General features: G+C 44.1%; 1 protein-coding gene across 4 annotated transcripts; it reads right to left on the reverse strand.

The window, feature by feature from the left end:
* Nucleotides 1-3,680: 3,680 nt before the first annotated feature.
* On the reverse strand, nucleotides 3,681-100,689 carry UBE2R2 (ubiquitin conjugating enzyme E2 R2). Of its 4 annotated transcripts, none has more exons than XM_037902315.2 (6): nucleotides 100,443-100,689; nucleotides 60,346-60,384; nucleotides 31,986-32,072; nucleotides 22,452-22,549; nucleotides 9,517-9,651; nucleotides 3,681-4,643 (listed from the first exon to the last, which is right to left on the reverse strand). In XM_037902315.2, exons 1-6 carry the CDS (start codon nucleotides 100,617-100,619, stop codon nucleotides 4,424-4,426), a joined length of 756 nt encoding a protein of 251 aa, XP_037758243.1. In that variant the 5' UTR covers nucleotides 100,620-100,689; the 3' UTR covers nucleotides 3,681-4,423. The 4 variants fall into 4 exon arrangements, with proteins under 4 accessions (XP_037758243.1, XP_037758245.1, XP_037758244.1 ...); XM_037902317.2 differs by lacking the exon at nucleotides 100,443-100,689 and adding an exon at nucleotides 63,483-63,542; XM_037902316.2 differs by lacking the exon at nucleotides 60,346-60,384 and having other exon boundaries at nucleotides 100,443-100,687.
* Nucleotides 100,690-140,092: the final 39,403 nt, after the last annotated feature.

Raw genomic sequence — 140,092 nt, forward strand, 5'->3', positions numbered from 1 at the left:
TAGGCCTATTGTAGCATTTGTTCATTCAAACATCAGCAAATACTAGTTATGGAGAAGGGGAATAGGGAGATTGAAGTTTAGGATGGTCAGGCTAATCTGACCCAGTACACACCTGTCCATGAGGCCAGCCTTCTTCAACCAGGTCTTGGCTTACAAGCTGACAGGGTACAGGTCACTCCAGTAGCTGTTTTAAGTCCATTTCCACTATGCAAATAGCCATCAGGGTCTGCCGTGACCACTTAAGCCAGGTTTCACTGTGGTCATGTTTTGCTCCTAATGAAATCAGCAGCAGCACTTGTTACTTCAATGGGAACATGCTCAGGCACTGTATAAAGCAAGATACTTTTAGGCAATTGAGACACTGGATTAATTCCAGTGTAAGGAAAAAACCTGGACACCCTCTATTAAAGTCCTCTCTCTTCTTTGTCATTTAAACTTACCCTTTTCACTTAGTTCTGCCTCAGTGTGGGGCTGGACCAGATGGCCTCGAGGTCCCTTCCAGCCCTACATTTCTATGAGTTTGTCAAGTATGCTAACTGTAGTTCACCAGTGACAGTTTCTCCATATTGTGCTGGTCTTTCCTAAGACCATTCTTGGGGCAGGTAGGATTTTCTCCAACATGACATTAATGCTAAAGGCTAATATTTTGGGGGCAGGGTCTATATCTTTCTTTATACAATCCTTCGACTGCTGGGTGTTGCCACTCTGAAGGCTAGACAGAACCTCACCACCCCTTCAAAGAGCTGGCATTCAGAACTTTTAACGTTTGCAACAAAGTGGTCTGGTTGACAGGGACGTAACAATACAGGGATATTTTTATTTCACATTTTATTAGTAGACAGATGTGCAGAAAAGACAAAATAAACTACTGAAGGGGAAGACAACACAAAATGCATCAGTTAATCCTTTCTGGTAAATTATATTTGGGGGGGGGGGGGAGAGAAGGAGGGGGAAAAAAAAGCAGGGGGGAGAGAATATCCAGGATTTTCAGCTCAGAAAACTTAAGAAAATCTAGTGCACCCTGCTGGTTTCAGAATGGTTGAAAACTGCACTTGAATTATAAATGTAAACGTCAACATTGGTTTGGATTGGGGCGGGGGGGGAGAGTTAAGAAAAGAATACACAGGTCAGGTACACATTTTTCCTCATAATCTCTTAAATAGTCATACTTCAGTTGTTTGTACCTTGAAAAAGAAACCAGCGAGTCAACAAGCAATGACACTGCAGGGGACTGAGGGGGAGAGAAGTTAATCTGGCTAACATAGGAGCTCTTGGAACAGGTTTTTTTAAAAAAATAAAAATAAAATAAAGGGTAACAGAAGAATCATGATAACGCATCTTACAACACCAAGCTTGAGAATACAAGTCACTGGAGAGTATACAGTGAAGACGGTCAAAGTACAAGGGAAAGGTCCTGAAAGATGCAGTATCCTCATTTCAAACCAAGTCATCAGCACGAAGGGTGTTGCATTGATTGGGTTGTTTGCTTCCCTATCTTAAGTCACACCCATCCCCTTCACCACCATCACCACACCAAAAAAAGTGAGGTTAGTTTCCCTAGGCTGCCTCAGAGGGAACAGTTATTTTCCCCAAGAACTATTCCCATGAAGGAGTTCAAAGGATATAGGCTTGGTTCTTGTGATCTAATTGCACTGTATACATTCCTATTGGTTTTTAAGAAGCTAGTACCCTCAGGTGCTTGATCTGGAAGTATGTGTTTCTGGCTGCAACTGTTTGCCTTAGTGGTAACTACACTACATGCCTCATGCAGGAGCCCCATTTGCTCACTCCAAAAATGCTGCAGGGAAAAGGTCCCTCATTCCTGGAGAGGAGGGTGGGCAAAGCCTGATGCGACTCCGCAGAACTCAATCTGGCTGCTGAAGGAGAGGTACTGATTAGCGCCTAAGGAAATGCCGCACAGGCAGGCAGGCAGGCTGAGGTTCTCGTATCCAGCGTGAGGACATGGGTGAAGGGATGCAAGTTTAGGTAGGAGGCTGCCTTTAATCAATAAAGGTACAACAGGGTGCTTTTTCTGGTCATGCCATGGGGCACAGGGAGGGGGTTTCCCCACCAGTAAGCTGGTGCCACAGTCTCTCATACCATGTCCTGGAATGTCTTGATAGGATCACAGAGTGGAGCCTTCACAAAGGAACAGCCACATTTTCCTTTGGTTTCTATCAGCAAAAAAAGGCTTTAACCAACATTAAAAGAACAAAAACAACCCCACCTTTTGAAGTGAACCCTGCATTCCCAGTCCCTGGCATAAATTTTCCTGCTCTTTCCTTGTACTTGAGGCTGGACTGCTTTCAATTCCAAACAGCTGGCACCTTACTTCAGTTTTTTTTTTTTTTTTTTTTTTTTTTTTTTTAAATAAAATCAGCTCCCAGCCCAAGGGGACATATCTGCTCTTCTGATACCAGGAAGTCACAGCCTTTGTGCTCACAGATCCAGCACTCCCAGCTTTCACTTTATTAACAAGCCAATCAACTCTGAGGAGGCAGGGTTAGTGAAAGGTGGTGATATGCCACTGGAAACCCTGAGGGCAAGGGGGCAACCAAGATGTCATTAAAGGAGCCTCTCAGGGTCTTACTCACCCAACATAGGCAAAACTCCCACTGAAGCCAGAACAGCACCACACAGGCGATGAGTCACTCCCCTGGAGTAGGTTCTTGAAGTGATGAAAGGCTCAGTACACGTGAAATGCTGTCCTAACCAGTGGACAAAAAGTAGTCCCAAAGGCCAACTCAGGGTGCCACACTGCAGCCAAATCACAAGAGTGCTTTACAAGGGATTTGTGATGGCAACCAGGTTAAGCAATCAAATTCTGCTGGAATTTTGAGGATGATAGGTCTGATCTTCTGCCAAAAACTCCCCAGCACATGCAGGAGATTTTTGAGTTACTGAACTGCCTGAACTTTGCACACCACCCAGTTAACATGCTGAAAGCCTAGCAGCAGCTACTTCGAATCCTGGTTCGCAGAGCTTCCTTCAGCCAGCTGGGTTCACGCACTTCTTTGTCACAGCTCTTCAGCCATGAACAAGCTGGCATCAGTATTTGAGAGCTATGTGACCACAGCAAATCTTTGTCATCAGGATCCCCTTTCCCTCTCCAGTAATGAGGACAGGCTTGGTTTGATGGTCGATTCAGAAAGTCTGTCCACTGGTAAGCTTGGGGAAGGCCAGACTGGTATTTCTAGTTCTTGTGAGCGCATTGTGTTGCGCAAGGGAATTTTGGATTCTGCCTCAAGGCTCACAATCTACAACAGCAAGTCTCGGGAGGCGCTATCATTTGCCAACCCACAGCTAGTCTTACCCATTTAAACAAACAAAGGAAGATGCTAAAAGTCAACAGTAGGTATTCAGGGTGCACAGAAGAGCAACTGGCAGCTACGACTAACGCACAGACTAGACTCTCCAGAGGTGTAGTAGCTTACTGAAAACGGCAGATTCTAGACACTGAACACATGCTCCTAGGGCTAATACTGGCAGACTGAACCTGCCACCACTTTTAAGGGGGCCAACTCTGCATTCTGAAGGAGAGGATTTAAGTTGGTATTTTCACGATTCCCACCCAACAATGGGAGCCAGCAGCAGATCTCAGCAGCATTCTAACAAACTGCACAGTGATTTCTAAACCCCAACCAGTCTGAAAAAATAAATAGTCACCCAGGGCTCAGTTGTACAGATGTGAAGTGTTAAGTGTTTATTTTAGGGTTCGTATCATACACTTTGTAAAAAGGCAGCTGATTCTGCCCTCTGGGCGCAAGGCTCCAGGGGCTACTTCCTAACTAGAACAGGCTGAAAAGGAATACTGTACCTTTCAGTAACACATTCCATCAAGCTCAACACAGTAGCTTACACTCTCCACCCCAAGCCTTGAAAAAAAGGAAAAAACCACCACCACAAAGCTACACAAATGTGCACACGCTATTATTGTAAATGGAGCAGCTAAACCTTGGCAATTTGCTTTTTTGTGTGGTTTTTTTTGTTTTTTCTTCCCAGTAAATGCAGCACTTGTGAACTCCCAAGGACTCAACTTCCAATGGGTTCATTCCAGCTTTAAATACATTAAACATCTCGATGCAAGACTGTGTTTAATTAAAGTATTTAAACACAGACCAAACCTGTTTCACTGTGAACATTTCGTAGAGACGCGAGGGGGAGTTTCTTTCTTAAAAAAGAAATCATAATACAGTGATGAAAGGGTTAAGAATGCAAGAATTCAGACATTCTGTGAAGGGTCTCTCTTTCTCTCTATATATAAGAGGTCCATAAAAAAGAGCAAACAGAGATCCATAGATCAGGAGACAAGAGTTTGTTGTTGATTTCCCCCGGTGTATTTTTTGCTGGACTGTTGCTAGGTTACCACTGCTCCCTTTTGGCCTGAATCGGCAGGGCAGTACAGGGGCATGTAGGGAGCAGGTCACGACTCTTCATTGCCAGAATCATCATCATCGTAACACTCGGCATCTTCCTCCTCCTCGTCTTCATCGTCAATGTCGTCATCGTACAAGTCGTCATAAAGCAAATCTGAACTGTTGTCATTGGAAGGCACTTTAGTTTTGATGCAGTACTCTGCCAGTGTAGTGGGGACCTTCACACCATCCTTTTCTGCCTCAGCCTTGGTAGCCAAAACCTGTTTCCTGCAAGGTAGAGAAGAGAAAGCAGCAATGTGATCACAGGTTTGGATTCCAAGAGGGCTGTAGCTTTTCCTGCCAAACACCTGCAGAGCAATCTCCAGGAACCAACATAAACCTCATCCCTGGCACAGAGACAATGAAGCCATTTCAGCACATGCATTCCATAGGAAGCCAGCAGTTGAGTCAAAAGCATAGCAAGTGAAGCTAAACCACAAATTTGTTTTCCTCCAGTCACTAGTGTGGGGTTGTTACAAATTGTTATCAGTCCCAGTAAACTCTTCCAAAACTCCAGCAACACAAGATAGTGTATTTTAAGGTCCAATATTAGTGACTTGCATAAGCTAGTCACAGGTAGCCCAAGTTTCATTGCATTAATCAATCAATCTTCCTCTTTCCAAAATGGGGTCCTTAAAAAAAAAATAAAAAGACATCAAATGGTTTCCTCTGGTGGCTACAGTTTCAAAGTTTCTCCAAAAGCATTTAAGTTCCACTAAAAGTTTTATCCAGCTATACTTAGGATGGCATTTTCAGAAGTGCTTAGCATTGCTGTGCTCCCACTGAAGTAAATGCAAACAGAGCTAAGTCAATGCCAAGTGCTTTTGAAAATCCAGTTGACTAAATGTTTGCTACCTTGAACTACAGCTATCCAGTCCTTTCTAGCAACACTGTTTGGAAGTGTGAGTGTGTAAACAGTTCCCTCTTACAGAAATACCGAAAGAGTAGCCAGCTGATAACTAGGGTACTGCCTTTAAGAGACGACGCGTCACACTCCCAGTTACAGTTGGCCATCCGCACGTTTCACTGTGGAAAGGGTTGATGGTGTAAGAATGAGATAATGACGTTTTACCCTAACAGCAGGGGAGCCGTTTCCTCAACTGGTGTGAGTTGGTGCTATAGGACTGTACACAGGCAGAGGATCTTGACCCAACACTTATGCAACTATGAGGCCGATTTAATGATTGGCAGTCATCAGCTCCAATCCAGAACTCTCAACATATTCCTAAACTGTGCCCTAAATAAAAACAGGCATGGCTCCATGCATGTCTAGTCTATCACCTGGGGAAGGGAGATTCCTCCAGTACTCAAAAAGGCTCTTGAAAGCACTGCCTTTACAAGGGTTCTTCAGTGACTTGACAGAATGAGGGACTTCTAAGAATCACCATTCTAAACGAAAGACAGACAGGATTTTAAAACAGATGCTTCAAGCTCACAAACATGCACTGCAGATTTTGTTAAGTAAGGTTACAGGACAGAAACAGCATTTAAAAATACAAGAGGGTCAGGAGTGCAACCTCAAGTGAATATATTAAGCATGGAATTAACCAAGTTACATGAGTAATGAACCATTCACCCAGCCATACAAGCAATGTGCAAAGAGAATGATCCAGATGGGGATTTGTTAATGGCCAAAGGACTTTGTTCTGGCATAATACTCATACAATCTGACAAAGCAAAGCAGTCAAAAGAAGATATGTTGACCCTTTTGTGCCAGCAGTCAGCTTCAATAGCATGCTAAGGGTGCTCTAGCAGGGGCTCCTGCCACCAAGGCAGAGAAATGGCTTTAAGATTAACCTTCTAAAGAGAGCCAAAGTAACAGCTTCCAGAGATATTCAGGTTAGAAGTGACTATTTATGTTTGCAGTGTCGTTGAAGCAGTGTGGTCCCAGGATATCAGAGACATAAGGTGGGTGAGAATATCTTTTATTGGACCAAACTTGTTGGGGGGGGAGAGAGAGAAGCTTTCAAGCTACACAGAGCTCTACTTCAGGTCTGGGAAAGGTACTCCGTGTCACAGCTAAGTACGTACAAGATGGAACTGATTAGTACAAGAGAGATGCTAAACAAACAGAAGTTGGTCCAATCAATCAAATAAAAAAACCTAACACACATGTGAATCTGACTAGAATCCTAGAAGTGCTGGGTTGGAAGGGACCTGAAGAGGTCATCAAATCTCGCCCTCTGTGTGAGGCAGGACCAAGTACACCTAAGCCACCCTGACAGGTGTTTGTGCAACCTATTCTGAAAAACCCCCCATGATGGGAATTCCACACCATCCCTTGGAAGCCTGTTCCAGAGTTTAACTACCCTGGTAGTTAGAAAGTTTTCCTCTAATGTCTAACCTAAACCTCCCTTGCTGCAGATTAAGCCCATTACTCCTTGTCCTGCCTTCAGTGGACATGCAGAACAGTTGATCACCATTTTCTTTGTAACAGCCCATAACATATTGGAAGACTTATCAGGTCCCCCGTCGCCCCCCACTCTTCTCTTCTCAAGACTAAACATACCAAGTTTAACCTTTCCTCACGTCAGGTTTCGAAACCTTTTATCATTTTTGTTCTCCTCCTCTGGACTCTCTCCAATTTGTCCACATTTTTCCTAAAGTGTGGTGCTCAGAACAGGACAAAGTACTCCCATTGAGGCCTCACTGAGCAGGATAATTACATCCTGTGTCTTACACTCCCCCCCCCCCCCCCACTCCTATTAATACAACCCAGAATCACTTTTTTTGCAGCTGCATCAAGTTGTTGGTTCATTCAATTTGTGATCCAGAGAACTCTCACGTTCTTTTCAGCAGTACTACCACCTACAGTCTAGACAGTTATTCCCCATTGTGTAGTTGTGCATTTGATTTCTCCTCCATAAGGGTAGTACTTTGCACTTGTATTTACTGAATTTCATCTTGTTCATTTCAGGCCAATTCTCTAATGTGTCCAGGTCATTTTGAATTCTAATCCTGTCCTCCAAAGCATTTGCAAGCCCTCCCAATTTGAGGTCATCTGCAAATTTTATAAGGGCACTCTCCACTCCATTATCCAAGTCAAAATGAAAATATTGGCTAGTACTGGACCCAGGACTGGCCCCTATGGGACAGCACTAGGTACGCCCTCCCAGTCTGATGGCAAGCCATTGATAACTACTCCAAGTAGTCTTTGAACCAGTTGTGCACACAGCTTAAGGTGTGATTTAAACCACATTTCCTAGTTTGCTTATGAGAATGTCATGTGACGGTCAAAAGATTTACCAGAATCAATACAAATCACATCGACAGCTTCCCCCCCCCCAGCCACTAGGCCTGTAACCCTGTCAAAGGAGGAAAGTAGGTTAGTTTGACATGACTTGTGCTTGACCAATCCATGCGAGCTATTCCTTATAAAGGTTATCTGCAAGGTGCTTAGTAACTGATTACTAAATATTTTGTTCTAATATCTTTCCAGGTATCAAAGTTAGGCTAGCTAGTCTTATTCCCTGGATCCTCTTCATTCCTACATTTTAAAAGATAGGTATCATGTTTGCTCTTCTCCAGTCTTCTGGGACCTCACCCATCTTCCAGAACTCATGGAGGATAATTGCTAACAGTTCTGAGATTACTTCAGCAGGTTCCTCAAGTATTTTAGGATGAATTTCATCAGGCCCTGCTAACTTGAATGCATCTAACTTACCTAAATATTCTTTAGCCTATTCCATTCCTTCCCTATTTTGGCTTGTGTTCCTTTCCCCTTGTTGATATTGTGTTGAGTATCTGGTCATTAATCAATCATTTTAGTGAGACAGACACAAATAGGCATTAAACATGCCAGCTTCTTGATAGCATCAGTAATTAGCTCTTCTCTTCCCCATTAAGTAGAGTACCTACAGTTTCCTTTATTTTTTTCTTGCTCCTAATGTATTTAAAGAACCTCCTCTTATTGGTTTTTATGTCCCTTGTTAGGTGTAACTCATTTTGTGCCTTAGCCTTTCTGATTTTGTCCCTACATGCTTGTGCCTCTTTTTGTAGACATCATTAGCAATTCATTCATGTTTGTACTTTTTGTAGGATTCCTTTTTGATTTTCAGATCATTAAAGAGCTCCTGATGGAGCCACACTGGCCTTTTCTATTCCAATGCGAAGGGAAGATAGGAAAAATAGTTTGCAGTTGTACCTTTAATATTGTCTCCTTGAGGAACTGCCAGCTCTCCTGAACCTTTATCCCTTAGATTTTCTTCTGATGGAATCCCATCTACTAGCTCTGAGTCTGCTGAAGTCTGGTTTTTTGGGGTTTTTTTCCTCTGAAGTCCACTGTTCCTATTCTGCTGCTTTAACTCCTTCCTTTCCTTAGAATCATGAAACCCATCATTTTATGAGCACTTTTACCCAAATTGCCTTCAACCTTCAGATTTGCAAACAATTTCTCCCTGTTGGTCAGAATCAAGTCTAACATGATGGTTCCCCTGGTTACTTCTTGTTTCAGAAAGTGGAGGAAGTTGTCCCCAAGAACTTATTGGACGTGTTGTGTTTTGCTATGTTACTTTTCCAACAGATGTCAGGGAAGGTCCCATTAGTAAAGTCTCCCATTACTAATAGGCCTTGTGCGTTGGATATTTCTGTTATTTGTTCTAGAAATCCCTCATCCACCTCCTCTTCTGATTTGCTGGTCTACAGTAGATCCATACCATGAAGTCACCCCTCCTGACCCTCTTGCCTCTTCTATGTTTACCCAGAGACTTTCAACTGGTCTGCCTCTCACCTTCATTTGGACCTCAGGACAAGCGTGTATATTCTTGATGTACAATGCAACACCACCTCCTCTCCCACTTCCTGAAGAGGCTATCACTCTACCCCAATATTCCAGTAGTTTATGTGCTAACTTCCAGTTCTTCCTGTTTATTCCCCATAATTCCTTGCATTTGTGTATACATATTTAAGATGTTAATCAGATTCCCCCACTGATTTCACTCATTGCTCTTATGACCCTATTGTAATTTTCCATGACCCCTTCAACGTCTAGCTCTGTTAGCGTCAAGCTCATCAAGAAACTTCAAAATAAGTGGTTTTAAGAAGGTGTGAAGCATCAAACTGAATTCTTATTGCAATGTCTCCTGCCCAAACAAGACTTTACCTAATAATTTCAGCATACTCTTTGTCTTTTCCTTTACTGTCCCTCCATTTCCTGAACATGACTGATGCATCCACGTTGGCTGGAGAAAAGGTGTTGGGCTCATTAAGCAAGGAGATTACACTCAGTAGGATAGTCCTGGAAAATAAAAAAGTAACATTAGAGAGGTCAGCGCTAAGCATTCATGGAGCTATGGTAGAAGTCTTGAAGGTGAATTAAGGCTGCCATTTTAGGAACACGTTTAGGGCTGAGCCTTGGAATAAAGTTAAGTGCAAACTCACACCCCACAGCTGAAATGAAAGCAGAGTTAACAGCATGACAGGATTTATGTGCTCACACCACCACTAGTCAGGCATTTTAGAGGTGGAGGAAATGGGGTGGTATAGAACAAACAGGAATTTGTTTCATTGGAGAGATTGTAGAATGAAAACTCGTGGGGAAAGAGTTTTCCCGTCCAGCACATATTCAGGACTGCAAATTGTTCCTGTTAAGTACTGGGATGGACCCAAGACCTTTTGAAGTTTTTCTTCAACAACAAAAAATAATGCCAGAGAGACACCCCACAGAACAGTGATTAGGGCACTCACCTGGGATATAGGAGACCCAAGTTCCAGTCCTACCTGATTTGGAGCAGGAACTTGAACCGGGGGTCTCCCATGTCCCAGGTGAGTGCCCCAACTACTGAGCTATTGGCTATAATAGCAGACGTGTGGTCTCTGACCAGAAATTCCAAACAGGAGTCAAACCTTTCCCAATTAAAGTTTCATTTAACCTGATAAGTTCCCATGAGGTCTTGAGGAATCTGCATTTTCCAATAAAAAGGTGATTTGTCAAAAAATTATCTGGCCAACTCCACGAATGATGCACTAAGATCTTCAACCATGAAGATTTGAAAGGAGAAAGTGTTAAGGTGCCTATACAAACTGGTGCTGAATAGAATTCCCTCCCCCCCCCCCAGCCCCCGAGATAGTGGGGGCTTTCAGCACCAGTGTGCTTTAGTGCTTAAGCAGTTATAAGATAGTAGCAGAAACCTGCACAGCCAGAGTCCCTGGCGTAAAGAGTTTAGAGTTTGAGGAGAACAAACGTATTTGCTTTAAGGGCTTGGCTACACTTGCGAGTTACAGCATATTAAAGGAGCCCCAGGCACACTAGCTCACTACCCGTCCACACTGGCAAGGCATGTAGAGCGCTCTGACTCCGTGGCTAGAGCGCTGCTGGTACTCCACCTCGGCGAGTGGAATAACGTTTTTGTGCATCCCCGCTGGAGCGCCGCGGCACCAGTGTGGACGCCCTGGTCTGTTAATGCGCTCTGATTGGCCTCCAGAAGTGTCCCACAATGCCTGTTCTAGCCACTCTGGTCATCACTTTGAACTCTATTGCCCTGCCCTCAGCTGATCAACCATCAGAGCCACCCTTTAAATTCTCTGGGAATTTTGAAAATCCCTTTCCTGTTTGCTCAGCCAGGCATGGAGTGCTTTCAGCAAATCTTTCCACGTGACCATACCTCCACGCGCCAGGTGATCCCCAGTATGGAGCAATGGCAAGGTGCTGGACCCCCATCAGTGTTTGGGGGGTAGGAAGCAGTCCAGTCCCAGCTGCGCTCCAGCCATAGGAACTGCGATACCTTCGGGCAGATATCAAGGGACATGATGGAAAGGGGCCATGATCGGGACGCACAGCAGTGCAGAATTAAAATGAAGGAGCTGCGGAATGTGTACCGCAAAGCCCATGAGGCAAACAGCCGCTCTGGTGCTGCCCCTGCAACCTGCCGTTTCTACAAAGAGCTGGACGCGATACTTGGGGCCGAACCCACCTCCACTCAGAGTACCACCATGGACACTTCAGAGCCCAGTTCAACAAGGCAGGAGGAGGAGGAGGAGCAAAGCGGGAACGAGCATGCTCCGGCAGAGGAAGACACCCTGGAATCCCGAGATGCATGCAGCCAGGAGCTGTTCTCAAGCCAGGAGGAAGGTAGCCAGCTGCAGCGGCCGGTGCTTGGGGAAGGACAAACACCAGAGGAGGTTCCCAGTCAGCAGCTTTTTATTTTGGGAAGTAAATTATTCAGTGCAGGCTCTTGGGGTGAGGGCTGCATGCATGCCTAGATGCGGAATAGGGCACTGATGTGCTCTCACATTGCAATTTTCAGCCTCGGTGATCTCTTCAAAGGTCTCATTGAGAACTTGGGCAATGTGCTTGTGCAGGTTTCTTGGGAGAACCACTGTGGTCCTTGCCCCAGTAAGGCTAACTTGTCTGCACCACTGTGCCGTGAGGGGCGGGGGGACCATTGCTGCACACAGGCAAGCTGCATATGGGGAAGGGCAGAAGCTGCATTGCGGTAGAAGACCCTCCCTTGCTTCCCATGTCACCCTCAGCAGCGAGATATCTTCCAGGACAAACTCCTGTGGAAAATGTGGGGACAGTGTTCAGTATAGGGGCCCCCTGCCGCTGTTGGCTCTCCCCAAGGCATAGAACCCCAGCCATGAAAGAATCAGTCCCCCTTGACTCTGTGCTTACTCACCATTTTGGGGCTCCTGTGGGTTATGTGCACTTGCTTTGGGACAGGCTGATTATGCTACTGTGTAGACTGTGCTTGCCCTTAAGTACGGGGGAATCATTGCTCTGTCTGGTGTGAAATATGCTGCCTCTGTTAAGTGTTGCATTTTGCCTTTACAGATGCAACCTTGAGATCTCAAAAAGAAAAGGAGTACTTGTGGCACCTTAGAGACTAACAAATTTATTTGAGCATAAGCTTTCGTGAGCTACAGCTGTGGATAATCCACTGAATGCATCCAATGAAGTGAGCTGTAGCTCACGAAAGCTTATGTTCAAATAAATTTGTTAGTCTCTAAGGTGCCACAAGTACTCCTTTTCTTTTTGCGAATACAGACTAACACGGCTGCTACTCAAACTTGAGATCTCAGCCGTCCGTGTTATCACCGGCCGAAAGACTCCACATAGAAGCAAGGAAGACATTCTGCATGAAGTAATGCAGCATTCAAGTAATGAAAAATTGAAAAGGGCAAGAGTGGTGGGACAGTGAAAGGAGGATCTGCCAGCAGAATGAGGAGCGCCGGCACAAAAGCGCGGTGCTCTGGCAGCAAAGCACGGATCGGCTGATAAGCATAATGGAGCGCCAAGAGGACTCGATCCAGGTGCTCACAGCCATGCAGGCGCAGCACTACCATGCCCAACCCCCCCTGCATCCCTTGTCCCAAAACTCTTTCCCTTGTGCCCCCATGTCACCTCCAACCCACTTTCCCCAAAATCCGGGTTCTTACCGCCATCAGCTGTCTCCAACACATGTAGCTTCACCACCCAGCCCTGAAAACTACAACCCTTACCCACTGCACTCAACCCCCATCACCAGGCAGTATAGCCATCTTGAAGTACAGCACTCATTGCACAGCACTCCAGACAGGAAGGCTGAGGGGGGAAGGGATAGCTCAGTGGTTTGAGCATTGGCCTGCTAAACTCAAGGTTGTGAGTTCAATCCTTGAGGGCACCATTTAGGTATCTGGAGCAGAAATTGGGGGCTGGTCCTGCTTTGAGCAGGGGGTTGGACTAGATGACCTCCTGAGGTCCCTTCCAACCCTGATATTCTAGGATAACAGGACATACACAAATCTGTGATTGTACTGTTCCACACCCCACCCCCTTGCCCTTTCCCGTTTCCCAAGCAGTTGTGTTTCTTTTCAATAAATGGATTTTTTTGGCTTTGAAAACATTATGATTGCATAACATAAAAGATACCTTAGCCCAGGAAAGAAACAGGCACTGCAAGTCAGTGTAGCAAACACAGATTCCTACTAATATTGGAACAACTCACTTCACTCTCGTGCAGGGCGCCAGACATTACTGGTGGCTTTCAGCCTCAAATTGCTCCCTCAAGGCATCCCTAATCCTTGCAGCCCCGCGCTGGGCCCCTCTAATAGCCCTGCTCTCTGGCTGTTCAAATTCAGCCTCCAGGTGTTGAACCTCCGAGTTCCATGCCTGAGTGAATTGTTCACCCTTCCCAAAGATTATGGAGGGTACAGCACGCGGCTATAACCAGGGGGATGCTGTCATCGGCCAGGTCCAGCTTCCCATACAGAGAGCGCCAGCGGCCCTTTAAACGACCAAAAGCACACTCCACAGTCATTCTGCACTAGCTTAGCCTGTTGTTGAACCGCTCCTTGCTGCTGTCAAGGCTCCCTGTGTAGGGTTTCATGAGCCACGGCATTAAAGGGTAAGCGGGGTCTCCAAGGATCACAATGGGCATTTCGACTTCCCCTACGGTGATCTTCTGGTCTGGAAAAAAAAGTCCCAGCTTGTAGCTTCCTGAACAGGCCAGTGTTCCGAAAGACGTGTATGTCATGCACCTTTCCGGGCCAGCCTGCGTTAATGTCAATGAAACGCCCACAGTGATCCACAAGCGCCTGGAGAACCACAGAAAAATACCCCTTCTGATTAACATACTCGGAGCCTAGGTGGGCTGGTGCCAGAATTAGAATGTGTGCACCATCTATCGCCCCTCCGCAGTTAGGGAAACCCATTGGTGCAAAGCCATCCACAATGTCATGCACGTTACCCAGAGTCACGGTTCTTCTGGGCAGGATGCAATTAATGGCCATGCAAACTTGCATCAACACTATTCCAACTGTCGACTTTCCCACTCCAAACTGGTTAGCAACCAATGGGTAGCTGTCTGGAGTTGCCAGCTTCCAGATTGCAATAACCACCCGCTTCTCCACAGTCAGGGGAGCTCTCAATCTCGTGTCCTTGTGCCACAGGGTGGGGGTGAGCTCCTCACACAGTCCCATGAAAGTGGCTTTTCTCATCTGAAAGTTCTGCAGCAACTGCTCATCACCCCAGACTTGCATGACGATGTGATCCCACCACTCAGTGCTTGTTTCCCGAGCCCAAAAGCAGCATTCCACGGTGGTGAGCACGTCCGTGAATGCCACAAGCAAACTCGTGTCATATGTGTTACTCAAGTAGGTATCATTGTCTGAGCCCTCACTGTCACTTTGGATCATAAGGAATAACTCTACTGCCAAACGGGACGTGCTGGCAAGACTCGTCAGCAGACTCCTCAGCAGTTCAGGCTCCATTCCCAGAGACCGAAAGGGAAGACAGCGCACGCAGTACAAAAAACACTGAAAGATGGTGCCAAATGTGGACGAAAGCAGAGGGATTGCTGGGATGCAAACCAATGTCTTGCACCCCCTACCCCCTTCCCACAAGCCACAGTGCCAGAATGGGAAGAGGTGCTCTGTGGGATAGCTGCCCATAATGCACCACTCCCAATGCTGCTGCAAGTGCCGCAAATGTGGCCACGCCAGTGCGCTTGCAGCTGTCAGCGTGGACAGGCTGCAGCACTTTTCCTACTGTGCTCTCCGAAGGCGGGTTTAACTCAAAGCGCTCTACATCTGCAAGTGTAGCCATGCCTTGAGAGTTTAACATACACCCCTACCTCAGCCTAGCAACTGAATATTCATCATTTAAGAATCCACTCAAGATTCTTTCCTAAACAGCCAAATGCTCCAGTCAGGATTAGTTCCCCACTGGGACGGGCACCCCACACACAGAGAGCACTGCCTGTGCCCTGAGGGCTTACATTCTAGAGAAGGCAGACATGAGAATGGCAGGTGAGGGTATAACACAAAGTAAAATGTTCAGGGCAGCAATGGGCACCTGGCCTGTCAGTTCCAGTTACTTTTACTTATTCATTACAGGGAGCAAAAGGCTGGCATCAGAGACACAAGTGGGATGTGTTCAGGGCAGACAGCCAACTGGCAGGCAAAAATAAAATCCATAGTTCCAGTTGTAAAAGGCAGTCTGCTGACATCCAGGAGCTGTGTAGGCTCAAGGAGCCAGGCTACTTGAGAAATCCCTGATGCTCCTGGGAGCTATCCTCCTCTTGCCTCCCAGGAAACCCTGCCCTGTTTGTTCAGCCCCGGTAGCGGGGAAGGAGATGGCAGTTGCTGTGGTCTGATGCCTCCAGAGAAGGATTCCTCATGCTACAGTCTGGATTCCAGGCCTTGGCCTCTTCTTGCATGACTGCTGTTTGGGATGTCTTGGATCCCCAGTAGGTCCTGCCTGGATTCCCCCAGCCCACGCAGTGCTATGGGTGACAGCTGCTGGGCAACCTAAGGAGAACACACAAGGCAAGAATTCTACAATATCCAGTTTCACTGTCAAGAGTGATTCTCGGGGAGCTGTGAAGCAGCACAAGGCCAGTTATGCAACTCCTAGCAGACAGCCTCCTTTATCTGCAGCAACAACAAGCCAAAAGAGAGCAAAGCTCACTGCAGTAGGATGGATGTGTTCATAATACCCATGAAGAGCAGTGACCGTTTATTTTAAAGGAGACAAGGTTCTAAACAAGACAGTGAGAACAGGAAGGCCAAAAGTTACATTTCATACAACAATCAACAAAGCTTAAGAGCCTGTGGTCTTGGGTGCATACACACACCTCATGACAAAGGCACAAGGCACAAAGAGCAAACTAAGCTAGGTAACTCTATATTCCCAGCCACGCGGCTGCAGTTACTTTTGTTTACTGCACTTGCCTGAAGCCTTACTAGAGACAAATGCATTAGAAGTTAAGTGGAAGGACAGGATATATGGAATAGAACAGAGGTGGGCAAACTACGGCCCGCGGGACCCTCCTGCCCAGCCCCTGAACTCCTGGCCGGGAAGCCTGTTCCCCCTCCCCCCGCAGCCTCAGCTCACTGCGCCTCTGGGGCAATGCAGCTGCAGAGCCGCGGCCTGACCTGGTGCTCTGTGCTGTGCGGCGCAGCTGCCTGTCCTGGTGCAGCTGGGCCACCAGCGCTCCAGGCAGCATGGTAAGGGGGCAGGAGAGGAGGTTGGATAGGGGGCAGGGGAGTTCGGGGGGTGGTCAGAGGGCAGACAACGGGGGGCAGGGGAGAGTGGATGGGGCAAGGATCCCAGGGGGGCAGTCAGAAAGGAGAGTGGGGGTTGGATGGAGCGGAGGGGGGCACTTAGGGGCGGGGGTCCAGAGGAGGTCAGGGAAAAGGGGTGGTTGGATGGGGCAGGGATCCCGGGAGGGCAGTCAGGAAGGAGGGGGTGGGTTGGATAGGGCGGGGGATCCAAGGGCCATCAGGGGACAGAGAAGCGGGGCGGGGGGGCGGGGTCAAATAGAGGCCAGGCCTGGCTGTTTGGGGAGGCACAGCCTCCCCTAACCAGGCCTCCATACAATTTCAGAAACCTGATGCGGCCCTCAGGCCAAAAAGTTTGCCCACCCCTGAAATAGAAGGAGATACCAAAGACAAGAGCTGAGAAAACAGTGCCTAAACACTTGCATCTACAGAAGTCAAGAAATAAGTCATACCTGCTAGTTATATTGCTCTAAAGAGTGAAACGTTACCATGAGGGGTACAGATTACTGTCCAAGAGTGTGTTCAGTGTTAGGCCTATAACCAGTGGTGAGCTGGAGCCGGTTCGCAGGAACCAGATGTTAAATTTCGAAGCCCTTTTAGAACCAGTTGTCCCGCGAGGCCAAAAAATGGCGCCTTAGGCGCCTACTCCATGGGTGCTCTGGGGCTGGAGCACCCACAGGGAAAATTTGGTGGGTGCAGAGCACCCACCAGCAGCTCCCCACCCCTCACCCATCCCCAGCTCACCTCCGCTCTGCCTCTGCCCCTGAACCCGCCGCCCCGCTCTGCTTCTCTGCCCTCCCGGCTTTCCGCGAATCACCTGTTCGCGCAGGAAGCCTGGGAGGGCTGAGAAGCAGGCAGTGGCTTCGTGCTCAAACCCAGGGAGGCAGAGGCAGAGTGGAGGTGAGCTGGGGTGGGGGGGCGTGAGGAGGGCCGCCCGTGCTGCACCAGGTAACAGCTGATTCTCAGGAAGCTGGGGGGGCCGAGAAGCAAAGCAGGGTGGCGCAGTCGGGGGGTGGAGGTGAGCTGGAGCTGGGTGGGGAGCTGCCGGTGGGTGTTTTGCACCCACAAAATTTTCCCCATGGGGGCTCCAGCCCCGGAGTACCCATGGAGTTGGTGCCTAAGGCACCAATTTTGATGTGATCAGTGGGGTGAGCAACCGCTCCCCCTGCTCCCCGCCTAGCTATGCTCCCCTGCCCTAGGAGCCAGAGGGACCTGCTGGATGCTTCCCGGGAGCCGCTCCAGGTAAGCGCTGCCATGACTCCCCACCTCACCCCCCAGGGAGGTCCCTCTGGCTCTTACGGGTGGGGCACTACGGTGGCCCATGAGACCCTCCTGCTCGGTTCTGGGGGCAGTCAGGGGACAGGGGTCCCGGTGGGGGGCCCTCAAGGAATGCAGGGGGTTGGATGGGGCAGGAGTCCCGGGGGCGGGGGAGGGAGGGCCACGACCCCCTCATGGGGTGAGGAGGGAACTGGTTGTTAAGATTTTGGCAGCTCATCACTGCCTATAACTATATATTTGGGATACGTGTTTCCTAGGTAAATGCTTGTTCACTTAGGTCTCAAGTACAGTATTTTCAAGAAACATATACCAATGTCAGACAGGTCACCATCAGTGCTCTGGGATGGCTTATTCTGAAAGTGTTACAATTTAGTAGGGATTCAAAATAGCAGCAATATAAAGAACAGCCAGATACATAAACCACAAACCACAACCACAACCAGTGTGGCACTGTCTCCCTCTAGTGGTAGCTAGCCCCAGAAGTTGATGAGCTTGCTACAGCCTTGGCTAAAAGACATGGATCTTTTAGCTCAGGCAGTAGAGATCCAGAGATCACAAGTTCAATCCCCACTACTGACAACCCACATGGGTGTCAGCATTCCATAGGAAAAAGATGGATAGATGGAAGTCATTCCTTTTAACATCTTACTTTAAAAATAAACCCTGTATATGATGTGTATATAGGCAGATGGCATAGTAGTTGTGCAACACATTGGATCTTTGCGATATATGGAACACTACAGGAACTTCCTGTTGCAACAGGAAACACACTGGGCTACCAAACACGTTGGACTACCTACAGGTGGTAACTTGTAGGTAGTCCAACAATTATATGGCTTCTTATTAGAAATATCAAGGAGATGTCATGATCATTTATTCCAGGCCAGAAGGAACCATTGTGATCTAGTCTGACCTGTACAACACAGGCCACAGAGCTTGCTCAGAATAATCCAGAGCAGATCTTTTACAAACACATCCAATCTTGATTTTAAAATGGTCAGTGATGGAGAATCAACCCTGAGCCCAGGTAAATTGTTCCAATGGTTAGTTACTCACTGGTATCCCTTGTTTTCAGTCTTAATTTGTCTAAATTTCAATTTCCAGCCATTGGATCATGCTATACCTTTCTCTGCTAGACTGAAGAGCCCATTATTAAATATTTGTTTCTCCTGTAGGTAACTCCTCGACCATAATCAAGTCACTCCTTAGCTTTCTCTGAATGCAAGGTAAAGGAAATTAGCCTTGCACTGGAAGAGTTCATTCCAGTCTCTGACCACTACTGGAGAAAGTTCCATCTCCTGCACAGACAAGCTTTATTCTTATTGTCTATTGTCCAAAGGAATGCCTTGGTCCAAGGTTTTTTGTTCAAGTCACTGTACAGATGGTAATCCATCTTCAGCACCCCTAAGACATTAATAAATATCCCCATTTTTACAGATTGATATGATTTGCCCACTCTTCTGTTTGCCCTAGGCCACACAGGAACCAGAGCCATAATTAGAACTCAGGATCTCTTGACTTCAAACTGTGTGTGCCCTTCTCCAGACACTCTGCCTTGACTGTAAGAAGAGTTGGGCCTAACACTAGTGTGTCCCTGTTGCATAGGGGACACACATCTTAGCACCGTAGCTATACCGACCTAATCACCAGCCGAGAGGCAGCTAGATCGACAGAAAAATGCTCCTGTTGATCTAGCTGCCGATGCTTGAGGAAGTGGTGTTTCTACAGCGATGGGAAAACCCCTTCTGTCACTGTAGGCTGAGTCTATACTACAAGGTCATGCTGACATAGCTACGGTGATGTAGCTACATGGCGATAGTCCCTGTAGCGAAGACATGGTCTAGGATAGTGCATATAAGATTCTCAAGGAAGTAGGATGAGGGGAAGTGGCTTGAGATATTCTACCCTCACTAAACCAGCAAAGCTCATTTGACTTAAGTGTGTACCTTAAGTACTGGCCCCAAGGGTCACCAATGAGAAATACTACCAACTATCTGGTTATTCTCACCTGCTTGGTGGTGTATGGTAAGAACGTCAACAAAATTTATGTTTATAGTGGTCTAAGTCTTCTCTACATTTTCAAAAGGGACATGAAGAACAGCTACTCTAGGAGTGAAAGAATTAAATCCCTCTTGAAGATACTCTAGATCCCACAGTGGAAGTACACTGCCAACTAATGGCTAGGCAGCAGGGATTACAGAGATAGTTTATATTGTCAGAAGACTTCCTTATGCGAGTTTGAAGTCTGCTGCCTATTAATTTCATTGGATGACCCCTAGTTTGTGTGTTACATGAAGGGGTAAATAACATTTCCCTATTCACTGTCTCCACACCATTCATGATTTTATACACCTATCACAGCCTCCCTTAGTTGTCTCTTTTCTAAAATAAGCAGTCCCAGGTCTTTAATCTCTCCTCGTACAGAAGCTGTTCCATACCCATAATGATTTCTGCTGCTCTTCTCTGTACTTTTTTCAATTCTAATATATCTTTTTTGAGATGGGATGGCCAGAACTGCACGCAGTATTCAAGATGTGATCATATCATGGATTATATATTTTTGGTCTTACCTATCCTTTTCTTAATGGATCCCAGCACTGTTAGCTTTTTTGACTGCTGCTGCACATTGATCAGATGTTTTCAGAGCACTATCCAGGATGAGTCCAAGATCTTTCTTAGTGATAAGCAGCTAATTTAGACCCCATCATTTTATGTGTGTAGTTGGGATTATAAATCACTGGTTCATTAAAATGCCGTTTTCAGCCAAGACCATTCTACTTCAGCACCTTGCAGATTGTGGCTTGCTAGCCTATTCTAAGGGCTTGTTTCCCACTTACCAGGGGACCCATCCAGGTCTACCTGCTAAATCGACCACCGATCACTCTCCTGTCAACTCTGGTACTCCACCAGAACGAGAAGCGTGAGGTAAATCGACGGCAGTTTTTTTCCCGTTGACCCAGCACAGTGCAGACACCGCAATAAGTCAACCTAAGGTTATTCACCTAGCTGGAGTTGCGGAAATTAGGTCGACTTAGCCTTGTAATGTAGACCTGCCCTAAGGGTCAGGAACCTTCCTTATCTCCTCTTTGCCAAAGCATTTGGTTAGACAACAGCTCTTTCTAATGATAAATTAACAAAACCAAAATTAGTCAGAGCTTAAAATCATGATCTAGGAGACAATCTTCTGAAAGCTAATTGTAAGTGAAGAAATTGTTAGGGCATAGAGCTCTGTCTCTCTATTCCTCAAGTATCACAACAGCAAAAGTGCCATCACTTGGCTACTTAAGCTATCAAGGCAGAAACTCTCCTATATAGTGTCATTGTTTGACTCTTTCCAAATATTAGACTTCCCTCCAATAGGCTGGGACCTCAATACACTTTACCAATAAAAATAGAAAAGAAAAAAAATCAAGGGATAGAGCAAGATCTGAAATAGGGGAATATCTGTTCAGTAATAAGTAACACTGTAAACACTGGATACTTCCACTTTGATACTTTTCTAAAAATATAATGCAGATTAGAGAGAGTTACTTTTAACTTATGTTTTGGTTGTGAATAAGACAGAAACGTAAACACAGCATAAAGCTTTACTCTAAGTTCTTAAATCACAGCAAGAATTCTTTCCACTGTGTAGCTAAATAGCTATTATCACTGATTGCCTGGTTCACCATTGTACATAAAGCAAGTGTCATTTAGAGGCATATTGTGGCATGGAGCACTATAAACTCAAGAGAAGCTATACAGCGTTAGGATTTTCAAAGAGTAGATTACACTACAGAATTACTTTGGTATAACTAGGTTACTCAGGGGTTTGAAAAATCCACATTCCTGAGCAATCTAGTTATACCAAACTAAGCGCAATGTCAGCAGGAGAGCTCCTGTCAACACAGCTACCACCTCTGCGAGAGGTGGATTAACTACACCAATGGGAGAGTTCTCTGCTGCAGGCATACAGCATCTTCCTTAAAGTGCCATAGTTGTGCAGATGCAGCTTTTTAAACGTAGACCTGCCCAAAGAAAGGAAAGCGTTGGTTAGCCTGGAGTGCTTTTGGCAACTCGTGACTCATTCAGCTTTGGGCACCAAGGGGAAATACCTGGAAACCATCTGCTTAGGACAACAAGATTGCCAAATACTGAAAGGCCCGGGAGAAAGTAGGAAAAGGCCCAAGGTATAAGCAGAGAGCATAAGCCACTGGCGTCAAAATTCCAGCCCAAAGGCTGGATCCCCCTGCTTGATTTAGTCTGTCACCAGGACTAGATAGGCCACAGAAATGCCTTTTAAAGAGGATCTTTCTACCCTTTTTGGTTGCACAATCCCTCAGGACAAATCTCAAATGTTAGTAAATGAGTTTGCAGACAAATCCTGAAAGATGGGTCTTTTCTACTTCTGGTATCTCAGTGGAGTATTTACTCTAAAGTAGAATGCTAGTTTAGGACAGTGTGGATTTGGAAAGGCTAGTCTAAATTTGAGACAGCAAGTTTATTCTCTGAGAAAATTTTAACAATGATACGTCACCACACAGAGTGGAAATCTCAACAAGGCAGCACAGTATCTGAGCACACTGCACTGCAGTAACTAACTAGAAGATTATTTTTCCAATTTAAGATACTTATTTCTGTCAGATTCAGACGAGCCATTTTTAGAGATTGTTGCCAAGCCAGTTGTCCCATTTCCATCGAAGGCCGGAAGACAGGCTATGGTCCGGCTGGACTTACTGACCACAAGAGAACTTTCATAAGGTCTACATTTGTGGAGTCAGTGGTTCTGTATTTTATTACCTGACATTCTGGGTGGGGTTCCACCTTTCGGATGGCAGTTCTCCACTTTGTGGGTCATCTACAGGTGGGTGAAGAATTGAAATACATACATCTCCATTCTGCAAGACAGAGGTGAAAGATTCAGGAAACATTAGCAGTATTATTGCACTAACAATTTGGAACACCACGCTTGAGGACTGGTTGACCAAGTGCTTTCAGCCAGTTGGGATAGTTCCTGGGCAATTTCACCCAAGGAAAGATCAAAATATTTATTAAACAGTAAATTATGGCAAACCTGTGCAGTTGTACAGGGTCAAGAACACCACCAAGTTCTTCTTTAGCCATTTTACATATTTCAAGTGGAGGCCTTTGTGCATAAAGACAACGTAAATTTGCAGTTTGTGTAAACTGGATCAGCATTCACGTTGCACTCCCCATCAGTACCCGACCCAAGCCGGGGAAGTAACAATCTAACCAGCAGACCAAATTTGGTGATGAATCCTGGTCACATGCCACCTGAGGCACACTGCGCATATGCTAAGAAGTAGACTAATAAACAACAGGGTGGATGCTTTAAAAAAAAAAGTAAGAGGAATCTAATTTAGTGTAAAGGTTATATTTAGTTGCAAGTCAAAATACTTTAATGGCTACCAACCAATGAGAATCAACCTCTCTTTAGGAAAATACAGTAGAATCTCAGAACACCATAGTTACAAACTGACCAGTCAACCACACACCTCATTAGGAACCAGAAGTATGCAATCAGGCAACATCAGATAGGGAAAAAACCCACCAAATACAGTGAACTACTAGAAAAAGAAAAAGGGAAAGTTTAAAAAAAGATTTGACAAGGTAAGGAAACTGTTTCTGTGCTTATTTCATTTAAATTAAGATGGTTAAAAGCAGGATTTTTCTTCTGCATAATAAAGTTTCAAAGCTGTATTAAGTCAGTGTTCAGCTGTAAACTTTTGAAAGAATAACTGTAATGTTTTGTTCAGAGTTACAAACATTCTTCATTCCTGAAGTGTGCGTAACTGAGGGTCTACTATAACTTAAAAAAACACAAATGCAAAATAAGATTAAGATTTAAATCAAAGTTTCCTGCTTACTGATTTAAATCATGAATTAAAACCACTCATTAAGTGATCTGATTTAAAACAATCCACCCTACTACACAACACTGCAATTTCTATTCAAGATGTTTAACCATTTTGAATTGCTGCAGTCTTTAAAGAAAGACAGAAGGTAACAAATACCAAAAGTCACATAAGTCCCCCAAAAATCTACAGTTTATAAGGGGACTGATATAAAAATAGTCAACTGCAGTCACAGGGGATCCCAGGCATGACAAGAAGTTTTACGTAGCTCCAAAGGGCCACTGAAATATCCAGCTAAATCACTGAATCCCTAGGAGAACACAGTGGCCTCCTCATAAACTTACATTACTTTGCTTCCTTTTGAGAGAATAAAACGTGAGGGGACTACCGAGAATTTTAGAAAGTATAAAATGGCACTCTCTCGGTTAGCAAAAACTCCAGAGGGATTACAATATGAAACTTTTGAAAGTACAGGTTAAGATCTCAGATCACCACAACTAGAAGTCACACACCTGCAAAGAAGTCTGTAAACATAAGACCATTCACATTTGCTCCCTCATCCAAGCTGGCTCACTTCCTGTCGTGAGCAACTGACCACCACCCCCATGCTAAAGTGCTCAGCTGAGTTTGCCATTCTATCCTAACCCAGGGAATCACAGCAGTACTCCCTCATTGGGAGCAGAGTAAACTGACCAGATAGCATGATGCCCTCCTAAATGGGCTCCGGCACCATGCAGAGGAGAGAAACAGAAGAGATGCTCTCAGAGGGTTACACAGGCTCCCTCCCAGCATCCCAGAGGAAGAAAGAGGTACTTTCGCAGCACATAATTACACCCTTACAGGCATATAGTCCTTTTAATCTATGGCCCAACTCCAAATGATACAAACAGGAACTATGCATGGATTTAAAGCTTTATATTGCCCTGTGGTTTGTGATCTCTTCTATGGGACAGACTGAACACTGATTCATTATGGACCACCACAGTCCTGTGGCATACCACAAAGATTAACTCACACTATAGTGGCATTATTCAGTGGAGGCAAAGCCTATTAAATATGATTAGGTGGAACGTCAATTTTTTTGGCATTTCCTCAAAAAATGAGAAGGAAGTTTGTTACTTAATTTCATTTCTGATTCTCAGATTAACTCAAGGAAAAGCCCAGTTTTTTGCCACCCTCAGTAATGTTCCCTGTTCGCATAACCGCCCCCTTCTTTGGCATGAAACACGTTACAAGTGGATTTAGGCAGATAAAAATAAACATTTTAAATTAAGTTTCAAATTATGACAATCTGCATTAAGACCCTGATTTACTAAATATTTTTAAACGTAAATGACTTTAAACAGTACATGTTTGTTACCAAGTTTTAAAGACAAAGTGAGACAACTGAACTGGTGGAAGTCACTGGCTACGCACCTGAGACCAGAAACTAAATGCTAAACTACTGTTTGACAGCAGTAGCCTCTTCTGCAGCTGCTGAAAGAATACTTGCTTCATTTCAGTTTATTCGATTAGTTTAGGTTCAAATACTAGTTCATTCAAAAAAGTTAAGAAAAACTAGGAGTTGGAAAAAAACAAACAAAAAAACCAAACAAACAGGAAAGCTGGTTTTCCTCTTCCAAACTATCAATAAAAACTAGGTATGAGATCTACTAATTTTAAGATCTTGAAGGACATGGTAACCAGAAACAATCAGCCAGCTCAATTCATTAACTACAGCTAGTACTTCCCTTGCTTAATAAAAATCAGTTTTAAAGCAAAGCATGTTTTGATAAACTTTCTGAAAATGTTTGTGCATCCAGCATATCTAAGATACTTTAGTAATAACAAGTTTTAAATTTTAAAATGCTGTTTGTGCATTTTTAGTTTCCAAATACAGCTTTACAAATCAAATTTTAAAAATTTACTAAAAACACACACATTCACCTTCTTCTATTATAAAATTTAAGAATCTGAGTAAAGTAAGCTATATAAAATTGCTTAAATCAATATAGTGTATCCTCCCAGCTAGCAAAGAGCAGCACCAAATGTAGCATTAAGGCTATCTTTAGTTGCCTAGCAACAGCTTTTAATGGTTACCAATGAAAAAAAATCGGCCTCTCTTTAGGGAAAAGAACATATATAAATACAAACCAAGATTAAAACAGATTTAAATAAAAAAGTTTCCTGCTTCCTTGTTTAAATCATGACTGAAATTGGTCACTTAAATCACTTGGCTTTAGAAATCAATCTATCCTGCACAGACATAAATGCATTCCTGGATCTGAACTTAAACAACTTGGGGTCTCACGGGTTCTAATCAGGTTGGCAGAGCACTCAGGTCAGGGACCTTGGCTGTGGAACTCCCATTCAGAAATGTTTGCCAATACGCCTTGGTGGCAGTCACTGATCTTCTCAGCCTCACTGGGGGCTTCTTCTTAGCATCTAGAGGCTCAGATGCTCACCTAAAAACCAGTAGAACTTAGTTGTTTTGTTATTTTCCACTTTTGGTCAGGGAAGTAATGCCTTGTGGCTGTTTTAGTCACTTTAGAGCAGGGGTTCTCAAACTGGGGGTCGGGATCCCTCGGGGGTCATGAGGTTATTACATGGGGGGCGGGAATCACAAGCGGTCAACCTCCACCCCAAGCCCCACTTTGCCTCCAGCATTTATAATGGTGTTAAAGTGTTTTTAATTTGTATGGTGGGGGGGTCACACTCAGAGGCTGCTATGTGAAAGGGGTCCCCAGTACAAAAGTCTGAGAGCCAGTGCTTTAGAGCTACTAGACAAAGCCAGCGGTGCTGAGTACAGGAGGGAATGCCACATATGAGAAGTTAGTTCCTCAGCAGTAGATTTTATTTTGTATAATGGAGAGTGTCACCTGGCTTGGACAGTCCCTCCCTATTACAGCAATGTTTTCCCAAGTAAATGTAAGCTTCTAGATGTTGTATTAATCCTACGGCCCACAAGGGTTTGATTAGTGTTTTCTATTCTTTATGTAGTTTCACCTCTGAAGTCTCGTGTCAGAGCGCAGTGCTGCTGTAGTTCAACAAAGCGAGTCTGAACTCAGCAAAAAGCCTCCAGAGTGATGGAGTGAGCTGGTCTAACCCACAAGTCGTATTCAGACTAGCAACTATTTGGTGGAACAGAAGAGTGGGAAAGGAGAAGTTCTTTTTTCCAGCACTCAAAAGTGGTGGGAAGTTTAACACATCACATACACTCAGCTTCAAGCTTTAGACAGAAGAGAGGGAGTTCAGAGAAGAACAAAAGTGAATAGGGGCCCGTAAGGATTAAGAGATTTTAAACCCATTTAAATGTAGGTAAGGGGACATGAAAACATGATAAATATTTGAAACCTGTAAACAGAGGATGGAAAGGACCTGAGGATTGCGTAACGGGGTATAACTAAAATAACTGGATGTAATACAAGGGAAAAATTAGACTGAATATTAGGAAAAAAACTTCCTGAGAGTTAGTTGTATTAAACAGACTTATTTAAACTTATTTCTCATGGCAAATTGAAGCCGCATTGCTTGGGGCATTAGAAATTGGACTTAACCATAGCATTGTCAAGATTGTGGACTAGATGGCCTAACAGAAGCTCAATATAGAAAATAGCTATTATTCCTACCAGGGTATAATTGAATTAAGGTTTACTTTTATGTCTTCCTCACACTACTGTAATCAGAACTCTGTCTCTGACACCTCCCCATGTGCGTTCGTCAGCAACTGAATATTTGGTTCCTTTTGTCTGCGTACCTGGATTCAGTCCACTCTTGATAGCAGCATGGATTCACATGCAACTGTAAGTGTCCCAGTTTCTCCTCATGTTAAATCAATTAGTCTTGCAGTACACACAACAGCCAGCAAACTGAACTACTACTTCAGATTCTTTTGATTTCAGGAAGCTTCATAGTCCTTAGTTACACATATATGCAAGCTGTGAAAGTAAAAACTCTTTTCTCAAAAAATGACCTCCAAAAACAAGAACACAGTTTTAGGCTAGTTTCTTCCTTCAGTTATAAGAATGCCATTTTTTCCCCACTCTCAACGACTGGGGAAAGATCCTTCTACTTCAACCCAAGAAGGGTTTAAAAAAAACTTTGGGGATTCAGATAACTGAACGGGCACATCCTCACATGCCCAAGTAATGCCCTCACTTCCTGCATGAAGATTTGGGGATTGTGAATCCACAGCTAAACCCACTCCCTATTCAGTATGGATTAGTTTTTATTAGGGCTGTTGATTAATTGCAGTTAACTCACGCGATTAACTCAAAAAAATTGTGATGACAGTTTTAATTGTGCTGTTAAACAATAGAATACCAATTGAAATTTATTATATATTTTGGCTGTTTTTCTACATTTTCAAATATATTGATTTCAATTACAACACAGAATACAAAGTAGACAGTGCTCATGTATTTTTTCATTACAAATATTTGTACTGTAAAAATGTTAAACAAAAGGAATAGTATTTTTCAATTCACCTCATGCAAGTACTGAAGTGCAATCTCTTTATCATGAAAGTGCAACTTACAAATGTAAGGTTTTTTTGTTACATAACTGCACTCAAAAACCAATATAAAAACTTCAGAACCTACAAATCCACTAAGTCCTACTTCTTGTTCAGCCAGTCACTAAGACAAACAAGTTTGTTTACATTTACAGGATAATGCTGCCCACTTCTTATTTACAGTGTCACCAGAAAGTGAGAACAGGCGTTTGCATGGTAGGCTTTTGTAGTTGGCATTGCAAGGTATTTACGTGCCAGATTTACTAAACTTTCATGTGCCTCTTCATGCTTCGGCCACCATTCCAGAGGACATGGTTCCACACTGATGACGCTCATTAAAAAAATGTGTCAATTAAATTTGTGACTGAACTCCTTGGGGAAGAATTGTATGTCCGCTGCTTTGTTTTACCCGCATTCTGCCATATATTTCATGTTACAGCAGTCTCAGATGATGACCAGCACGTTTGTTTTAAGAACACTTTCACTGCAGACTTGACAAAACACAAAGAAGATACCAATGTGAGATTTCTAAAGATAGCTACAGTACTTGACCCAAAGTTTAAGAATTTGAAGTGCCTTCCAAAATCTGAGAGGGAGGAGGTGTGGAGCCTGCTTTCAGAAGTCTTAAAAGAGCAACTCTGATGTGGAAACTACAGAACCTGAACCACCAAAAAAGAAAAATCAAACTTCTGCTTTTGGCATCTGACACTGCTTTGGATTATCATCAAGCAGAACGCATCATCAGCATGGACACATGTCCTCTGGAATGGTGGTTGAAGATGAAGGGACATAGGAAGATGAGGGGAGATATGATTGCTCTCTATAAATATATCAGAGGGATAAATAACGGAGAGGGAGAGGAATTATTTAAGCTCAGTACCAATGTGGACACAAGAACAAATGGATATAAACTGGCCACCAGGAAATTTAGACCAGAAATTAGACGAAGGTTTCTAACCATCAGAGGAGTGAAGTTTCGGAACAGCCTTCCAAGGGAAGCAGTGGGGGCAAAAGATCTATCTGGCTTTAAGATTAAACTCAATAAGTTTATGGAGGAGATGGTATGATGGGATAACATGGTTTTGGTAATTAAATATTCATGGTAAATAGGCCCAATGGCCTGTGATGGGATATTAGATGGGGTGGGATCTGAGTTACCCAGGAAAGAATTTTCTGTAGTATCTGGCTGATGAATCTTGCCCATATGCTCAGGGTTTAGCTGATCGCCATATTTGGGGTCGGGAAGGAATTTTCCTCCAGGGCAGATTGGAAGAGGCCCTGGAGGTTTTTCGCCTTCCTCTGTAGCATGGGGGGGGTCACTTGCTGAAGGATTCTCTGCTCCTTGAAGTCTTTAAACCACGATTTGAGGACTTCAGTAGCACAGACATAGGTGAGAGGAGTGGTGGGTGAAATTCTGTGGCCTGCGTTGTGCAGGAGGTCAGACTAGATGATCATAATGGTCCCTTCTGACCTAAATATCTATGAATCTTTACCGCAACTAACATATAAATATCTTGCAACACTGGCTACAACAGTGCCACGCAAACACCTGTTCTCATAGAATCATAGAATATCAGGGTTGGAAGGGACCCCAGAAGGTCATCTAGTCCAACCCCCTGCTCGAAGCGGGACCAAGTCCCAGTTAAATCATCCCAGCCAGGGCTTTGTCAAGCCTGACCTTAAAAACCTCTAAGGAAGGAGATTCCACCACCTCCCTAGGTAACGCATTCCAGTGTTTCACCACTTTCAGGTCATATTGTAAACAAGAAGCGGGCAGAATTATCTCCTGCAAATGTAAACAAACATGTTCAGACAAACAAGAAGTAGGACCGAGTGGACTTATAGGCTCTAAAGTTTTACATAGTTTTATTTTTGAATGCAATTTTTTTTTACGTAATTCTACTTTTGTAAGTTCAACTGTCATAATAAAGAGATTGCACTACAGTACTTGTATTAGGCTTGAAAAATACTATTTCTTTTGGTTTTTTACAGTGAAAATATTTTTAATCAAAAATATAAAGTGACTACTGTACATTTTGTATTCTGTGTTGTAACTGAAATCAATATATTTGAAAATGTAGAAAACATCCAAATATATTTAAATAAATGGTGTTCTATTATTAACACAATTAATTACAATTATATTTTTTAATTGCTTGACAGACCTAATTTTTAATTGGTCTTACGGGTCACAAAATCCAGTGCTGTTGAAGCAGAGCTCTGAGAAAGATATTTTAAAAATTTGAAACAGGAGATAAAACAAGAGGAGGCGGCAAAAGTTGGAAGATTTTCCAAATGACACAATAAGGATACCAACCACCATGTATTATCTGAACCCAGGATAGTCCTTCGCATAAGAAAGCAGCCCCCCTCCTCAGCATCAAGAAATTAATATGGAGTATAATCTTATTTGCCAGTGCAGATTTGGAAAAGCCACTAGTCAAACAGTTAAGACTAAGCCATTAGCTCAATAACTAACCTCCAATCTAGAGAGATTACTGAGAAGAAAACGTTTAAGACCATTTGTTCAGGACTGGTCATTCAGGAGCAGCACAATGTACTTCAATGTTGGAGTAAGGGCATTTAAGTCCAAGACTTGGGCTGGAGTCCTCATTCCTTAAGAGATCCAAGAAGTGTGCTCAGACCCTGGGAAGGAATGCCTCCCTCATTTTCCATTGAGCCCATTAAGCAGAAGCATAAGTGAATATCATTCATCCTAGGAAAGACTGTATTAAGGCCACTGTTGAAAGAAGGGAGGGTTTACAAGGGGGTGGAGGCAGTATCCTTTGAGTGCATTTATTTCTCATGAGAGAGGACTGGCAAGACAAAAAATTAAGAACAGAAATTTTGTTAAGAATAGTCAAAGGTGAAAAGGTTCCCCAGGGATTTCTCTGGACTCCTCCACTAAAGGCCAATCTAAAATTTCAGAATAGGCTCTGAACTTCCAAACAAGACTTCGGAAGTTAGGTACTTCTGTGACATGCACACAGTGTCAAACATAGAATGTTGCTCCAAGGTCTCCACTGGCAAAGGCTTTACAGACTAAAATGCTCTAAGAAAAAGTACAGGTCATAAAAAGAAGGAAGATAAATAGTTTCCAAAAGAATCCAGAAATCCACACTAGGTGTCACATTTGTTTGCACTGACGAAGTGCTGGACCTGCCTAGAGCTGCTTCTGGGATAGGTCTCATGATGCCTGATGCAGACTTCTAAATTCCTTAACCCAAGACCAATAATTAAGACTGACATGGTACTTGAAAGATCATCAGGAAGTGTGACATACTGAAACTAGAGAGGGCCTTTTTACTAACTGCTGAAGAGGCTAGATCGACCATTGTAATTATATCATGAAATGATCTACAATACTGTTAGTGATGAAGAGTAAGGATTTTTTGGGGAGCAAGGGAGAACATAACTGGAGGGAAGAGCATTCACATTTAGTTAAACGTGAGGCAAGCTTTCCCCATACATTTGAAAATCTCATCTCTCTAGCTTGGGGTTGTATACTGTGTAAGTCCCAATAGCTGCCTATTTATTGCTTTAATATAAAAGGAAAAACAGCTTCAAAATAAGCTATTTAATTTTAATCTAAAGTTAACTGTCCATCAAATTTCTGACCAAACTGTCAGATAAAAAGTTGATTGGAGAAATTGTCAGTCATTAGTAAGATCCCACACGAATCTGGATGGAAAAAAAGCTGGTAACTGCCAACATTCCAAGCAACAACAGAACTTCACAACTGTGGTAAATCTGAGGCAGTTACAACTGCGGTTATCCGCCAGGGTTGAACACCACTCTCTGAATTAGAGTGCCTACCAGAATACAAAGCCTTACGCTATAACAGCTAGAACGTAGCTTAATTGTGACTAAAGACAAGCAAACGTTGAATGCATTACATAAGTCTCAAAACTAAAACCATGTCTCTAGTACACCTGAAGAGAAAAAGCACCACTAAAAGTATCTTACCTCATAAATGTTGGGGTGCCACATTTTGGTCAGGAATCTGAAGGTAGGCGGTGAATATGGATAGTCGATAGGAAATTTAATGTGAGCCTGCAACAAATAAAATTAATCTCAGTTTTCATGTAACAGAATGCATGGAGACCAGCAAACTAATCCATGTTAGTCTTTCACACTGGAAGGTTTGGGGGCCAAAGTGATTTCAGTCTTAAGGAAACAAAGTTGATCATTTTCTGTTAGTGCTTTAATGGACATTAGGCACCTGACAAATCTACAAAGTTTAGCTCCATTATTGGGTCTTGTGAGCAGACTGGTACTTGAACAGGAGAATTTGAAGATCAGGACTGAGGTTCATTGGACTGGCAATCCCTGTAATATAGAGGGAAAGACAAGGAAGCAACTGTCTCAACTTCATGTAGCTCTAACTCGAGTCAAAGTCCCGAGATGTCTTAATTAACTGTTGTAAAAAAAATCACTGAATTAAAAATCACTGAAGAATTCAGTGGCCAATATTATCAGTTTCCTTTTTTAAAATCTCAAAACAGGTTAAGTTTTTTGGCCCCAGCAGGATGAATTTTCTAGTGTTCCAAGCACATTAGTGGGGCTAACTAAAGAACATTTACATCAATACCTGTGCACTGCACAAACCAATGCGTCTGAATAGGCACAAGGAATATTTGTTGGCAGTTTTGAAGGACTTGGTTGGTGGAGGAAGTAGAAATTCTACTTCAAGCAGACTAACCTGTCTACCAAGCGGAGTATTTATATTACACTTGATGCCATGGCATTTGAGCCCTTCACAAATTCAGATATTAGGAGGCTTACATGTCGCAGAGCTGTGTAATCCTGCCACATAAACCAGAATCTTGATAACAGAATTTTATTATACTAATGTGGGTTAGCATGCCCATAGCATTAGATGGGCATCTTTTTAACAAACAAAAAGTAACAAATAGACCTTTAGATGTTAACTAGATAGATTCTAGTTACAGTTAAAACTAGAGGTAGGTACAAATTAGTGTCTTAAAACTCACTCTTAAGGTTTGGTAAGGAGGCGAGGTGCGCTGAAATAAAAACCTAGCATGTTTTGCAATTCAGGCTCCTCTAGTTTAAAGCAAAACCAGCACTCTCAGTAGCTTGAATTTAAGCACCTTTACAGAGCGTCCACGTACAGGTAGACAGCATGTGTTATGGAAGTACAGTAGTGTCAGATCCTAAGCAGAGGTGGTTTACTGGAATATACACTTAGAAAAATGCTAACTGGATGTTCACAATATAACGCAACAATGATCATCAGTCAGCAGTCTAAGCCCATTCAACTCCTGGTTCGGACATTTTATTAGAACAAGAGAGAAAAGTAGTGTTCAAGAGTCCAAATTAAATCCAGAAATAAAAAATCCAAGGTTGAGCTAGATAGAAAGCTTGCTTACAGCTGGTCAGAATAACTATCAGTGGGCAACAACATCTTAACATGCTGCTGGGCATGTCCAAGACAACTTCAGCCTAAGTTTTCTTTGCTTTTTGTGCCTTCAACTTGGAGCCTTACATGTATTTAAATGCAGAGCATTTTAAATTTGAAAACCAGTTTAGACAGGTCTATTTAACTTTGACAGGCACTTTCCCACTACTATGTTGTATTGTAGTCCATCCAGAGATCACACAGATCCAAAGACAGCGCCTTTATATAAACTAGTAAGCAGTTTCTGGGTTGCATGCACAACTGTAGGGTAAACTGGGGGGCTATTTAACCACTGAACTGCTTGTTAAGACACAAACACTGCAGAATTGAACAATCTGAGTGCACTGAGTGTACAAAACCGATCCATATACACTGTAGAGCAGTGTTTCTCAAAGTACAGGTTGCGACCCAGTACTGGGTCATGGAATGTCAGACACTGCGTCGCCTTGCTGATTCAAATTATAAAGATCGTTGCCACAGAGCAGGGACCTGGAGAGGAGAGAGGTAGGGGGTGCGCAGGAACTGTGGAGGGGAGCAAGTTGGCGCTTGCAGGGCTGCTACGGGCCTCTTCCCTGGCCTCCCGGAGCGCCATGCTTCCTGCCAGCAGGGAGAGAGAGATAGGCGCCCCGCCCCGGAGCTAGCTGCTGCCAGTGGGGAGAGTGATGGGGGCGGGGGTCCTCTGGCCCTGGGACAGCTTGCCTGCACCCCAAACTCCTCATCCCTGGCCCCACCCCAGAGCCCGCACCCACAGCCAGAGCCCTCACCCCTGCATCCCAACCCTCTGCCCCAGCCGTGAGCCCTCTCCTACACCCTGAACCCCTCATCCCCAGCTCCATCCCAGAGCCCTCACCCCAAGACAGAGCCCTCACCTCCACAACCCACCCTGGACTACCTCCCACACTCCTTACCATAGGCTTACTAAGGCTAGTGTCTAGTGTTAGTTACATAAAGTGGGTTAAGATGGAATGTATTGCAATATTATGATTTTATGAAAACTAGTCAAAAGATATAATTATGTTGGGTCACAGGCATCAACAATTTTCTTCAACTGGGTCTGAGGAAAAAAGTTTGAAAACCACTGCTGTAGAGTGCCACACAACACTGTTGGGGTAGCAGATAAAAAGTATACATTAGGGAACCACTTTTTGATGTGTAGGCAACTGATAGATTTAATTTACATCGTAACCAGTCATGTCTTTACAAAAGATCAGAAAGTTACAGAATTTGGAAACAAGCAATTATTTGTTGCTCTATTTTGTTTAGCTAAATTGAAGTATTGAGTACAGAGATGTTCTAGTGTAGCAACCCAGTTACAGAAATTGGCTTTTCCACTGAATAGCTTTTTAGCACCAGAGGTCAGGATTTCACTGTGCCAGCTGTAGGTCAGAAGGATTAAGTGCACTGGGGAAACCCAAATGATCTAAAAAAATTGGGGAATTTTACAGTGATCACTTTCACCTCTCCTTCTCCTGAACATTAGCTTGAAAAGTGAAACTGAACTCTTAACCAGGACATTCATTAGAGTTTTCACAAACAGGTTTCCAGGTATTACTCAGCATTTTACTTTCTTAATAGAAGTGATCAGTTTAAAGCAGCTTTTCACCAGCTGAGCATTAATATATTTCAAGTGAATGGGTGAAGGAGACCAGGAGTTTCAGGGGCAAGCTGCCACATAGCTGGTGAAGACTCACTAATCGTCATAGCTAGGAATCCAACATCATCACAATCTGCCATTTAAAATATTTCCAAGATTAAATAAGTCAGAAGACCATATATTAAGGTCATTTTTGAGTGACAGTTTGTTACTTGTGGCAAATAAGTTTATACAACCTCTACTGACCTGTGACAAATGGAGGATATCTGGATACTTTTTACGTGACCTACCCTGAACTGGGTTAAGATAGGTTCTACTGTATATATTGTCAGAGTAGCACAGATCTGAGGCAGCATGCCTTTGGTTAAATTAGACCTAACCTCAAGTGGAATTTATTTTTAGAATGAGTACCCAGAAAGCCCCAAGATACAAATCAGGAAAAAACATAAGTTTGATATCCAACATCCCTCCCCTGTGGCCCCCCCAGCAAGCTGTTGAGCCATTTTAAGTCTACCTTACACCAACTACAGAAAGTGACCAGGGCAAATCCTAGATTTCAGAGATTTGAACACTTGACCTCCCTCACTATAGCTCTTCGAAACACTTGGGTTTTGCAAGTTCCGAGGCATGCGTTAAGAGATACTAAGGGGAAAATTAAACATCACTATGATACTATGCTTGATAAAATGGGTTGGTTGCAGATTCCATCCTATGTAATTTGACACATACAGTCTCTTCAACTAGATTGCTGACACACCACACTATGCAATTTAAATACATTTGTAGAAGCAAACTCCCTCCCAGAGCCCGCATTCCACACCCCCTGCCGGCCCTGCACCAACCAGAATATAAACCGGACTTTCAGTGAAGATCAGAAATGCCAGTTTATAGAGTTTTCCAGTTGGTGAAGTCCTGGATAAAATGGCTTTTACTGTACATTTATTTTTAAAAGAGTTTAAACTAAAAATTTCCAGTCAGTTCTTAAATGTATTCGAAGAGCTAATTAATATGTGTAGAGTGTTGTAATTACCGCTGCTTTGCATTTCTAGAATTGTCAAGTACTTACTGCATCCAAAATATTTACATACCACTGACCCCGCTATGAACAGTATTAATATCAACAGGTTACTCTATCACAACATTTAAAATTTGTTGGGGGGGGGGAGGGCATGTTTCATGCAAAAAACAAGTACTCAGAAGACTACTGAGTTGATTTTTACATGTGCAGAGGACCAGCAGCTTCCACAGCAGTCAACTGGAGCTGCAGTTGCTCAGCACCTCTGAAGAGACCATTTAAAAAAAAAAAAATTACATTCCCTATATGTTACGTCTTGCTTTTTATTCCCAACACTCTTTACAAGCTATGAACATGCAGCACCACTGAAACTTAGCTTCCTCTGAGGTTCACAACAGCAGACAGCCTAACTGAAAAAAATCTTACACTGTTCCAAGTTATGAAGTGGAGGGGGAGTGGGGCGGTTGTGCATGTCCCTGAATGTATGATGTTCCTTGCTTCTCAGAGTGTGAAGATACTAATGCACAATGAATACCCACTGCCATGCTTACACTAGAAGTAGCATTTAGTAGCTTTCCAAAAGACCACTAATTATTTCTTCATATTACAACTTACCTCATTAGCTACACAGGTTTCTTAACAGGGTGGCATGGAGGGACATGGGCAGGTGGTGGCAGTTTAAAAATATTTTGCCCACTAAGTGTTTTTATTTCTATATAAATAAAAAAATCAAACTTTTGTCTTTCTAGATACTTTCAACTCAACCTCTGCCTCCTAGAAAAGGCACTCAACTCCTGTTTGAAGAGGACTATGTTAAAGGGACCTTGGAACCTTTCAGTTTGCACCCCCAGCATCAACACAGAAGAGTTACAGCACAGCACTTGATCGCACATAGCTATTCACATCCCTGTAGTCCAAACAAGCCCTTAGTCTCCATCTATGTCAACTGTTTTATTGCAAGAAGTAGTCAGTAAAACCCGTTTAAAAAACAAACCTTACTACACAAAGTTATTGCTGTTCAGGTAAGCTCAGCAGAAAGCATAAAACTCAAGCATGTTAGCTTATGCACCTCATACGTAAGATGATACTGTAAGGGCTACTATTGTAACAAATTTATTTCTTTAGTTCGGTGGTTCTCAACCTTTCCCGATTACTGTATCCCTTTCAGAAGTTTGATTTGTCTTGTGTACCCCAAGTTTCATTTCACTTAAAAAACAACTTGCCTACAAAATGAGACCTAAAAGTACAAAAAAGTCACCACACACTATTACTGAAAAATTACTTATTTTCATTTTTACCATATAATTATAAAATCAATTGAAATATAAATACTGTACTTACATTTCAGTGTATAGTATATAGAGCAGTATAAACAAGTCATTGTCTGTATGAAATTTTAGTTTGTCATGACTTCACAGGTGCTTTTTATGTAACCTGTTGTAAAACTAGGCAAGTATCTACATGAGCTGATGTACCCCCTGGAAGACCTCTGTATATCCCCAGGGGCACATGTACCCTTGGTTGAGAACTACTACTTTAGGTTTATCACACAGCATGCACAACTGTCAACCAATAGTTTGGATTACATCCAATTCCTTCGTGTGTAAAGGACTTAACCACTATTAAGGCCCAAAGTGCCTGTTTACAGAAAGCGTTATCGCAACAATCAAATGTTTGTTAATTTTAAATTTTCACTTAAATACACGTATTTGACGTTTCCCAGCAGTTAACTGGAATATTGGCACTGATGATTTCCCTCTTCTGTCCCACAGTATTCTAATGCTATCAGTAACCCAGTCTTTCCGCACCAAAACAAAAAAAAATTAAAGCAACTTGGTACTCATCCATTTGCCCAATGCAAATTAAAATGTTTTCATCTTCATAAGTGTGGGCAGATTGTGCCAGAGTAACTCAAGATTTTAAAATAGATGGGAAATTCCCATCTGGACAACCGAAAGTTTGGGTATTTCAGCTGAGAGAAACTAAGGCAGAGAATCCCCATCAATGATTTATTATGTACTGGCAGAGTCTTCAGTAATCTGCGCATATCAGACCATGGGACTAGTTCTCAAATATCAGGTTTCAGAGTAGCAGCCGTGTTAGTCTGTATTCGCAAAAAGAAAAGGAGGACTTGTGGCACCTTAGAGACTAACAAGTTTATTTGAGCTCATAAATTTGTTAGTCTCTGAGGTGCCACAAATACTCCTTTTCTCAAATATCAGTCGCCAAAGTATACATCGTACTTCTACAGATACACACTTATTTTTAACATAGGTAAACAGTGCAGTGACCACTGAGTATGCTGCAAATAAGCAGGAAACTCAGGCTTCCAACTATACACCTTGTTTTCAGCAGCTGCATTCTAGAGGAAAGCCTTCAGCCAAAATGGCTGTATCTGCATGGCACATTCTTAACATGAGGCACAAGGCCAACAGAAGTACAGGAACTATACAAACCAGTGCTGCGTTAATTTTAACATCTAATCCCACAAAATGCCTTTTAATGCTGGCTGGTACATCACACCTTTTTAAAACTCACCTAATGGATTTTCTCTTCCACATTAAGCCTGGATTATTGAAATGTTTTCCAGGATGTAGTATTAAACCACTACATTTAGTGGTCATCTTAAGTATTAACAGCCCATTTAGCAAGCCAGTCAAGAAGCGAAATCACCTTGATGCTGTCCAACTTCAGAACCTACAAGACCAGCATTACTATTAAAACTAACTAGGCAGACTTGCCATTAACACAAAGTAGTGGGTCACACACTTTGTGGCTTGTGTAGGCCAAGCTCACTAAAACACAGCAGGGACTCCTTGCATCCTTACATTCCAACCAACAAGCTCTCTGTATTGCCACCCTCCCAATCCCCCTCTATTTCAGGGACTGTAAAATTTACCCACTTCGTCTGATGCTTTGGCTTTTGCCCCTCCATTCTTCCTTAATAGGGTCCTGCCTTCTCCCCACCATACCTGGGGATCTGTCTCCTCCTACCCATTTCCATCTCCCACCACAGCAGGGGTTCTGTTCCCTCCATTCCCACCTTCCCCCATGCCAGTGGCTTAGTGTCTCCCCCCAACCCCGGATTGGAAAGGAGGAGTGGATGACTGGTGTCCTACCCTTACAGATCAGGAAGGGCACTAGTAGAGAGGACACTTCATTCCTTCCTCACTTCTTCTGGGTGTCCCTGCTGGCTGAGAATCCACCTCACAGAGCTTTCAGCAGGGAGAACACTGATTTCTCTGTCTCGGAGAGAAGTCACCCAGGGCATCACATGCTAAATACTATCAGGACCACAAGCAGAGGGATTGTTATGCTAGAAGGCACTAAATGGCTGCCAGACACCAGTTGTTTGATCTAGAGACAACTCAGAGGTACTTGAAGCAGTGACTGTGCTAAACAGATGACAGCAGCTCCATGTATCGCCCATTTCCCCTAAAAACAATTGCATTCTGCTCATTGATGCCTAGAACATTCCCTGGAATTTTGGAATTGATCCGATGTGGCATTCAAAAGCTATTGCATTACACACAGAAATGCTGTCAAGTTGAGTGCAACGTCTTTGCAAGCCTCAACAATAAAAAGTTGTTCCAAGTGATGTATGTAGTGAACTATACACCAACTTTTCACCTCTGGCCCCTAAGTTTCAAGTCCTTATTGAAATCATACCCGAACATGAGTTCCCAGTATAGCACCTGACTGCACCCATAATTTACTTCACTTTTCAGACACATCACGTAAGTACAAGCAGAAAGCACCAAGACAGTTCTATTACAGACAGCTTGGCTTTCAGCTATGCATATTAGAAAAAAAATAAGTGGTTGAATGAATACAAACAAGACAGCCAAATTAGTTCTGGGAATCCTGAATGAACATGCCCATTGCATAGAACTAGAAAGCAACTACTTAACGCAGGGTATGCACTCCCAAAGATAACCCATAAAGGAAAAAATTGGGTTTGTATCATGTTTTGCCGCTTTATGATTATAAAGGTGGCCTGCAATTCTCAGTCTAATCTGGAAGACTAGAGATCTAGTGAAACAAAACATCACAGGAAATGAAAATTAAGCTATTGAAAGGATGAAGGAATTTTTAGTCAAAACTGCTGGTTTTTGTTTACACACCACCAAAGAGTTTAACACTTCCATGATAAACCTTTGTTGAACCCCTACAACCCTTGTTCTTCTATAATTAACGTGAATGAGCTCATGATACACACAAAAACCACCTTGCCTACTGTTCCCCATCCACAAGGTCTGCTAGGGAAACCCATCCGGACACTCTTAGCATCTTCCAGGTAAAAACCCTGCCGAAAAGTGTCCTTTATACATTTTAAAATAATGAATAAACCCTTTTTTGTATAGCATTTTGTAGGTCACTTAACACAAAGTGAACCATTTATATTAAGTTACAAGCTTTTTCAGACTCGAACCATGTTACAGGTTTGCACAGAGCCAAACACAATGGAGCCCTGATTCTGATTAGAGCCTCTAGGAACTATTATAATAGCAACATCAAAATTTACAAATTAAGTTTTACTATTATTGTGTTGTAATTTGTAAATTTTACAAGCAAGAAATAGCGTATAGAAAATGCCTACTTTCAGTAAATACTAAGTCTATCTTAAATTCATATTTATGGGCAATTATGGCTTTTGTGGCTGTTAAATACTCGAATGGTTTTGGGCAGTATTAAAATAAACAGGAAATGGACAAATAAGGCAGCAAGCCTACATACTGACCAAGTTCAAAGTTACAGCTGCACAATACTTATGATAATCAGGGTAAAATATAGTCCCTGATAGAAGAATGGAGTACAAGTGATATATATTTCTCATGCGTGCGCTGTCTCTAGAGGATCTGTGTAAACTGAGCAACATTTGGTCCTTTCCTCCAAGCGTCATCAACAAGGAATGGGTGAAAATCTGAGCAGTTATTCTGTCATTTCCCTACACTAACTCAGAGAAGGAACAAATTTTTTTAAAATGTTCTCCCTTGTGTGTCAGAGGAGTCAAGCTCAGATATTTTAGCCTTCATGATGTATTACAGCCGTTAATCTTAATTTACAAACTCCTGAGCTAATCAGAAACTTAGTCTAAGGGCAAACCAGTAGAGTGTTTAGGATCTTAAAGCAGCTTTGAATTAAGTCACTTCTAACTTCGAGTGAAATTTTATTAGAGATGGTTCACAGTATTGACCAATTAAATATTGCTACTAGGTATGAATGATAGGATAGCTGATTCAAATGCTGAGTCCTCAAGGATAAACTGCTCTTGAAATACAGGAGGTCAACTAACGGCACCATCTGCAGTAAAGCTACATCTACTGTGGTAACTCATTGTCAGCATCCTTACATTACATAGGTGTTCAGCCTTAAACATAGCAAATGTATCTTAAAAATATTTTAGTTTTGACAGCTTGCTGTGGAGCTGTTTCAAATGGCAGAAGTATGCTGAAAGCAGAATGATCTACCCCCCTTGACAATAGGCCAACTGCATATTCCTGAAACCATGCCCTTCCCCTACCACGCTATTTATTCTTGTTGCTTTGTCAGCACTGGGATCAGCACATGGCTACCAGTGCCTGTATTAACCAAGCCAACTCTGCAATGCCCATTTTTCAATGCAAAGGCTTACTAGCTCAGCAATATACAATACCAATAAGAACTGGACAAAGCCAGGACCTATTGCAAAGCTGGGCTGGACTAGTGAACTGTTCAGAGAATTACATCCCAGGCTCAAAGCGAGCTATGTTCACATGCACAGTGTTCGTAATACCTACTTTTCAGCAGCACCAGCAGAAACAAAGAAAAAACCTTGCAATTAAGCACGTGGGAAAGAAAAATGAGTTAGTTATTTGGTTCCTTCTGTATTACAGTGCCTAAGGTTAGTTAGGTTAGTGCCTAACCGACAGGCTCTGCAGCACATGTTCTGTAGTTGGTTTTGAAACCTTAAATGGAAGTTCATTTCATGTAATACAGCTAATGTCACAGTAGAAATGGTGATTTGTTATAAATTTAGTTCAGCATAGGCAGCCCAGGGAGAGAAATTAAGTTCAACCTTCAATCTGATTTGCAATCTAGCTTTTATTTAAAAAAACCACCACACCTGGATAGTATGATTAGAATTTTTTGCAGGTCAGAATGAAGGTACATGGCAAACTATTTGGTGGGAATTACACGTCTTGCTTTTACTATGTCAATCTCCAAGCATTAGCAACCTTTCAGAAAACAGACATTTACAGAATGACGACTTGCTCCCCCACCCCATCAACAAAGTAAGGTATCGTTCCCACTCCATCACAAATCTAAAAGGGAACATTTGAAATGCTTGAGTTAAGGTTTAGATTGACCAAAATATTTTGTACTCAGTTAAGACTCAAAGTGACTATTATGGTAATCTAGTATCTGGCATTCTGCATAACTGGCCAGAGGATATCATTAAACTTGGTTCCCACCTACCCTCCCACACTTGCAAGAATTTAAACCTATTTAATCATTCATTTAGTTTTGAAATTTGACCAGTAGCAGCACCTTTGTTTGGAGCAAGCACTGATCCTGAATGCTTCCCCCAAACATATGTAATCTACAAGCCTGCCCATTGCCTTAACTGGTCCTTGGACCCTACCTCTGCTCAAATTCTTCTACATCATGTCTTACTATTTCCTTCCCTTCCTCTAATGGAAATACCTCTTTATGGTCTCCCCAAAGCCTTGTTCTCCAAGCTTCAGGGTGTCAGTTCCAAGTCTTTTGCTTCAAGTGAGGGAGAGGAAAAAGTACATTTGTGGCCCGTATGTTTTTACGGATGGATACTGAGCATACACACTTCAGCGTTCCCCATCCTCTCCAAAGCCCCAAGACAATCTTACATCATCCACGGATATATCTTTGCTTTGAAAGTTAGGCTTGGCAAATGGAGGTAGGAAGCCTCAAAGAATTTCAAGCTCATTTGCATGCTTTGACTGGAGAACTTCCATGAACACTTAAGTGTTGCCAAAAGTGGTGGTAGTTTAGTAGAGTGGTTCTCTTACTCTGACAAGAATATAATTAAGTCTTCAAGGTGACTACACAAGAACTTGGAAGCTGACAAAAAATAGGACAGAGCCCAATAGGCTTTAAACTTATCCTCAGCTATAGGTAGCACAGAATCACAGGACTGGAAAGGACCTCGAGAGGTCTTCTAGTACAGTCCTCTGCACTCAAGGCAGGACCAAGTATTATCTAGACTATCCCTGACAGATGTTTGTCTAACCTGCCCTTAAAAATCTCCAGTGATGGAGATTCCACAACCTCCCTAGGCAATTTATTCCCGTGCTTAACCACCCTGACAGGAAGATTTTCTTAATGTCCAACCTAAACTGCCCTTGCTGCAGTTTAAGCCCATTGCTTCTTGTCCTATCCTCAGGAGTTAGAACAATTTTTCTCTCCCTCCTCTTTGTAACATCGTTTTATGTACTTGAAAGCTTATGTCCCCCCTCAGTCTTCCCTTCTCCAGACTGAACAAACCCAAGCATGAGGAACTGTGTAGCTGAACTCCACTAATGTACAGTCTGATCAATACCTTAGTACTGCCAAACCTCTAGCATCCATTGGCTTATGTAACATTATATGGGTAAAGTGAAAAAGGTCCATTCTAGTCATGCTGGAAGACAAGGTGGAACCTTACAGCTTCCCAATGATAGTTTCTCCCAGCTACGCTCAGTGTAGGATTTGCCAGGTTATCTGGGTTTTCCGGGTTTTCCCTGACCCTTCAACTTGCAGCTCTAGCTATTATCTAGCCATTGCTTTCTTATACAAACAAGTTGTGTAGCTGTTGTCATTGACAGATATTATTTGAAGACAGGATCCAGCAGTAAAAAGGCAATTTATATTCCAGACTGCCAGTATGCTGTGTGACCTTCAGCAAGTCACAAACCATTCCCAAGTTTAGGCTGCCAACCTCACTCAGAACATGGGAAATAGATACTTGATGTCTTTAAAGTATTTTGAGTTATAGCTGAAAGGTGTTGTGTAAGTATAAAGCATCAACAAGTATCCTGAGGTCTAGCCTCCTCCTTCAATGACCCATTTATTTATGTAGATTAAAGAACAGGTGCACATGGCTGGAAAAAAGCAGTGAAGTTTAGCATAGGCCTCATTAGTTCTAGTTCCACATTAAAAATATTCTTCTACTATCTACTCAGTGCTTCAGCAAAATGAGGGATATGGTTTAATAGGTCTTTTGCAAATGTGTTTTAAGGAGAGGCTTTGAAAGAGTGTAGTCAATGCTACCCAAACAAAGCAGTATGAAAGGCAGAAAAAAGTTTGTTAGTCTAGCGGCTGAATTTTCATTCTGTTGAATCCATGATGAAGTATCTGCCAAAAATTTACTTTGAACAACTTCAGGAATGATCCTTAAGCCTCTGAAAGCATCAGTTTATTCGCAGCCTGCACTACCTGTTGGTTAGATGAGAAAATACTTTTCAGAACACATTCAGGCACAACTGGATAACATTTCTATTTCCAATCCATTCCTAACAGCAATGCTGCTGCTGATGCTATGATTAAGCAACTACCGTCCATACTGGGACATTCTGCTCTCATTAAATCAATAGTCAAGTTAGACAATTTACAGGGCCTTCATAAAAATTATATTCATGCACCCATCGAGAGGAAACAATACTCAACTACAGATGCTTTTAAGAAAAAGGCACAAATTCCCCAAACTTAGCAGCATTTCTTGCAGAAAACTGAAGTCTAGGTAGTCATCACTACAGTGTAACACTGAACAGGACCCAACAATAGCATCTGAAGTTGTTCAGGCTGAGGGGCCCACTTATGGTGGCTGGTGGGGTGGGGATGGAGAAAATGGGCAGGCTACATTAGATATTAAGGGTATGTCTACACTGCATCTGGGAGCAAGCCTCCCAATCTGAGTCCACAGACCTGTGTGTTAGTGGGGTTCACACTAGTGCACTAAATAGGTGGGTAGACTATGCTTTGATGTTGGGACTTGGGCTGGAGTTTGGGCTCTCAGGCTTTCAAGGGGGTAGGCTTGAGTCACAACATCAGAACACCATCTACTCAAATATTTTTAGTACCCTAGCTCACGTCTGTGGACCTGGGTTGGGAAGCCTCCTCCCAGATGCAGTGCAGACACCGTGCAATCCAGCCAGCTGTTTAGGATATCTCAGCAAGTCATGAGTAAGCTTCTACCCACTAGAATTTGTGCTGGGCCTCGATTGCAATAGTGAAAAAGCACTCCATGTTAGCATTGTCACTATTTACCTAATTCAGAAGGCCAGACTGGTGTCACTTACTAAGAGCTGCATCAGTCTGCGACTGAATTCCCAAACATTCCAGACGAATCTTGTTTGATCTATGGAACAGTGTTTTGAACTTCAAGGATCTGGATAAAAGACTCAGCTTCTTAAAAGCAGGTTTACCATGCTATGCAACGACTGAATGTGAAAGTGTGATGCATGTAGTTCTCCATACTTGTTTTTAAAAACTGCTCTATTTTGATCATATGTTTACTTTATTCAGAGTCCGATTCAAACATAATGGTAAGTGAATGTTTTATGCACAGCCAATCACCCAAAGACAGAAGCCACAATGGAATACACACAAAGATATATTTTAATCTCAGCTCCCCCTATTTCTCCTCACCCTACTATTATCTGCATTCCTCAGACAGTTTGTTGGGCTTTACTAAGTTGACAGGTTTTGATGAGCAATTCAACCTCCTCCTTTGCTTTGTGGCTTTACATGTACAAACTGAAGTGAAATGAACAGATGCAGTCATTCAACCTTCCAGGTATGCCATGTAATCTAGTATATCATCCTTTCATTCACAGTAGATGGGAAATGGCTTGCTTTGGAAGCATCTTTTTCATTCCACTCATGTTTAACTAAATATTTTTAGATAGTACTTTAAATAAATATCAGCCTAACCTCTGAACATTCATGAGTCATTCACTGACTAACCACCTTGATGCCATCTCTTCATATGCAATTCAGAATCTGTATCAGCTAAGCTTTCCCGAGAGAGACAGCCAGTCACATGTTCAGCTAAAAACACAGGGCAGCGTCTTGATGCAGTCACCTTTTTCATAAGCAGCCTTCCCCCTGCTGAAAGCAGCAAGGGAAGAGAATTATTTATAGAATTGTAAGTGTAAACCAAATAACTACTGTTGCAGGGTTATGCAACCTTGTATTTCTCACCATCAGTTCAGGCAGCAATTCTTTTGGGGGAGAAAGTTCTGAAGCTAGAGGCACTGGTTATAATTTAAGCAACAAAACAAATATGGTTTCTGAAGACTAATATGACATCAGATTAGCTAGATACCTAAAAACTAGAACTTCTGAAGTCTCCATTTCACTGCCATACAAAAAACAACAAAAAAACCCAAATAAGAACTGATGCTACCATTCTGCTCATGTTCAAATTACTACATTAATAAATAGCTGAACTCTTCTGTTTAAAGCTGTGGACATGGGTGAGGAAACTAGGGGGACACAGTTAACACTGGCAATAAACAGCAGATCTGGTCTGCAGTGGAACTTATTACACGAAGGGCTAAACAGTTACACCACCCCTTTTGGAAACTGTGTTGAGTTTTGAGGACTTTTATTCTAATCTGAAAACTTTATATTGGTTTCCTAGTTTACAAAACATTGTAAGGTGACATTCTTCTCAGCAAGTTAGGTTAGTTATACCCACACATGATGCTGCTCAGATGGTTCATGACAGTAACTCAAGTGACATGCCAGCAGTTATTGACTGGTGAAAATCTGTATTTAAATAGGTTTCAGAGTAACAGCCGTGTTAGTCTGTATTTGCAAAAAGAAAAGGAGTACTTGTGGCACCTTAGAGACTAACCAATTTATTTGAGCATGAGCTTTCGTGAGCTACAGCTCACTTCATCGGATGCATACTGTGTCTTCTGCAGTTTCCAAAGTATGCATCCGATGAAGTGAGCTGTAGCTCACGAAAGCTCATGCTCAAATAAATTGGTTAGTCTCTAAGGTGCCACAAGTACTCCTTTTCTTTTTGTATTTAAATAAGCATGGTAACTTGAAGGTGTGCTTTTAAAACTGAAAGCCTGGCATCTCCATAGGCATGGGCTGTTTCAGCTAGATCACTGTTAGTTTAGTCATACGTTTAAAACTAACGCAAAAGCCTCCTCAAGGGAGACTGTCACCCTGAAGGTTAACAGGTCTTACTATGGAAGTAAAAAGAAAAGGAGTACTTGTGGGACCTTAGAGACTAACTAATTTATTTGAACATAAGCTTTCGTGAGCTACAGTTCACTTCATTGGAGTGAAGTGCTCCTTCTCTTTTTGCGAATACAAACTAACACGGCTGCTACTCTGAAACCTGTCACTATGGAAGTAGTAACAGCCTGAACAATGATCCCATTTGTCAGATTCCATTTCTGACCTGTAAGAGGTTCGCATTATCTCCCCTCTCCTCCCTCTTCCCACTCCAAGTTTAGAGGATGTTCTGGAGAGCTCTAACCAGATTAAATGACAGCTTTATTCATAAGTAGGTGATGACTTATGACACAGCAAACTGCACCATAAAGGATCTGATGAATGGGGGGAAAAAAGCTGACTCTTACATTAGTGAGGTACTTTAAAAAAAGAAACTACTCAAAATTACCAGAACAAAATGCATCCTTTCAGTTGGTAGCAGGGAGATATTGAAATTAAGACTCAGAAGTCATTTCAGTATAGTAGGGAGGAAAGTTATATAGCCAAAAATGGACTAACTCTGAAGGCATTCACACACTATAGTAATGGGCTCTATTACAGAAACTTTGATAGAATCTACAAACAGAGGACAATCTAAGTGGTAAGTATTATCAATATATAACAAGGTGGACTTCTAGCTCTGCAAGACAGATAGAAGCAGCAGTGACGCTTCTGACTTATTACTATGATTTCCAACAAACTGCTTCCCAAGTCTAACAAGTATATTAGAACAGGCAGTAAACTTTGTGCTTGGTGTCTGAACGTCTACAGAAAGAGACCATTAGTTATTTCTGTTGCTGCAGTACAGAAGGGACAGCAGCCTGCTCTGGCAGTTATTATTTGTAGTACAGTAGCACCAGGAGGCCCCAATCCAGACCAGGATCTCACTGTACAGATACTTAAACAGTCTCCAGCCAACAGCTTACAAGTACAAGTACCAGAAGAGAACAGATAAACACAGATGCAGAAAAGCACATGGTAATAGTGAGGATCTCCGCAATAAGCAGCGCTTATGACATACCAGCTACCTAACCACTGTCAAGAACATTGTATACATCACAGCGGAAGTGATTTAAGAAGGGATCTGAAGAAGGAAAATGTGGCTTTGTGGATGTTTAAAAGGGAGCTCATTCCAGGAATAAAGGACAGAAAGGGAGAAAGCATGAAGGAACTCTGGCAAGTCTGACAAGTGGACAATGGAGGCTAGCATTGTTGGTGGAGTGGAGGCAGAGTCATTGGCTCAACAACATAAGGCATGATAGTTAAATTGGGCTAAGTTATGAATGTGGAACAGGTCATTTAGGTTTGCTACAGCAGAGAAGGGGGAGCCAGTGAAAGGAAGCAGAGAGGGGTGATATGGTCAAAGTCACAAGCCAAGAAAATCCTCTTTGCAAGAACTTTCTGGATAATCAATCAGAGCAAGATGGCATTTCTCTAACCCAAAAAGAGGTTGCAGGGATGTGAAAGGTAACAGGAAGGGTTTCTACAGGTATGTTAGCAACAAGAAAAAAGGTCAGAGAAAATGTGGGACCCTTACTAAATGGGGGAGGCAGCCTAGTGACAGATGATGGGGGAAAGCTGAAGTACTCAATGCTTTTTTTGCCTCAGTCTTCAAGGTCAGCTCCCACACTGCTGTCCTGGGCAACAGTATGCGAAGGAGGTGAGCAGCCCTCAGTGGTGGAAGAACAGGTTAAGGACTATTTAGAAAAGGAGGACATGCACAAGTCCATGGGTCTAGATCTAATGCATCCGAGGGTGCTGAGGGAATTGGCTGATGTGATTGCAGAACCAGTCGTCATTATCTTTGAAAATTCATGGAGATTGGAGGAGGTCCTGGACGATTGGGAAAAGGCAAATATAGTGCCTATCTTTAAAAAAGGGAAGGAGAACCAGGGAAACTATAGACCCATCAGCTTCACCTCAATCCCCGGAAAAATCATGGAGCAGGTCCTTAAAGAAATCATTTTGAAGCACTTGAAGGAGAGGAAGGTGATCAGGGACAGTCAACATGTATTCACCAACAACAAGTCACGCCTGACCAATCTGATTGCCTTCTATGATGAGATAATTGGCTCTGTGATTATGGGGAAAGCAGTGGATGTGATATATATTGACTTTAGCAAAGTTTTTGATACGGTCTCCTACAGTATTCTTGCCAGCAAATGAAAAAAATATGGATTAGATGAATGGACTATAAGGTGGCTAGAAAGCTGGCTAAATTGTTGGGCTCAACACGTAGTGATCAACGGCTCAATGTCTAGCTGGCAGCTGGTATCAAGTGGAGTGCCCCAGGGGCCGGTCCTGGGGCTGGTTTTGTTCAACTTCTTTATTAATGATCTGGATGATGGGATGGATTGGAACCTATCCCTACCTCTCCCCCAGCTTAGTGTCATCTGCAAACTTGTTGAGGGTGCAGAGTAACCTAGACAAATTGGAGGACTGGGCCAAAAGAAATCTGATGAGGTTCAACAAGGACAAGTGCAGAGCCTTGCACTTAGGAAGGAAGAATCCCATGCACTGCTACAGGCTGGGGACCAACTGGTTAGGGAACAGTTCTGCAGAAAAGGACCTGAATGTTACAGTGGATGAGAAGCTGGATACGAGTCAGCAGTGTGCCCTTGCTGTCAAGAAGGTTAATGGCATATTGGGCTGCATTAGTAGGAGCGTTGCCACCAGATTGAGGGAAGTGATTATTCCCCTCTATTCGGCACTGGTAAGGCCGCATCTAAAGTATTGTGTCCAGTTTTGTGCTCCCCACTACAGAAAGCATGTGGACAAATCAGAGAGAGTCCAGCGGAGGGCAACGAAAATGATTAGGGGGCTGGGGCACATGACTTATGAGGAGAGGCTGAGGGAACTGGGATTGTTTAGTCTGCAGAAGAGAAGAGTGAGGGGGGAGATTTGATAGCAGCCTTCAACTACCTGAAAGGGGGTTCCAAAGAGGAGGGAGCTGGGCTGTTCTCAGTGGTGGCAGATGACAGAACAAGGAGCAGTGGTCTCAAGTTGCAGTGGGGAAGGTCTAGGTTGGATATTAGGAAACAATATTTCACTAGGAGGGTGGTGAAGCACTGGAATGGGTTTCCTAGGGAGGTGGTGGAATCTCCATCCTTAGAGGTTTTTAAGGCCTGGCTTGACAAAGCCCTGGCTGGGATGATTTAGTTGGTGTTAGTCCTGCTTTGAGCAGGGGGTTGGACTGGATGACCTCCTGAGGTCTCTTCCAATCCTAATCTTCTATGATTCTAGGATAATCAGGTTAAGAGGTTTGGACCTGTTTGGACAGACATGAAAGGCTGTTACAGATGTTCATGAAAAGGTGGGAAGATTTAGACAAGACTGAATGTGAGGATTTTCTAGACAGAGGTCTACGAGGATGCCTAGGTAGTGGACATAAGGGATGTCTGCAGTGACTAAGGGAATGGGGAGCATGTGTGGGAGAAGATTAAGATCTGTTTTTGCTGTGTTGTGCTTAAGTGGGTGGCTGTACAGTCATGAGAAGAGGTCAAAAAAGACTGGCAGATATATTAGTTTGGACAGAAGGAGCAAGAGCAGAAAGCTCACAGGGTACCAGTAGCTCACATGATGCTACAGTGACAGCTACACACAAATGCATCTAGAAATCCTGAGAAGCAACTGAAGCCTAGTACGTTCTTTGTCCATGCCTCTTCTCCAGTGACAAGGGCTCCAATACTTCACCTGATGGAAACAAACAAACAGTTGTGCTCTGTGCATTGGCAGGCCCCTGATATAGGTTATCACTCAAGTCTTGAGAATTGTCTCAGAGAAACTGGACAAGTATTTGGACTAATATAAAGATTCAAGAGAGAATTCTACATACAAGAAAGGAAATAAGCTGATGTTAATAAGCTTCAAAATAGGGAAAGGTAGAAAACAGAAGTAGTAATCAGAATCAAAGTTGTGCATTATCTGCAACCATATGGTTCCATTACTTGTCATTGTCCTCCCTTCATGTTCTCCCTCCTCCTGTTTCATTTATGTCTTGTCTTAATATTACTCTGCAAGCTCTTTGGTCCAAGACAGCGTCTTATGTTTGTATAGTACCTAGCACAATGTGACTGATGTTGACTAGGGCATCCTTCTTGGCGCTATAATTCAAAAATATTTCATTATATTGCAGTAGCACTGAAGACATGCTTGCTCCTTGCAAAAACAAATTCTGAACATTTGCTACAAGTAACAGCCTAATGAACGGTATCCTAGCCTAGACCCAAAACATGGAGGAATTATTTGAAGCCTAGAGTAGTTCACGATATTGACAAATGCCTAAATTAATCTGATCTTGTGCCTGTTTCAGAAGGAGAATGATCTCCAACTTCTCATAGTTCACAGTAAATTAGAAACAATATATTTCTATCCACTGATGGCGTACATCTCTATTTAAATTGTTTTAAGTATTACAACAATATTAGTGACTAGGTCACAATGGTATTCTATGCCTCAATTACCCATAATTAAGGCTAAGACTGTCACGAATATTTTTAGTAAAATTCACGGACAGGTCACAGGCAAAAAAGAAAAGGTTACAACCTCCATGAATTTATCTGTGATTTTTTTACTAAAAAATGTGACAAAATGGGGATATGCAGGTCTCCTCATTGCCTGAAGTGGGGCAGCAGCACAGGGACTAGTGGCGGCTGGGAGCTCCAGGGGGAGGGGGTTTCCCCACTGCCCAGGGCAGCCAAGAGCTCGGGGGGGTGGGGGGGTGGGCAGGGGCACAGCAATGGAGGTACCCAGCCGCTCCCTGCCCCTGCAGGAGGCAGGGGACCCTGCAGCTCCCGACCACTGCAGGCTGAAGTCATGGAACTTGCTGGAAGTCAGTTTCCGTGACTTTATGACCTCTGTGACTAAATCGTAGCCTTATCCATAACAGCAAGAGGGTGAAGGGTTACAGGTATTTTGAGAACAATTCAGTGCTTGTGAAAAGGTGCTGAACAGATAAGCTTTGGAAACTGAAGTTCTGTCCACAGTATAGCCAGCAGAAGCTTCCTCATATTGCCAAAATGAGCGAAGTATGACCTGGAGGACCCTCTAGTGGTAATAAAAATAGATGAGTATATATATGCCAATTCTCAGCCTCCGCTGTAAACACAAACAAGGTTGTTATTACCTTTATATCTATCCACTGAAAAATTGACTGAAATCATTAGTAACTACTGGAATGCTTTGAAAGCTGCAGATTAAGAGTTTATTATTAGTACCAACCTGGGCCCACGTTTAAACTTAGCACTGAAGTTTTGTACCCCTTTACTGTACTAGGTTATGAATCATTCACTCTCTCCCTATGTCCTCCTTAGATACCAGGACAAGTATTAAATACAAAATTGATTGGAATGATGAGTTACAAATAATGTGTGTTACTATCGCACCTAAGAGTCTTTGTCATGAACCAAGACCCCTTTGTGCTAGGCTCTGTACAGACACAGAACAAAGATAGTCCCTGCACCAAAAAGCTTACACAGGAGGATACAAATAGACTGGGAAATATAAGGAAACTGAAACAATATTGGTCAGCATCATAGACAGGGTCCTGGTGTGCTGAGACCACAAACCATTGTCAAATTTGGTGGGGTTTTTTTGGAGATCTAGCAAGAGGAGAGTTTTAAAGGAGAACAGTGAAGTGACTTTGTAGACATTTATGGGAATTTTCTCTCAAGTGTGAGGGCCAGCACAGGAGAAAGCATGAAGGTGCTTGTTTGAAAGTTTAACAAATGGGCAAGGGAAGCTGATCAGAGGCAGGAGTCAACCTTTCAACATGATAAATATAGAATCTAGAGTTTTCATCACTCCAGCCTAAGGTTTCATAAACGGCACAGAACAGTTGTTACTCACTTTTTAATACTTCAAAGACTGCATGCTAAAGGTAAGGTCCTAAGCTAATATTGTACCTTAAAATACCAACAGTAAATTTGACAGTTTAAGCTCCTGCACTGAAGAAAGCTTACATGGTTAAGAGACAGAGTCATCTAAGAGGTTTACCATGTGCCATGTAATGTCTTGGAAAAATCCCACTTCCTTCCTGACCAGCGGCAGGAACAGATCTTAAGTCAGGTAAGAGCAGAATTGGTAGAGATGGATTTCCATCTGCCCCAATCATGTCAAATCACAGCTCGGGACTTTGGCTATGGCAATACCAACTGCCACTAAAGTGTTTGGTATAAAGAAGGCTAGCCTAACTCAAAGGCTCTGTAAAATAACCAAAATTTAAAAAGCAGTTACGTTGTTACATGTTTCATCTGTGCCCTAGTTATGTAGAAGTCACACTGGCTTGTTCACACTAAATAACCATTAAGCATTTGTTTGTTCTAAGAGTTCACCACTGGACTGGCCATGAACTTCTCCACTACACATTACATGTCAAGAACAAAATAGCTCAGATCCAGGAATCACAATTAGGAGCTGCCACATTCAGTGAGACAGGCAGAAGTGAAATAGGAAGATGAAAAGCTAGGTTTGAGTGTTGTGGGGAACAGCCCGAACATACGGTAAGGGTCCCACCCTCCGCCACACACGCACTTTAAAAAACAAAAACAAAAAATAACACAGATACCAGTGTTTGGGAGTGAAGATAAAACAGTTGATAAGAATTAACACCCCACTAGCAACCAATTAACCTCTTTTTTTTTAGTAAAATGTGAACTCCAAAAATTTCTGAACACTTGCTGTGGCATTCTGTACCTCAAAGCTGCACCCTGGAACCCCCATATTCACCACTGTCATATAATTATGATATGTTTTGTACAAAGTATGCCTTGTGACATATTTTAAAGTCTTGATCTGTTGAATGTTAATATCCTGTTGGATTTTATGTTCTATCACTGTATGCGAGGTTATGAAGTTTTGCTGTGAGTTACTGAAATATGTTGCAAGACAACGAACACCCACAATCAGCCTTTCAGGTACAACAATGGAGTAGCAAGATGCGCAGATAGCCCATTGAAAGGAATCCACTCTCCCAACCACCATCTCAGAAGACTTCTCAGAGAGAACATGTATACAATGGACACTGCTGGACCCACATCACAGCAAAATCTTGCCAGCAAGCTAGAACAAACTATAAAGAGGGGAAGTGACATCATGACTTGTCCTCACTCCCCCCACAACTCAAAACCTGGAAGAAACATCTGGAGGACAAAAAACTTTGACCTGGCAAGGGTGGTCACAGGCTGGAGTTCCAGCCTGTGTACTGAAGATCTGAGACCTGTTTGTATCATCTATCAGAGTGAGACACTTCTCGATTCAAATCCTGTTTGAGTTCTATAAACTAGACTGAAAATGTACTTTTATTTCTTAGGTAACCAGCTTTGATCTCTATGCTTACTACTTATAATAACTTAAAATCTATCTTTCTGTAGTTAATAAATTTGTTTTATATTTTATCTAAAACAGTGTGTTTTGATTGAAGTGCTTGGGAAATTTCAGCTCTGGTTACAAAGGCTAATGCTCAAATAAATTTGTTAGTCTCTAAGGTGCCTCAAGTACTCCTTTTCTTTTTGCGGATACAGACTAACACGGCTGCTACTCTGAAAGGCTAATGTGTGTCCTCTCCACACTGAGGGAGAGGCAGACTGGGTAATGAACTTACACCGGTCAGGCTTCTGACCAGAGCAAGACGGTACGGTTCTGGGGTGCAAGGCTAAGGAACTGGAAGGAATTGGCTGGAGCCTCTATATTGTTGGTTCATGAGTGATTGGCAAAGCGTTTATGTAACTCAGTTGGGTATGTCCCTACCTGTGGATGTCTGTGTAAGTCCAATACCTGCCAGAGGTTTGTAGCCTGCCAACAGCATCATAGGGTGAGAGGGATACCCCTGGTTGGTGAGACAGAGGGCACAGTTCAGGTTGCACTCTGGGAATGCTGTCACATCTGCTTAGTATCAAACCAGACCCATCCAAGTTATGACTTATTTAAAGAAATGACAAAAGCAGAATGAACTGTTGGGCTATATGGGCCTGTAGGCATCATCGGTTGCAGATGAATTTCAAGTATTAAAAAGATTAAGAATCATTTCAGCACTTCTCCCTCCCTACAAACTCCAAACTAGATTTAGTCAAAGTATTTTTTTTTTAAATAAAAAGATGTTTGTTTTTAGTGACTATGAAACAGCTTCTTTATGACATCAAGATTGAGAAATTGTAGGTCACTAGAATGACAAAACTTGAGAGATAGGCTAACAAATCCTTCTCTTAAGATCTACAATCATTAATAGAATTGAGGGAGAGGCTGAAGTTTCTTTTTGAATCCTGACACAGACAGGTAAGACTATCTTTTATTGGATCAGCTTCTCTTGGTGGAAGGGACAAGGTCCTGAGGAAGAGCTTTGTGAAGCACACAAGCTTCTCCCTTCCACCAACAGAAGTTGGCCCAATAAAAGATATTACCTCACCCATCCCCTCTCTCTCTCACATCCTGGGACAAAAATGGCTATAGCACCACTGAAAATTTTTAAATTGTGTCAGAAAGTAATACAAATTAGGACTGGGCCACCTGAGAAGCTCTCAAAAGGAGATACACATACTAATACAACATATTTATGGTAATTGCCACTCAAAAGGGTTCAGTTTAGAAGAACTAGATTACAGTACATTAAAAGTAGACACACCTCCAGACACATTCTGGTTCGTCATAAAAGTCCTGAGGCTTTTGTTTTGCTTAAATTAAGTTGGTGTTCTAGCTCTCCACACGTACTCCCAATGCAAGTTTAGCTACAAAGTGGTTAGGGGTCACATTTGATCATTTTTCCAGGTTTTCAAAAAGGAAAATCCATTTCCTTACAGCTTGTTAAAATTCTGTTCCTGGAAGAGGTTTGATATCTTAAGACAAATAAAACAGTTAACTGATTATTGCAGAAGTAGTGTGGGCAGGTAGCATTTAGAAGCTACTTTTGCTATTGTTACACATGCAGTGATGGTACAAGGGGAAAATAGAAGAATACATTGTGTAACCTGACAAAGAATCTTGTAGCTGATTGCCATTAGTTGTCAGAAGTTCTCATAGGCCATCTTGGCAAAAATACCATATTTCTACTCTTGTGATCACTCGACTACAGAAATGGATATCTGGCCTCTGTTCAGCTGCATTCAGTTTAGACAATCCTCATTCCAGTATGTGTAACTTTTTAGAGTTCCAGCCACATAAGTAGTGATGGGAAAAGAGCAAGTTGCAGAACACACTTAATCAGCTAATGAAAGAATGTGTTAAGGGATACTGTGTGTCTATGGTCTCAAATTGCAAATTAAGAAAATTTCAACTAATAGTTGGTGAACTACCTGCACTGCATCCATGCCAAAAGGGGACAGACACTACTGCAAAATAACTGATTCCAAGTTCCTTCTCAGGAAAAAAGGATTTTGTTTTCCTTCTTGAAAAACTTCAGCATGTATCACTATATAACCAGTAACATTCCCCCCACCATTCACAAACAACAATGTTCATAATTGCTGGAGCAAATGTTTAACTGGTCAATTTTCATCCAACAGAAACACTGAATGGATTACAGAGACCACACTGAAGATGGGGGAAGGGAGGGAAGTAGTGGCAATCTTCCCAAACTGTGCCTCTAATCCCAGAGTAGAAGGATATTTCTGTTCAAATGATCAGGGAAACATAGTTCTAGCATTTAAGTTGTTAGGCATTACTGTTACCAATCTATTGAGAAGAGTGGGGCATTTTTAAGATCCTAAGGGCAGTTGTTTCTAAGGTCTCATCCACCAAACAACAAGCTTGGCCTTGAGTGAATGCAGAGGCAGCCCACTGTGGCTGCTTCCTACCGGCTGCAACACCTGCCACACTTAGATTGGTCAGCACCAGACACCACACATTGAGTATATGTACACAACATTTTACAAAGGGTAATGAGTCATCTACTGACCACAGCCTGCCATGCCACCAAGGATCTCTTCTGGGAAGTATCTCCCCTCTGCATGAATGAACTACAGTGGCTCCTATATTTAGAGACTTCTGTACATTTGGCCCTGACAATTGTGGTCTGTCTGCAAACTCTCTATCAGTTTGTATTCAGCATATTCTCTGCTACAAGGGCTAGAAACTTCTGGTTGTATTTTCAAAGTGGCTCACTGTTGGCTTAACTCACCCCCACTGAAGAGTAGGAGCTTTTACCACTGACTTCAGTGTGACAGCTAAGCACTTTTAAAATTCCCATTTTAAAAACACTAAGTTGTGGAAGTTTAAACACCTCAAGGAACACAACCATTCAGCAAACAACTACACGTCACCTCAGGCCTTCTTCCCCCCTAGCATGAACTTGCTTCTCCAAGAACTTGAACACTTACACATAGGGCTGCTCTACATGACCACAAAGGCACTTAAAAATTAGATCAACCTAGCTATGTTGCTCAGGGCACTAAAAGATTTCCTAGCCTGAGTGCCATGGTTAGGTCAACCAATCCCCAGCATAGAGGCAGCTGGGTTGACAGAAGAATTCGTCTGTCAACCTAGCTACCACCTCTTGGACAGGTGGATTGAAAAGCCCCTTTATTTATGTAGGAAGTGTCTACAATAGGTCACTACAACAGCACAGCTGTAGTGTAGACATAACCTTACTTCATGGCAAGCTTACTTCATAGCATGAATCTACCTTGCACTAACCTGCTGTACACCAAGTGTTCATGTATACATGCCTTTATTGTAACAGAAGCTTTCCTCACCATTAACATCTCATATCAGAAGATATAGATGAGCTTTTAAAAGTCTTAAGTTGTGTTTTATAGCTGGATTTGATTTCTCAATTTTTAGAGCAATCTCTTGGAAGTGTAAAAATTCAATTTCCCATTTTAGTAGTTTTGGCACATTTTATACATGCATCAGCTGACAAAGTTTACACATTTTAGTTTAATAAATACCTCAAGATCAAGATGTATTTTAATTATTGTAATGCAAAACAAATTAACTACCTAGCTATGGCCATATCACCTAGGATATTCACACCAAGATAACAATTATTGCCTTTGACACCATCAGTAAGGTCAGCAGGAATCAGGACTTTTTAAAAAGGTACTGCAAAGCAAAAGAAAGGCTCATATACAATTGTGGGGTGAACTGTTCTTTTCCTCTCTGCTATCTCTATCATTAAGTAGCTGAGCCTATGGAGAGTAGTTACGGTATCAGTACTCCAGAAGTTATTTTCATATAGGTCAAGTTTAAATGCTGTCAATCTGGCCACATCTTAAAGACCTTTCTTCACCAGGTAGAACTGTACCTGTGTTCTTACAGATACATATTTCACACCATAACCTCCTTACATTTTGGCCAGGCTCAGTTACTGGAGTGAAGGAGATTTGGAGTTAGAATTAAATGTATCTGTTCAAGTAAAACTGGCTATTAATTTAGACAATTGGATTTTAAGACAAGCAAGGTTTTTGGTCTTGAGACAGTTACTTCATCCTTCCAATAATATAGTTTGGAATTCACCCATACACACCCCTCTCCTGGAAGGCTCATATTAGTGTACTATGCTTTGAAAAATAATAATAAATAATAAATAATCTTATCCAAATTTCATTTACTGCTACTTTACACCATATAATCATTACCATGCATTGCAAAGAATGAGAGATGCTTCAGAATTCCCACAGCTTCCTAGCTAAGCTTTATTTCAAATGTTTATGGCAAATATGCTATTTGCCCTAACATTTAAGTTCATATACCAAATAGGGAGCAAAGGTTCTAAAGTAAGAGGAATTCCTTACACTTCAAATGCTATACTGAAGTGCCCAAGTCAAAATTCACTAAAAGAAATTCAGTATAAGTACACAGGAACAGCAGACAAGTTCCAGTTAACACAACTAGTAGCATAAGCCTGAAGAGAGTTTTATTCCCTATGCCAGGTTTTTGATTCAGAGCGGACATTCACAAAGGAATGCAATACTGGTGGGGTACTAGACTATTATTCAGTAGCTGCTGTCCTTCAGCAAGTCATTAAAACAGAGGTCCTTCCAGTCTGAGAGACTAGCAGTGATGTTGAAGATCCCATGAGTTTCTCAAGAGTAGGGATAAACCCAGCATGCTGACCAATATCCCCTCTGAGTGAGAGGTTATAGTGAGAAAGACTATGAAAAAAGCTACTAAGCACTAAATGGATGCCACATATGCCTAGTCACTGACTGCATTACTAGTAATAACTCTTGGTGCATTACAAAATATAAAAATCATTCCACCACCAGGTGTTTACTGCTGTCCAAATACAAGAGGTTTATGATAAACCTGGGGAACAATTCAGTTGATTAGAAAGCAATTTGACAAAATATGGTTCGTAAGTGCATTTACCTTATTCTACAATGGAGAGACACTGGAAGGGGCACAACATCTAATATCTGTTCATTGTTTCTGCACTGGTATCTCAGGCAACAAGATACAGCTGCTTGTTCAGTTAGTATTTATGACAGAAATGCCTGCAATTCAGTTCTAATAACTAGGGCTTCACCCACCACCATCAAATTGTGGTTATAAAGCAAGGCATAAGCCCTTCCCCCAAACAGCAGCAACTTCATACCCAATATAAACTATTGAGAAAGCATGGACAATTTCATAGAATCACTGAACCACAGAGTTAAAAGGGACCACAAGGGTCACCTAGTCTAACCCCCTGCCAACATGCAGCATTTGTTGTGTCTAAACCATCCAAGACAGATGGCTATCCAGTGTCAAGTGAGGACACTCCCATCTCAAAATTTTCTGCTAAGTCACCAGCTGACTAAGATAAGTTTCAGTCATGTGGTGTTTGCAACATGACACTCACATAAAAATATCTGAATGTTTTGTTTACCATGCTTAACTTTTCAGAGAGGTCTGCTGAACAAAGTTATAACCCCAAATCCCTCGTTTGATCGTATGTTGGGCTGACTGAACTCCCATATTGTGATATTTTTTAAGTGAAGTGGACAGTTTCCATTCTTTAGAGCTCTGAAGTGACAGTTCAAGTCTAACCAAGCCAATTTTATCAGGTTTAGTATTACTCTTTATGCTAGACATTCAACATTTCTACAAAAACACAAGATTACACAAAAGACCTTTACACTTGGGACCAACCTACCTCTTCCTTCAAACCCTTGACAAATGAAGACCCAGACTCCTATATCAAAAAAGAAAATTTAAAAGTTACCCAACCCAGTGAAGCAATGCACATAGACTTGTGTCCTTTTTTGGTGAAAGCCTTATTCCTTGCTATATTTGTCTTAATTTGATTGTATGTTCTTTGTGGTTAGGACTGTTTATGCTACTAAATTACTAGGACTTGAACAGGATATCTAGGGTTGTTTTTTGTTTTTGTTTTTTAAAGTAGTTTCAGGTACTATGCCTACTACTTAGTCTTCCACCAATTTGTGGTTTTTAAAATGCACTTCCATCAGCTGCTGTATGAAGCACCTACACAAGAAACTGATGGTTTATTTGAACTACTGTAGCTACATTTAGAAACTAAGTAAACACAAGCAAACTGAAAAGGTTGTGTTTGTTTGTTTAAATGTTTTTAGACTTCCAGTGCTGGAAACAAATTGTCACACTATTCTTTCTGGCTCAGGCATTAGCAATAGATGCAGCAAGCCATATCTACCTTTACTTACATCTGTGCATCCCTGCAGTAGCATCTGGTTGTACAGATGTAACTATGAGGGCAGAATTTGCTCCTGTACCTGGAAATGATTTAACAGTTCTGCTGATGCACAAGTCAAAATAGAATCTCCCCCTCCAGTTATGCTGGCTTTGCAGTGTTAATAGGGCTAAACAGCAGAAAAAAGGTTTGCTTCCTAAAGGAAGCAGAGATGACCTAGATCAGATCTGTCGACTCTGGCAGTGCCATTTTCACACTGACAATTCAAAGTACAACTGCACTTTAAAGGGGACTTAAGAACATAAGAAAAACCATACTGGGTCAGACCAATGGGCCATCTAGCCCAACATCCTTTCTGATAGTGACCATTGTCTTACAGTTACTTACATTAGCCCTTTAATATCTGCCCAGACAAGACAGGCTACTTATTGCTGACATCTGTTCGCAGCAGAGAGATGCTGTACTTCAGGGGCAGTCAACCATTTTTTTTTGTCAAGGTCCAGACTCCAGAGAAAACAATAAGTAAATAAACAGATTTTGGAGTCTGTTCAAAAGCACCTGGCAGTCCAGATTTGGCCCACGGCCCGCCTATTGACAACCCCTGCTGTACTTGCTTAAGTGTAGAGAAGGCAAGGCCAGGCCACGTTCAGACTATTTCAGAAAATGTGGCTTTAACAAAAACAAATTAAAAAAAAAACACACTTTGTCCTGTTCCTCTCCTCCAAAATGCATAACCACATACTAATTTAGCACTCAGTTTACCAAGCACCATACCAAGGTAAGAATTTACAAGGAAATGAATTTGTAAACATGTCCAGCAAGTCATGTGGTCTTCACCAACAAAATTATCCTCTTTAAATATAATGCAGGGAAGATGAACTGAAGACATGCAATTTGAAATTTTTTAATGCATATGTTGGTGTCAGGACTTAAAGGGACACCAACTTAAGTCACACTTCCATCTGAACACTAACTAGTCTTAGAATTAACAAAGATTATAGATGAAAAACAAAACATGGAGAATCTCTCAAGCTTACTTTATGCAAGGTCAATTTCATTCCCCTCTTCCCACCCACCCCCCACGGGTCCTTCACACTGCCGTGGAGAAAAAAGTGGGCATTTTAAAAAACAGAATGTGATCATGATGCCATAAAAACAGTCAGAGACTTAGGAGATATGGGGGGGGGGGAGGAGAGAAAAGACAAACTATTTTTAGCTTATTTTAAAATTGATGTCATTTTGAAATGGAACCTAAACTTCCCAGATGAATAGATAAAAAAAAGTTTTCAACTCAGGAAAAGGAGGTTGGAAAGGTATGGGTTCAACTGTTACGCATCACCACCACCAGCTCTTCCTCTACCTGCACCCGTGGGGGCCCTCCCAGACGGGTATCCTAACCCTCAAGGCTTCCACCCAGGCCCCAGTCTTGAGTTGCTGGCAATGTGGCCTACATGTCCCCGCCAACAAAAGCCAGGTAGGGGGAAACCACCCAGTGTGAAAGATGTCTGTTGGTGGAGTCCCTCAGGAAGCAGGTAAGAGCTGCAGAAAGATGGCTTGTATGCACATCATCCAAGAGCCCATGGACTTCTAGGTGCATCCTGTCGATGAAACATCTGGGACAAGAGGATACTAGCCAACTACCGTGACACCAGAGGATGAAGGAGAACTCACGCCTCTGAGGGTTCTCTGCCCATTATGGTCAAGAACCTGTAGCTCCACTGGCAACAGAAGGAGAGAAGCAGACCCCCACAATGGCTAAGGAGGAACCACCTCCCCCCAGCGCTGGCAGCCTCATGCTCTTCACACTGAAGGGGAGGCAGCAATGAGTGCTGGTGATCAGGGTAACAGCCAACCTGACAGCGACATGATATCCTGGGAAGTGTGATGCCTGCCTGGATCCTGCATCCAAGACATAATGGAAAGGGTGTCCCTCTGACCTCTACCCCATGGTGCTCATCTTCAGGGGCACTAATAATACTACCAGGTATGCCCCTGAGCAGATCAACAGTGATTGCAGGGCTCAGGAGCAAGGATGGAAGAGTTTGGGGAGCAGGTTATGTTCTAGTCCATTCTCCCAGTTGCAAGTAAGGCCCCAGGGAGGGACACGTACACATTGGACATGAATGCATGGCTGTAGAAATGGTTTCAATGGGAGGGCTTCAGCTTTCTTGACCACAGGATGTGGTCACAGGAAGGACTGCTAGGAAGAGATGTGGTCCACGTGGCCAAGAAGGAGAACAGCATCTTTCCTCACCAACTCAATGAGGAGGGCTTTAAACTAGATTCAAAGAGGGCAAGTGACAAAAAGCTCATACGCAAGAATAAAAAAGGGACTTTAGCAGAGGGCTAGATGTTTCGGGGGGCAGGGTGATATGCAAAGTTATAACAGGATGATAGGAGCAAAAGGAGGAAAATCTGTTCAATATCTTAGATGTCTAAACAAATAGGAGAATGGGGAACAAACAGGAACTAGAAGTATTAGTACATAAACTAAATTATGACATAATTGACAGACTTGGTGGAATAAATCTCATGACTGGAATATTGGTACAGAGGGAGATAGATTGGTCACGAAGGGAAAAAGGGAGGTGATGTTGCATTGTACATCAATATATACACACTTGTTTGAGGTCCAGAAGGAGATGAAACAGACAAGCTGAAAACATCTGGATAAAGATAAAAGGAGAAAAAAAAAATAAAGGTGATGTCATGGTAGGTGTCTATTCCAGACCAGCAAATCAGGAATAGATGGTGGATGAGGCATTTCTAGAACAAACAAAAATCCAATACCCAAGACTTGGTAGTAATGGGGGCTTTAATACAACAATACACAAAATGTCCATTATATTCTTGGAATGTACTGGGGACAACATTTTGTTTCAGAAAGTAAAGACTGTCCCCTCCGTCTTCCATTTTAGACTTGATTCTGAGCAACAGGGAGATATTGGTTGCAAATGTAAAGATGGAAGGCAATTTGAGTGAAAGTGATGATGAAATGATGGTTTCACTGTTTTCAGGAAAGGAAGGAGTGAGAGCAGCAGAATAAGAACAGCAGAATTCAAAACAGCAGTCTTTAAAGAACTCAGAACAGGAAGGTTAGGTTCGGTTCCATGGGAAGTCTTGATTTTAGTAAGGGTTTTGAAAGTCCCACATTGCTTGCTCATGAGCAAGTAAGGGAAATGTGATCTAGATTAAATTACTATAAAGGTGGGTGCACAACTAGCTGAAAGATGATAGTCAGAGACACCAACTTCCCGAGGGGTGCTCAACACCCACTCCACCCCTTCCCCCAAGCCACCCTCCGCCTCTTCCTACCCCCACCCCCAGCATGCTGCTGAACAGCTGATCACAGTGGGCAGGAGCCACTACAACACTGCACCCCCGCACAGCATGGCTTGAGGCAGAAACCTGAATTTGGCTCTACACCTTTCGCATCTAGCCATACAGGGAGAAGAGATCCTGCCCTGAGCCCAAGAACCGTTCCACACTCAGTTTCCCATGTGTGTTAGAAAGTGCTGAAGCTACAATTGTGCAAAATTATATAGATTGGTAGGGAAAGCACTGGGGGGGGGTTCCTTTATTTCCTCTTCCTGCCCCACTGCTGCTCCCCCTCCCCACTGAACAGCTGGTCATACCAGGGGGGAGGGAGGGGGAGCTAATCCATGGGGCTGCTGAGCACCCACTATTTTTCCATGGGTGCTCCAGCCCTGGAGCACCCATGGAGTCGGCACCTATGCTCAGAGTAGTTATCAATAGTTCACTGTCAAAGTGGGAAGGGGGACCCAGTGGGACCCCTTCAGAGGTCAGTCCTGGGTCCAATACTATTCAATATATTCATTAAATGATTTGGATATTGGAGTCAAGAGAATATACTCAAAATCTGTGGAGGACACTGAGCCGCGAGGGGTTGCAAGCACTTGAGGACAGGATTAAGGTCAGGCTTGACAAAGCCCTGGCTGGGATGATTTAATTGGGGATTGGTCCTGCTTTGAGCAGGGGGTTGGACTAGATGACCTCCTGAGGTCCCTTCTAACCCTGATATTCTAGGATTCTATGATTAGAATTCAAAATGAACATGACAAATTAGAGAACTGGTCTGAAATCAACAAGGACAAGGAAGGAATCAAATGTACAACTACACAATGAGGATTAACTGGCTATGCTGTAATACAGCTGCGATGTAGTGGCAAAAAAAGGCTAATATTCTGGGGGTGTATAACAGGAGTGTCATATGTAAGATACAGGAGGCAGCGTCCCGCTCTGCTCAGCCCTGGTGAACCTGCTAGAGTACTGTGTCCAGTTCTGGATGCCACATTTTAAGAAAGAGGTGGACAAACTGGAGAGGGGTAAGAGAACAAAAATGATAAAAGGTTTAGAAAATGTGACCTATGAGGAAAGGCTAAAATGGGCATGTTTAGTCTTTAGAAAAGATGACAGATGGGGGGGACCTGATAATAGCCATTAGCAAATATGAAGACTGTTATAAAGAGGACAATGATCAGCTCTTCTCCATGTCCACTGAAGGTAGGAAAAGTAATGGGTTTAATCTGCAGAAAGGAAAATTTAGGTTAGATATTAGGAAAAACTTTCTAACTGTAAGGTAGTTAACTTTAGGATAGGTTTCCAAGGGAGGTTATGGAATCCCACTCATTGGAGGTTTTTAAGAACCATTTGGACAAGATCCCTGTCAGAAATCTAGGTATGTTTGGTCCTGCCTCTGCACGGGTGGCTGGACTTGATGACTTCTCAAGGTCTCTTTCAGGCCTACATTTCTACAACAAACAGAAGTCACCGCTTTTCCACAGTGAATGTGAAAAAGTATTAACATAACTATTGAAGATGAGTGCTAGTAAAGAGGCTTTGAACTAAGATGCTGTTCATGACAAACCTCAAACTGAGAGTTAATTATTCCATTCTAGTATTATGAATAAAGTCAGTTCTGGAAAGCAAATCAAGGAACACTACAGAAGGCCATCTCATGGTGCTAAGTTTGTTCAATACACAAACATGCTTTCTCCCCAACCCATGGGTATCTAAAATTGCAGCTAGTGATGATATTCTTGCGCCTTGTACAGCTGTGCTTCTCATGTGCAAACTGCTGCAGTGTGCTGGTTGCTAGGGGAAACTGCCAATAAGCTCAATGTGAGGAAAAGATGCATTAATACCAGGAGAATGAAGAACCAGTTTTTATTTAGGCTTACAGGACTCAGCCAAGTAAGGACTGACAGTTAGAATTCCGGGTGACAAAGTGTGACATCCTAGCATCACAACAGGTTTACCACCAAGTAGTGTTAAATTTCGTTTGCATCCACACACTCTGGGAAACAGGCAGTGAAATGGGATTACTAAACTGAATTAGTTATACAAGCGAACAGTGAAATGGTGGCTTAATATGGAGGTATCCTGTATGACGGAGGAAGTACACTTGCACATTTCTGAAAGATTCAAACTGCATAATTTAAAAAAGGCATTCCATTGAAAAGTGGTGTAACCACTACAGATCTAATAAGCCTCTATAGCCACAGTTTTCTACTGTTTTTCCAGTATTCTATGGATTTAAACACTCAGGAGTTCAATGACCAGTGGAGTGTTGATAAAGCTGTATTTTTCCAATTAGAAAACAACATTTTAGATTGAGTATCTACCAGATTTTGATGAATGCTATGGTTTGAATCTGCAGATAGTATGTACAGAATAGACTCTGATTAGAGCCTCTAGATGCTACTGTAATAAAATTTTGCACTCTTTTTCAGTAATCTCTCAAGGCAGAGCGTGTACAAGGCTCATCCATGGACTAAGAACGTTAGTGTTTGCATATGTAAACTGTAGTATTTATTAAAATCAAGTAGTATGCATTCAGTCTCAACTTGATACCTTACTGATCTAAACAGTTACTTTATATACACCGAGTGTTGACTATTCTACTACATGCAAGAAAATGGAACATTTTAAGTTAGTCAGTTTAATGACCTTCTCTAACTAATTTAAATATAGGTGTATACAAGACCAAAACTAGTTATTTTAACCAGACTTAAGTTATTGATTACTTCAGTCTTCAATATTTTAAAGTTTGGCAATTGCTAGATTAAGGCTTAATCGAAAAAACACTAACCCCTGTACAAGAACAAAGATGCTGTATCTACTTCTGTTGTACAGAAGTTCTCTTTCAAAGCTACAAAACCAAACATTATGCAGAATTCTGCTCACTCATAACCCAGTTACTGAAAAATTACTTGTTTGCCTCAGAGGACTATGCATGAGGCTTGCCAAATAGAAGCTCAGAGAATTTTAGTGTTATGTAATACACTAATCAATTTGCCTACATTTGCATCCACACAAGCTGTACAGCTAACAACTGAACAAGTGTTATTTTTGTGCAGCACATTAATATCCAGAAAAATCTTTACTGCATCATGTACTGGGATTAACTTCACAGATTTATTATTTATACTGTTGCAGCACCCAAAGTTCCCAGTCAGATCAGGGCCCCGCAGTATTTGTTGCTATTAAAAAAAATAAAGTGACAATCTCTGCCCTGAAGAGTTTACAATTAAATTTTCTGGCTATATACAAATGGCATTTAAGTCACAAAATTCTCTCAAAAGAGGGTGGTGGCAAAATTCAGCCCCAGTGTGTATAAATATTTTGCAAATATATTCAGCAAAAATGAAGAATAAATTTAAAAGTGTTTTAGAAAATTCCATCTCAAAGTGGGGCACTTCTTGCTTTCTGGTCAGTTTTGACCCTATTTTGTTCTCTGGGCACTGTGTTGCTGTAACTGAAATGGAGACTGGGGAAGAAGAGAAGCTCTTTTGTGCCCAACAATTTGACAACAGTTTATAATGTTCATTGAATAAGTGGGTACAAAAAAGCCACTATCCATGCTATAGATTCTACATTGCATTTATTTTTGCTGCTTGTCTGAACTGACTGAGCTCTGCTTTACAAAGCTGCCAAGTTCTTGTGAGCAGGGGTGGAAGCATTACTCCACCTTCAGAAAAAAAAAATGCATTTCCATAGTGGGAGTGTTTGTTCATTCTAAGCATTTGGATCAGAGACCTTTCCTCATATACCAGCAGGCTCATTTAAATTGGAGTACTACCTGCTGTTTCTTCTTTCAGAAAGAAACTAAGCTGTACCTGACCACACTACAGTTTTGAAGGCAGCCCCGAAGAGGGCTGCCTTCAAAAAGCAGGTATGCAAGATCTGCATCAAAAGTTGCCAATATATTATGGCCTTAAAAGGAAGACTTCCACCACAAGGCATAATAAAGTGTCTAGAGGACATCCATGTAAGTACCTGTTGATCCGCATACATTAAGCTACACTTGAACAGCATCTTTTGGACAAAAAGACCCAGGAGAGAGAGACAGAGAAAGTGGAACATAGCAACTTTACAGAGCACAGCAACACTACGTAAGTTTGACAGGATTCCAGGTTCCAGTACCCCGGATCTTCCTCATATGGAAAGACCAAGGAGTCAGATGTTGGGGAAATGACCTCAAGAGTATGTGAGCAATGGTATGTGCAGTGCTCACTGCTTGATGTTTACTGGGACACTGATCCTCAAAAAAAAAAAAAGTCAGTCTGCATTTAGATGAGGGATTTAGCATTTCATTTTGGATACTTTTATCAGGATTGGGAAAAGAGTAATCAAGTACCCCTAATAACAGGATTGAAAATCCTCTAGCTTTTATTATAAAAAAGAATGGTTATAAGCAAATCAGATACAAAAACAGCCCATGCAGCCTAGATAATGGTATGTGCTGCAGTGTGTGTATATCCCACAATCAATTATGTATTAGGCTTTGCAGCATAGGTAATAACCCATTATTTTACAGATGGAACAGAAGCACAAAAAACAAACTTACAAGGCAGTATGTCCAATCATACCTAAAGGTAAAACACAGTTCATTTGCTCTTCAGCTGTGATTAGAGTTGATTTTAATACAGCTAGAGCAATAAAAACAGATTAATGATCTTGAGAGTCTGCATCATTAGTTCATTATCCTGTGCAGTTCAGTTGTTTAACGCAAAAAAGCCACAACAGCAAGATATTAGTTTGCAAATTAAACATGTACTAGAAAGTCAGATTGGTCAGCATTTGCCATAGGACGTTAAAACTGTTTAATGTTAAAATGAAGCTATTCCTTATTAAGTCAAGACTGGATCTAAAACAACTGAATACAGCAAACTAATAAAGGCATTTTTGTATATTCTTAGATTTTCACCAATGAAATCATGAAGCCAGACATGAACTATGCTTTAAAGTTACTGTAAAATTAAGAGGGACACTAGAGGTTTGCTACAGGGCCAGATTTTAGATAACCATTTCAGATTAAGTTCCTTAGGTGAAAAAGGGAAGGTAAAGGAAACAGCAGCCTGCCCCATTTGATTACTAGAGAATCTGTGCTGGTGGAGATCAAACCCTTGGATCCTTATTCACACCAGTACATATTATTGTTAGACCTTTCGGTTACAGGTAAGTAAGTAGTAGTTAAGAACCAAGGAATTCTGCACCCTCTAGCCAAAGCAGTTCCAGACATGAAACTTATTTGTAAACAGGAGTCTATCAGCAAGACAGAAAAAAATGCATAAGGTAAGTATTTGATGACTTGTATCTCATCTGTCCACACTAGTAGAAACACTTAAAAAGATTAGAAAGGAATACAAAATCCTGGAGCCTACCTTTGCCTTTAAACAACCATGCTCAAAAACACTAGCATAACAGTGTGTTTGGGAAGAGGGGAAAATGCAGATAAGAGAAAACAAAGGTGGGGTCTTCTGCTAGGCCTTAAACTGAGCAATATCATAATAAAAATAATCTTTTGTAATGACTTCTAACAGCTATCCAGTAAAACTGAACCCTGGTCACTCTGCCCTGGGAGCCCTCTACCATTCTGTACAAACAAGGGAAAAAAAGGAAGGAGAAATTCTATAATCCAAGGAAACAGACTGAAAAGTCACACTGGTCTCAACAGTGTGGGCATTTCTCAAGTCTACAGGAAAAAAGAATGTCTTTTCAAAGTTTACAGATGCCCAAAGGAAGATGAGGAAACCTTTTGCTGGGGACTTCTGAGTAACAGGCAGGCCATCTAATGTATATGATGATAGACTTCAAGAAAGATGGGGACAAAAAGTAAAAATTCTGGGGCCAGGTGGTGAGAGAGACAAGGCCTCTTGGAAGTTTGGAGACACCTAAAAGGCAGGTCTGGGCATTACATAAACAGGAAGGTTTGACATCCATCTCATAACGATACAAGTTGTAATTCAAAATTTTTGGGATTTCAGCACTAAATATCAACAAATTTAAAATTGATCTTAGGAAACAAGCAATTCATGAGCAACCTCTGGAAATAACTGCTAAGCAATATCAAGGCCAAAAGCTTAGCAGGATTCAAAAAAGGATTAGACATTTATATGGATAATAAGAACATCCACAATTACATCATCTAGGATAAAAATTTATAAAAAGGATTAAAGGGATACCAACTCTCATGCTTCAGGACACATGTCAGCAACTAACTGCAGTGCCATATAAGTCTCAGGAAACCTTAGTGATTGGAATGGAGCACTGGAAGCTATCCCATTGTTCTACAAATTGTAATTAAACAATTTACTAAGGGCTAGTATACAAAAACTTGAGCTGATTTAACTAAGTCAGTTCCCTTCAGCTAAAAATAACTAGATGATTTGAAAGTGTGGGGACAGTTATTTCGGAGTAAAAGCGGCTCAGTCAACCAACTTTGCCTAAATCAACTGTAACCACTTTCATTCACCGACTTGCAGCAAAATAACTAAACAGGCTTAGAGGTAATACCTTGTTATTTCAATGCAATTTTTTGTGTGTAGACCAGCCCTAAATCTGATTGTACTACAATGCAACATGACATTTTTAGGATTCAAGGGAGCACTTCAGTGCTGATGTCAGTGATTACGTGTCATTTGGGGCTTGTCTAGACTAGGCTTTCAAAGGTTCATCTTTAGAAACCTAGGCGGTTCAACCTCACCCTGCCTACACGGTTTTAAAAGGTATTAGCTAAAATGTTCTTAAAATGTACCCTTTACCCACCTTGTCTGTAATTTCACTGTGGTCAGGGTGTTCTTTTGTTAATGAATAAGAAGTTGGATTTATAATTGTTGTTCAGCACCCCGTGTGCTTTTACAAGGGGAGCTTTATAAAAAAAAAGATCATTTAAACAAGATTTTAGTCACTGGAAGCACTAAAGTTCACCAAGCAGCAGTGTTCCCTCTAATTTTTCCCCACACATGTGCAGAATGAATTTTGTTATGTGCCCCAATATGGAGATGTGTGACGTATCACCTCCATATTCATAAAAAGAAAAGGAGTACTTGTGGCACCTTAGAGACTAACCAATTTATTTGAGCATAAGCTTTCGTGAGCTACAGCATCCGATGAAGTGAGCTGTAGCTCACGAAAGCTTATGCTCAAATAAATTGAGCAGTCTCTAAGGTGCCACAAGTACTCCTTTTCTTTTTGCGAATACAGACTAACACGGCTGTTACTCTGAAACCTCCATATTCATCTGGCAGAGGTAGGGCTGAGGGGTTGGGTGCAGAAGGGTGAAGGCTCAAGCTGGGGCTGGGATGAGGACTCCCCCCAGCCCTCTCCCCTGGCTGCAGCAGGGCAGAGTTGGGAGAGAGGCATCTCTCCCTGCCACAGCCCTCAGTGCCTGCATGGCACTCAACAGGCTGCTGTGCATCCACACAGCTTAGAGCGAACTTAGCCAAGCAGAAGTAAGGGTTTGTTAATATTGCCATCAGATCTTGTTTCAGACAAGTTTAAACACTTAGGTCTGACACCTGGGAGTCTGTGTGCTCATCCCACTTGCAAGGTTCTTTAGGGACATTTAAAGCATGGGTTATCCATCTTTTTGAAATATTTAGTTTCTGCTGCTCGTTAGCAGCTTACCTCTCTTCATAGCTACAGAAAGCCACTTAAATTGGCTGACCATGAAGTAAAGCGGGCCCTTTTGGAATTCTGATAAAGGAGTTTTAATTATCAAATTAGTGCCAACTGAAATATCAGATTCTGGAAAGAGCATGTGGTAAGAACATGGAATACTCTTGTGCACCGTTTCAGTGAGATCTGGTATACCAAGGTTCACATCACTCCAGAGGCTAGTGTCAAGTATGCCATGTTTTTTGTATCGCTTCTCACCATTTTAATAGAAAGTGCAAGATAAAAACCACACAAAGTTCAAAACAAGATTACTGGACCAAATGAATCTGAATAGGTCACTCTACTATCAACAGAAGGTAAGCTTTATATGTTCATGTCCAGGCCTTCTACCAAGAATTGTAACTAACAGCCTTCTAAAATATTAAGAACTCTTGTAAAACCTGAGGCAGCATGATCCAAACAGGCAGAGCACAAGCTCAAGTCAGAACATCTGAGTTACAGTCCTAGACCAGCCACACTCTCACTGTTCAATTTTAGGCATTTATTGAAATTTTTAACGTATATGGATTTGCACATCTTACTTTTAGATGTGACTTTTGAAAATGGGTCTTTGGCACTTTTACCGTAGGGCCCAATTTTCACACTTACTGAGCACGCACATATTCAACTGAAGTTCATGGCAGCAGCAGATTCTCAGTTCCTCTGGAAAAAAATTAGTTTTTTTAATGCCTCTGCATCGACAATACCTTCTTTAATTATCTGTATTACCATAGCAACTGGAAGCCTGAGTCATGTACCAGGATGCAACTGTGATAGGCACTGTACAAACACAGGACAAAAAGATGGCCCCCGCCCTAAAGAATTTATAATCTAAACGTAAGCCAAGAGACTGACTGATCTAGACAGACAGATGGGGGAATACAAGGAAACAATGAGACAACAGTGGTCAGCATAACAAGCAGCGGTCTCTGCACACCAACAGCCTACCCGGTGTCAAGTCTTTTGTAGGCCTCGTAGCAAAAGAGTTTTGAGGAGGGACTCAAAGGTTAACAATGAGGTAGCTCTGCTGATATTTACTGGGATCTCCTCCCAAGCACGTAGGGCACACATATGAGAAAGCACAAAGTTTAACATGTGGGTAGTGGAGGCTGCCATCATGGCTGATCAGAGGCAAGCACCAATAGCTCAACAGCAAATGGGAGATAAAGTGGGGACTGACTATAAAGGGCCTTGAAAGTTAATAAAAGCAGCTTTGTGAATTGTGACAACTGGGCCTACAAACGTACATGAGTTGCGAGCTCAACTGTAAGAAGTATGTAAAAAGTTTATAAGATGTCATAATAACCCATAACAAATGTTGATTGGAAAAGGGAGGCAAAAAACTGAATTAGTCTAGTCCAAACAGAAGAGATCTATCAATATGATTCAAGGACTGTGAAGTTAAAAACCAAACAAACAGATGTGGAACCAAAAGTTAGAGCCAAAATTGGTGTCAGATATTAAGCCTAGTTGGTAGATAAAAATGAGGGGGATGGACTATTGAAGATCCATTAGGGAGTGGTGGGTAGAAAAACATTGTGGGGGAAAAGAACAAATAAAAAAACAGATGGAAATATAGACAAAGGCTACTGGAGCAAGCTCCACCATCATGGCTGTCCCTCACAGGTTTCCTGGAAAAATGGGCCTTCATCATCCTGAACCTAAGAGGTGTCCTAATCAGAACAGGCCAGAGAGAGGGACCTAGCTGATATTGTCACCCCTACCAGTTCCTGATGAATCCCAAACATCTTCTGGAGTGACACTTACCTTCTCTGATAACACCTAAGAGACTGTCAGAGTTTTTCCTTCTCAAGATGGTTTACAGCTAAAGGGAAAGGCAGCAGGGGATGTTGCTAAAATGAAAGCCGTATTTCATAATTTATATTTCAAATGCTTTAACTGCTTTTCCTTCTTTTCTGTATTTTTAGTTAAAAGGTTAAAAAGATTTTTTAATGGTGTTTGTGCCATGGTGCCAGGCTTAGGTATCTGTATAACAATCGCCGGACCTTGCTGAACACTGTTTAACATTAAACAGAGATTGGGTTATGTTAACACCGTTAGCCCTTTTAATCCATTTCAATAAGAATGCCTTGAGATCTACGAATGAAAGTTACAGTACATGTCAAGAACTGGGTTAGGAAAGCTTATCCAAAACATACTACCCTAAGGAATAAGTTTCCTAGCCAGAATGAAAGAAGTTTTGTATTGCTATGCATCTTCCCACAAAAATAGACTTTGGAAGAAAACACTGCATTATCTTCACAGCAGTAAGGACTACTTTTGTAGTCCTTTATTTTAAATGGAAGCTTCGGTACAGCTTTGAGTTCTTGCCAAGTATTAATTGTTACCCATAGACTTGCTGATGTTGCTAGTGCAGACCAAGCAACATTTTAACCAACATGTCATCTAGTTCTGCTTAGAGCAGGTCTAGATGACATTGTTAAAAAGGTCTTCAGCACTCTGTATGAACTAGAGTGTTCAAATTGCTACCAACCATGGAGCTGCACCATAGAAGTGCTGGTGGGAAATTAAGAACAAGTTGAATTCAGAAGATGCCTTAGACAAATCCTTAACACTAATAAAGTAACGAGGCAGCTTTTAAATAGATGTTAGCATTTACACAAAGCTATTTTATTGAACTAAGAACAGAGATGTTATTTTCCTAATAGATTTTTTAACCTACCACCTACTTTTGCCCACAGCCATATTTCCACGGAATGCTCTTTCACAGCTGAAAGTGCACTAGAAAAAAATCCCTGCTTCCATCTGAACACAGAGCTGAACCATCACAACTCATCCATCACTATTTCTCTTGTACAAAGATTATGTACAAATACAGGTTCAGATACCAGTAACTGGCAGATCAGAGATTCAGAAAGTTTATGACTAGCCTTCTGTAATTTTCTTCTGCCAAGAAGTTAACACTTGGTGTTGCTTAACATGAAGTGGTGTCTATAAAAACATATCACAGCTGGCAGTTACAAATACATCCTTATGGCAAAAAGACAAGCTATTAGTTCAAACTTCATTTAGTTTATTCAGATGTCAAGTTTTTGTTGCCAATGCACATAAATTAATTAAGCGCTCCACAAGGAAAGAGGCAGAAGATTAGAACCAAGTTATGGATTCATGATAAAGCTGGTTACTGTTTTGCTATCTACAGCATGATAGAGGACAAAAGGTGTATGCATTTACAGCAATTAAACTACAGTAAGAGTGTTAAGGTAGTAAAGTCAAGCACTCAAAAGCTGAAAAATGCCCAATGCCTGGTCCACCATAATTCAGTTCTATTGTGCGTATGCATTCTAACAGACTAATTACATGATCACATACTCCTCCCCCAAGCCAAGTCCCCCAGACTCCTGCCTCATTCAGTGCACAGGATGGACTCCTTCCTTACACAACTCTGCTCAATTCCCAGAGTACAGTCCACCCTGTGCACTGATGGAATGAACCCCTCCCTACCTGCACGGTCTCAGAGCCCAGGCTCCAGCCTAGCCTGAATGTGTACACAGCAATTTTATAGCCCCAAAGCCAGAGTCGGCTGACTTGGGCCAGCTGTTGGTCTTTCCGTGCAGAGTAAACATATCCAAAGAGGTATCCAAGCACCACACCATGGTTTATGAATCTACCATTTCTGTAGTAAACACTGAAGAAGACATGGAAGTTTTCTTTAATAATTTTTAAAATGTTACCAAGAGAAATGTAAAATGATTTTCAATATCCATCAGAATATGCAGGAGGACCAAGACGATTCAGAAGTGAACATCCATGCACACACATTTTTACAAATGTTTGTTCTCTCAGAGAGTTCTATGGGTCGATATTTACATAGTTACCTACATATTTTTATCTTGAAAATATATTCAGCTGCTTATATATGGAAGTGTGGCTGCATAAAGGAGTTAGTCTAGAACAGAGAATTATAACATTGTATCAGGGAACTCGAATAATTTTGTACTATGAACCTTAATAACTTGTCATTTGATGCTTCATTCTATATTAAAGAGACAGTAACAAGCACGTGTTCCTTCATTGTACCTATTAATACAAGCAAAAAATGGAAAAAATATTTTAATTTGATAGAATAGTTCTTAAATTCTCCATTGCAATCAGCCGTTTTCAGCCTAAAATAATAAGCATTAAGCCACTACATATGGTAATCACTGCCCATTTAAATTCACGAGTTTAAAACTTGGAAATACTAGCTACCTTACAACCAGGAAGAGAATTACCTGCACGTCATCCATGCTGTAGTTTTCTATTTAAAACACTCTCTAAATGTAGAGACTGGTTTTCTGTCCAAGTGTTTTAAACTCAGTGTTATGGCATAGACTGGGAAATTACACAAAAAAGCATAACATGCCTTCACCAAGTTCTGCTAATAGTAAACCGTAACCAGCAATACTGTTCAAGCAATTTCTAACTTACCAGTTTGTACAGAACCACACTGTGCAAAAGCACATACCTGACCTTGTGATTACAGAATCTTTAAGTAGCAGTCGCATTCAGAAGACACACAAGCCCTACATGCCAAGCGCATACATAGCACTCTTCTTTGCAAATTGGATACAATTAACTTAGGCTTGAATAGAGACTGGGAGTGGTTAATTCATTATACAAAGTAAAACTATTTCCCCTTGTTTATTCCTCCCCCCCACTGTTCCTCAGATGTTCTTATTAACTCCTGGAAATGTGCTGGAAATGGCCCACCTTATTATCACTTCAAAAGGTTCTCTCTCCCCCCACCCCATTCTCCTGCTGGTAATAGCTCATCTTAAGTGATCACTCTCCTTACAATGTGTATGATAAACACACATTTTTTCATGATCTGTGTGTATATAAATCTCCTCACTGTATTTTCCACTTTATGCATCCGATGAAGTGAGCTGTAGCTCACGAAAGCTTATGCTCAAATAAATTGGTTAGTCTCTAAGGTGCCACAAGTCCTCCTTTTCTTCTTCCAATAGGCACTCAGTTTCTCTACGTCCAGAAGTCTTCCTGGGAACTGGACCTCAAAGCACAGGGAAAAAGGAAAGTCAGCCTGGCTATAGCACAAGAGTTAACTGCAATATCTAAAAAAAATTGTGACACTTGACCCTTAAAGGGAGGTGTAGAAGGGGAAGGAATTAGAAAATATAGTTCCACTAAAACCAGCACAGGGCCCTCTGGCACATGCTCAAAAATTGCTGCCTAAATGCAGCAACACCTGTTGCAGAGGCAGCCAACAAGGGAGAGTTTTGCCTCCAGTGAAAGTCATTCTGGCCAAATCAGAATTACCAAGCTCAGAGACCTGGACATGACCTTCATGCCTTTCTCCCCAAGATGTCTGAACTGCATAATATCCCCAGAGTAGGGGGGCTCCTTCCCAGCTTAAGATTTCACTTATAATGAACACAAACAAGCCTAGCTTAGGATCCTTGAAGAATCTAAGTCTTCCTGTAGGGATGATATATTGGATTGGCTTTCCGAGAAAACAAGGTAGAATAGACAGGGTAGTTCAAGAATTCTTTGATCGGTTTGGCATACTCTTGACATTCTGAGTTACTACTGGAATGGAAAGTGAGTGATAACTGAGGATTGTTTAAGAACTTTTTACTAGATGCTCCAAAGTCCTACAATCTATAGAGAAGGCCACACAGGTTAAAAACACCTGCCTTAGAGCAGAAGTAAAGGCACCTAAAAATATATAACAAATGGAAGAAAATGGGAGTTGACAGTAATGAATAAAATTGAGAAAGCCCTGGCTGGGATGGTTTAGTTGGGGATTGGTCCTGCTTTGAGCACAGGGTTGGACTAGATGACCTCCTGAGGTCCCTTCCAACCCTGATATTCTATGATTCTATGAATACAAATCAGAAGCTAGGAACTGTAGAAAATTGATAAGGTAAGCCAAAGCACAAGGAGAAACCCATTGCTAGCAGAGTTAAGGACAAGAGTTTAAGTATATTAGGAATAATTTTACCATTTCCAGTGCAAGAAGAAAATGGTAGAATTGTCAATAATAATGCACAAACAGAAGTGTTCAATAAATATTTGTTTTATATTTGGAAAAAGCCAGATAGTCATATCACACAATTATGATAAATCTAACATCCTCCTGAGTTGCTGTTGGAATGGAAACAGTAGCTATTAAAGGTAGATATTTAATTTAGCAGGTCTGGATAACAAGAATTTAAGTTTTAACAGAGTTGGCCAAGGAACTCTCTGGACCCTTAGTGTTGATTTTCACTAACTCTTGCAACATTAGGAAGTTCCAGAAATCAAGAAGAAAGCAAAAGTTGTGCCAATATTTAAAAGTGGCAAGCAGGATGACTCAAGTAACTGTTGCTCTGTCAGCCTGACAAATTGTGGACAAAATGGAGTAGCTGCTATGGGACTATTAATAAAGAATTAAAGGAGGGTAGTAGAATTAATGCCAATCAACACTCGTTTATGGAAAACATATCTGTCAAACTCATTTAATTTTTTTTAAATGAGATTACAGGTGCTTTGATAAAGGTAAATTTGGACTGATAAAGGGAATAGCGTTGGTGTAATATAGACTTCTGTAAGGCGTTGATACCACACAACACTTTGATTAAGAAAGGCTACAAGCCCCCGCCTCAGGCTGAACCCCCCACACACCCAGGAGGGTGGGGCTCAGGCTTTGGCCCTCCCAACCAGGGTGGCGGGCTTGGGTGGGCTCAGGATTCGTTGTGGGGTTGCGTAGTAATTTGTTGTCAGAAGGGGGATCGCAGTGTAATGAAGTTTGAGAACCCCTGCACTATACCACACTGCATCCTATTGTTATATTGACTATTTAGTTTCGTAACAAGTTCACTGTAGTGTCCTATATTATATTTAACAAAGGCAACGGACTCGTGGCTTCTGCATTTTCCCCCTGTCCTTGACCCAAGCCACCTGTCTCTCACATGAGTACCTTATGCAGCTACCAAAAGATCCCAAACAATGCATTGTGTTGGTTTTCCTTTCACACTACATAGGTGGTAACTGCAGACCATCCTAAATAGTGCATGCTCTGCAAACAACGAGCATAACAGAGGAATTCTGGATTTTGTTGTCCTTTTCATCCAGTCTGACAGCAAGCTGAGACCACCACCATTCAGGACAGTGGCTACAAAAGTATGACACAGTAATATTAAAAAGTTATCTAAGGGAGCGCAGCAGTACAGAAACTAGAAGAAACTGTCTTTCCTGCCGTTACAACAGGACTGCCTGTGCATTGTCTGACATAAAAGCATCGGATACTTTCTGAAATACATATGGTGTCCTTCTGCTGGAATGAAGCTGTTAGAGTTTCCCTTAAATCCTTTAGTCCACCAAACTGCTTCTAGACATTGGTTTTTAGGTTCAGAGATTCATAAGAATTCACCATGCAGCATGTGTTAAAGTAAATGTGTGGAGAGGACATGTGTTGGTCTGTCAACCTGACAAATTGTGGACAAAATGGAGCAGCTGCTATGGGACTATTAATAAAGAATTAAAGGAGGGTAGTAGAATTAATGCCAATCAACACTGGTTTATGGAAAACATATCTGTCAAACTAATTTGATTTTTTTTAAATGAGATTACAGGTGCTTTGATAAAGGTAAATCTGGACTGATAAAGGGAATACCGTGGGCGTAATATAGACTTCTGTAAGGCATTTGAATGGATACCACACAACATTTTGATTAAGAACTGAAAAAGCAAGGTTTCTACAAGCCAATAGCTATCTCTGCTAACTTCCACACAATCACGGCTACAGGGCTACCCTTACCCCTTGATCTAGTCTGCCAGTTCGACAGAGTTCCCGAATCCTATACAGAGCCTAAAAATCCAAGGGTTGGGAGTATCAAGATACATCAAGGTTTCACAACACAAATAAAAACACAGGAGCTAGACCTGGAAAAGGACTAAGCAGTTCTTCATATCAAAGCAAGATTACATACAGTGCATTTTCCTAGTATGTTATGCAATGTAGATACAGACGTGTCATACAACTTCCTTTAGGAGATCACTTCAAGTTAAATTACATTAACAGTAGGATGGTTTTTGATATTCAGTTTTGCTTTGCTCATTTTTGTCCTACTATTCCTGGCATATAAAATTCCATCCACTAGATTAACTATGGCTACTCTTGAGTAACAAGGTGGGTGAGGCAATGTCTTTCACCAACAGAAGCTGGCCCAGTAAGACAGAAGCTTTCAAGCCACACAGAGCTCTTCTTCAGGTCCAGTAAGAGATTACCTGACCCTCTTTCTCTCTCTAAAGACTGAGAGGTACATAGAGTGATCATTTTGCGAAGTGGCACTTTAACAGCCTTTCCCAAACTGAACGGCAGGTCCCCGCATGCTCTCTGCCCCTCTGATGAGCCAACGTGGTCCCTTGGAAGTTAGTTTTAGACTAATGAAATGTAGTATATGAAAGGCAATTGTTCCTGGTACACAGTGTGCTTCAGATGGACATGTACTATTGTTCTGTAGTGGATGCGAGCAGGAGCAAGGGAGCAAATACAGCACCCTGCCCTGAAAGAGTTATTTTGAAGACTAGAACTATAAGTGCTCATCTACATACAGGGACCTCATTACATTTATGTAAACACAGAATCCCCATGGTATTTACATTGTAACAGCTGCAGCATTTAGACTAACCACTACCCTTAAAATAGAAGAATTTTTGCTTGATTTGAAACAGAGCCCCACTCCTCCACTTTATGTTAAAAGCATAAATTACCAGTCACATTCAAATTGTGTAAGACCAGCGTTATTGGGCTGGGGAAGTAGTCAAGATGTATGGGTATCTCTAACTGAGGGATTGTGACTGCCATTTGGAACAATGGTGCTCAACTTAGACATGTTAATTTGAGCTGCTCCTGGATGTCCACATATAGCTGTGGCCAAGAGCAATAGTCTTGTTCCCTTCTTCCCTTATCCGCACTACTGAGGAGACCTCTTCAATGGGGACTTGCCATAGTAATCACAACTTTATGAGCTCAAGATTAGATTGCTATTAGCAGAGACAATTTAAAGGGAAACTAGAGCAGAATACGGCAGCTCAGAGTCCTTGCCTACACTGACATTTCTGATAGTATCCCACATTTTTCTGTCACCAGGGCAAGGGCTATTGTAGACATACACCAGTGCTCTGGGATCTGCATTGGCTATGCAGAAGTTTGCGATGAACATTAGATTTCACCTATAAACCTCTGAGTTGCTGGATCTTCATTTCCATTGAAATTGCCTGCCTCCCTGCAGCAATACTGCCACTGCTGAGATCAGCAGAGGCAGCTGAGTTGGCCCGTCCACAACACAAACTAGGGATTACTGATGGCAGGGCACTCTGTTTTGGAACTGTTCCCCACCTTTTGTCTGCCAGAAGCATTCTAATCTTCCAAAGCACATAACACCACTCATCTTCCCACCCCTCAGTCTTTTAGCAAGAGGATGATTTCAGGAGTGGAGGGGTTTATAACAGTTATACATTTATTCTGTTATTTTAAATGCGAGTGATTTGTTTATATTACTGTACTATGTAACTTGTATATTACATACTTCATCTTTTGATGGTGTGTATACAGTCCCTAACATAATAACTGGGGCTCCTAGGCACTGATGCAATACCAATATAATAGCCCTGCACGTCAGTAGGCATCTGTTTTGATTTATAGCCACAAGAATTTAGGCCACTCTGCAAAATAATTTCTTCCCATTTTACACCTCCAATGTTCAAGCTTTGCCACATTCAGTCCAGTGGCCTGGGATTCATTAAATACACACAGGAGGGACATTACACATATTTGGTCCTTCAAAATGCATGAAAGGGAAAGTTTTGGGAGCCCTTACTTTAGTGCAGGCTGCACAATAAAGAAAGAAGGCAAGTTTGCCAACTACAATCCATGCCCGAACAAGCTGACATCAGAGACCCAAATTCAGTTTACTGCAATCATAACGCTCAAGCCTTTTTGGCTACAGTCACGGCCATATGTAATAACCTTTGTAGCTGGTCAGAAGTCAATGAAATATAAATGGAAGGAGAATTATTTTTACAGCACCCACAAGTGTGCTTTAGAGGAGAACTATCTTAAAATCATTATAATTGGTGGAAGACAATTAAGTGATCAATTTGAGACGAAGCTTTCAGCTCAGTTTGAGCACACAACAATTAACATCTTCATATGCAAGAAAATTTGAATGTTCACTAGCCTTTCCATACAAGAGAACATTAGAATTTGTATACTAAAGTTGAAAGGCATTTGGGTGTATCACAGAACACTTATCAAACCACTTGACACCAAGGCCTGGTCTACACTGGGGGGGGGGAAATCGATCTAAGATACGCAACTTCAGCTACGAGAATAGCATAGCTGAAGTCGACGTATCTTAGATCGACTTAGAATCACTTACTTCGCGTCCTCACGGTGCAGGATCGATGGCCGCCGCTCCCCCGTCAACTCCGCTTCCGCCTCTCGCCGTGGTGGAGTTCCAGAGTCGACGGCAGAGCGACCGGGGATCTATTTATCGCATCTACACTAGATGTGATCAAATCAATCTCCGATAGATCGATCACTACCCACCGGGTAGTGTAGCTGTACCCCAAGAGTGAGGGTAAGTCTACACTTAAAGCATTCCAGCAGTGCAACTACACTGCTGTAATGTTTCAGCAGAGTACACTATCTACACTGACAGAATGGTTTCTCCCATCAGTGTAAGTAATCTACCTCCCCAAGAGTTTCTACACTAGATGTTAGACTATCATAGCTACATCTCTCATTTTTCACACAAGAGACATAGCTATACCAATGTAAGTTCCCAGTGTAGACCATCTTAGAGGTAACTGCAAAGCAAAAATAAAAATTAAATGAACCCCAGAAATGTGTTCTGAATGCTCCCTACACGCAAGCTAGTGGGGATGTTCAGCAGAGGCCTAACTCCATATGACATATGACCAGGGAAGAGTATAAAAATATTGCTCGGGCATGTAGGAAAGATATCAGGAGGGCCAAATCGCACCTGGAGCTGCAGCTAGCAAGAGATGTCAAGAGTAACAAGAAGGGTTTCTTCAGGTATGTTGGCAACAAGAAGAAAGCCAAGGAAAGTGTGGGCCCCTTACTGAATGAGGGAGGCAACCTAGTGACAGAGGATGTGGAAAAAGCTAATGTACTCAATGCTTTTTTTGCCTCTGTTTTCACTAACAAGGTCAGCTCCCAGACTGCTGCGCTGGGCATCACAAAATGGGGAAGAGATGGCCAGCCCTCTGTAGAGATAGAGGTGGTTAGGGACTATTTAGAAAAGCTGGACGTGCACAAGTCCATGGGGCCGGACGAATTGCATCCGAGAGTGCTGAAGGAATTGGCGGCTGTGATTGCAGAGCCCTTGGCCATTATCTTTGAAAACTCGTGGCGAACGGGGGAAGTCCCGGATGACTGGAAAAAGGCTAATGTAGTGCCCATCTTTAAAAAAGGGAAGAAGGAGGATCCTGGGAACTACAGGCCAGTCAGCCTCACCTCAGTCCCTGGAAAAATCATGGAACAGGTCCTCAAAGTATCAATCCTGAAGCACTTAGAGGAGAGGAAAGTGATCAGGAACAGTCAGCATGGATTCACCAAGGGAAGGTCATGCCTGACTAATCTAATCGCCTTTTATGATGAGATTACTGGTTCTGTGGATGAAGGGAAAGCAGTGGATGTATTGTTTCTTGACTTTAGCAAAGCTTTTGACACGGTCTCCCACAGCATTCTTGTCAGCAAGTTAAGGAAGTATGGGCTGGATGAATGCACTATAAGGTGGGTAGAAAGCTGGCTAGATTGTCGGGCTCAACGGGTAGTGATCAATGGCTCCATGTCTAGTTGGCAGCCGGTGTCAAGTGGAGTGCCCCAGGGGTCGGTCCTGGGGCCCGTTTTGTTCAATATCTTCATAAATGATCTGGAGGATGGTGTGGATTGCACTCTCAGCAAATTTGCGGATGATACTAAACTGGGAGGAGTGGTAGATACGCTGGAGGGGAGGGATAGGATACAGAAGGACCTAGACAAATTGGAGGATTGGGCCAAAAGAAATCTGATGGGGTTCAATAAGGATAAGTGCAGGGTCCTGCACTTAGGATGGAAGAATCCAATGCACCGCTACAGACTAGGGACCGAATGGCTAGGCAGCAGTTCTGCGGAAAAGGACCTAGGGGTGACAGTGGACGAGAAGCTGGATATAAGTCAGCAGTGTGCCCTTGTTGCCAAGAAGGCCAATGGCATTTTGGGATGTATAAGTAGGGGCATAGCGAGCAGATCGAGGGACGTGATCGTTCCCCTCTATTCGACACTGGTGAGGCCTCATCTGGAGTACTGTGTCCAGTTTTGGGCCCCACACTACAAGAAGGATGTGGATAAATTGGAGAGAGTCCAGCGAAGGGCAACAAAAATGATTAGGGGTCTAGAGCACATGACTTATGAGGAGAGGCTGAGGGAGCTGGGATTGTTTAGTCTGCAGAAGAGAAGAATGAGGGGGGATTTGATAGCTGCTTTCAACTACCTGAAAGGGGGTTCCAAAGAGGATGGCTCTAGACTGTTCTCAATGGTAGCAGATGACAGAACGAGGAGTAATGGTCTCAAGTTGCAATGGGGGAGGTTCAGATTGGATATTAGGAAAAACTTTTTCACTAAGAGGGTGGTGAAACACTGGAATGCGTTACCTAGGGAGGTGGTAGAATCTCCTTCCTTAGAGGTTTTTAAGGTCAGGCTTGACAAAGCCCTGGCTGGGATGATTTAACTGGGACTTGGTCCTGCTTTGAGCAGGGGGTTGGACTAGATGACCTTCTGGGGTCCCTTCCAACCCTGATATTCTATGATTCTATGATTCCATTTTCATGTTTGCTTTGCAGTTCACCTTGGAGATCTATTGGATACAACATACTGTTGCCAACAGCTGGCCAATCTTAAATCTGTCCAGAGAGCATTTCCCAGCACGGGCTGTGAGGTTATCAGCATGCAGAAAAAAGGTAGATCTACTCTTTCCATCAGAACCAAATGGACTGCGTGACTGCATCGGCGATAAGGTGACCAGAACCAAACATTACCAAAAGACAAAAATTGGAGGTTATTCAGAAAAGAGCTCCAAAAGCCAGTCAACATGCTGGTGGGAGAGACTCCAAGGACAGATTAAAAGAACTAAACATGTGTAGCTAAGAAGTGAGTAAGGTAGCGTGAAGGCAAGTATACAAATATTGAAAGGGCATAAACCCCAAGGAAGGAAAGAAATTTAGTATGGTGCCAGTGATATAACTAGTAGCAATGGTATGAAGTTCAGCCCTAGCTATACAGGTTTTGTGGAAGTGCTTTGGTTAGAAGTACTGGTTTGTTTTGTTTTTTAAACTAAAATCATTATACTAGTACAACCCCTCTAGCATGGCTGCAGTTACATCACTACAAAGGTGCCTTATACTAGTATAACTTATTCCCACAAAGAAAGGTGAATACTGGAATAAGCACCTTTATATAGATATAACGGCCTACACTAAAGGGGTTGTATCGCTGAAACTGCATCAGTATTGTCACAGTGGTATAACCTCTCTTTAGAAGAGCCCCAGGAATGCAGAAAAGAATCACATTTCAGATATTTCTATAGTGACCCTTGTGACGCACTTATATGATTTTATAGAAGTATGCTGAGGAGTGTGAATATAATGTAACTAAAATATGCTTCATGCAAAAGGTCTCTTGTAAGGTATCATTACTAAGCTTAAAATCTACTGAGTGTGGTCATCCTATTTGTATAAATGTATCACTCTTGTATCTGAAACTAGAAATATGTAATATAACTGAGGGCCTATTGTAATTATGTGAAGTGTGGGCCATTAATGGTGGTTCGGAATCTTGATGGCTCCCATCAACCAGGACAATTGACTGTGGATGGCTCTGTTTGCAGGCAGGTCTTCCTGTGAGTCACGCTGAGAGGAATGAGAGCTTGGGGTCTCACAGGACATGTGACCATGTCACCTAGTACTGGAATCCATCTTAAACCTGGTGCTTTTCCATGGGTGGGGCGGGGGAGGGGAACGGAGACCACCTAGAGAGACAAAAGATTCCTGCCTTGTGCCAAAGCTATATAAGGGGGTGGGAGAGAACAAAGTGAGGCAGCCATCATGAGAAATCCCCTAGCTACCACCTGAGCTGGAACAAGGGCTGTACCAGGGGAAAGGATTGTGCCCAGACGAGAAAGGTGTCCGGTCTGTGAAAGAAACTTATTGAAGCATCTCTAAGGGTGAGATTTTACCTGTATTCAGTTTTTATTACTGTACTAGACTTAGACTTGTGTGTTTTATTTTATTATGCTTGGTAATTCACTTTGTTCTGTCTGTTACTACTTGGAACCACTTAAATCCTACTTTCTGTATTTAATAAAATCACTTTTTACTTATTAACTCAGAGCATGTATTAATACTTGGAGGGGGGGAGAAACAGCTGTGCATCTCTCTATCAGTGTTATAGAGGGCAAACAATTTATGAGTTTACCCTGTATAAGCTTTATACAGGGTAAGACGGATTTATTTAGGGTTTGGACCCATTGGGAGTTGGGCATCTGTGTGACAAAGACAGGAACACTTCTGTAAGCTGCTTTCAGTTAAGCCTACAGCTGTTAGGCGATGTGGTTCAGACCTGGGTCTGGCTCTGCCTCTGCAGCAGGCTAACGGGTTTGGCTCAAACCAGGCAGGGCACTGAAGTCCCAAGTTGACAGGGCAAGAAAGCAGGAGCAGATGGTGATGTGCCTTTGGCTGTAGAAGAGTCTCCCAAAGAAATAACCCCCATTGCTTTAGACTTTTAGAAATCAGATTAACAGAAAGTTTACAAATAGGGGACAAACCTACACCTACACCGAAATACAGCAGGTCATTCGGTTGAAGGTGACATCCACACTAGCGAGCTTACAGTGGGGAAGAGCTCTCCCATCAACATAATAAAATCACTTCCACAAGCAGCGGTAGCAACTTTCCTGCTGACATAGTATAATTTACGTCGCTCAGAGGGGTGAGTTTTTTCCCCCCCACACCCCTGAGCAATGCAAGTTACACCGACAAAAGTGGCAGTGTAGTCATGGCCTGAATGGTTAGCTGGATAGCCCCACTAAACGTGTATCTTGTATAGTATTCTTATGCCATCTAGCAAATAGTTTCATATTATGGAATGCCAGCTTTTTTCAAAGACCTTGGTGGGACTAGGGCATGTGGAAACCCCTGTATTTAAAATTTAATGAGCTCTTAAACACAGATACCCCTCTTTACTTGGACAAATTTTACTTGCCTCTTGGAAGCATGCATCCACTATAATGGACTCAATTTTGTCCCTGAGGGGGAAATTTAAAAAAGAAAAAGCAGCAAATTAAGGTTAATTGTTTAAGGTGAATACTGATAAGTAAGCACTGCTTGTTTGCTGTGTTCCAAAACACAGGTAAGATTCTAAAAGACACTGAACTATAGTTAGTACTGTCATTCAATTAGACAGTCTGATATATTACCACCTCTGACCCTGAGGAATCTGAGCTGCAGCCTGCTATCTTCCTCATTGTTTATGGCAGCTAACATAAACAAAGGTTAAAAGAGTCAATCCATTTAAGACATCCTCTATTTTCATTCTTTTTGTTTGTGGCACTTGTGAGGTCATTCACTGGCTTTAAAAAAAAGGGGAAGCTTTCAGGTCAGATTTCTCAGGATCTCAAACTGTTCTCTTAAGCAATAGCACCAATTATGTTTAACAGCCATTTTAAAAAAAAGCCTTGAGCATTTGGGACTTCAAAAAAGTATGCAGTTCACTTTTGGCAATACTATAGATTTGAAAGATGTAGTAGTCTTGTATATTGATGTGTTTTGCTCATAAATAAAAATAAATAAAAAGTGCTAGGGGCTAGTCTTGATCGCTAGTCTTTTAAATGGAGATTACAGAAATCTACCACCACATAACTATTGTTATCAACTCAGTGCACAGGGTAAAAAGGAGTATTCTCTCCGTCTACACCAGAGGGTCTCAACCTTTTCTTTCTGAGGCCCCCTCAGCATGCTATAGAAACTCCACTGCCCACATTTGCCACAACTGTTTTTCTGCATATAAAAGCCAGGGCCAGCATTAGGGGGTAACAAACAGGGCAATTGCCTGGGGCCACTGCAAAGCTGCATTGGTCAAGCTTCAGCGTCAACCCTGGACTTATGAACCATGCAGTGGGACTTCGGCTTTCCGCACTGGGCCCCAGCGAGTCTAACGCTGGCTCTGCTTGGCGGACCCCTGAAGTCTGCATGTGGCCCCCGCATAGGGGGTCCCAGACCCCTGGTTGAGAACCACCGGTCTACACAGATGTAGTGAACATTCCTCTAACTTTGCTTAATTTAGGTGGTATGTTAAGGTCGTAAAATGAAGCACACAAAAGTCAGGAAATGCCACACAATCTTAACTGCCCATTTCTATGTATAGTTTTTAGTTACATGATCAATACCTCCTTCAGTACTGCTGCTAGTGTGCTGAGACTACTGTATCATGCTTACTTAACATTTTCATTGTTTTCTGTGCTGCAATTGGCCTCCAGAGCTGTCCCATAATGTCTCAAGTGACCGCTCTGCTCACTGATTTGAGCTCTGAGGCCCTGGCGACATGTGCCCCTCCCCTTTCAAAGCACCATTTCTGACAGCTGTTGTGGGCTGTGCTGACCTGCTCCAGGACACAAAGCAAACCATTAATGTGGAATGCTCGTGCTGTTGAACACAGAGGCAACCTGTGCGATAGAGAGAGCTGTGCAGAGAGCCCAGGAAGGGAGGTGGGGACTGATGTCAGGGTTTCCTCCTCCCCCAGGACTGGTTGTTTCCTGCCACTGTCTAAACTTACAAGACAGCATACTGACATTGTCCCCCAAAACACAGTCTCTCCCCCACCCCCCATACACACACACTCTCTTCTTGTCATTTTTCTTCCCCCTCCCCTCCCACCCCACTTCAGTTGAAAAAACAGCTGGCAACGTAGTAGGATGCCCATGGACCAATGGGATTTGGAAACCATCACATGACATTGTGCCTGCCCCATGAAGCATTGCAAACCCTTCCCAAATCACCCTGCAGCCAGCTGCACAGTGGGATAGCTACCACAATGCACTGCTATCTTTGCGGTTGCAAGAGCTGCTAATGTGGATGTGCTCCAGAGTCACAAGAAGCACAGTGTGGACACGCAACAGTTTAATTCCAGCGTTTTAATAAAAGTGGTATAACTTGTGGCACAGAAGCTTGCCAGTGCAGACAAACCCTTAGACTGTAAACTCTTGGGTGCAGGAACTACATAAGGAACAGAAAGGGTACTATAGATAGCTTTAATGACATGATCAGAGAGAGTATCAATGTATACCAACAAGTGGCAGAGTTTAGTTGGTGAGGATAGAACAGTTTTGGCATTTCCTAGCTTTAAGTACTTCATTTTGCAACCATATACACATGTAAGTGTCATTACAACTTGCGGAGATCTTTATTAAAAGTCAAATTTTCACATGAATCTTGATAACTCAGCCAAATCAAGACATTTCTACTAATCCCCAGAAAAGAATACCTGGTCAAATGACTAGCCACCCATGCTAAAGTTTAGAAGTGCTAGAACTTTCAAGAGAGGTCACAATTCTTCGCACTGCTGTCTGTACGCAAAGATTGTGCTAACTTCCACAATTATTTTCAAGCAGACAGTTGAAAAGTTTCAGCCCAAATGGTGAAAAATGTGAGACATAACTGAAGTCCCTACAGAATAGCAACGTACAGGTTACCTTAACTCTGGGACCATATCTATCACAGTACTTTCTCAGATTCAAACTGTATCTAGTACCAGTAAAGCTTCACTAGTGCTAGAACAGTGAGAATTGAGAAAATCCTGTACACACAAACAGCCTTTCACTATTCACTCCAGCTATAGCGCACTGCAACACCACTAAGTTTAAAGCATTAATGATCAGCAGGCAATTCCAACCTTTCAGTAATGTGCGATATTTACATTCCTTTGTTCTCTCAATTCATTGCACACTAGGAGAATCACATGATCTGTGCAGGAAACAAAAATTGAAACTGCAAGACACCAAAGTGTGGTTAGAGGGAGCAGCTTTGTAGAGGACAATTTAAGGCTCTTATCTACTGTGCATGAAGAACAGCACAATTCATCCACAGCACTGTGTAACATTTTACCTTAATATTCTACCCATTCATAAACTTCAGTGAATTTACAGCAAGAAGTCAGCTAGCTTCAAAACTCAAGAAATTATACAAGATATTAGATGTAGTATTTCATTCATGAGGCATTACTGGAGTGGTGGAGAAAACCGCAGCAGGGGTCACAAGCTGTTCAAAAAAAAAAAAAAAAAAAAAAAAAAGAGACTGAAGACAAATACAGTAAGCGGTCAAAGAAAGTGTGAATGGGAGGCCTCAATCTGAATAAGCAGTAAGGGTAACTGGTAGTGGCTCAAGCTGGATGCACCAGGCCCGCAACTGATCAGAGTATAAGAAGCCAACTGCTATATCTAATGTTAGGAAGCCAAAATCCTGAAGTGAATCAATGACTGGCAGCTTCTTTGAGAATAATATGCCTGTATAAAAGAGGTTTAAAATGAAGTGTAGATAGATGCATTAGTGCCCAATATCTGTTTGATAAGAGGATAGTACAAAGGAAAGTTCAGATACTAGCTTTCTCTAAGTGTTACGAAGGAACACTGAATTCCTTGCCGGAAGAAGTTCAGTCATCAAGTGAAGTGAAAAACAAGCGTTTGAAGCTGTCACCATTGCTTGAATGTCTCTCAACATCAGTTTGTCTATTTTTCTAAATACACATCCCCAGGCACTTTAAACAGCCACACAGTATGTACTAGAAGATTTGGGTGAGTTGAAGGAGACCGTGTACAAGCAATTAGATGTGTTTGTTCTACCTCTTTTTGTACTACTAAATGGGACATGTCAACTCCAGATAAAAAGGTTAAAAGCAATTGACAATGGAATACTTGAAAACAGATCCTGAAATCTGGAATGTTGTTAGGAAAGTTGGACTAGAGAGCAAGTTGGCAGCATCTATTAGAAGAAATATAAAACAGTTCCAGGTGTTAAACCTGCTCCCTCAATCCCCCAGCCAGACTGTGGTTTTATAATATTTCCCTATTTTAACCATAATCTCTCTCCTCTTATAACAAAGGCCCACAAAGAGGAAAAACCAATTTGACTATACAGGAGAAAGCAAGAATGACCATAGTGTTGTTTCAGAGCAGCAGCCATGTTAGTCTGCATTTGCAAAAAGAAAAGGAGTACTTGTGGCACCTTAGAGACTAACATTTATTTGAGCATAAGCTTTCGTGAGCTACAGCTGTGCTGGCCCCAAGATATGAGAGAAACAAGGTGGGTGACAGTATCTTATTGGACCTTTCCTCCAACCGAAGTTGGACAGACTTTCAAGCCTCACAAAGTTCTTCCTCAGGCCTTGAGAACGTAACCAGAAAATGTCCTATCTAAACACAAGGAGGGACAGATTGTTAAGCATAAGGGCTTCAATCATGTTGTAGACAATGAACGAAGTGGGCAATTAACGCTTGTGCAGTTCTATGACAAAATAGGGTTAGCAGGACACATTACACATTGTTGTAATGAGCCATAAAACCAGCATCTCTGTTAAGTCCATGGTTTTTGGTGTCCAGCAGAGTTATGAATTTGAGTTTCCAGGCTCATATTTTGAAGGTGTTGTGCAGGTTTCCTTTGAGGACAAAGACGGAAAAGGCCAGATATGGAGTGATCGATTTGTCAAAAGTGTTTGATTATAAGCGATAGGGCGTGTTGGTCCTATTTTTCTGTGAGAGTTCATTCCACAGTGTAGCAATTGTCTGATTTCACCTACATAGTAGTAGTTGGGACATTTGCTGCACAGGAGGAGGTATACCACATGTTGTGATAGGTATACGTAGGACCCAGGGACACACAGTTATTGTGCAGAGTACTGATCATAGTAGAAATGCAGATTGATGGGTGATATTTGTGTACATAACACAACTTCAAGTACACAAACCCACAACAAAGTGAAGGATTAGAGAAAAAACTAAAAAGGTATTAACCTTAAATTGTTACAAATAACTCTTATCACCAATATTCAGAGCTCTATGTAATTCTGCCCCATTTCGTTTGTCAAGCTTCATATCACCCTGCTCCCTCCACTCTGTAGTCATGTCTTTGACCACTCATCTGTCAGCTTCACAACTTTACGTCTCTTATATGCATGGTAGGACCTCTCAGCTCATCTACAAGGCTACTACCCTGCACACGTTTAAGCCCCTCTTAAACTTCCACTTGTCATGCTTTCTACAGAGAATCTAGTTGACTTGTATAAGAACCATCCCTATTTACTGCTCCCTTCCTTAGCCTCTGTCCACATGCCTATCCTTAAACGGTGAGCTCCTCCAGGCAGAAACCATCCCATCTTGAATGACTGGAGAAACATCTAGGACATCATATCAAATATATAACTTTGCAGACAAGTGTGATTTTTAAATCAACTGTGTCCCTTTAAATTTAAAATTTCGCTTTTCTATTAAATATATTAATCTATTAGTTTCTATGTACCATCTTTAACTCCTGTGCTACCCACTGCATCTATTAACATGATGGAAGTCTCACCTTTTACATAAGCAACTCATCCTCGGAGTCTTAACTACAAATTTTGACTAGTGTGACTGAAATAAGGTTCATCCAACTCTGCTTCTGGATGCATCTTATTATCAACTTCCTAAATTTTTTATTCCAAGAATTATATACATTCCCCTTTTCAGGTTTGCCCTACCTCAATGCAATCATGTTAATCATCCCTCATCAGGGACATTACTTATAGACCCAGTTTTAACTACAGCCCACAAACCTGTTTTATACACAAACACTGTTCAACACAAAAACCAAGCTTATATAATTTAGAAAGTTACACCCACATCTTTTTAGGCTTCCTATATTACCTTGTGTTCCCAGTTTTGGACAGGATTAAAGGGAGACATGCGTCTGATACTCTTCTCAAAACCCCAAATCCCATCTATGCACTTGCCTCTCACAGATTCTCTCCGGTCCAACTCACACCTTGGACCAGATCTTCAGATTAGATGCCAACATCAAGATGACCACAACCCAGCCACTGTCTTCTTGACAGACCATCTCATTAAAGACAGGTTTCAGAGTAACAGCCGTGTTAGTCTGTATTCGCAAAAAGAAAAAGAGTACTTGTGGCACCTTAGAGACTAACCAATTTATTTGAGCATAAGCTTTCGTGAGCTACAGCTCACTTCATCAGATGCATGCAAAATACAGAAGATGTTCTTATACAAACCATGAAAAAATGGGTGTTTACCACTACAGAAGGTTCTCCCCCCACCCCACTTTCCTGCTGGCAATAGCTTATGCTCAAATAAATTTACCAGCAGGAGAGTGGGGGGGGGGGGGGGGGAGAGGGAGAGAAAACCTTTTGTAGTGGTAAACACCCATTTTTTCATGGTTTGTATGTATAAGAACATCTTCTGTATTTTCCACAGTATGCATCCGATGAAGTGAGCTGTAGCTCACGAAAGCTTATGCTCAAATAAATTGGTTAGTCTCTAAGGTGCCACAAGTACTCCATCTCATTAAAGCAGTTGTCAAGAGTTTTCCCAGCTCCCAGAAACAGAGAAAGACCCATGACCCTGATTCGATAAAAGGCAAACTGCACTGGATTCTAAAGCACGCTAATTGACAACAGCACTCCACCCACAGGGCAAGGAGTTAATCTGGTGAACCTTGCTCTTGACCACCCATACACATCCACACACACACCCCACTCCTCCTCTTCACCCACAACAGATCTCCTTGGTTTTTTGATACCTTGTAATAGAAAGAGAAGGTCAGAAACTCAAGCACTGATGGTGGAAAACAAATTGAAACAGAATTTCTCCAAGCTTATACTGAGGCTATATTACAGGGCAGGAGAACCTTCCTATCAGGCTCCAATGAGACTGCCAAATTCCACCCTAAGGAGCTGTCAAGGACGGCAAACCCTTTCATCAATCCTGAGTGCCTTAGAGGCCACATCAGAACACAGCACCAACCACTGCAAAGGACTAGTATCCTACTTGGTGGAAAAGAATATGCACTTGCAGGAATGCTTCTCAAACATGGGTCTGCTCCCCCGTACCAGCCAAATGGGAGCCAATTAAGAGCCCACATGAATTCCTGGAGTCCAGTACGTTCATTCAAGAATTACTGGATACCTTAGGCATTTCAACCCAAGACCTGTTCGTTCTCAGCTTGTGAAAGAGAGAAGACCAACCACTGCCACTTATAACCCTGAATGAGGTGTTGTGCAGGTATTTCAGAAGGAATCATCCTTTCCTCCAACAGACAACAGGATAACCAGCACTGAAGAAATCCACCTGGATACATTTGCTCTAGGCAACTACTATCCAGTATCAAAAACTTCCATTCCTGAACAAGTTGCTAGAACCACCATATCTGGTCAACACTTAGTTTATACGAGCTTAACTAGGGCCCTACCAATTTCATGGCCATGAAAAACACACCACAGACTGTGAAATAAGCCCTTCTTCGTGAAATCTGATGTCCCCAGGAGTGCCCCAGCAAAGGGGGCGCATAGCTCTGGTGAGGCAGGGGAGAGACAGGATTTGTCCATCTCCTGCACAGTTGCTCTCATACCCACCTCCACCTCCGGGAATCTGCTGCAGCTGGAAGAAGCTCTGAAGGCAGCACAGAAGTGAGTGTGGCAATCCCATGACCCCTCTCCCAGCCCCCAGAACAGGTTTGCAACCCCCCACCCCCCCACACACACACACAATCCCCTTTTGGGTCAGGACCCCCATGGTTACAACACCATGAAATTTCAGAGTTAAACATCTGAAAACATGAAATCTACCAATTTTCAAATCCTATGGCCATGAAATTGACCATAATGGACAGCAAATCTGGTAGGGCCCTAAGCAGAACTATGCCAGTATAAGTCCCAGTGTAGATGCACTTATAGTGCGATAAAAGTGTTTTGCTGGTATAGCTTACATGTCTTCTGGAACTGGTACAAGATATGTTGCCAGCAGCACTTTTGTGTCAGTATAAGCTACATCTACACTAGGAGGGTTTGCCAGTAAGTTATACAAGTATAGCTATTCCAGCCAAAACTTTCCTAGTGTAACAAGACTCTAGCCAAAGGCCTAATACAAATTCATCTAACTGAAGTGAACATCCTCCAATCAACACAGTCTGGATTCAGGCCAGGGTACAGAATGGAAACTGATTTTGTGGCAGTGATAGATTATCTCTTGCTATCAGTGGATGGAGACATTTATTCTCCTCCTACTGACCTCTGCATCAGCCAACACTGTTAACATTAAGATACTTCTGCACTGCCTGGGAGAGGTGACAGAGATCCTTTGCTCTAAAATGGTTTAAATCCTTCCTGGAGGGAAGCACTAAGAGTAGTGGTAAGCTGCCTCTCTGCCACTAGAGCCATCACTTGTGGGGGTCTCATAAGGATCATCTCTTTGGTCTTATTTAAAAATCTATATGCAGCCACCAGGTGAACCGACAAGACAACATGCTCTCATGTCAACAATGTGTAGATGACCATTCTAGCTATCCTTTACCAGTCTGACCATACCACTCCCATCAAGATGCCCAATGCTTGGACAGGACAAGCTGGTAAATGAACAGCTATTTGAAGCTGAATCCGAACAAGATGGACATTATGTTGGTGGGCAGAGGAAAGCACTCCAAGTAGTGGAGCCAAGGGAGACTGAAACATAGCTGAAAGATGCGCACACACCTGGTGAATCCAGCAGTAGCTTAGACGGCTCCTAGATTCTTTGCCAACAGTAAGATTTCACATAGCATCAATCAATAATACTTTTAATAGCTCCAGTTGGCCAAGAGACCCTGCTACTACAGAATGCTGTGCCTAGTTTCCTCAGCAACACAGGCTGACAAGAGCATATCAAGTCTCCATTCCTCTCTCTATGCTGGCACCCCGTAGAACACAGTTAAGTTCAAGGCCCCAGTCCTTATCTTCAAGGCACTCAGTGGCCTGGGCACCAGCATATCTGAACAATTGCCACAACTCCAGGATGAAGACCTTAGTCAGCAACTCCATTCCTGAGGTACAATGGAATTTGCGTACCATAATGCTAAAGTCAGCCTGTGCAGGAGACAGTCAAGCTCTCTCAGGAATTCCCGCAAGAAGCGAAGTATATCACAAACCTCACCACCTTTTGCTCCAAGTGCAAAGTACACTTCTTTGACCTGCCTTCTCAAACAGAGCTGTGTGTATTTAAAAGAAATGCCCCAAAACAAAATCTTAACAAAACAAGAAAGATTTACACTGCAGATACAAGTCTTCCCCTAGGGAGAAAAGGAGAGAGAACAAGTCACATATGACAAGTGTTAGTCAAGTTACTTTATGCACTACTGGAAAACACTCATATACTATGGTAATGAGAGTGGAATAAATCTACATATAGAAGTAAAATATTTTTTTTTTAAATATAGCACCACAGACCTGTATAATAGGTCAATTGTGCCAAGTATGTCACAAATTTCTCCCAAAGAAAAGCTACAGCAGGTACAGTATAGCATGAGGAAGAGCATCAGAGCCATAATCATTCGTTGCTTTACTTTACTACAAGTCAATTGTGGCCTCCTAGCTGAAACCTAAACTTAAGTGCATTTCCGAAGAACACTTTTACCAGCTTGTTCAAGCATTTTACAGCCCAAAGACAAATGCAGGACCCAGCAAGTAACTAAACACATACAAAATACTTGAGACCCACCCTCCCTGTTTTATTAGGGTTACTCACCAATTCCAAAGTATAGGTATGAAAGGTTAACCCCACCTTATGATGCAAAGCTGACCCAGTTACTAGGCCAAAACTGGGGCTGCTTCCTAAGTAATAATGGAGGTAAATCTAAAAATACAAACATCACACTGCCATGACAAAGTCAACCATACTCATTACAAAAGGAAAGATTGTGCTGAAGTGTTTTCTTCTTTCAAAACAATAAGGCTAAACTAAAACAATTTAGTCAAAAAGCTACAGGCTGTTAATATTTTGGTTTCCCAAAAGAAAGTATTTACACCCTGATCCAGAGAGGCAATAAGTAGGTGAAGATGCAAAGAACCTGATGTAAACATGTTCAAGTTTTTCCTTCAACTTGCTAGGAGTCAAAGGACACCAGATAGTGTGCATAAAATGGAGCTGACTGGAGTCACTGTTAGAAAGGGGGAATCCTAGGGGAATAAGTTGCAGCAGGTGATGCCATATCAGAGGCCACTGGACACTGCAAAATTCTGACAGGCCACATTTGTCGATCAGGGGTACCATCTGCAGAAGCCAACCCTCAAAGATGCTATTTGTAACAAGTAGAAGATTAACTACTTCTCCATACCTCCAACAGGGCAGTTTTCTAACATTCCCAATGTCTCCACATTTTGGAGCCCTCTCCCCTTAGTTCCTTTCTCATAAGTCAAAGGACTTGTTTACTCTAGTCACAAGAGGAGAAATAATGGCTATGCAGTTTTCTAGAAAGACAGGAAGATCAGAAGGGGAACTGAAAGCATTTCTCTGCTTTCTGCACTGAAGCAGATTTATGGCCCTTTTAGCCCCTCTTCCAAGTTTGGGGAGAGATGAAGGAGGGATGCACTGTGAGGTAACAGGTAAATCAAACACTGGATGACCCCAGGCATTCCGGCAGCAGGAAGAGCCTTTAGCATGAAGTATCCATCCTGACAAAGGGTGCTGTAGAAAGACATTAAGAGTTTTTTCGGTTTTTTTTTTTTTTTTGGGGGGGGGGGGGGAGAGGAAGAGCACATCAAGGTCAGCCAATTACTGTGAAACAGTCACACTCATACATGTTGTTGCCCCAGGGATAGGCGGGGGGGGGGGGGGGGGGGGGGGGGGGGGGGATGGGAGAATGCCACAGGGGTTCCTTATCATGAAGTAGCTGTCTTTCTACATGGTGTTGACATGGATACATTACTTGGAAAGGGGATGAAGGAACCCTCGCAGCAGGACCATCAGGAGAAAGAACGGAGGCCATTGCAACCAGAGAACAGATCCCTCATACTGAAGCAGTCCCCTTTTATACAGAATGTTAAACCACCATTGCCAGTGTTGGAGATGACAGACCACTGTGGGTTCTTCAAGTTAAAGTAGACTCCATATACAAGTATAGGGAAGCTGAAAGATATAGGGGAATCACTGGGGACAAGGGAAGCCCCTAGATCCTTTATCTTGAAGGGATTCCCTATGCAGAGTGCTGGGGCACCTGGACAACCTGGTGATGAGAGTGACCACCTACTCTGAAAATACCCTTCCAGGGATTGGAAGGGCCTCCCCACAGGCTATCCTTAGGCAGAGGGCATGGGATCCCTAGAAGTGTTCCCATTACAAAGGTTATGGGGACTCAAGGATGGGGTCCCTTATTCTGAATTAAAATGCAGAGTTCTGGGGTCCCAGGGACGGAGGTTCTCTACCCTGAAGAGGACTCCTTCAAACAGGCTGAAAAGCAACCAGTGGCTGGGGACCCCTTACCCTGAAGTAGCTTCCCTCGTACAGGTTGCAGAAGGGTCTAATGGGAGAGAATGGTTTTGCTATCTTTAAGCACCCCATGCAGGGTGTGGGGGGGTAACTGCTGGGAGGGGATGGAGTACAGCACTTCATTCTGGAACACTGGGGGGCACAGAAGGAGGGAACAGTTGATTCTGAGAGCAAGTAGGGGGAGCCCTTATTTTGATGCACATCCCCCACATACAATATGGTGGCAGCAGCAGGTCCCTTGTCTTGAAGCAACCCACCCATAATGTATAGGCTATCCCGCCACTCCCTTCCCAGAGACACAAGGAATCTGAGCCCGTACCTTACCTTGAAGGACCACCCATACAAGGGGATGATGGGCCTTCTCAGAGGGGCATGGGGAATCCTGAGGGTGGTGTCAGCCCCCTATACAGGGTGGAGGAGGGGTCCACTCCAAGAGCTCTTGGGTTTCCCACAACAAGTATCAGGGCCCATGCATTCCTTACCTTGAAGCAAGTCTCCCCCCCCACCACCCACCCCACCTCCATACAGGAGGTTGGAGAAAGTGGGGTCCCCTTATCTTGAAGTACCAGAAGGGTTTAGGGGTCCATTATGCTTGAAGCAGCAGCACTTCCCCAATAGAGTAGTTTGGGAGTACATGGGGCCCCCCACCTCAGCACTCTCCCCCCGCACACACACACAGCCCCCCACAAGGCGGGGGGGCCCCCACCTCAGCACTCTCCCCCCCCCCACACACAGCCCCCCACAAGGCGGGGGGCCCCCACCTCAGCACTCTCCCCCCCACACACACACACACAGCCCCCCACGAGGCGGGGGGGCCCCCACCTCAGCACTCTCCCCCCCACACACACACACACAGCCCCCCACGAGGCGGGGGGGCCCCCACCTCAGCACTCTCCCCCCCACACACACACACACAGCCCCCCACGAGGCGGGGGGCCCCCACCCCAGCACTCTCCCCCCCCCCACACACACAGCCCCCCACGAGGCGGGGGGCCCCCACCCCAGCACTCGGCCCCCCCACACACACACACAGCCCCCCACGAGGCGGGGGGGCCCCCACCCCAGCACTCTCCCCCCCCCCACACACACCCCCCCCAAGAGGCGGGGGGGCCCCACCCCAGCACTCTCCCCCCCACACACACACACACACCCCCCCAAGAGGCGGGGGGGGCCCCCACCCCAGCACTCTCCCCCCCCCACACACACCCCCCCCCAAGAGGCGGGGGGGCCCCCACTCCAGCACTCTCCCCCCCACACACCCCCCCCCCAAGAGGCGGGGGGCCCCCACCCCAGCACTCTCCCCCCCCCCACACACACCCCCCCCCCCCAAGAGGCGGGGGGGCCCCCACCCACCCCAGCACTCTCCCCCCCACACACACACACCCCCCCCAAGAGGCGGGGGGGCCCCCACCCCAGCACTCTCCCCCCCCACACACACCCACCCACCCCCCCACGAGGCGGGGGGGCCCCCACCCCAGCACTCTCCCCCCCCCACACACACCCACACACCCCCCCACGAGGCGGGGGGGCCCCCCGCCCCAGCACTCTCCCCCCCCACACACACCCACACACCCCCCCAGGTGGGGGGGGGGCCCCCCGCCCCAGCACTCTCCCCCCCCACACACACCCACACACCCCCCCACGAGGCGGGGGGGCCCCCCGCCCCAGCACTCTCCCCCCCCACACACACCCACCCACCCCCCCCCGAGGCGGGGGGGCCCCCCGCCCCAGCACTCTCCCCCCCCACACACACCCACCCACCCCCCCACGAGGCGGGGGGGCCCCCCCGCCCCAGCACTCTCCCCCCCACACACACCCACCCACCCCCCCACGAGGCGGGGGGGCCCCCCGCCCCAGCACTCTCCCCCCCACACACACCCACCCACCCCCCCACGAGGCGGGGGGGCCCCCCGCCCCAGCACTCTCCCCCCCCCACACACACACACACACGGCGGGGGGGCGCCCCACCCCAGCACTACCCCCCCACACACACACGAGTCGGGCCCCCCCACACACACACACACAGAGGGGGCTGAGCCCGCGCCGGCCGCCTACCTTGAAGTAGCCGCCCTCGTAGAGGGTGTTGGGGGGCCCGAAGATCGCCACCTCCCAGTTGTAGAGGTCGGACTCGTCCACCAGGGTGATGCGGAAGCCCTCCACCGGCTCCTCCTGCAGCGACTTCAGCTCCAGCATCAGCGCCTTCTGCGAGCTGCTCACCTGCTGCTGGGCCATGGCGCGGCGCCGAGCGGGCCCGGGGCGCCCCCCGCCGGCCCGGGGCCCCCGCCCGCCCGCCTGCCTCCCTCCGCGCCTGCCCGCCCGCCTGCCTCCCTCCGCCGGGGCCTGGGCGCCGCGCTCCGCCCGCGCCCGCGCCCTCGGGCTGCGGGGCGGCTCCGCTCCGCTGCCTCGGGGCCTCCGGCCCAGCTGCCTGCCCGCCCGCCCGCTGGCTCGCGCCCGGCTCCGGACCCCCCCCGCCTTCGGCCGCCGCCGCCGCCACTTCCTTTTGTGACGGCGCCGCTCGCCGCTGACCTCAGCGCGCCGTTCCGCGCCGGGCCCCGCCCCCTGCCCGCCGAAGCCCCGCCCGCCGGTCTTCTCGGCCCATCCCCCCGCACCCGGCCGAGCGGCGGGTCCCCCGGCGAGCTCCGCCATGCTGCCCCGCCCCCTCTGAAGGAACCAGGCCCTTGCCCCTCCGCCGCCCCTGGCTGGAGCCCTCGTGATTTGCGGGGGGGCAGAAGTGAACCCCCCTCCCCACCCCACCCTCTCTCTGAGGGTCCCCCTTCTGGCTGCCCTCCTGGGGCAGCCCCCTCAAGTCATCCCACTTGCATGGGGATGCTCCCTCCCACCCTGGCTTGCATCGCTTGGGCCTGGCACCTGCCCTGCCACCATCATTTCCCCACCCCAGGGACGTGGTTTCCCTCTTTTTATGGGGCTTGCATTAGCAGCCCGCTAACTCACTTGCAAGGTAACAGCTACCTCGGCCTGCAGCTTCAGGGACGTTTGGCCCAGGCTGTATGGCCTTGCCTGCATAGGGGATTGTCTTGATCAAAGCCAGAGATAACATTAAGAGAGTGGGCAACACTGTGGACCACAGTTTGGAAACCTCTGGCATTGACTGATCCAGCGACCTACTAGTGTTTTCCCCGCTCACAGCCATCGGTATAGCTGCATCAGCGCAACCCCTAGAGTGAGCAGGAAAAGCTGCTGTTTGCACCAATGAAACTTAATCACTGCTTGGCATCAGGGTAAAGATCGTGAATGCAAATAATGTTTTGCCTGTCAACACTAGCAGTGTGCACAGGTGCAGGTATACGGGGTGGCTATAATTGGCAGAAATTCCCGTCTGCCTAGCAGAGGTTCCCAAACGGTGATCCACCATGTTACCAACTCTCATGATTTTGTCATGAGGCTTGCAGTAATTAGTGATGTTCTTAAAGCCCCAACTCCAGGAGGCATGGCAATACATGAGAATTTCAGCGTTCATTTGAAAAAGAAAATAAGTTTTAGCCTTCATGGTTGCAGAGGAAGCTTGAAAATGTGACCTGATTGCATCCTAAAAGCTAAAACAAACAGAAGGCAACAAAAACTAACCCCAAAAATCATTTTTATGTATTTGGGGATGAGACATGATTTTTTTCAGAGAGACCAGGTGGGTGAGGTAATATTTTTTATTGGACTTATTTCTGTTGGTGAGAGAGACAAAGCTTTCAAGCTACACAGAGCTCTTCTTCGGGTAACTTGAAAGCTTGTTGCTTTCACCAACAGAAGTTGGTCCAATAAAAGATATTAACTCACTCACCTGGTCTCTCTAATATCCTGGGACCAACATAGCTACAACACCACTCCATACATGATTTTTTTGTTTACATTTAGGATTGGCAATACTGGGTCACGTAGGCGACTAGTGGTCTGAAGAACATATGCCAGTGGTCCACAGAAATCTGCCTCTCCTCCTTGTTCTGACTCGATACAACAAAACTTATGGGAAGAAATTAAGACCAAAATTAGAGTGTGTGTCTGAGATTTGTCTTGCTCATACTAAAGACAAATACTTTACTACATTTTTCCATGTATGCAATTGCTATGGTTACCACAAGTATGTTACATATTCATCAAAGGGAAGGGACTTACTCTATATGACAACATATGGGAGGGGCATCCTCAAGACAATGTCGCCATTAAGAGGTGGTCCGTATTACAGAAAAGTTTGGGAACTCTTTACTTATTCCATTCTATTGCATTGGTAGGTTCATTGTCAAACAAACAAAGGGCATATTTCCAGATAGGGGCCTTTGAATGACCTAACATCTTCTGGGAATTATACAAGAAAATCAAAAGGAGCCATTATTCAAAATAGAAACTGATATTTAATATTTCTATATCATGTATATGGTGGACTTGGGTCCAGGGCTGCTGCTTGACCACAGTAGTGCCCTGGTTCACCCCGTTCTATCCAGAACTGTTCTGGAGTCAATGCCTCGTACAAGCACTGGCTCCATCACCCCCAGCAGCAGGGGCTTGGGTCCTTGGACAAACCTATGGAGGTAGAAGAGGGAAGGGAAGAAGAGGAAATGGTTTTGTGGTTAATGATGCGGCCATGTAAAAGGGGTGGTGGCAGGGCTATGGGGCAGGAGTTAAATACTATAGGTATGTGTGAGAGAGAGAAAGAACAAGGGGATATTCAGTGAAAGGAGGCAGATTCCAAGGTGATAAAAGGAAATCCTTCTTCCGCACAGCATGTAACTGATCTGTGAAGCTCAGTGTCACAAGATGTTGCTGCGTTCCAGAATTTAGCAAGATTCAAAGAGAGACTGGCCCTTTGGATAGGTAACAAGAACATCCAGTCAATGCTAAATAAGTATTGAAATGGATAAGAAATCTCATGGTTGAAGTCTTAAACGATCTCTAGTAGGGACTAGGCTGAGACCTTCATGTGGGGTAGATTATCCCACAACTGCCTACTACAGGGTTCTTGCACCTTCCTCTGAAGCAGCTGCTACTGGCTACTGTTGAAGACAATACAGCATGAGAAGGCCCATGGGTCTGATACAGTCTGGCAATTCCTACGTCCCTATTTTTGTTTTCCCTTCCTCTTATCCCTGCCACCACTGATTACTTTCCTATGGGAATGAGGGTGGCATGAGATTAGGGTAACTAATAAATATATCTTCTACGCCCTGGCACACTCTGGGGCATAGGCAGGGTGACGTTCTAGTTGGAACAGGAGTCAGACCTAGTAGTTGGAGCAGAGCCAGAAGGCAGAACCGGAGTCGTGGTTGGGAGACAAGCCAGCGGTCAGAGCCAGGAGTCAGGACCCAGAGGGATCGGAGGAAGGTAGAGACTGGGGCTGGAGCAGGAACACGCACAGGGTGGAGCAAGGTACAGGAAGCAGCCCTAGCACAACCGCAAGCCTGGAATACATTGAGCAGCCCCTGTGCTGTTATTGCTGAAAAGTTTAAATGAGGGTCTGCTGGCTCTTCTGTCCAGGCAGGGAGCACAGGAACTCAGTGAGGGCTTATTGGGTCCAGCCAGGTTCACTGGGTTGCCAGCTGACCACATCTGGAGCCAACTGAATTCCTGACACACCCTCCCTCAATCACACCCTTCTTTGCCAATCAGAGTGAGGACAAGGTGAGGTTGGATTCAGCTAAATTGCATGGTTCCCTCTCTCACCTGTGGAGTAGACTGACTCACATGTTGGGAGGGAGAATTGTGAAACTGCCTTTTGAGGGACGCTGAGTTCCTACCTTGTGGGGGTGGGAGACCCACAGAAGCCAGGGACAGTGGGAGGATGGCTTCTGGATGTGGATTGATGGGGCTGGGGAAGGGTAGTCCTTTGGGGAGCCTGGATTATAGGTGGACTCAAGTCTTTATCTGGCACTCAGGACCAGATTCTCTTCAGTAGTCTTCTGAGGATGGATGAGATGGCTGACGAGAGTGGCCACATTTTACTATTATTTTTATTTATGATTTGTATTACCATAGCGCCAAGGAGCCCTAATCATAGACCAGGATACATTGTAGCAGGTGCTGTACAAACAAAATAAAAACAGGATCCAGGCCTTAAGGAGCTGACAATCTAAGTACAAAACAAGAGACAACAGATGGATACAAATAGACAGGAGAGCACAAAGAAACAATGAGAAAATATCCATCAGCATGACAGACAGCGGTCGTCGCAACACACCAACAGCCTAATTCTTGTCAAGATTTTTGAAGGCCTCATAGCAAAGGAGCATTTTGAGAAGGGATTTGATGCTGGTAGCTTTGTGAACGTTCGTGAGGAGCACCACCCACGTATGCCAGGCAGCAAGAGAGAAAGCACAAAGCTTGTTTAAAAATGTAACAACTGGGTGACAGAGGCTGGTGTCACGGGCCGCTCGGAGGTGAGCGTGGACAGCTTGGTAGCAAATGAGAGCTGATAGGTCGGGTGGGGATTGTCCATGAAAGGCCTGGAAAGTAAAGACAAGCAGTTGATGTTTTATGCCATAGAGAAGTGGGAGCCAGTGCGTGGATTCAAAGAGGAGTGAGAGAGTCCAAGCGATGGGCTAGAAAAATTAGCTTTTTAGCAGTGTTCTGTATGGATGTGAGGGAGGCTAGACTGCCTTTGTCAAGGCCAGAGAGAAGGATGTTGCAGTGATCAAGACCCAAGAGAATGAGAGCTTGTATGAGATTTTTAGCAGTGTGGCTGGATAAGAAATGCTGTATCTTAGAGATGTTATGCAGGAAGAATCAGAAAGATTTAGATAAAGCCAGGAATGTGCACAAGGCTGGCAAGCAGGGGCACGCCCCCGCAATAATCAGTGGGGCCACAGAACTCCTCCGGCCCCAGGGCCCTGGCAGGGAGAACGAGCTCCTTCGGCCCTCTGGGAAACTGACAACTCTTCTGGCACCGAGGCCGCAGGGGGAGCTGACAGCTCCTCTGGCACCAGGACTGCCGGGGGAGCCGATGGATCATCATTATAGAGAAGGTAGTGGAATTTGTGTTTGCAGATGAGATGACCCAGAGATACAGTGTAGCGGGAGAAGAGGACCAAGGACAGAGGCCTGTGGAACTCCCACAGAAAAGCTGGCAGGAAGGAATATGGAGGCCGAGGGTGGAGGTTTGGCTGTGAAGGTTTGGGTCCCTCAATCCCTGTGGTAGTAGGCAGAAGAGAAGAAGGCAGGAAAGGCTGAGGGGCCAGGTTCATCCCTGAACCACCACTAATGCTGGTGGAGAGACTGAGACCAGGCAGTTTGTGCTTTCCCTAGTCATCTGCTGCTGCAGGGGCTAATTCCCTACCAGGCTTGTGCAGCAGTGGGAAATCAGTAGAAAATGAATCACTCCAGCCACACCTTCTTCCACCACTGATCCACCCACCTCCTACCTCATGCCCTGTTCAGCCCCGCCCGCACTCAGGGTTCTTTTTGCAGGGCTGACATTGGTGCCCAGCCCCAAGCAGGGGGGGGGGGAACTTGGGGCTGCTTTGAGGTTCTAAAATGTCCAATTTGTGGGACAGCATCACATGTCGCGCTCAGAATCCTCCACAAGCTGCCATCTCACCCACAGAAAATGGTGCCTAACCAAAATCGCATGCTTGTAGTGGGCTACTACAGTTGTTCCTTTGAGCTAGAGAACATGAGAAACACAAACATTTCTATAGTGACTGGCAAACATAAGAGCATCTTTGCACCACACAGAATCCCTCAGGAGTCAGTATCAGACTCGGGTTCCCCTGTACAATCCAGTAAAATTCCAACATGGTGTGGGATCACCTGTTCAACAATTAATGAGCTGTCATGTTTGATTTTGCCTTCCATGGATCAGCTGTTAAAGCCAAAAGTTGTCATTCTAGCTAACATTTAAGCCTAAACAGGTCCATTCAGGGATGGCGTTAGACTCACTGGGGCCCCGGGCAGAAAGCCAAAGACCGATCCCTGCCACGCGGGGCTGAAGTGGAAGCCTGAGGGATTCAGCCCTGGGTGGCAGGGCTCGGGCTTCGGCTTCAGCCCCAGGTGGTAGGGCTTGGGCTTGGGCTTTTGGCCCTGGGCCCAGTGAGTCTAACGCTGGCCCTGCGGAAGCCCAAGCCCTGCCACTAGGGGCTGAAGCTGAAGCCTGAGCAACTTTGCTGGGCCCCCTGTGACATGTGGCCCCAGGGAATTGCCCTGCTTGCCACCCTGTAATGCTGACCCTGGGTCCATTATTGTTACCTCCTAAACATGAGGCCTATATCCCGATGAGATCCATACCGGTATTGTATTAGCACTGTGAATAAGTGAGATCAAAGTCTGGTGGAAATCGCAGTTGGAGCTAGAATCCAAGTCTCCCATGCCCTTGAATGAATTCTCTGCTGTTGAGATAAAGGAGCAGCTGCAGGAGGACAAGCCAGAGGCGTGTCTGTTACATTTCACCCAGGCTTCCCTGTACAGCCTTCCTCTAGGCCACCACAAAACTTGAGTTCCCACTCAGAGACTGACAGACAAGCCTCTCCCCTTGTCACCAGTTAACGGGCTTGAGTCTTTTCTCTCTGACACCAGTGCAACTCCAGTGGAGTTCTTCCTGATTTACATGGATGAGAGCAATCATCCTCAGGTGCAACATTTTCTGAACCATTTAAAGTCCCTGATATACTTGTGCATGCACCTGATTACTGAACATAGTTACTGATGGGATTAAATCTGGGGTCACTGTCTTCCAAAGCGTTTGTTCTGCCATTGACATGAAAGCGTTTGCAGTAGTAAGAGTCTTTTTTTAATCCAATTCTCAGACTCTTCATCCTTAGAGCCAGTGGCAGCCATCAAGCGCCCACCTACCCATAAGCTGTCAGCGTGGCCTCCCTGCAACGCCTATGACAGACGCTGTAAATTCTGCAGAGATTAGACTGGGCATTGTGGTGATAGGTATTTTTGCCAATTAGCGCTCAGTTCCATATTCTTACTTCTTTATTTTTCAAATACATCCTTGGCCTCTCAACATAGTACACAGGTGTCCTGGACATAATATTCAATCCCTCAGTGTCCAAATCGATTGGGAATACATTGTACTAGAACATGTATGATCTGCACTGGGTTTTGAAGCAGTCCCAGCTTCTTGGGCTTGCAGTTTGTTCGGCTCTATGTAGATTTTTATGTTGTCCTCATCACTGTAATATCTGAGGGCCAAGGCTCGAAGTGCTGCAGAAAAAGGGCCCTCAGGCCCTAAGAAAGAGAGAGCGCTTGACATCTGTCTATAGTGATCCCATCTGACATAGTGAAAGAGCAACAGTCACAGATGCTATGATGACTGCTCCATTCTAATTGCCATTCCCAGCTGCCCACGGTTAACAATTATTCCCAGCTCTCATTCCGCCCAAGTCGAACTGCTCCATTTAAACTGTCGCTCCCAACTGCCCCAGTCCAGTTTATTCTCCACTGTGATTTCCAACTGCCCAAGTCTAGCTGTCCTTTTCCAACTGCCATTCCCAATGGTCAGATCCTAATTTCCATTCGCAACTGTTATTCCCAAAGGTCTAGTCCACTGGGCCATGCCGCCTCCTGCGCCCTTGATGTTGTGCTTTGATTACCTGCACCTTTTGTCTAGTTATTCTAGCTTTGTTTCCCATATTGCTGTGAAACAGATCAAAGAGCCTCATCTCTTCACTTGTGCCTTAGGGGAAATATTTAGCTGAACTGTCTAGAGTCTAGACTCGTTCTTTCTGGCTTGAGCTGTCCCTGTCTCTGCAATAATTGTGACAGGATCCCCAGGGTACAACCTGGAATTAGTGTACCCTGTGCCCCCTTAACTCTCCAGCCTGGGCTGTCTCCCACAATGCTTTGCTAGTGACAAGCAGCAAACCTCTCCAGGCACTATCATCACTCAGTAAAACAGCTTGTAGACCCCCACACCCAGCTAAATTGCATGAACGCTCTCTGAGTGTCTCACAAATTGCACAGAGAAAGGCACCAGCAAATCTCCCAAGCCCCTAGCCCTGTACCCCAGAACTGTACGGTCTTGTCCTGGTCAGAAGCCTGAACAGTGGAAGTTCAGTACCCAGTCCACCCCTCCCTCAATGTGGTGAGGACACACACTAGCCTTTGTAACCTGAGCTGAGATTTCCCAAGCACTTCAATCAAAACACACTGTTTTAGGTAATATATCAAACAGATTTATTAACTTCAGAAAGATAGATTTTAAGTGATTATAAGTGGTAGGCATAAAAGGTCAGAGAGAGTTACCAAAATAAAAATAAAAAGTAAGCACGCAATCTAAATCCCGAACCTTATTAGACTAGGCAGTATTTGGATGAAGCAGTTTTCTCACCCTACTGGATGCTGTAGATAGGTTACAGTTCTAATACACAGGCTTCCACTTTAAGCCGGCGACCAGTCTCCTCAGTTCAAGTCTTTTGTCTTCCCAGCATTCTTGTTGCTTCCAGCGTAGGTGGGGAAGGAGAAAGGCAAAAGCATGATGCCATTGTCCCCTATTTTATGTCCTCAGTCCAGGTTCCTGGAACACACTAGTCCAGACATGTCCTGGTGGACTTTGCTGAGTCACAGAGTTAAGAAATAGCCCATTGCATGATCCTTGCCCAGCCCTCTTACAGCATTGTAAATCCCTTGACTACAACTCCCCTGCTAATTAATGGTCATTTAACACCCTCCTGGGAGTGGGACACCTCCTTTGTTGTCACTGGAGGACTAGAAGTGGAGACTCTCAAACTTACAACACAGTTCAGTAACAACCATACAGCAAAACCTCATAACTTCATACACACAAATGATATACATACTTTGACAGAACAGGTTTCAGAGTAACCGCCGTATTAGTCTGTATTCGCAAAAAGAAAAGGAGTACTTGTGGCACCTTAGAGACTAACCAATTTATTTGAGCATAAGCTTTCGTGAGCTACAGCATCCGATGAAGTGAGCTGTAGCTCACGAAAGCTTATGCTCAAATAAATTGGTTAGTCTCTAAGGTGCCACAAGTACTCCTTTTCTTTTTGACAGAACAATGGGTTTCAGAAAGTCATGACTTTTCATATGATATCTTACATGGCATGCTTTGTATGAAATATATCATAATTATATGACAGGGGTGAATATGAGTGCTGCTTTGAGGTACAGAGTGCCACAATAATCAAAGCACCTTTCATTGCAGCCAGCCTCAAACAAAAGCTGACTGAACTAGCCTGTTGCTGGGAATGATGGAAAAGCTGAGTTCACAGCTATTCATGAGTTAGGTGTGCCTGCTGCCATTCTAGAATATAGTAACGGAGTTACTTGTGTGAGGCAGAATATGAAGAGAGCTCTGGTATATTTAGAGGACTGGCTAAAAAATTTCCATCAAAGCTGCTTTTAGACAGAAAATTGGGGTTTTGACACAACAAGATCTTTCACAAAAAGTGTCTGCTTTCCACAGAAAATATAGACTCTTCTTCAAGAAACCAAATACCCCAAAATGTTTTGGCCAACAACTGAAAAGTTTCAATTCTGAATGGCTGCCACATGGGTGTTGTCGTTTGAGTGCCTGATGACCCCATTCTCCTAGCGGGCTGGGTTCCCCAGCCAAACTACATCTCTCATGATGCACTATGGTGGCACAGCAAGAAGGGAAAGCATGATGCATCATGGCAGATGTAGTCCAGCTGGGGAGCCTGGCCCATAGAAGAGAATTGGAACATGAGGCACCCAAACTACAACTCCCGTTAGGTACTGTGATGAAATTTTTCAAATTGAATTTTTCTATTTTCAACAGAAAATTTTGTAGTTTTCAATTTTTCACTGAAAAGTCAAAATTTTCTTTTGAATTTGTTAATGAAAACTTTATATAGGCATGTGTGTTGGTCAGCATTTTCTATGGACTTTTTTTTAGTCCAACCAGCACTAGCATTTAGCTATTAAATGTATGCCCTTTCCCCCCTTTATATATCTGAGGCTTCTATGTGCTGCAGAGACTGACAGCCATATTGTGTCCAGTTCCTGTGCAGATTGTTAGAAGAGACACACACACTCCACCACAAACACTGAGTGCCCTCTCATGGAGACCATACTTTAATTCTTTCTTGTTCTCAGTCTGACTTTAAGAGTCGCTCTGATTGAAAGTTTCTGTTTGCTTTTTGTGTATTGAAAGTGTAACAAGAGCGCACAAAATGGGAGAGACACTAAGGAATGGAAAGAGAAAAATATCTCACCAGGAAAGAAGAATCCTGGGTATATAAATAATTCATCTAAAATGAACAGACCAAGAACCTGTCACTATGTACAGGTGGCAAGGCCAGGGCATGGGTAGCCAGCTTTATGGGTTAACATCAGGCACAGGCCAATGATCCAGGAGCCAAGATATTTATACCCTTCAAATATTTGTAGGGTTGTCAACATCCTGTTCCTTGAAACTCTAAATGACACTGTTTCCTCTCTCTCCCTATGTCCTCTCTCGCTTTTTTGGATGTTTGGTTGGGCTCCTGGTAACTATGCTGCATTAGCTCAACCTTTACAAACCCAACTCCCCACCCCTCATCCCTCCCAAGTGCCTCACCCATGTCAGGCAGCACAGAGAGTACTCTTATGACTGAAGAGATCAGTCAGAGGGTAGGAAACTCTGCTTAGTTCTGTAGATTCTCTGAGAACCTCCTACAGGCCCCTGAGAAACTGTGTGAGACTCATATGGATGATTGGTCCAGAGATAATTGTTGCTCATCTGCAAATGTTGGCAGGTTTTGAGGCTTTGCAGGTTGGTTTCCTACTGGAGGAGAAATCTGTGACATGGAGTCTGGGTGTTTTATTAATGCAACTTATTTTATTTACACTGTATACACCAGTCCTGGAGCAGAGGTGGTCACAGACAGCATACAGACAAACCTTTCTTTCAGGAATCTCAGCCCACATACCCAAGCCTGGTGCAAAGGGAACAATTCTGCCCCAAGAACTGTCTCTAGTTAGAGAGATTGAAGCACAGAGTAAACTCTTTTGCAGTCTTCAACATCTTCCCCAGAAGAACCCTTTTCACAAAACTGTCAACATTTCTTCAGAGATTGAACACTGCTCGCACGCTAAGAAAAAGAACTTTTAAGACGATGTTTAACAGCATCATCTGATGACTTCCACCATAACTGTAGATTTTGTCATCAATAGGAGAGTTACTGCATTTGGGAGACAGATTTGTCTAGTGGTTAGTACAAGGGATTGAGACTCAGGAGACATGGGTCCTAGTCTCAACTCATCTTTGGGCCTTAATTTCCTCTTTCATGAAACTAAGCTAATGATACCAAACCACCTTGTAAAGAGCTTTGCAACCTTCCTCAGACACAAGGAGGTGCTATAGAAATGTAAAAGTAGTGTGTTGTTATGACAAGTACACAACACTTATTCATGTTAATGGATGTCACGTGCACCTATTGATGCCAAAATGGGACCCCAGAGTATGTGAGTTTGAGAGAAATTGGTAGATAAAGCAGAAGAACTAGAAGAACACTAAAAAATGGCTTTAATTTCTTCTGCCTTATTTTGATTTCTCCCTTTCCCTGCTTCTCTTAATTTGAATGGAATTATGTTATACATTTTCTTTCCTTTCAACTGTAGCTTTCTCTTTTAAAATTCATGAGGTACATCGCGGGGGCTGACAAAAAAGTGCTATGAAAATGCCCTGCTCTTACTCATATTATCGTGATGATTAATAAATAAACACATTAGAATGCTATTTTGTCTGTGATTCCCAGTACCCTGCAATTGGGATGCTTATGTCCTGATGTCGCTCCTGAAAGCCTCAGACAATGGCTTGCATTTCCAAAAGTGTGTTCAACCCACTGTTTAGTGCATGTTACATCCCAAGGGTCTGACCCACAGAAGAATATGTCTGCTATAGCTGACAGCTAAGGGACTTAGGGTCAGATTTTCAAAGGTAATTAGGCCCCTAACTCCAACTGAAATCAATGGGAGTTAAGCATCAAAAAACCTTAAAAATCTGGCCTTTAGCTCAATTATCTATACAAGTTCCTGTTTCAATCCCCAGTGTTGGCTAAAAAATGATGGACACTGCATCTGCAAAGCAGGTATACGTGGGATAGAATTGTTTCTGAGCAGGAACACTGCTGAGACTGTGGACTTGCTCAGTTCTGATGGTGGTTTTGGTACTATGGGCCCCGGGCCCCTCGGAATAGGACTGAGACACACCACACTAATTTCTCATGGGTCACCGAGCGACCATGGGATAGTTACAACTTTTGGTAACTGGATTTGCCTTCAAACCAGTGACCTAGAATGAAAGTCTCTGGAATCCCATCCTCAATCACAGAGTCTCCCGCTCCCCTCTTTCTCTCTGGGGACAGGAGGTAGCTTGACAACAGGTGTAGGGCAATGGGGGAAGAGAGGTAGGAGGGGTGTGATGTGATGCGCCAATCCCACACTGGGCCAGAATTGGTTAATGAGCATCTGTGGTCTCAGTCAGCCCCAATCTGCTACATCTGTGCAAGGTGTCAAGGCTCCTTGCAGGTAGAGGGGCCTGCAACAGGGCGTACAAGGCTGTGGGGAAGGGAAGCTGAAGGAAGTGAGTCTGCTCGGGGTTCTCTGTGCTTGCCAAGGGACCTCCAGGGAGCAGGAGAACTTCTGCTGGGTCAGAGACTGCCCTGCCTGAAGAGTAAGGAAAATGCCCTGGCAGAAGAACCAGCTGGGGTAGAGGAAATGCTGAGAACCTTTGCAGTGAGCCTGGGGAAGAGGCTTGCAGAGAGGGGCTGATACCCTGGCAGCCTGGGGAAGAGGCTGTGGGAAAGGCCTAACAGAAGGCAAAATAGGAAAGGGGCCAGGGAGGCACCAGTGGGTCTGTGTAGCCAGGCCTTGGCTGCTTAGGTCCCTGGATTGGAACCCAGAGGAAAGGGAAGGCCCGGTTTCTCCCACCATCCACTGATCTCCCTCACAGGGAAAAAAAACCAGCAGCAGCCTTTTGCAAAAAGAAAGAAGAGAGCAGAAGGAGCAAAGTAGAATGCATTGAACGAGTTGCCTCAATGCCTTGAAACCATGTGCTGCATATATACCAATACCATGGTCATCAGTGTGGACAGAGCCTCTAGGACCTTTGATTTCGGCATCAACTGCCTCTGTCACCTGAGCGGAAGAACCATCCCCAGTGGCTGTTACTCTGTGGGCCAGCCTCCAGAGGCAGTGTGACCAACCGCTGCCTGCCAATGCATCTGGTTAGCTATTCCAGAAGCTCAAATCTTTAGCAATGCTTTGAAAGCTAAATAGCAAGAACTCCCCTCCAGCCATTAGGACAGAAATATCATTCGCAAGCCAAATTCTACTGATTCACTTTTCATTTGTAAGTAGGAGCATGGTGGACTCTAGACAAAGCTGAGTCAATAGAGTTGGGCCCACTTGCACCAGGGTTGAATTTGGCCCTTACATGGCAATTCCCAAAATAAAATGTGAGCAGATCCATAGGAAAGAAACCAAAGTGAAGGCTCGGCACTAAGCCGCACCCATCCACAGGAGAACAAGCTTGATGGATCCAGTGTCAAGAGGGCAAGAATTCTTTCAACATCTCTCCTTCTGCTGGCTTCCTCTTTATTATTTCAAAACTCAGTTACTTCTCTTCACGTTCAACGCCCTTCATGGCCTATCCTCATCCTACCTCGTGACAGATTACAGAGCCCGTCAGCACCATGCTCCCTGCTTGCACCTTAGTGTCCACAGGGGCTGGTCCAGTGAAAACTGTGAAAGGACAGTTGGTCACACACACGCTCACTTCTCCCTCCCCCCACCCCCGGCCCAGCCCGAGACCATACTTCTGGTTTTTCTTGCTCTCAATCTGAATTAAAGATCTTTCTGACAAAGTATCCATTTGCTCTTTTTGTGGATGGAAAAACACACCAAGAGCAAGGGTGCAGAGTGGGAGAGGCACTGACCCCAGGAACAGAAAGATCTCGTCAGTAACTGAGATACCTATGGACCGGTAAGGTAATTCTTATACCTTACAAAGAAGAGGCTACGGACTTGTCCTGACAAGCAGACCTCAAAATGCTGCAAAGAATGAAAAACTCTACAACTGCTTCTCTTGAAATACATCTGGATCCTCTCTTGGCATCTGTTTTTAATATTTTTTTTTTAATTTATCCTGAGTGCAACTCTAGTAAAAGATGCTAAAATGAGAGCCCTGGGAACTCAAGTCCTCCGCATGGCAACAGAGCATATACAGTCTGAGCAGCTTGGGAAAGAATAGCTAGTTTTTAGATAGTGTTTTCCAGCAGTAGATCTCTGAGCACCTCACAAAATCCCTGTGAGGCAGGGAAGCGCTATCATCTCTGGGTTGGAGATGGGGAACTTTGGCACAAAGAGGCTGGAGCCCAGATCCTCAGAGATATTCGGGTGCCTAATTCCTGTTGATTTCAATAGGAGCTAAGTGACTCAATATACCTTTGAGGATCTGGGTTTAAGTGACTTGCCCAAGGTCCCAAAGGAAGTCTGTGGCAGAGCAGAGCTACATCAGGTCTGGTATTTACTATCTTATCAGTAATTAGTGATAGAAATTAGTGATGGGAAAGATTAGTACCATGCCAGGCTCTTCCCAATGCAGGATTGTCCCCTCAAGAGCCCTCTCCAGGCCAGTTTTGAATGGCTCAGTGTGGGGACTTGTAATAATTCCCTCGGGAGACGGGAACACACTCTCATCCACAGGAAACCTGTCCTGATATTTAGCCTATGTTGTTGGTGCTTAACTTCATCCCACTGCTCCTCTTTATACTCTCTCTGCCCACCCTACCCATGTGCTGTCACACCTGGGTGTTTATCCTTGTCAGTATCATACTTCCCCTTTGTGTTAAAAGGAGGTGCAAGGAGCCACAAACTTTCTCCTCTCGCTCTTTCTACCTTATCTCCTGTTCTGGTTCCTTGGAGGCGATGGGTAAGACCCTGGTGTTTATGGTACATTTGCTCAGCACTTTGGTTTGTCCTTGTACGTAACATAATTCCATTCAAATTAAGACAAGCAGAGGCTATTCTTTTTCCTTTCAAATCTAGTTTGCTCTTTTAAAATTCACGCAGAACCTGGGGGCCGCCCCCCAGCGGCTGATGAAAGAGGGCTATGAAAATGCCCTGCTGTTACTCTTATAATTCTGATGATTAATAAATAATAAACACATTAGAATAGTCTTTTATCTGAGACTGCCAGGACCACACATTTGCAATGTTTATAAGCAGGTGGCGATGCTGGAAATTCTCTCCCTGGGAGGTGTATTTCCAAACGATCTGCAAAGCAGGGAAGCCTCGGAGTGATCATTTATTAACAGGAATCGGTGTTCTAGCTCCTGTTCATCATATTGCAAATGTTTCTGTTTAATCCAAACTCATACCTTACTGGGAAGGAAATGAGCGCATCCTATGTTACCTGGACTCAGGACACTTGGGCTGGGTTCTTATTACAGTCTCTGACACTGGCCTGCTGTTTGGCCTTGAGTGAGTCGCTTCACCTCACTTTCCCCACCTGTAAAAGGGGGATTATGATACTTGTCTCCTCTGTAAAGTGCTTTGTGATATACAGATGTAAAGTGCTAAACAAGAGCACAGCCTCATTATTACTTATTAGAGCAGGGAAGGTAATGGGATAGTAGAATTTTTCACCTCCTAGGTGTGGTCTTGAAATCAGCCCAGTTGATCAAAACTTGCTACTGGCCACTGGCTGTTCAGAAATTGGGTCGTCTCAGTTGCTACCAATGCAGTGCTTTCATCACCAAACCCACCATCAGCACTGACCCCACTGGAAATCTCCATAGTGACAGAAAGGCTGAAATAGGCCCTGTCTTGCCCTCTGGGACACTGGAGTGGACGTGCTGCCATAGCTGCTCGGTGCCTGTCTGATTTGCACTCAAAGAATCGTCCGTCTGCTTTCCAGATCAAGAAAGCAAGGAGAGATTCTGAAGTGGTTTTCTTCTGACCTCTGTCCCTTATCTTGTGGCCTTCAGACAAGGCTTCTCCCCTTCAGAGCAAGCAGCTGTTCCTTTATCAAGGTTCCACATTAGGCTTATTCACCCTAAAGTATCCTATCTCAAGGACCCTGGCTGAGTTAGTTCAGCCTGACACTATCTTCTTACATCACTCGTCAAGCGCTGTGCCTTCCTCCGCCAGGCTCCATGCCCAGGGCAGACTCCTTGCATGGCAACCCAATTGGAAACACTGCACCCACCCAGGCTGACCTCCGCTATACCATGGCTACTCCTCGCGCCACCCCTGCCTGCATCTCGGCTCCTCATTACGCTGGTGTATATCACTGGCGAAGTCACTGTGGATTTACACCAGCGTAAATGAGCAGAATTTGGCCCCTCCTATCTCTAGTCCTTCACTCTGCTCATTCCCCTTTCTGCTTAATATTCCAATTTTCTCCTCCAATTCTTTCCCTTTTATCATGCTGCCCCAACCCCTTGGAACAGTCTTCCTGTCCCTGAGCCTCAAGCACCCTTCTCCCCCTCTTCCAGGGCTCTTTAAATCCATCTTCTGTCACCTTCCATTGCTAATCAGCCACCGGTCTGTCTTTTCCAATCCTTGCCCCTCACCCTTTCAGTGTATTGCACCCATTCAATTTACAGCATAAGCTTCCTAAGGCTGGGAGCTAGTCTCAACAAATGGGCCCATTCCAGTCTTGATGAAAATCCATCGGCTTCAGTGGAACCATGCCAGGGATGAACTTGACCCATTGGTGTTCCTCTGGGTTCCCAAGCTGGGGCTCATGACCGTGCCAGAAGGTCCCAATTACTCTCCTTTTCTTTCTGGCTAGAAAGTCCGAAACCTTTTTTCTGTTGTAAGATGTGGTCGCCGTAGGGCAAAGATTGAGGGCTGCTGTTGTGAAGCCCGGGAAACGATGCCAACCATGAAGCTGTATTGCAAAAAACAGCTGCTGTTCCAAAAATTAAATCAAAATGAACCATCAAGAGACATGAACTAGCTTCCCCAGTGACCTCACATTGTCCTGTCGCTCATGCTCCCTCTCCCTGTCCCCTTTCCTCTGTTGTTGCTGTTGTCCTCTTTACTCAGATTGCAAGGTCTTCTGGCCAGGAGGGCTCTCTATTTGTTCTCTAATGCAGTGGTTCTCAAGCCGGGGTACGCATATGCCTTCGGGTACGCAGAGGTCTTCCGGGGGTATATCAACTCCCGCTACATAAAAAGCACTAGCAAAGTCTGTGCAAATTAAAATTTCATACTGTGACGGGGTGTGTATACCCCGCACTGGAGAAGAAAGGGTTAAACCCACACTCCGAGGGCCACCATATTGACTCTAGCCATTAGGCTGAGCTGCCCTGTGTCCGAGGGCTGCCATAGTGACTCTGCAGTCACCCCGAGGGTCGCCAGGGGGATTAACCGCGGTGATATCACCACCTTGCCCTGCCCCAACGGGGGACGGGATGTGCATACACCGTGACCCATACAATGACTTGTTTACACTGCTCTGTATACTGTATGCTGAAATGTAAGTACAATGGTTATATTCCAATTGATGTATTTTATAATTATATAGTAGAAATGAGAAAGTCAGCTATTTTTCAGTAACAGTGTGCTGTGCCAGGTTTGTATTTTTATGTCTGATTTTGTAAGCAAATAATTTTTAAGTGAGCTGAAACTTGGGGGTGCACAAGACAAATCAGACTCCTGAAAGGGGTACAGTAGTCTGGACAGGTTGAGAGCCACTGCTTTAATGCGCCATGCACCTCCGTGATGTTACAGAAACCCGGGAGAATTATAATAAACTGTGGAACTCTCTGCTGCATATTGAGGCAACTGGCTAAGTAGGGGTGAAAGGAGGATTCAATGCATGCTTATTAATCTTCATTGAGGGCATAAACTAATCAATGGCTGGGATAAGGGTAACATTTCCCTCCTTGATTTAGTAAAACACAGTCAGTGGTCTGATGGGAGTTTGTTCATCCATGGAAGAATGTAAAGGGGCGCACACCGTCCATACTGCAAAAGACAGATGCATCCTCATGCAAGCTCTCGTTCTGCCTTCCTGCATGACCTTGGGTAAGGCACTGATCCTCGCTGCCTCAGTTTCCCCATCTGCAAAACAGGAATAAAACACTCCCCTCCCTCAAAGGGGATTGGTGGGGATTCACTGCTAATGGTTACAATGCGTTTGGAAAATGAGAAGCGCTATAAGTGCTAAAAAGAAAAGGAGTACTTGTGGCACCTTAGAGACTAACCAGTTTATTTGAGCATGAGCTTTCGTGAGCTACAGCTCACTTCATCGGATGCATAGCATATCGTGGAAACTGCAGAAGACATTATATACACACAGAGACCATGAAACAAAACTTCCTCCCACCTCACTCCCCCGCTGGCAACAGCTTATCTAAAGTGATCCTCAAGTAGAGCCATTTCCAGCACAAATCCAGGTTTTCTCACCCCCCCCCCCCACACATACAAACTCACTCTCCTGCTGGCAACAGCCCATCCCCCTTTGAAACCCCTCTTTATAATGCGCATGATAATCAAGGTGGGTCACCTCCAGCACTAATCCAGGTTTTCTCACCCCCCCCACACACCCCCCTTTTCCAAAAACCACACACACAAACTCATTCTCCTGCTGGCAACAGCTCATCTTACAATGTGCACAGCAATAATCCAAGTTTAACCAGAACGTCTTGGGGGGGGTTTTGCAGGAAAAAAACAAGGGGAGACAGGCTACCTTGCATAATGACTTAGCCGATGACTGTATTATTATTTATCATTGTAAGGGTCCGTGGTTGTCCCTCCCCATCAGTCTTGGGGGGGGGGGGGCATGCCCCCTTGCTACTGTGTGGCTATCCAACAAAGCTTACGGGGGAATTAGCGCTTTCAGGGCTCTGACCGCCCTGGGCATGGCAGAGCGACAAGCAGTTTATGAGGCTCTGGCCCTCGAGCAGGGCAGAGCAACAAAGAGTCTGAGGAGCTCAGACCCTCAGGACAGGGCATAGCAACAAACAGTCTAAGGATCCCAGGGCAGAGCACCGGGCAGTTTTCTCCTGGGTCAGCAGGGATTGCACTGAAACACGCTGACCAGTATTCTGGCCACACAACTGGACTATTGTGTGATGTCCCTGGGTTACTTCCTACGACCCTGTTGCAGCGTGCCTCTGTCTTGTGGGCGTCTTCCGTCTCCCCAGGGCACGTGGCCAGCAGCAGTCCCAGTAGCTCCTCCATGCTCCTGTCAGTTGGCCAACCCAGCAGTCCTGGGTCCTCGGCACTGCAGGGCTCAACCTCAGATGTGGGGCTCAGCCGCGGGCAGGACGCATCTGTCTCCTTCACCAACTCCCCTCCAACTAAGCTGCAGGGCCTGCCTTTTAAGCTTCCTGTCCTGCCCAGGACCGGCTCTAGGCACCAGCAAAGGAAGCACGTGCTTGGGACGACACAATGCCGGGGCGGCATTCCGGCCACCCCTTTTTTTTTTTTTTTCTGGGGCAGTTGCACTTTTGGAGCTTGGGGCGGCAAAAAACCTAGAGCCGGCCCTGGTCCTGCCTCTCTGCTTCTGAGGGGGTGGGCGTGGCTGGCCTGGCTCCGCCCATCAGGGGTGGATGGTGCTTCCTCCCCCTCCCACTCCTCCTGTCCCCAATCAGTCTCAGTGGGGGGGCCATGCCCCTTTGCTGCAATCATCCTCTCGTTGCACTTTTAGTAGAAGCAGGGGGTTACCCTTAGTGCTTTTGCCCAAATTTCTCCCTCCATCCCTTGACTTTCATATCTTGTTTGCTGCTCACCCTCCTCCCCCGCCCCAGAAGTGGCTGCATTGCAGAGGTGCTGCCTATAGCCTTAGCAAAGGGCTCTGGGATCCTTTTGGAATGAAAGGGGCGTAAGGTTTCTATAGTGATGTAAATATTCTAGCACATTTGTGCGGCTGGAGTTGGTTTTCAGGCTGCAGGTGGCAGAAAGTCAAGATTCCCTCTTCCTCACCGCTGCCAAGAGCACAGTTAATATTTGGAAGAAGGAGACACTGGGGCCGGGATGGCTTGTTGCACAACAAACATACACAGCACAGTTTCTCTACTGTTTCCATTATGTTTCAGCAAACAGTGGCAAAGCAGACCGCAAAGAGCCAGCAATAAAGGCCTTCACTGTAGCAAGCAAATACGGTTCAGGTTTTGCCTGAAGAGAAGGGAGTGAGTCACAGAGCAAGTGTGCCCAGACTGCTGGCCAATTTGGCAGCAGCTGATTTAATGCATGAAGAAATAAACTCAGCATTTGCATTTTCTTGATTCTTTCCAAGAAAATCTAATTGTAGGAGGGGCACATACCAATAAAAAGCCTCGCTTTTTTGGGGAAACAGAATGAGATTCTGATCTGCAGAGAATGTGGAGTTTTATTTGCGTGGAATCCTCACCCAAACAGATCAGAGGCTCCTTTTAAAGGGCTACCATGCACTTAGAAACCAAACACTTTCAAGGAATGGGTTAAAAGTAGGTTCAGGTCCTATCCCTCCCTCAGAGTCCCCGATCATGCTTTGGACAGCTTTATGGTATCTTTTAAAAATGTTTTGCTCTTCCCTGTTGGTGTGTAAGACAAGAGACCGCCCCCTCCCCCCCCACCACCGCCACCACCAAGAAAAACAAACTGACCATGCAGGAGAAAAGGTGAAAAGTCCTGTCGCAAAGTAAACAAATCCAAAAAATAAAGGAAAAACCTTGCTAGCAAAATTCCCCGGAGCCATCCGTTAGCTCCCCTATCCCCACTTAATTCAGGTCAGATTGTTCTCTGAATGTAGTTTTCAAGATTGCTGGCCCCAAGCCTTCAAAATCCTACATCAACCCCCATCCCCCACAAATCATGGGCCTGGCTTAAAATTCATGAGACTTTAAAAAAAACCAATAGATTCGGGGATTCTCTGTATTTGCCTTCAGATTTTTAAGGCTGTCAGGGTCATGTTTTCAAGCTTTCCTCCGCAACCCTGAGGGCTAGAAACTTACTTCAAATAAAAGAAAAAAAGCAGAGAGTTTCATAATCACTTAATTCCAGGAAGTGGGGCTTTAAGGAAAACAAGAAATATGGTGAGATTTGTGATAAGAGCGTGAGATTTGGTGAGCCAGCGTTGCTGTGGTTCAACAGAGAAGATAAATACTTCCTATTGCTTGCTGGTGTGAAAGAGGGGGAAGACAAGCACCATAGGCAATGACTCCATGTGTGCTCCGAGGCTGGAGCATCCATGGGGGAAAAAAGAGTGGGTGCTCAGCACCCACCAGTGGGCCCCCCCGATCAGCTCCCCCCATCACCTCCCGCCCGCCGGTGGGCCCCCTGATCAGCTCCTCTGTGCGCCTCCCACCTGCTGCGATCAGCTGTTCAGCGGTGTGCAGGAGGCGCTGTGGGGGAGAGGGAGGAGGAGGCAGGAAGAGGGGAGAAGGGGCGGGTTGGGGCTTTAGGGGAAGCAGTGGAGTGGGGGCAGGGCCTGGGCCAGAGTGTGTGTCAAGCACCCCCCAGGAAATGGCAAAGTCGGTGCCCGTGCAAGACACAATGGGCCAGGTTATCCGTTCCAGCCAAATGATTCAGGAGGGCTCATGTTTAACTTTACACAAGTTGTTCCATTGACTTCAGTAGGAATACTCCCGTCTATCTCAGGTACTTATCAGGCCCCGATTTCCTTAGCATCTCACAATCTATAATACGCTTGTCCTCACAACACCGCTGGGGAACTGAGGCACAAAGAGGCTAAATGACTTGCCCAAGGTCACACAAAAAGTCTGTGGCAGAGCAGGGGTTTGAACCCAGGTCTCCTGAGTCCCAGTTTACACTGTCCTCTCTCTATTACTTAAGTACCTTGCTGATGTGCAACCGAAGGCACTTAAGTGTTTCTGGTGACAGATTAGCTGGAACGGATTTTTAAAAATTAGTTTTTTACATATTTTTCCCCTCCGTGGTGTCACTATAAGGCAGAGTTATAGTTGTCTGGGTGCCTCAGTTGTGCATTTACATAATGTAACACATTTGGACTTACGTTTGGGGGAATAATTACAGCATTCTCGTAATGTCTTCTTATCCTTAAAATACTGCTAAATACTCTCCACTTCAAGAGTTTTGTGTCTGGGAATGATTAATAATCCTGTTGCCCAGGTGTATAGCACTCTATACCTGTACAAGGTGATTATTAATCATTCCCAGACAAAAAACTATCAGCCTGAAGAATCCTAAAGCACTTTACAAACCTTAGAGGAATGGTTTATTCCAGAGCTGAAATGCATCTTCTGGGCTGGGACCAACAGCAACGCTACATGCCAGTTTAGGACAGGAAGTGAGAAACCATGCCTTAGCCTACTGAAACTGCAGGGAGGAATTAGGTAGGCAGAATGCAAGTACCCGAGTTAGAATTTGGCCAGGACACCTGTTGGGAAAAGTGCCATGGGCCCTTAATGCCCATGAGTGGTCAGGACCTTGGTTTTATGTCTCATCCCAAATGGAGGAGTAATATTAGCACCTTACTCATGTTTCCACATGGGTTGCCAGGTCTTGGCACTTGCCTTTCGTGCCTTCTATTCCCGGTCCTGCATGCCATAGGTTGTGATGTCGGGTCCGGTTTGACGGAGAGGAAGTTCCTATTGTTGCACATACCGGGTGGAAATAGGGCAGCGATCAATAAGAGCACGACTTTGGGGTTGCAGTGCTAGCATCATGTGCCTGTGCCTTAATCTGCTCCGGGGACTGGCTATGCACGTATTGAAGGAATCCCTTTTTGTAATCAATGGATGATGCTTGATTTTGGCCCCGAAATTGGAAGGGGGAAGGTGTTGGCATCTTCATGCCATGGGACCGTAGTATGTAGCCAGCCTGTGGAGTCTGATTGTTTTAAAAGGATGGCATAAGGCAACACGCCTCTCACCATCCATGAGCAACAGAAATATTTCCATGACCAGTGTTTGCAATCCAAGCACAGAAAGTGAAACTGACACGGCTGGGCACAAGGGCTGAGTGCAAGCGTGTGTGCATTTTCACACGTGGAACTTGGCATGGTGGGATGGTGCTTTGCATGTGATGGTTGATGCTGACGTACTGTCGGGGGCAACAGAGCAGCTGTTTCCATCTTGGGCTTCTTCTGTCTTAATTGTAAGAGCGAGTGGTATTAATGGACCACACTGGCAGCTGCTGATGGCTGGGATGCCAGCAGCTACTCCATCCTGCCTTTCACAGCATAGGAAGTACAGGGTGAGAATTATAACCACAGCTTTTAAGTGCGGAAGAGGAAAAGCTGGGGTATGCAAAGGTTTTTATAAAGCTCACAGTGAGCCAAAACTACAGAAAAGACAAGATGTCACTGAGTTCACCATTCCCCCTTGAAAAGTGGCTCTGGTGTTTTCTGCTGAAATCATTGGTGCTTTGGCTGACATCCCCCTTCTGAACAAAACAGGTTCACAGGTCCAAGGCTGCAGGCAAGAGATTACCAAATGCTGGCTTCATTTGCTGCACTGCTGCTATCTAACTCCTTGTTTGTAAAGGGCTTTGGGGTGCCTGGGGCCAGATTCTGATCTCAGTTACATTGGTGGAAATCTGGAGTAACTCCACTGAAGCCTGAGGATTTTTCCCCATTACTCTGAACTTACCCCACTACTAGTATCTGGTCTGGATATGAAAGGCGATATAGGGAATCACATCCTATTCGATTTACTTCACCTTTATTTACCTGGTTTGTATATCTGCTGGTTGGGAACCAGGTCCTCACAACTGTAGAGAGCAGAGCAGGTGAATTCCTAATGTCACCCAACAGAGCCAGGGGCTTATGGACAATTTGCCAAAAGTCCAAGAGCTGCCCCTAATTTCCATTAAATGGAGCAGCAGCCACTCTCCCAGTTAGAGGTGATCTGCCAAGGGAAAAGAAGGGGGCTTGTTCACCTGTAAAAGTCACACAAATAACTGCTAGGCCTTTTTTCTACATAATACTCATAAAATATTGGGGGGGGGAAGGGGGAGAAACAAACCTCTTCTCTTCCCCTTTGCAGACCTCTTTAATAGGAGGCTACAGATCCCAGCATGCTGCGTGGCTGAGAACCTGAATGAAAGGGGAAAAATGGCCATGGTGCAGCATGGTGACAGCGGGAATTCCTAGTCCAACAGCATCAGCCAACCAAGTGAGAAACTGAAAGAAAGCAAAAAAGATCAAAGGGGGGAAAATCCAGCTAGAGGCTGCCAAAAAGTCTCCTTCCCTTCATCAAACCTCCCAATTCCTTAGTCAAGAGAAATAGAACAAAATCTTGTCCGCGCTTGGCAGCATTTAAACGGGTGATGAAATAAGGGATGCTTTTAAAAACAGCACAAACGAGTGAGCAAAGGATAGAAGAAAATCAAAGTTCAGGAAAAATGAGACATATTGGAGGGGGTGGGGGTTAGTGGTTAGAATGAAAATGGGAGTCAGGACGCCTGGCTCTGCCACTGACTTTGGGGCTAGACTCTTCGCCTCTCTGTGCCTCAGTTTCCCCACCTGTGAAGTGGGAATTCTGACTCATGAAGGAGATTTGTGAAGTCAGTTAAATAAGTTGTAAATTGCTATTAGATCTCAACTGCAAGGCACAGCAGAGCTGCAAAGAGGCATCATGGCCTCGGTCTCAGGAGATCTGGAGTGCCACTGACCTGCAGTGAGACCTTGGGTGGGTCACTTCCCATCTCTGTTTCCACTGTCATGTTGGACTTTAAGCTCTGTGGGGCAGAGGCTGTCTCTCACTCTACATTTACACAGTGCCTCGTGCAATAAAACTCTAATCTGGGTTGAGGTCTGTAAATGCTACACTAAAATGGAGATAATGGCACCGACCTCCTTTGTAAAGTGCTTTGAGATCCGCTGACGAAGAGCGCTATAAAAGAACTGGGATCAGGGGTCGGCAGCCTTTCAGAAGTGGTGTGCCGAGTCTTCATTTATTCACTCTAATTTAAGGTTTCGTGTGCCAGTCATACATTTTAAAATGTTTAGAAGGTCTCTTTCTATAAGTCTATGATATATAACTAAACTATTGTTGTATGTAAAGTAAATAAGGGTTTTAAAATGTTTAAGACGCTTCATGTAAAATGAAATTAAAATGCAGAGCCCCCGGGACCGGTGGCCAGGACCCGGGCAGCGCGAGTGCCCCTGAAAATCAGCTCGCTTGCCGCCTTTGGCCCGTGTGCCAAAGGTTGCCTACCCCGGACTTGGATTATTATTATTAATTATTATTATTAATACAAATAATTTATTAATGCAGGGCAGCATGTAATCTATGAGCAATCAAATGTGCTAGGTGGGCACTGGCACTCCTTTTCACTTGGCAGATTGCAGCAAGCTCATCCTTTTCGTTACGTTGCCTTTACTTTTATGCCCCTGATTTCTTAACCCTTTGGAAGGCCATCTGGCTAAGCACATTATACCAGTTCTATCCAGGCAGCTCCAGGTTGCAGACTTGCCCACAGGCAGGCCAGTCATAACCTAGAGCAGTCCAAATTACATCGGGAGCCATTTTGGTCCTCTAACCAGTCTAGACTGCCAAGGGGGCAAAGGTGGCTTCTCCTGCCCCCTGGTCTGCAACTATGTGTGCAGCGCCTCCTGGAGACAGGGTGCACAATCTCATTCTACCTTGAAAAGCTAGCCCTGACCATATGGATTAGGGTGAACCAAGCACTAGGGCTGAAAGGAGCAGGCCGTTGCAGCCTGAGGCTGGGGGAGACTCAGAATTCTCCCACTTTGAACAGCAAATGAGTCGACTGTCGGTCAGGTTTGGACACCCTTACTCACGCTGGGTAGGGCTTTACTCAACAAATTGTCCCATTAAAGTCTCACTGCTACTTAGTGAGAATCAGGGTATCAGAATCTGGCCCTGCATGCAAGGTGTGTGACTGCAAAGAAATCGCCTTGTTAACCCTCCTTAAAACTACTGTGCGTAGCCATGTGGTAGTGGTGGGCAGGACTTGGTTACATTAGGAGAGGGGAGCCGCAACAACCGGTTTTCATAGACCCTTCTGAAAGGGTTAGGACAGCTCTGTTTAACCCCTTGTCAGTGAGAAGAGACTTGGCCCATTACATCTTTATACCTGTGTCTATGGTGTAGGAAAATGTTGTCCAATGAATCTTGTTTTACGTGACCAGTTTCAAGCTGTCTGCAGGGGCTCGGGAATGTGAGTACCAACATCAGGGCAGAAGTGCCAAGAAGCGCAGTGCACCCCCCACAAACTAGTTGTGAATTCTGAACTTAGATTTCACCACCCAAGTATCAAGTGTGAACTCCTCAGGCAATACAACAGCCTTACCATGGAGTCACCGACTGTCCCCTTGGGCTCTCCGATCTATCCTGCCACCCAGGCACACTTGCCTTTGACAGATGGTCCCCGACACCAAAAATCACAACAATATTCAGGATACTCCCAGTCCCAAAAGGAGCAGTTACTTACCCCAGGTCAATTGCACTTTAGATCCTACACAGAAGACAACTCTTGTAGCCAATCCTATAATAAATTAACTAAAGATTTATTAACTAAAAAGGAAATGAGAGCGTTATTTACAACGTTAAAGCAGGTAAACATACACACAAATGAGTTAGTCTTAGATTATAAAAGGCAATAGAAGTTTCTGTAATATGCAAGCTGTGTGTCCTTTAGGGCTAACCCAGGCCAACCCTGGGGAGCTTTTGCTTAATAATCCTTGCCCTCAGAGTCCAAATGGCATAAAGATGCAGATCATTCCTGTCAGGGATTTTTATTCCCTTCCCCCAGAGTTCAAACTGATGGGCAAGTCTCCATGCATGTCTCCTCTTCGTGTTTGTGGGAGGAGCCATCAGCAATGTCTTTTGTCCTCCCATGTTCCACAATGGCTCGTTTGGTTTCAATGAGCCACCTTGTGGGCAGGACTTAACGCCTTCTGTGGTAAACTAGCATGGGAAACTTGGTAACGCTTCTCTCCTGACTGGGGAGAGGGGTTTCCGATTTCAGAAAGCACACTTGTACGATCACAGAACAAACACTTAAATCCTCCCTTATAATGTGAGATACAGATATTCTAAGTGAGGTTACTCCATGCAGCACCTTGCAAGCATTTCAGAGAGTCTAAACACAAAACACATTTTTATAAATCTAATACCTCTTTTAATAATACTAACACACCGGTGAGCCGGACTGGTTTCTCAGCTATGCAGTCATCAGTATTCAGTTGGGGCCTGCGGGCCTTGGCATGAGCCGGCACCTGTCTGCCAGCATCACAACCAGATCAACCAAAGTCCCTGGCATAGCAGAGGTGAGACAAAACTCCACCGGAAATTCGGGGGGTGCAATCTGGAACCATGTTTAAACCTGGCTATCTTCCCAGGGAAGACAGTGCCTGATGGAGAGGAGATGGAGAACCTTAGTTAGGTTCAGTGTAGCACCCAGAGAAAGGGATACAAAGCCAAGAAGAAGAAGAATAACAACAACAACCGTACAGTGTGTAGTATCCCTCCACCTTAGCAACTGTTTCTGCTGAGGGGATAGGGGATACGTTCCTTTAGAATCATGTGATGATCCTGCAACCTGTACTCACAGCAGTAGACCTGGAGGACTCAATGGGGTTATCTGGGTGAGTAAGGATTACTTGCATGTGTAAGGGTTGCAGGATCAGGCCCTAGTTGAGTATACCCACAAACCAGAGGTAGTTTTTCAGCAATCTCTACTAGTCATGAGGAGAGATTAATAAGACTGGGACTATTCAGGTTGAAAATGAGACGACTAAGGGGGATATGATAGAGGCCTATCAAATCATGACTGGTGTGGAGACAGTAAATAAGGAAGTGTTATTTACTGCTTCTCATAACACAAGAACTAGGGATCACCAAATGAAATGAACAGGCAGCAGGTTTAAAACAAACAAAAGGAAGTATTTTTTCACACAACACACAGTCAACCCATGGAACTCATTGCCAGAGGATGTTGTGAAGGCCAAGACTATAACAGCGTTCAAAAAAGAACTAGATAAAATTTATGGAGGAGAGGTCTATCAATGGCTATTAGCCAGGATGGACAGGGATTCAATGCCATGCTCTGAAGTGTCCCTGGCCTCTGTTTGCCAGAAGCTGGGAATGGGCAACGGGATGGATCACTTGATGTTTACCTGTTCTGTTCATTCCCTCTGGGGCACCTGGCCTTGGCAGGAGGACAAGATACTAGGCTAGATGGACCTTTGGTCTGATCCAGTGCGGCCGTTCTTATGTTTTCTTGTCATTTTGTGGTGCAGCAGCCTCAGCATGTGAGGTTCTGACCCTCACTTACCGCAGTTTTCTCATGAGCAAAAAATCTACATCCTCTCACCCAGTCCTGTAGCCTTACAAAACCAAAGCAATGTTTTTTTGTTATGCTACCTCACTTTCCTGGTACTCTCTCACCAGTCCTTCAGACTATATGCTTTCACCTTGAGGCATCTCAGGACTTCATAAAGAGTCTTTCTGTGTAACTCTCCCTGCATTGCCACAGCAGATGCTCAACTCTTTCATGGCCTTCAGATGTGTCACACAACCTGTCTTTGTACTTGTTTAGTAAATATAAATTCCCATTCAGGTCAGAGTGACCTGTTAGCACTCTAAATACAGTTACTTCACTTCTATCATAGCTATTAAGTGTGCCATTACCCTCAAGTTTAGGACATATTTCATACAACCTTCATCCTTTTTTCTCTTTGGTCCATAGTTTTTGTCATTCCTTCTTAAGTTCTCTCTTAACCAAACTTTTGAAGTCCTCTTTACTCAGAGTGATCTTTATATCAACGTCCTCATTTTTTAACACATTTTTCACTGCTTTATCTGCCATTTCAGTGCCCAGTATCCTGGCTTGTCAGCATCCACACTATTACTATGTGTATATCTAATTGTATAGGCTCCATAGCTGAGAACAATATTTCATTGATGAAGTCATTCCTGCTTTTTGAGGCTCTCTTTCTAATTGATAAAGAGTCAGGATACCAGTCACGGTTGGTCATACATCCCTTATCCAGGTCAGTGCCAACAGTAGGCCCATCAGTTTGGCCATCACAATGACCACAAAATTGGATAGTCTAATAGATCTCTTAATTCCAGATTCAGGGATACAAAGGGCTGTTCCCTTCCCACTCTGCCTCTGATGTCATCTCTAGAGTTGTCAGTATAGATTTGGCAATGCTGAGTCCATTTGCCATGTATAAACTCATAAATCTTGGTTTTCATATTTGATGGTCTTGCTCTTTGTTTTATTGTATAATTCCAAATCCACAACTGGAGAGACAACTGTCCAGCTAGACTTTTAGTTTGATTTCCCATGACTAAAGATTTTAAATTTCTTTCAGACCTTGCTTTTCACCCATAAGAACAGTTATACTGGGTCAGACCAATGATCCATCTAGCCAGTATCTTGTCTTCCGACAGTGGCCAGTGCCAGGTGCTTCAGAGGAAATGAACAGAACAGCACTCATCCATCCCCTGTCACGCACTCCCAGCTTCTGGCAAACAGAGGCCAGAGACACTTCAGAGCATGGTTTTGCATGGCTGCCCATCTTGGCCAATAGCCATCGATGGACCTATCCTCGATGAACTTATCTCTTTCTTTTTTGACCTAGTTATACCTTTGGCCTTCACAACATCCCAGGGCAACAAGGTCCACGTTGGCTGTGTGTTGTGTGAAGAAGTACTTTCTTATGTTTGTTTTAAACCTGCTGCCTATTAATTTTATTGGGTGACCCCTGGTTCTTATGTTATGAGAAGGAGTAAATAACACTTCCTTATTGACTTTCTCTACACGAGTCATGATTTTATAGACCTCTATCATATCCCTCCTTAGTCGTCTTTTTTCCAAGCTGAAAAGTCCCTGTCTTTTTAATTTGTCCTCATATGAAGGCTGTCCCATACCCTTCATCATTTATGTTGCCCTTCTCTTGACCTTTTCCAATTCTAATATAGATCTTTTTTGAGATGGGGTGACCCAAACTGCACACAGTAGTCACGGTGTGGGTTTATGGTACCATGGATTTATATACTGACTGGGCTTATGATATTTTCTGTCTTATTATCTATCCCTTTCCTCACAGTTCCTAACGTTGTTATCTTTTTGGACTGCTGCTGCACATTGAGTGGATGTTTTCTGAGAATTATCCACAATGGCTCCAAGATCTATTTCCTGAATGGTAACAGCAAAGTTAGACCCCATCATTTTGTATGTATAGTTGGGATTATGTTTTCCAATGTGCATTACTTTGCATTTATTAACATTGTATTTCATCTGCCATTTCGTCACCCAGCCTTGTCAGATCCCTTTGAAATTCTTTGCAGTTAGCTTTGGAGTTAACTATCTTGAGTAGTTTTGTATCATCTGCAAGCTTTGCTACCTCACTACTTACCCCTTTTTCCACATCATTTATGAATATGTTGAACCACACTGGTCTCAGTACAGACCCCTGGGGGGCCCAGCTATTTATCTCGCGCCACTGTGAAAACTGACCATTTATTCCAACCCCTTGTTTCCTATCTTTTAATCAGTTACTGATCCATGAAAGGACCTTTCCTCTTATTCCATTGCTGCTTACTTTGTTTAAGAGGGACCTTGTCAAATGCTATCTGAAAGTCCAAGTGCACTATATCCACCGGATCACCCTTATCCACATGCTTGTTAACCCCCTCAAAGCATTCTAATAGATTGGTGAGGCATGATTTCCCTTTACAAAAGCCATGTTGATGCTTGCCTAATAAATCGTGTTCATTTTTGTGTCTGATAATTCTGTTCTTTACTATAGTTTCAACCAATTTGCCGGGTACTGAAGTCAGGCTTGCTGGTCTGTAATTGCCAGGATCACCTCTGGAGCCTATTTTTAAAATTGGTGTCACATTAGCTGTCCTCCAGTCATGTGGTACAAAGTCCAATTTAAATGGTAGGTTACATACCACAGTTGGTAGTTCTGCAATTTCATATTTGAGTTCCTTCAGAACTCCTGGGTGAATCCCATCTGGTCCTGGTGACTTACTGCTGTTTAATTTATCACTTTGTTCTAAAACCTCCTCTATTGACACCTCACTCGGGGACTGTTGATCTGCATGTCATTGTACCCATAGCTCTTTTCCCTCACTGGTATGCTCCCCCATCTCCCCATTCTGCTGTGAATATCTTTTGGTAGCTTCTGCATAGGATATTTTGTGGGTAGTTTTAATTTTCTCTCTCTAGCTCATTCCGCTGTCACACACAGTTGATATGCTGCACTGTGCCTTATCTCCACGATGGCTGCATTTTAGTTTTGTTCCTTCCACAGAGGGCTCAAACAAGCGTTCCCGTCCACATTTACCACATCTCATTTTCCCCTTATAGACAGCCACCACCTGCCTAAGCCTGTGACCTTTATAACATTGCACAGGGGCCAGGATATATAGTTTAACCTAGAGGAGTTGATCTCTATTAGCCCTATCAGGTAGCATTGCACCTTTAAATGTTACTGAGGTGGCTATGGATGGTTTTTGTATTCTTCCCAGCTCCTGCTCATTAATCACTCAAATAGCACTTGGTCCTCACTATACCACTTTTCATTTCATCCGCAGTCTGGGAAACCCCATACCTTGTCCCTCTGGCTTCAATCATAAATTTAGGTAGCTGGCAAATTACTTTTATTTTCCCTAAAATCGTAGGTCTACAAAGTTTCTCAGCCTGTCTCTTATGTGCACATTCTACTCATAAATCTCCACCCTGCATTCTTTGAGCTCTTAATAGAGCTGATACTTCACCTAATCTATTCTGCTGTTTTCACAGGATTCACATCTCATATCTTCAGCTAATGATTAGATAAATATAAGATGTCAGTCATTTTTCTTCCACTCCTATCGGTCTGCTCCCTCTTCTTCAGGTACAGAGCTTTCTATTCTCCCCCGCCACCATTTTCCTACTCCGAAGTCATTCCTCATCACTTGCTTTTTCTGCTTCATTTTCCAACTACCAGCCTTTCCCTCTCAGTCTGTATTTCCAGCTCTGTTCAGCCAACCCAGAGCTCCAAGCCCCAGCTCTCAGCCTACGCAGCCAACAGCCACCCTAGGCCTAGCCCCTCAAGTTCTCTTCTATACTCAGCTTCCTGGCTTTATACTAACCAGCCCACTCCTACCCTGCTGGGCTTCATGATTAGTTAAACCTGGCTCTCCCTCCAGCTACAGCCAGGTACCATAATTGGCCTCTTAGGCCCACATGAACACCTTCAGGGCCTGTGTGGGGTCAGTGGCAGATTAGCCACTAGGCCAATGGGGCCCATGCACAGGGGTCCTGGCCAATTGGGGCGCCCCTGCGCCCTGACCCGCTCGCCTGGCACTCCTGCTGGGGAGTGAGGTCAGGGCACAGGGGCTTGCCCCGCTCCGCCTGGCACTCCCTGACCCCACACTCCAGCAGGAGCACAGAGTGGAGCAGGGCAAGCCCCTGTGCCCTGACCCCATTTCCCCAGCAGGAGTGCCAGGGAGGGGAAGGGCTGCAGGGGTGGGGTGGGGCCCCACAGAACTATAATCTGCCTCTGTGTGGGGTTCACACCCTATCGCAAACATAAATAATAAGTATTATTATAATATACATGAATATGATCATTCATCGCCCACTTCTGCCATCCTGCCAAACATTCCATATAGTCAGTGCTATGGCGCCATCTAAAGAACAGTGAAAGACAAAGGATATATAGGTTTCAGAGTAACAGCCGTGTTAGTCTGTATTCACAAAAAGAAAAGGAGTACTTGTGGCACCTTAGAGACTAACCAATTTATTTGAGCATAAGCTTTCGTGAGCTACAGCTCACTTCATCGGATGCATACTGTGGAAACTGCGAAGACATTATATACACAGAGACCATGAAACAATACCTCCTCCCACCCCACTCTCCTGCTGGTAATAGCTTATCTAAAGTGATCACTCTCCTTACAATGTGTATGATAATCAAGTTGGGCCATTTCCAGCACAAATCCAGGTTTTCTCACCCTCCGCCCCCCCAAACTCACTCTCCTGCTGGTAATAGCCCATCCAAAGTGACCACTCTCTTTCCAATGACAGGTTTCAGAGTAACAGCCGTGTTAGTCTGTATTCGCAAAAAGAAAAGGAGTACTTGTGGCACCTTAGAGACTAACCAATTTATTTGAGCATAAGCTTTCGTGAGCTACGGTATGCATCCAATGAAGTGAGCTGTAGCTCACGAAAGCTTATGCTCAAATAAATTGGTTAGTCTCTAAGGTGCCACAAGTACTCTCTTTCCAATGTGTATGATAATCAAGTTGGGCCATTTCCAGCACAAATCCAGGTTTTCTCACCCCCCCACCCCCATACACACACAAACTCACTCTCCTGCTGGTAATAGCTCATCCAAAGTGACCACTATCCCTACAATGTGCATGATAATCAAGGTGGGCCATTTCCAGCACAAATCCAGGTTTTCTCACCGCCCCCCCGCCCCCCCCCCCAAACTCACTCTCCTGATGGTAATAGCTCATCCAAACTGACCACTCTCCTTACAATGTGTATGATAATCAAGGTGGGCCATTTCCAGCATAAATCCAAGTTTAACCAGAACGTCGGGGGGGGGGGGGGAGGTAGGAAAAAACAAGGGGAAATAGGCTACCTTGCATAATGACTTAGCCATTCCCAGTCTCTATTCAAGCCTAAGTTAATTGTATCCAATTTGCAAATTAATTCCAATTCAGCAGTCTCTCGTTGGAGTCTGTTTTCGAAGTTTTTTTGTTGAAGGATAGTCACTTTGAGATCAGAAATCGAGTGACCAGAGAGATTGAAGTATTCTCCGACTGGTTTATGAATGTTATAATTCTTGACATCTGATTTGTGTCCATTTATTCTTTTACGTAGAGACTGTCCAGTTTGACCAATGTACATGGCAGAGGGGCATTGCTGGCACATGATGGCATATATCACATTGGTGGATGTGCAGGTGAACGAGCCTCTGATAGTGTGGTTGATGTTATTAGGCCCTGGGATGGCGTCCCCTGAATAGATATGTGGGCACAGTTGGCAACGGGCTTTGTTACAAGGATAGGTTCCTGGGTTAGTGGTTCTGTTGTGTGGTATGTGGTTGTTGGTGAGTATTTGCTTCAGGTTGGGGGGCTGTCTGTAGGCAAGGACTGGCCTGTCTCCCAAGATTTGTGAGAGTGTTGGGTCATCCTTCAGGATAGGTTGTAGATCCTTAATAATGCGTTGGAGGGGTTTTAGTTGGGGGCTGAAGGTGACGGCTAGTGGCGTTCTGTTATTTTCTTTGTTAGGCCTGTCCTGTAGTAGGTGACTTCTGGGAACTCTTCTGGCTCTATCAATCTGTTTCTTCACTTCCGCAGGTGGGTATTGGAGTTGTAAGAATGCTTGATAGAGATCCTGTAGGTGTTTGTCTCTGTCTGAGAGGTTGGAGCAAATGTGGTTGTATCGCAGAGCTTGGCTGTAGACGATGGATCGTGTGGTGTGGTCAGGGTGAAAGCTGGAGGCATGTAGGTAGGAATAGCGGTCAGTAGGTTTCCGGTATAGGGTGGTGTTTATGTGACCATTGTTTATTAGCACTTTAGTGTCCAGGAAGTGGATCTCTTGTGTGGACTGGACCAGGCTGAGGTTGATGGTGGGATGGAAATTGTTGAAATCATGGTGGAATTCCTCAAGGGCTTCTTTTCCATGGGTCCAGATGATGAAGATGTCATCAATATAGCACAAGTAGAGTAGGGGCGTTAGGGGACGAGAGCTGAGGAAGCGTTGTTCTAAATCAGCCATAAAAATGTTGGCATACTGTGGGGCCATGCGGGTACCCATAGCAGTGCCGCTGATCTGAAGGTATACATTGTCCCCAAATGTAAAATAGTTATGGGTAAAGACAAAGTCACAAAGTTCAGCCACCAGGTTAGCCGTGACATTATCGGGGATAGTGTTCTTGACGGCTTGTAGTCCATCTTTGTGTGGAATGTTGGTGTAGAGGGCCTCTACATCCATAGTGGCCAGGATGGTGTTATCAGGAAGATCACCTGGATTTGTGCTGGAAATGGCCCACTTTGATTTTCATACACATTGTAAGGAGAGTGGTCACTTTGGATAAGCTATTACCAGCAGGAGAGTGAGTTTGTGTGTGTGGCGGGGGGGGCGGAGGGTGAGAAAACCTGGATTTTTGCTGGAAATGGACCAACTTGATTATCATACACATTGTAGGGAGAGTGATCACTTTAGATAAGCTATTACCAGCAGGAGAGTGGGGTGGGAGGAGGTATTGTTTCATGGTCTCTGTGTATATAATGTCTTCTGTAGTTTCCACAGTATGCATCCGATGAAGTGAGCTGTAGCTCACGAAAGCTTATGCTCAAATAAATTGGTTAGTCTCTAAGGTGCCACAAGTACTCCTTTTCTTAAAGGATATATAGGAGCAAACTCCAGCCTTTCAAATCCTTTACCTCTGCTCCTGGAAGCAGGGAATCTAAGGCTATGTCTACACAGCGCACCTTACAATGGTGTGTTTTTTCACACCCCTGAGTGACAAAAGTTTGAGTGACAAAAGTGCCAGCATAGACACAGCATATCTCTTGGCTCTTTGAATCCAGCTCCTCCTTTTCCACTAGTGCCTCTTTGATGAGGTTGAAAGAGGAGAACAAGGATAACTCCAAGGTCTTGTCCTCACTAGAACATTACATCAAGTTAGAACATGGACTTAAGGAGCTGTGTTAACTAACACACTGCTGACCACAACTTTGCAATCAGTATAGACAGGGGTATGTGGTATCCAGCACTGTGTCAGGTGGTCATGATTAATGCTTGCACCACATGCGAGGTAGGCATGATTATCTCCATTTTATAGATGGGTAAACTGAGGCACAGAGCCCTGACACTGCCCAAGGCTAGAATAGGGTGAAACACAGCAGCTTTTAAACAGCGCACAGCAATACTACACAAACGATCTGGCTACGAAGCCATGAGCACTTGGCATGAGATTTAAAACGACCAGGATCTCTTTTTAAGGTTAGAGAAAATAGAGTCGGAAACTGACTTACCTGAGACTAGCATCAAGGAGTGGTAAAAAAAAAAATGCAGGTCAAAATATGCTGAGTCAGAGCTGTAATATTAGTTTCTTTGTAAACGTCAGTGCACCTACCGAGTATAAACACTGGCACGGAGCAAACAGAGGCATTCTTCCCAATCACTGAAGCATGTTTCCCTGTGTTAAGTTGTGAATTACTGCAGACCTGCCATTGACCTGAAGACCCTGCTGAGCTAGATTGTAGACCAGGGTATTGTCAGTAGCTTCCCACTGCCATACACTGAGCTGATGTCCCTCCAAAACTCAGAAGGCTCTGTGACCAGGGTTTCCCTATCCTTATGTAACCCTTCTGCCCGTCAGAGTTGGCAGCAACAAGGGCCGGGTTCAATATCTAGGGGATCCATTCCAATAACACAATGCAAACCGGCTCGAGCCCCCACCCAGTGACCTGAGACAAATATATACCACCCCCGCTGGGCGCCTCCAAGAGGCAATACTTCCCCTCTCGCAAGCACATAGTCTGAGTGTAGCAAAAAGCCTTTTAATAACAGAGAGAAACAATGTGGCATTATGTTGGGGAAACACCACCAACAGGATTCATAACACAACCCATGAGCAAAAAAACCCACCCCAAGCAAATTGGGGCATGCCCCTTTCCCTTTGGTTCTTGAGTCCAGCAACCCCAAATCACCCAAAGTCCCAAAAGTCCAATGACCCAAAAGTCTCTGTCCCTGGTCAGGGCAGCCCCAGAGTTCGAAAGTTTATCTGCGGAGCTTTACCTCCCACCCTGGGTAGAGATGGGACGGGGGTAAGAGGCACCTTACATGATCTGAAGCTGACCGCCCCACAGCTCCATAGGCCTTCGCTCCGCTCCGCCAGCCGCCCCACGAACTCCTTCGCTCCGCTCTGCGGCCCACAAGCAGCTCCCGCCGTCCCACGAACTGCTCCACCACGACCGGCTCCTCTCTGCCCAGCTCGCCGTCTCACGAACAGCTCTGCTCAGCTCGCCGTCTCACGAACAGCTCTGCTGTCTCACGAACGGCTCCGCTCTGCACAGCTCGCTGTCTCACGAACGGCTCCGCTCTGCTCACCGTCTCACGAACACGCCGCTGTCTCACGAACAGCGCCGCTCTGCACAGCTCACCTCGCCGTCTCACGAACACTCTGCCAGCCTAGCCACTAACAGCACCACTGCACTCTAGATCTTCCGGCTCCCCACTACTTGACACAGTGCTCAGTGATTTCAGCTCATAGTAGTGGGAGCCTTAGTGCTGGTGCACTATAAGGCCAAAGTGAATGCAGCACAGTACCTGTAGCAAGACTCTTAATAGACCCAAAATTAGCTCTGACATTCCACAGTGGAGAGAGACAGAGGTGCAATTGGTGCTTCAAGCCCTCACAAAGGGGCCCACACCACCAGGTACTAATACCTGTCCCAAATCTCTCCCCCTTCACAGAGTTTTGGAACCCATGTCCCTTGCCTAGCGAGTGCTACTCAGTAGATGGTGAGTCCCTCCATCATAACAAAAGGCCAAGTACCAATTCCAAGCACAGTTCCCATAATCAGGGTAATAACAATTTACTCTTCCCGCCCCAATAACAAAGACACTGGGGATCCCACAACAGCCAAAGTGACCATTTGGGCAGTTATGGCCTCATTCTAGGCGGGGTGGGTGTGCCTATGCAAATTGAGATCAGCCCCTGAAGTTCTTTTCCACAAATTGCCACACCTCACCACCAGATGTCAGGGTGGAGCCCATCCTGACTCTGCTTACACTTAAAAGGCAGCGCTACGTGGCTGCAGTAGGGAATGCGAGTGAACAGGGATCTTTAGGGAAAATCAGTGATAAACTTCCAACTCTAGTGCTCAGTTTACATTGCTTTGAATTTTCAACGCTCTTTACAAAGACAAGGACTAAAGACTGAGATTCTCCGTGACATCCCTCAGAAGGACTGTGGACCGATGAGGCCTGGAGGCTGGCTCTGATTCTGACAATGAGCCAAACCCCTGACCTGGTAATTTTTCTAACATAGCTCTGTTAATACAATTTCATCTTGTGCAGTCATTGCTTCCCAGGAGCGAGTTCCCCCATCCTGTAATGGACACATTTACATTTAGCTGCATTAAAACACACACTGTTTGCTTTGTGCCCAGCTTACCAAGTGATCCAGATTACTCTGTATCTGTGACCTGGCCTCTTCATTATTTACCCCCCTCCCCAACTTTTGTGTCATCTTCAAACTTTCGCAGTGACTATTTTATATTTTTTTCCAGGTCATTGATAAAAATGATAAACAGGGTAGGCCCAAGATCCACCCTGAAAACCTGTTTCAGTGTGTCTGCAGACTCATTTTGTACTCATTTAATATTTAGCAGGTTCCCTCTGCAGGAATGAGAACTAGAAACTTACTTTAAAAAAAAGTCTGAATGTGTCATGCAGGCCACATAGATATATCAATCAGGCTAAGTCTGGCCTGTGGGCCATACATTGGACAGGCGACTTAGCACAATCTCATTTTGGGCCTGTAGGTATTACTGTAATACAAATAAATAATAATATTGTATGTGGGAAACTAGGTTCTTGTCTCATGGTGCCTTATCATAGGTTGTGAATAGACCTGAATATTTTTCTGATTGGAAACACTTCCTCTAATATTTCCACAATTTGATTTCAGCAAAATGTAAGTGCAATATAGAAGGACTCATGCTCCAAAATTTGGATCTGGTTTGAAGACCTGGATTATAAACTCCCTGGAGTATGGCTGGTGTTTAGTTCTAAGGATCTGGTTTGGTTCACTATACAGAGAGGAGGCCGTCTGAAAAAAATCATATCTGATTAGCCTGTATGGAATTTTTATCACCTCAAAATACCTGGCCAATGCTTATGTTATTAACAACCTAATTCTACAGTCAACCTGTGGAATTAGTTGCCAGGGGATGTTGTGAAGGCCCAACGTATAATTGGGTTCAAAAAAGAACTAGATGAGTTCACAGAGGATAGGTTCATCAATGGCTCTTAGACACAATAGGCAGGGATGCAACCCCATGCTCTAGGTGTCCCTAAACCTCCAACTGCCAGAAGCTGGGACTGGATGACAGGGGATGGATCCCTTGAAATTGTCCTGTTCTATTCATTTCCCTTGACTCTGAAGCATCTGGCACTAGTCACTGTCAGAAGTCAGGATACAGGGCTAGACAGACCATTGGCCTGACGCAATATGGCTGTTCTTATGGTATTATTTACTATTAGTGCCTAGAGCCTGGGTTGAGGCCCCATTGTGTTAGGGATTGTACAAACACCTAGTAATAATAATGCCTTGCTCTTTCCTAATGCTTTTCATAAGTACGTCTCAAAGCACTTTACAAAGGAGGTCAGTCTCATTATTTTACAGATGGGGAAAAGGAGGCACAGAAAGCTGAAGTGACTTGCCCCAGGTCACCCAGCAGGCAAGTGGCAGAACCAGGAATAGAACCCAGATTCCTGTCCAGTGCTCTGTACACACGGCAGTCCTGCCCCCCAAAAGGTTATAATCGAAATAAACAGTCGGTGGGACTGAAAACAGCGAAGTGACTTGGCCAAGCTTACGCAGCAGTTAATAGTAGAGATGGGCCTAGAGCCAGGTTTCCTGACTCCCAGTCCTGGCTCCTATTCATCAGCACTCTGGACTCAGGCGTCGCCCTAGCCAGGGTGGTAAATGTTTTCGACACCCCTCTCACAGCGGCCAAGGCAAACCAACAACAACCACCCACCACACACAACTGGCAATCAGCAGAGGGAAATAAATAAATAAAAAGACTGCTTGCCTGCCCCAGTTTAGATATTGCCCAGAATGGTGAAAATCTTGCAAATTGCAGCTGATC

Source organism: Chelonia mydas, chromosome 5 (genome assembly GCF_015237465.2).
Source record: "Chelonia mydas isolate rCheMyd1 chromosome 5, rCheMyd1.pri.v2, whole genome shotgun sequence".
Taxonomy (NCBI): domain Eukaryota; kingdom Metazoa; phylum Chordata; order Testudines; family Cheloniidae; genus Chelonia; species Chelonia mydas.

Excerpts from the sequence above, each read along its gene's own strand:
- UBE2R2 (XM_037902315.2), bottom strand. The coding sequence starts at position 100,619 with ATGGCCCAGCAGCAGGTGAGCAGCTCGCAGAAGGCGCTGATGCTGGAG. Across the intron at positions 32,073-60,345 it reads TCAAGGGTTTGAAGGAAGAG|GCTCACATTAAATTTCCTAT; the intron begins GTAGGTTGGTCC and ends TATTTGTTGCAG. Across the intron at positions 4,644-9,516 it reads GAGTATGCTGAAATTATTAG|GAAACAGGTTTTGGCTACCA; the intron begins GTAAAGTCTTGT and ends TCTACCTTGCAG.